This window comes from Carlito syrichta, unplaced genomic scaffold, assembly GCF_000164805.1.
Source record: "Carlito syrichta isolate Samal-C Ts95f unplaced genomic scaffold, Tarsius_syrichta-2.0.1 Scaffold303499, whole genome shotgun sequence".
NCBI lineage: Eukaryota > Metazoa > Chordata > Mammalia > Primates > Tarsiidae > Carlito > Carlito syrichta.
Genome location: NW_007247595.1, coordinates 44,443 through 178,966, shown reverse-complemented (window position 1 = coordinate 178,966; position 134,524 = coordinate 44,443). Strand labels below are relative to the sequence as shown.

The 134,524-nt window shown below is 43.0% G+C and overlaps 2 protein-coding genes across 2 annotated transcripts; one reads left to right on the top strand and one right to left on the bottom strand.

The window, feature by feature from the left end:
- Positions 1-938: 938 nt before the first annotated feature.
- PDK4 (pyruvate dehydrogenase kinase 4) lies at positions 939-11,715 on the top strand. The gene is made up of 10 exons (XM_021712622.1): positions 939-1,075; positions 2,295-2,366; positions 3,102-3,286; positions 3,450-3,536; positions 3,993-4,070; positions 6,090-6,166; positions 7,784-7,882; positions 8,092-8,202; positions 8,500-8,613; positions 9,543-11,715. Exons 2-10 carry the CDS (start codon positions 2,311-2,313, stop codon positions 9,684-9,686), a joined length of 951 nt encoding a protein of 316 aa, XP_021568297.1. The 5' UTR covers positions 939-1,075; positions 2,295-2,310; the 3' UTR covers positions 9,687-11,715.
- A 41,308-nt stretch (positions 11,716-53,023) lies between these two features.
- On the bottom strand, positions 53,024-107,736 carry ASB4 (ankyrin repeat and SOCS box containing 4). The gene is made up of 5 exons (XM_008058591.1): positions 107,529-107,736; positions 100,051-100,350; positions 66,162-66,652; positions 54,414-54,527; positions 53,024-53,212 (listed from the first exon to the last, which is right to left on the bottom strand). Exons 1-5 carry the CDS (start codon positions 107,713-107,715, stop codon positions 53,024-53,026), a joined length of 1,281 nt encoding a protein of 426 aa, XP_008056782.1. The 5' UTR covers positions 107,716-107,736.
- Between the last annotated feature and the right edge of the window lie 26,788 nt (positions 107,737-134,524).

Sequence of the window (134,524 nt, the reverse complement as noted above, 5' to 3'; positions counted from 1 at the left end):
CATGTGGGACCTGGGGCGGGGGCGGCAGAGACACGGCCGGGGGAAGGGGGCGAGTGGACTCAAGAGCCGAGACCCTGGGCCCCCTCTCTGCGGAACCCGGAGCCTCCCCAGCACCTCTCCTTGTCCCAGGTCTGGCTGCTTCCTGGCAGTTGTGCCTGCAGGTCCAGGCCACCTGCGACCCTCGTCCGTCGGTTTGGCCTCTGTGCCATTCTTTCTGCCCAATAGTTTTGCTTTCGGCCACCGTTTAACAGGGGACTCGAAACTGTATCCCCCTTTCCTCAGTGTAGTACTTCCTGGAGAAGATTCTCCAGAGTGTCAAGTAGCCTCGAATTAGTGGATATTATCCCTTCGCCACCTCCACTCTTCCACTGGGACAGCTCCCTGCATCCCTAAGGGTGTTCTCTGTCCCTTTACCATGACCGTTTAACATACCTATAGTGCTGCTGAAAATGTTTACACGCTGGCTGCAGTGATTGTATGAGGAAAGTGTCGAGGGTTTAAATGTGATGTTATTTATCTCTGCTCTGGAAACCACGACTCTCACTCTCACACTACCTTCTTAGCCTCCCACTCCCATTTCATGTCTAGGCACATGAAGGATGTTGTGCCAACTGACATGGTGGTGTTGATGATTCCTGCAGTCTTTGGGAATACATTTATGAAAATGTGGGATATTTTGACCTCTTGGAAGTGACTCCTCTTCAAAAAGAGGAAATAGTAATTCTCTTGCATTGGCCATTTTTTAAAAGAAAGAGAGAGAGAGAGGGAAGGGGAGGAAGGAGGGAGTCAATGGAGAAGAAAACTGCTCCTGAATTATCTATACAGAGTAACCCAACTGAAAATGAAGCGTACTTTTATAATATATGTGTATGTTCAATATTGTTTAGACGTACTTCTGCCCCAAAAAATCTTTATACATTTCATTTATTATAGGCTCAGACAATGCATGTGAAAGAACTTCGTTTGCATTTTTGCGACAAGAATTGCCTGTAAGGCTCGCCAATATTCTGAAGGAGATTGATATCCTCCCTGATCGATTAGTAAATACCTCTTCAGTACAGTTGGTTAAAAGCTGGTAAGTGACGAACCATCTTGAAGTCTTTCAATTTAAAGCAGTCAACTGAGTGTGACTTCTTATACTATATTAACATCACAATTGGAAAACAGGTGGTCTAAACAGTAAATACTTTTGAAAGATATAAAAAACTGTTAAAGTTATCATTAGGGCAGCTATAAAGCTATAGACAGGCATTTTGAGCCTGAAAAAGTAGTTTCTTTTACAATAAAAATTTGACTTCTAAAAGAAATTTGAAAAATAGTTAGCATATACTGTTTTAATTTTGTACTTTAAATAATAAAACACAGAGTCTGATATTGCAAAAGAAATTCTATGCCTAGAAATTGATTCAAATGACTACTGTTTAGGGAGGTCCTAGACTGTGTTGTTTACAAAGTGTTTGACCAAGTGGGCCCTGGGTTCAAAGTCTGCCTTGGCCAGACTTTAGTGAGTGAGTTAAGCTCTCTATGCCAGTGTGTTATTCTTGTCCCCCATCTCCTATTATGGAGAGTAAAGTATATGCCTCAGGGGAACGTTGAGTGCAATTAAATGAGGTAATCCATTTTAAAAGAAAAAAAAAAAGTTTTTCTACCTAGAACAGTTCCTGGCACACAGCCAGCCCTCAGTAAGTGTCAGTTATTATCATCTCATTTTACAAATAAGGATCCTGATATTTAGAGAAGGCTCGTAACATGAAAGAACAGTTTTTGGATAACAGAGTTAGGATGTACACAGGTGGCAGACACCACGCGAGAATATTGTCATCATCCGTGATGGCACAACTTTTTGTCCATCGAGTCAAGAAATATATTGTATTATACACCCAGAAGATAATGACAACCTGAAATGCACATTTGATCTGCAGTGTTCAGTGCTGCAGTCAAGACTTCTACTCCTCTAAGAATGAATGCAGTAGGAAAAAATCAGAAGCCACTTTTTAAAAGTTGTTTCTAAGTGTATTTGGGAGAAAAAATGAAAATATTTGCCAAACAAGTCAGAAAACTGAATACCAATCTGAAATAGTTAAATAGACATTTTAAGTTAGGAAGTTGAGTGTTAAAAGTTATAGCATTTCAGATGTTTATATCATATTGTTTTCCAAATGTTTTGGAGGAAAGTTTCCATTTGAAACATAATGCTTGCTCTTTTTTCAAGTTAATTGAAAAAGGCATTCTACCTTCAGTCATTCATACTGGCTGTCAATTGTAAGATATAAAACTCACCTATTCCTTTCCAGGTACATCCAGAGCCTGATGGATTTGGTGGAATTCCATGAGAAAAGTCCGGATGACCAGAAAGCTTTGTCAGAGTAAGTTCTGTAAGATGGAATGAGTGTATACAGAAATATTCCTAAGATATTTTTAGCCATAAATGAAAGGAGTTCAACCCCAAATAACAAATTACTACCCCCTTCCAGATGGCCAGCTTTGCCTGTTGATTTTTCTAGAAGTGAAGGAATGTGATATGGAAAATGTCACTGAGTGTGAGCAAATGTGGCCGACTTGTTTTCTTTTTTTTTGTCCCCTAAGGAGGTCTATTTTTACTATAAATTTAGTCTAATGCTGAGATGTGCAGGAGGATTTCCTATTACACAATTTTAATACATTTTATTGTCATTGGAAATTAATACTTTTTTCAGAGTAACTGACAACTTCTAGCTACCTAAATAAAAATATTTTTCTAAATCTGACAAGAAGTTTTGAAAGTTTTTTCACAATGACATTCTAGAGTCATCTCCGATATTAGTTATTATTTTTGAAGAGAAGCCTTAATGGACACCTGTGATGAATGCACCAGTCACAGAGCTAATAGTTTCACATGCAAGCTAAAAACAAAAGTCATCCGTTTATAAAAACAATTACCTCTACAAGAGTGGATACATCTACTGTGGGAGCCCTCATGCAGCTTCACTCTAGCATTTTATTGCTTGATTTGTTTACACAGGTGCCACAAAAACAGCTTTAGCCTTCCTTAAAATACCCTGGAGAATATAATTGAATGAAATGTATCTGAACTTTCACTGAACGGCAATGTCATGGCTTAGCTTTGTAGATACACTCGTCAAAGTTCGAAATAGACACCATAATGTGGTCCCTACGATGGCACAAGGAATCATAGAGTATAAAGATGGCTGCACAGTTGATCCAGTCACCAACCAAAATCTTCAGTACTTTTTGGATCGATTTTACATGAACCGCATTTCTACTCGGATGCTGATGAACCAGCATAGTAAGTTCATACATCAAGATCATGAAGTGTAGATGTGGGTGGAGAATAAAAGCCTCTCTTCAGCTAGATACTTCACTAGTCAGCAGGTCACGTGATTTCTCACAGATAGTTCTAATCGTTATCCTGATTTTTATTGCAATATTTTTGTTTTATTTTTCAACAGTTCTTATATTTAGTGATTCACAGACAGGAAACCCAAGCCACATTGGAAGCATTGATCCAAACTGTGATGTAGCAGCTGTGGTCCAAGGTAATTTCTAGATTTCTACATTTCTCTCATTTAAAATATACAATGTAAAACTGACATATCTATCATTGAGGTGACTCTGAGAATGAATTTATGTTCACAGAGTGTTCCGCTTATATTTTTATAAATTCTATCATCAAGGTCCTTTGCATTTGAGAGTCAGGAGTGTCCACATTTGTTTAAAATATCATTTAAAAATCCAAACTAGTGGCTAATGTGTCATATTATTATATACTATGTTTAATCTCTGAAGTGCATACATTTCTATTGCTAAAACTACAACTTAGACACTGTCGTGATTTTTCTTCAATAAAACATCTAAGAGGCTTTTTTTTCATATACATCAACCTGTGTTTTAGTAAGTATTTTAGATTAGGGTAATAAACACACTGGGGATCACTTGAGAACTGTATGGGGCATAAATTCATTTCACTATTATGAAAACCACCTCTATTCCAGATGCGTTTGAGTGTTCAAGGATGCTCTGTGATCAGTATTATTTAACATCTCCAGAACTAAAGCTCACGCAAGTGAATGGTAAGCTTTACACAAAATATATTTTAACCTATGGGGAATGTGCTATTCTCTCGGTGTGGTTACTTTTTGTCAGTGTAAAACAACTTCTGTGTTCCTTTCTTTACTTCTCAACTTGCCTAGAGTATGTACCTTTTTTGTTAAAAAATCAAGGTCTTTTTTTAATCTCAACTGGAAAACTCTAAGCATTCCATTGCTAATGAAGAGTCATAAAGAATGATATGGACAAGTAATGTGAGATTTAAAGCAGCAACTAAGTTCCAATCTCTCAGATGAGGGAAGGTGACTATGGAATATGAGGGGTTAGGAGACAAGAGGCAAGAAAGCCCCTTGGCAAAGCGATCCCCTCCTGAAGGGGTCATCCCTAAGACCTGGGAACAGTAACAAATAAGCCAGTCACAGAAGGACAAATACTGCATGGCTCCACTTACATGAGGTTTCTAAAATTGTCATGGGCACAGAAGTAGAGACTGGAATGGCCGTTGCCAGGGCTAGAGGAGGGGAAAAACAGGGATAAAGATTCAGAGACGTGGGATGAACGAGTCTTAGAGATGTACTGAACAACACACAGTGATTGTGTAAACAAGAGTGTACCATGTGCTTAAAACGTGCTAAACATGTAGGTCCTTACCTCAGTTGAAAATAACTGCACTGTAGGCGTATACTACTGCTTGGGAAGTAGAACTTACTTCAAAACCTTTAACTCTGTCAAGATGAGGTCTTCCCATGTCGACTGGAATGATTACAGGGTTAACGCAAAGCACTGTGCCATCCTGCCCCATCCTGTTCTAGAAGATAGTTGCATTTCAACATAAGGCAGTATGCTTAAGCTGGAAAGACCTTCTCCTTTCCACCTAAAGTAACATCTTTCCCAAGTGATATTTATTCAGGAACAGTTCTCGTTCAGGGTGAGAGTTAAAATCAAGTTGCTCAAATTAAGAGTAGCCTAACTCAGGGGATAGAGACATATCCGTGTAAGTAAATACTGAACTAAAAATAGAAGCACAAATAAAGATTGGAAAATATCTCTAAGCATAAACAGCATTGTTGCATAACACAAGTAGATAAACTACTTGAACTCTTTCATAATATAAAGAGGATTGTGCCAGGCCTTGTGTTTTCTGGTTTGAACTTGGCCAAGGCCTGGAATACTGAAGAATAATACTTTTATTTTTCTTTTCAAGCAGCATTAAGAGCTTTTTGTTTCTCTGTTTTTCTTTAGCCTCTTGGTGAAACTTAAGCACATTCAGCTCATAACATTTGATGTATAGGTGATACAAAAACCAAGAAGAATCAGATGTGTTATTTTATCAAGCATTAGCAACATGAAAATTATAGCTAGCATTAATTTGTGTTCTACTATAAGCATGGTTATTTTTCTTCTATCATAAATGCATATAACTTTAACCTTGAAATTTTCCAGTACAGAAATATTTAAAATATAAATAATCCATGTAACCTAATTTATAGCATCATTGCTTTATACTTCAGTCAACTGTATGCATTTGTAGGGAAATACAAAAATTAGTCAGAGAGCACTAGGTAGCAACTCTAACAGCATTTTGAAAACAAACTAGTCCTGCCAGGCACAGTGGCCCACACCTATAATCCCAGCACTTTGGGAGGCCAAGGTGAGAGGATCGCTTGATCCCAGAAGTTCGAGGCTATCCTGGGCAACATAGCAAGCCCTTATCTCTACAGAAACATTAAAAAATTAGCCGGCTACAAGCATGGTGGCACATGCTTGCAGTCTCAGCTGCTCAGGAGGTGGAGGCTGAGATGAGCCGTGATCATGCCATTGCACTCCAGTCTGGGTGACAGAGCGAGGCCCTGACTCCAAAAAAAAAAAAAGAAAAGAAAAGAAAAGAAGCCAGTTCTATTCACTGTTTGAGTGGGAAATTTGGGCATGGGAAGGAGGCATGTTCCATCCCCGTTTAAGTCTAAAACATTAATCAGATAGCCATGGCAGGTATTTTAGTGAAATATTTGTTTCGCAGTTCTCAATAAGTATAATCTTTCTAGGAAAACATCCAGACCAACCAATTCATATCGTGTATGTTCCTTCTCACCTTCATCACATGCTCTTCGAACTGTTTAAGGTATGAAACTTCACAATAATCACAACTGTGTCTTTACATGACATCTCCATCACACTCTCATTTTCACTCACACTCTTCACTACACGGGAGCCTGTTGATTCTCCTAGGAGTCTTCCTGGCTTAAAAGAAGGAAGCTGTGTGGCGGATGTCCACGTGGGTGGAGCTCCCAGGGCATTCACAAGCACATGGGAATGTGAGGAATTCCTGGTGCCCTGGGGCCAGCAGGCTGTTCCCAAGACTTTCCCAGGTTTCCAACAAAGCACTAGTTACTTCATTCATTAAAAAGGGATCAAGGGGTGACTGCTTCAGTGAATGAGGCCTTGAGATTCTGCCCCCGCAGCCTGGGTAGACCCGGAGGTTCAGGTCCAGGATTACTGTAGGTGGCACAGCCCCATTAGGAGTCTAGAATGCACCCAAAGTGCAGTGGGTTCTTTCAGTGAACTAATTCAAAGTGTGCATGAATCACCTGTGGACTTTGATGAAGTGTAGATTTTGCTTCAGTGAGTTGGGGCCGGGGCCTGAGATGCCGAATAGCTAATGATCCATGGGCTCTATTACTGGTCTCCCTTCCACATTGCCCATACCAGCCTGTAGAGCAGTGCATCTCAGACTGCCATGTGTCCTGGCATCTCCTGGAGGGCTTGTTAAAACACAGATTTGGGCTGGGTACAATGGCTCACACCTGTAATCCCAGCACTTTGGGAAGCTAAGGCAGGAGGCCTGACTGAGGCCAGGAGTTTGAGACCTATCTGGGAAATATAGTGAGACTTTGTCTCTACACAAAATTTAAAAATTAGTTGGATGTGGTGGTGCACACCTATGGTCCCAGCTACTTGGGAGGCTGAGGCAGAAGGATCACCTGAGACCAGGAGGTCAAGGCTGTAGTGAGCTATGATTGTGCCACTGCACTCCAGACTGGGCCAGAGTGAAACTCTGATTCAAAAATAAGTAAACAAACCAAGACTGTATCTGTGTGAACTTCAGCCAATAGACTGAAAACTTGCTTTAGTTTGTTCTGTATTGAAGAATGATAAGACACTTTATTGTTGATCTGATTTACTTTGAAATGGAATAATCCAAGTCATAGAGTTGTTTTGCTGTCGTTGGTAAAAGTTAAGATGATAATCAAATGCAAAATGAAATTTAATTTAGAATTATTGACTGTCTTTTTAAATAGTAACAAGTTTCTCCAGACAAATTTTATAAAAGCCAATAAATTGGTTCAATGATTCACTGTTTGTGTATTATGTAATAGTCTTTGGTGCTTGGGTGTAAAATGTGATGGAAAGACAGAAAGGGAGCGCTAGGAAATGGACGATAAAAGCCAATATCCGCCTTTAAATGAAGCTTGCAAATAACGACTTGACAGCCAGCAGAGTCATTTTTCCATTAGACATGACTCCCAGGAGCTATATTGCAGGGCAAATGAATGCTTTTCATTATACATCCTGCATGACACATCCATGCATGGCTATTTACAAAGCTGTTTTACTAATAATGTCAAGAAGAGGAGAGTTGAGTTCCCCTCTGTGCCACTTTAATTCTAAACATAGAACACAGCTGTGTGCTGCCCCTGACTCCACAGCCATCAGTTCCTTATGGATTTGTTTTCCTTAGAATGCGATGAGGGCCACAGTCGAACACCAGGAAAACTGGCCTTCTCTCACCCCCATCGAGGTGATTGTTGTCTTGGGGAAAGAAGACCTTACCATCAAGGTAACCAGTCTTTGGAGTTTTTGGGGGAGTGGAGGGGGAGTTCTTGAGATAATTTTTAAAAGACCAATAATAATAAAACTCTCTGCTCTTGGCAATAGATATAAATCCTACATATCAGGTGACTTTTAAATGGAAGAAAGCCGTTTTCCTCTAGACAAATGCCCCTTGTTTTTGATGTGTGACTCTGATGGCATGTCTGTCTGTTTAAGATTTCAGACAGAGGAGGTGGTGTTCCCCTGAGAATTATCGACCGTCTCTTCAGTTACACGTACTCCACTGCACCCACGCCTGTGATGGATAACTCCCGGAACGCTCCTCTGGTAAGACCATATGTATGGCTGAATCCAGTCTTGCCACCAAGTGCTAAATATAGAGCAAAGTTTATAAGGTAGTATCCAGGCTTGTGGATCCGTTTAGTCCAGTTAGGTGTGAGGGATGTGAGAAAGAATGATAAGCCACCTAAAAATGGTGAAACCATCTACAAGAAGCCTCTGATTGGAGGTAGATGATATTGATGTAGGTTCTAGGATATCAGCATCAGTGAGGGGGGTCATGTCTTCCTACATTTTGTATTTCGATGTACATTGCTTTACTGTTCATTCATCACCCCCGTCCAGGCTGGATTTGGTTATGGCTTGCCAATTTCTCGTCTCTATGCCAAGTACTTCCAAGGAGATCTGAGTCTCTACTCTTTATCAGGATATGGAACAGATGCTGTCATCTACTTAAAGGTATGCTTTATGCTTTGAATTCAGTAAAAAAAAAAAAATCATGTTTCTAAAACTATTGCTTCTGTTACAGTCCTGAGTTCTATGACCCAGACTGAATTCCCTAGACCGAATTAAGGCAAATAATGACCACAAATTCAAATTCGATTTTCTGTCTGGGTGTGTATACACATATCATCTAATATGGTAACTTACCAACACGAGAGCCTAGGCCATGCTGCCTAGCTCGGGGAGACACATAGTGTCTCTCAAGAAGTACATTTCCAAAGTTTCAGGTGAGGACATGCTCATGGGAATCTTTTAAGGCCATCCCTTTTGGCATCTGTGAGACAAGCTGTTGAATTTGTGGGAGATACAAGATAATAACGTTCCAGCCTAGGGAATAATGTGTATCAGCAGACTCAAGACCTTACTGAGTGACCTCATCAGAAAGCCAGGGACAGGAAAGCAGACAGCCCATAGTGTGGTGGGTGGTAGTGGATGCCAGGCACTTTCTGTCCAAACTTTAGAACTTTGTGCACGCTTTTTCTTCTTCTGGTAAATCCTTGCTTTATTTGTTAAGGTCACAGTCTTGACTCTGTTCATTTGCCAACTATTCTTACTGCATATGTATTTACAGATATTAACAGCTAAAACATTAAGTTTCCAGGCTCCCATTTTGTGCACTGGAATTATTTGCCAATGGCCTTTGACCATTGGAAATAGACAATATATTCATTTCTTAAATGAACAGAAGCCTTCAAACTATTGAGAAAGAGCCTTTTAATAATGTCAGTGTGGGCTCTGGGGTGCTCTTGTTACCATATAAACTAAACGAATGTATTTGAACACTTGAACACTTACCTCTGAAAGTATTTTGAATAATCACTGTAAGTGCAAATCATGCCATGTGTTATTTCTTCCATCTGATGTTTCTCCCCCTCTTCTTTTAGGCCTTGTCTTCTGAGTCTATAGAGAAACTCCCGGTCTTTAACAAGTCAGCCTTCAAACATTATCAGATGAGCTCCGAGGCTGACGACTGGTGCATCCCAAGCAGGGAACCAAAGAACTTGGCAAAAGAAAAAGTCGCCATGTGAAGAGGGACACTCCGGACAGTTGATGGGATCAAAGTGGGTCTGCACCAGGGCTGCTTCCTGAATGTTTGTATGTGAACTCTTGTTTCCTCAAGACAATTGGCAGCAACAGGAGCTCCTTGATCAGAACATCCATCCTGTGAGGACAGAACTCATTTCTGTGACAGGGAGAAGACAGCGCAGGACCACAGAGTCAACAGATGGCCAGCTCTTTGTTGTTGTTGTTTTTAACGTAGAATAACTCACGAGTTTATATCAAATTCTGAAGAGAAAGTTAGCTTCAGTTGCCCCTCTTTTTATCAACAAGAGTGGGAAAGAGAGAGACCATGGAGGTTAGCCGTTCCAGTAGACCAATATTTGAGGCTTCTTGTTGATATCAAAGGAGAGCAGTATTGATGTTCATTGCATGCTAAGGGTTGATACACCAGCATTTTCCTGTTGTGTGAAGGATCAGAGCTTAGTTGACAACACATGATTCAAAATGTATGTAAATGTACATTTCATATATATTTATGTGCTCTAGAAGGAACAAGCTGGTGACTAAAACAACGTTCGTGTTGAATGAGGAAGTATGAGTCAAAATGCTTTTAGTCAGAGTTGTAGACCAGGACTGCCTGTGTGACGCCTCAGAGTGCTGATTTTCCTATTTGCACTTCACACAGAAAGGGGATACATGTTCCCAGGGGCCTAGTCTTGGTGAGTTGTGGCTCAGTGTGCACTGAACTCAGGATGTTGGGGTTGGAGAAAGAGAAGAATCACGAACATGGCAGGCAATCAAAATATCTCTCACCTTGCCATGTTTATAAATGAAGCAATGGATTGGAAAAACCATCGTTTGGGAAAGAAATCCTATACTCAGCACCTAACTCAGTAGGAAGGGCTGTTCTCTGCCCTGAGATAATCATCCAAAGACATTCATTTTCTAGGCTTAAAAAGATGTATTTTTGATATATCTGATTATATTTTCTACATGCCAGTATTCACACATCTGCAAAAAACTTTTTCTCAAATGGCTCAAAAATGTTAGAACGTAAATACTTTTTGGAGTATTTTTTAAACAAAATGACTTGGAAGTAAGAGGTTCTCGCACCAGAATGCTTTCATTTCATGGAGCTAGTGAATGAGAGCTGTGATGTGCATGGTGCTTTGGGAGAGTGAAGATATGATACGCATGCTGACAGACCATTGGACAGGTTACTCTTCGAGAAGAAGAGAGAAAACATGAAAGAAGCAAGGAAGGAAGGAGAGGATGAAAGCAGAAGGCAGACTCCTTTCTATTTTCCCCACAAATTATTTCAAAGAATGATCTATATTTTCATGGCGAAATTATTGGCAGAATGCTAAGTTGATGACTTTCAAAGCAGTGTGGACTCTTTAAGAGAATAGGATTTTATGAGGTAATAAACTCTAACATTTACACTGGCATATAGAAAGAAACTAGGATTCTCTGCAATATAAAACGACCAGCCCTGTTGACATGTGGGATTTAATGCTTGTTTCACTCTGTGGTGTCCAGTGCTGTGGTGCTCCTGGTGGTGGCAAAAGAGGCTCAGCTGTTTGTTTTGGATTTCACATTTTATCATTGGAAGTCCTGGACTGTGACTTTTCTTGGTGCTGGGACTCCGACTTATGCACTTAGTGATTACACAAAACTGTTTGCCATAGGTTGTTTGTCATTTCAGTTTTTTACTGACATTTGATCTAAACACTTCTGCATGTAATTATGTGTATTTACCAGAGATTTAGAGCAGTTGATTAATTAATTAACCCAAACACTGTGAACTATCTTTAAAACACTAGAGAAATAGCAGTGTCTCAATAACATCAACTGTGCAAATGGAGTCCTATAACATAGGAATAGTCTACACTGTTGATATTGAAATCTAAGGAAGAGCTTCAGGGTTCTGGAGGTCAGATGCTCAGTGTTCAGGCCCACTTTAAATGATTGATGTATACGTTGTGTTTTTGTCTTTATGATATGTACAGAGAAATGTGATCATTTTTATAATAAATATTTTTTATTATGATAGTAGACATTGCCTTTTAAAGATTTTTTTCTTAGATTACCTGGAAGTGCCAAGAGTTTGAGTTAAAAATAACACATAGTACAAAGGTGTGTTTGTACCTACATGTATGAATTCATGTCATACATGTCATTTTTGTGATGCATATGTTCCCCACATTTTCTTTGTAAATTTTAAGTTCCTCTTTGTGTCTGTGTTGGCATAAATACAGGGGAGTACCAAAATTATTATCTAAATCAGGGGTCCCCAATTCCCGGGCCATGGACAAGTACCAGTCTGTGGTCTGTTAGGAACTGGGCCACCCAGCCAGAGGTGAGTGGCTGTGAGTGAGTGAAGCTTCATATGTATTTGCAACCATTCCCCATCACTTGCATGACCACCTGAGCTCCACCTCCTCCAGATCAGTGAAGACATTAGATCCTCATAGGAGTGTGAACCCTATCGGGAACTACACATGCAAGGGATCTAGGTTGTGAGCTCCTTATGATAATCTAATACCTCATGATCTGAGGTGGGACTGAGGTGGTGATGCTAGTGCTGGGGAGTGGCTGCAAATACAGATTAACCTTAGCTGTGAGGTTTGACTGCACAGAGACCATCATGAATCAATTGCTTGCAAATTTATTTCAAAATAATAATTTCATAATGATAACTATTTTATTATATATTACAATGTAATGATAGTAGAAATAAAGTGCACAATTAATGTAATGCACTTGAACCATCTCAAAACCATTCCCCTGCCCCCATTCTGTGAAAAAATTATCTTCTGCAAAACTGGTCCCTGTTGCTGAAAAGATTGAGGACTACTGATCTAGATAATTTAGGTGCTTAATGACTTATGAATTAAATAACTGAATAATAGTAAGGTAGAAATAGGATAGAGATTACTTGAGTAATAGGATAGAGTTAACTTGTAATACACATTATCTTTGCTATCCTTAGAACCTTTCTTTATGTTTATTCCTGTCTGATCTTTAGACATCCTTTGCCCTCCAACATAATGTCCTTATTAGCAAAGTTCTACAAGTAGAAAAAAAAGAGAGGCAAAGAGGGAGGAAAAGAAATTAGAATAAAATGGTATTAGTGGAATGAGTTTGCTATAACTAAATTCTAAACTCCTGTTAAAATAATCATATTCAAGAGAAAAAAATCCCACTGGCCTAAGATATGAGACCCTGAAGAACCTATCCCCAGACTTTTTGCCAGCGTCACTCCTTTTCCTTGATAACCTCCATTCTTTCTGCTTCTGTGACTCTAAGGAAACATGCAAACACACACACACACACACACACACACACACACACACACACACACACACACACACACACACACACACTGTGGTTGTATGGTTTCCTTGGATCAAGTAGCCTGGGCTTGAAGGAAGTTGGTACACTCTACAGTCTCAGACCTTCACTACAGTAACCAGAGGCTTGGGAGCCCACAACTCTCCATGTTTGCATATGTGTATCTCTTTGACTCAAATCCATGTGTGTACCCCAAAGAATATTAAGTCTCAAGATCAATAAAGTGGGCCAAATTTCTACCCAAAACTATCTGTAGGTCATTTCTCTCAAATTCTCAATTTGACTAGAAATAGAGCATTTGATCTCAACTCTAAAGAGAGAGAAAGAGATTACTGTGAGCTAGTGGCCTAGGCACTGGCCTTGATAATTTCCTTGATCTCTGACTATTCTTTCAGGGATCGCACTTACACTTAGACGTACGCCTACACTGAAAATCCACATGTCATCTCCTGGTCATCTTGGTCTGTTCTGGTGGAAGGAGTTAGGGACTTTCATCATTTCACAGGGGCTTATGGTAAAAGAGGCTGAACCCCACAATGAATATTGACAGTAGTAGCGTTCCAGTTCCTCCAGCATTCCATCTACACATCTTTTTTTTTAACTTATCTCTTTTTACCTTATATCATGGTCGCTTTGGCACTCAAAAGACATTCGCAGGATAAATACAGGAATGAACGGCTGGTCATCGAGCAGTGTCCCTGCATGTAAGGATAGATTGGAATTCTCTGTTAAATCATCGTGCATTCATCACATTGTGCAAGATTTTATGCTTGGCAAGGTATTCCAGAAGTTTATAATATTGCAAAGACTTGAGAATATATTTCAAAACCAATTAAATTGCAATTGATCTTTACTTAATGGCATTCTCCATTGGTGGTCTTTGCCCACTGGAAATTATCACATGTATCACAAGAAATTAAATAATGGTTAAAGTTATCATGACTTAGGACATTTCCCAAGAACATGGGCCCGTGTTACAGATTTTATGAGGATTCTTTTTTCTTGTTCACCCTGGACTCAGATAAAAACATACTTCCATCCATGTGTCATGGCTCCTTAATGGAAATGAATGACTGCCTTTTAATGATATTTTTCGGTTGCTACCCAAGTGCAAACAAACATTAAAAGACACTTAAAACCAGCAGAAATGTCAGTAGCCTTGAAAACATGTTGGCTCTATTAAATGATGTGAAAATGATGTGAGCTGTCTTAGCATAAATCCAGCAGCAAAACAGTCAAGTTCATCAATGAATTATGAGATACCATTTTCATGTTTACTGCTACCATTTAATGTAATGGAAATAACACAGGACTGGTAGTCAAATAATGCAGTATAGCTAGGAATTACTTATTAACATACCATTTTCCATAAATGCCTAAGACAAATAGTCTACTGAATACAAAAATCTCAAGTTTCTATCCATATTATCAAGCTGTACTCTTTAATCTGTTTCTAGTCCCCCGACCCAAAAAAATGTACTTTGGCATTTGGTAGAATTGCTCTTCACTCATCTTTTTCCTTTAAATTTATTAATTTTTTTTTTTTTTTTTTTTTTGAGTTGGAGTCTCACTCTGTCACCCAGACTGGAGTGCAGTGGCCGCTTCCGGCCACCGCAGCCTCGCCTGCTGGGCTCCTGCGATCCTTCCACCTCAGCCTTCCGAGTAGCCGGAATTACAGGCATGTGCTACCACACCCAGCTGATTTTTTTTTGATTTATTGTAGAGATGAGGTCTCGCTGCCCAGGCGGGTCTCGAACCCGCAGGCTCAGGCAATCCACTCACCTCAGCCTCCCAAAGGCGCGGGATTACAGGCTGAGCCACTGAGCCCGGCTTAAATTTATTTTTAAAGAGAGCAAAATTCTTTCGAATTATAAATTTGTGATCTGAAACATAAATAAAAGTTTGAAAACAAAAACCTTTAACCATGTTCTTAGGCAATTCTCTTTACTATTTGGGTCCCAGTTCCCTCTTCCGCCTTCTTGTACAAGAAAGGCATGCCAAGTTCTAAAGTTTTTAAATTAAATTTTCTAATAATTCCCTACTGAATACTAGCCTCCAACCTCTCTTCAGTTTACCTGCACACCAGTGCCGGATTAATTCTCCTGAATCAGCCTCCTCATCATGTCACTGCCAAGCTCAAAATCCGTTACTGGCTTCTCAGGAATCTGATGTTTTTGTTTGTTTGTCTAACTTTTTTATTTTCAAATTGTGGGGTACAATTCAGGGTTGTTTATACAAACATTCATCGTGCAGGTACCCCTGTTGATGAGGTGTGCCCCCCTCCCCAGTCAGATTTCAACTACTGTCATTCCTACCTCACCCTGCCCCCTACCACAGTTTCCAACTACTGTCAATCCTTTTCCTATAGTATTATGGTAGTTGTTCATGGTACACTTATGAGAGAGAACATGTGATACTCAGTTCTTTGTTTCTGTGAAAGTTCACTCAGTATCATAGACTCTAATTCCATCCACGTTGCTGTGAAGTTCATGATTTTGTTCTTCTTTATGGCTGCATAATATTACATCATGTATATGTAACACATGTTTTAAATCCAGTCCTCTTTTGATGGGCAGCACAGTTGGTTCCATGTTCTTGTTATTGTGAACAAGGCTGCAATAAACATACGTGTGCAGGTATCTTTTCTATAGAGTGATTTGAGTTCATCCAGGTATTTTCCCAGTAGGGGGATTGTGGGATCGTATGGAAGATCAATTTTTAGAACTTTTAGGAATCGCCACACTGATTTCCACAGAGGTTGTACTAGTTTACACTCCCACCAACAGTATAGAAGTGTTCCCTTTTGAATCTGATGTTTATATGATAATATAGTTTTGTATACCTCAAACTACATGTGGCAAACCTCATAGCGTATATCTTTAATTACCGAACCATTTGATATATTGTCTTCTACACGTGTAACAAACATGTTTTGCTCAGTGTAAATATATCACCTGAAGTACCATTCCTCTCTTCTCAGTTTTTTGTTTGTTTGTTTTCCTTTTTTTGATTTTGTTTTCCCTTTCTTTTTCTAAATGCTGCTCAATCTTTTATACCCACGTCCGTGAACCGGGCACGCCAACCTTCTCTAAATTCTCTCATTGTCGGGACCATTTTAGCCTTTATCATGTAATTCCTAAGATTGCTAGATAAATGTTATAGACATAAAATCCTACCCAAATAACTTACATGTTCCCTGCAATCCAGGACCATTATTTATACATGCCTACATAAAAGCCAGGACATTAAGCCTGTTGTGTATAGCAGATATCAAAAAGTATTTCTTAATGAGTTGGGGTGACAGAAAAACAATGGAACACTTCCTAACTGAGCAGATTGTTCTATTGATTTTAACCTAACCCACCCATCTTAGTATGTTTAGTGGACCTCAGCATTTCTTTTCAATCTGGGAAGGATTCGTGTTTATTTTCAGATGGATCATGGCCGACTATGCACACACAGCTAACTTAAACCTTTTATTTCAGGCTTAATATTAAGCCTTTGTCCTCAAAGAAATTAGAGTCCTATTGAAAATGTGAAGAGTCAGAACACAAACATATAAGAAGTTAAACCGTGACTAAGGATTTTAACAACAGTTCAAGTCAGCAACAGAGGAGACGCCATAATTCCAGACATGCATAGCCAGGTCAGTGCACTAACATTAATTACATAGAAAATGTAAAGAAGGGAAGGTGACTTCAGGCTAAGTGGGTGAAAAGAACACACTTTATGTGGTGAAAGTGGAGAGAAGACCTTGAAGACAATGTCTGGGGGGAAGGTTGGAGAGAAGGCTGGAGCTCAGCTGAAGGTCATTTGAATGTCTTGATGATACCAAGGAGACATGATCAAGGAGCCATTTACCAGGATAGTACAAGGATCAAGTGTCACTGTTAGCTCCTTTATAAGACACAACACAGCAATCAGGACAACTTTCTGAAATGAGAATTTAATTTAATATTCAAATAACTAAAGAGAGAATCGATATGCATTGATCAATAAGGGAAAACAGTGGGTTTTCACCCAAGTGACCTAGTTGTGAGTCATAATTGTCTGGAGGTAGATGAGTTTCTGTCCCAACCCTGGCACTTCATAGTCATAGGACATTAAAACCTCTCTGCCACTTTCTAATCTGTGAAATGGGATAATATTATAACCTTTTCCTCATAGGGCTGTTGTGAAAAGTAAAATGAGTTAATATAAACAAAGCATTTCTATCAGTGCTCGGCACATAATAAATATTACATAGATAGTAACTCTTTTATCAGTAATGCTGTCTCAACACTAGGTACTGGATCCATATGTTAAGTGTCTATACAAATTAGTTGATAACACTAAAAATAAAGCATGGTCCTTTAGATATTTAGCCACAAGTATCCACAATAATACCAAATTTGCTCCAACATACACAATTGCCCAGTTGTGATGCTGAGGGTAGATGCTTAGGCCTAAGTGTGGTCTGTGCCCTGAAACTGCTGAGCACAGCTGTTCAGGCAGGGGTCAGACCCAGACCTTGGCCTCTCCAGTAAGCTGCCCAACCCAAAACAGGGTAGACGGTGGCACTGCATGTTACCCAATGAGTTCTAGTTACCCTTTTATGCCCCTGTGAGAGCACTGCAGGGTACAGCCTCCCCCACCATCCAGAAGCCGATTCACTGCACATTGTAAGCAGACAAGGAGATAGCAAGTGCTGCACTGTGCCCGAGCACATGCTCAGCAGTTGTTTGTCTAACGGATGGAAAAGAGCTTAAGTCATTAAAGTAGCCACTAGGCTTCAGGCTTCCCTAGACAGCCTCTTTCCCCTTCTAAATACCACATTTCATTTTGTGAAAGTGGACTTCCAAATGATGACAAAAACAAGCATGAACATGGTTTTTAAGAAGTCTTTGAAAATAGTACCCTGGCATGTTGGAAAGTTTATAATGTTTTTTTGCTTTTTTTCCTTAGAATGTCTGACTAAGATTCTTTGTAACTAAAAATATACCTTACATATTGTATAGCGTCAGATATGACTCTTATTTTTACATAATCCAGATATTTCTAAGCAGGATGTCCATTTACCATGCACTAATTTGTGGGAGATTATTTTAGGAATGAAACTTGCGTTAATCTTGAAGAAACAAAGACAATGATGCTGATTTGATTTTTTAGACTATATTTTTCAGGGGCTATAAATAAATACATATTTCATGTATTAGAATAAAAATTGGTTTCACTAGACTTTTCTCACGAAATCTTTTTTTAAAATTGAATGGTGTCTAGGAAAACAAATCTATAGAATTTAGTGCCAGGTATTTTTCTAAGGATTTTTTTTAATTAATACATTTTTTTCATCACAACAACACTTGATATCAACTCCTTTGTACAAATTGACTCCTTTTAGCCTATCAATAACTGTGATATTATTATTATTTTATCCATGGTTGCACAGAGAAAACTGAGCTACAAAGAAGTTGAGTAAATTGTCCCATCAAGGGGCAGAGTTGGAAGAAGGGAAGCAGGACACATGAACTCCAGGGTCTTCACTCTGTAAAAACAGTCCTTCTTCAAGGAACACACCCAGGACAGCATCGGATCAGAGCAATGTCTAATGCTCTAACCAAACTCAGGTTCGGTTATTCAACACTCAAAAATCAAACTCGAGAAACAAGGGTTGGCGAAAAGAAAACAAGTTTATAAAGAGCCAGCAACCTGAGGAGAGGGCGGACTAATGTCTCAAAGATGATCAATCTCAAGCCATTACAGATTTCAAACTCTTCTTATGTTAAAGGCATAGGGAGCCAAGGGAGGTGGGGTTTGTCCTTGGTCAGGTCACAATGTTCCTTTAAATCTTTAAAATTTAAAGAAAAGTTTTGAAGGTAGTACAGAGTGTGTGCATGCTCTCGTTTTCCCCAGAGTTAGGTCTGACAGCTGCATCCTTGTTGCTCCTATGTCATCCTTTCAGTTTTACTAAATTATTCTAGTGTACGCAAGCATTACAGAAACCAGGCCCCATCCCCTAAATCTAAAATGGGAGTTCGTTACGCTTGCCTTTTGCCATTTTGCTGTTACCATGAGAATGAATAAACCATAGCTGGTTTGCAGGAGACAGGAGCACTGACACTAGTCCCTCAGGCCTGAGTCAATTCTGCCAGCTGCAGTCCCTGAAGTTCTTCAGACAAATGTCACTGGAGGTCCAACCAACTTGCAGAGTCTTCAAAGGTTTCCGAATTTTAAGCCAGCCTCCATGTCTTACTGAGCAACACTTACTTATCTTTCAGGTTTTGAGGCAATTCACTGACTTATTTAACATGCAGGGAACAAGGATTTCTAAAACAGCACATGCTGCCAGGCACTAGGAATACCATAATGAGCCACTTGGATGTCTACACTCAGGGGAGTGATGGCCTATTTGTGAACATCGAAATTAAATTTGTAAATGCTGTTATGTTTTAATGTCTGTATGTATTCATATCCTTAGAATAGATACAAAATATTTTCTAAGTAAAAGAAGTCAGTCTGAAAAGTCAACATACTATATGACTCTCTTGATATGACACATAAAAAAGGCAGAACTTCAGAGTCAGCAAACAGATCGGTGGTTGCCAGGGGCTTGGGGAAGAGGCAGGGAGAACTGCGTGGGTGAAGTGTGGGAGTTTTTAGGGCAGTGAAACCACTTTGTGTGATTTTGCAGGGGTAAACACATGGCACAATGTATTTGTCAATAATCATGGAACTTTACAGCACAAAGAGTGAGTCTTAAATTAAATCTTTAAATTTGTAGAATCTAAAGTATTATTTAGGAGGTCATGGAAATCCCAGGATAAAATGCAGAATGCAAAAATCTAACTGTGTTACTAATGCATGTAGCAACCACACTGGAGGGGATGGGGAGTGAAGGGAGGTGTTGACCTAGTTACTTTGGAAATGAGAGGAGTCTATAGGACCACAGGCAAAGGAATTGCACACAAGCGCTGTACTCTGGTTGATGAGGTTGTTTCTATTCTGAAACTGGTATTCGTGCATGCTGGAATTAAATGAGTAAGTAAGTGGATGACAGACAATGGGAGGTGGGTTTATCACTGTTGGAAAGTTATAGACAAGCAAGGGAAGAAGGTCAGGATGGTCCAAGTATCTGGGTTCGAGTGGGAGGCATAAGTATGAACTCATAGTTAGTGCAATATACAGGTAGCCATGCATAGAAATATTCACAAATGCATGTATGCGTGCATGTGAGCATTTACCCACACATGCTCTTGCTCTATCAGCTGTGAGGACCCAGGAGTAATTATATCCCAGTAGCAATGAGCATGTCTGAGATCCAGAGCTCAGTTTCTAATATGGAGTTGAGTTCATAAGAATATATCAATAGTGTACCAATATTGAGTCATTTCATTGTGACCAATGTACTAATGTCAAATGTTAATAACTGGGGAAAGAGGGCATGTGGCATTTGGGAACTCTCTGTACTGCCTTCAAAACTTTTCCATAAATTAAAAATATCCTAAAATAAAAAGGGTTATTTTTTAAAAACAAGGGAGAGTTCAAGTTCTCTAGCCTAGTAGCTCCTCTCTTCATTCACCAGCATAAAAGTCCTTAAGCCAATACAATACTAAGGCTTGACCATATTTCTGATTGGGACCAGGGGAGAAGCTTCTATAGACATCGAGCAAAGCAAAAATTATTAAGTCGATACATTTTCTACCTTAAAGGCTATAAAACAAAAGGGACACCCTACAGTGACTTTGTTATACTCGGTTAGAGACTTTATAACCTAGTCACTGGGAGCTGGAGAAGGCTTCCTTAAGAAAGGAAGTACAGAAGTTAGCCTGATAAAGTGGGGACTGAGAATTGTGTTCCTGACAGGAGGGGTCAGCACAGTCCCAGGCTCCGAGGTGGAATTAGGAGAACCAGTGAGTCAGAGATAAGACAGTCGATGCAACTAAAATGTGGATGAAACAAGGAGATTTTAAGGTATTTGAAGCAGGAGAGTAGTCATATGTGGCCCAGTTACCCAAAAAGCCCCAGGAATCCACCCGTGAGCCCTAGGAAGGGGGAGTGGCTTGCTCATATTTCAGGTTGCAAGGCAGCGCACTGGTGGCACCATGCAGATGCGTCTGGAGCTGGGCTGGAGGGGAGACAGGGTGAGCAGCAGGAGGTTGGTTTATGGTGTTCCCGGTAACTGCCAATGGTAACCTGAAATGGGATAGTAGTGATGATGATGGGGGAAGCAAAGTGGCAATGGGGGAGTTAAAACTGAAAGAACTTAAGATCAGAAGGAGGGCAGGGATGTCCACTCTCACTGCTTCTACTTAATATTGCTGTTTATTCTAGCCAGTGCCATGAGTCACACACAAAAAAATTAGAAGAGCAGACAAACAGGAGAGGAAGAAGTGAAACCTTCTTCATAAAATGACCTGATCATTTAGGCACTAGGTCAACACCTCCCTTCACTCCCCATCCCCTCCAGTGTGGTTGCTACATGCATTAGTAACACAGTTAGATTTTTGCATTCTGCATTTTATCCTGGGATTTCCATGACCTCCTAAATAATACTTTAGATTCTACAAATTTAAAGCTTTAATTTAAATCTTGACAAAGTCACTGTAGGGTGTCCCTTTTGTTTTATAGCCTTTAAGGTAGAAAATGTATCGACTTAATAATTTTTGCTTTGCTCGATGTCTATAGAAGCTTCTCCCCTGGTCCCAATCAGAAATTGAGGTTTGAGACCAGCCTGGGCAACTTGGAGAGACCTTACCTCTACAAGAAAAGCTGCAGGAAACAAGTGAATTTAACCATGACACAGGGTACAAAGTCAACAGATAAAAATCAATCATATTTCGATTCTAGCAGTGAACAGTTAGAAATTAAAATTTTTTTAAATATATTTTCAGTAGCATCAAACAACACAAAACACTTCTGGATGAAACAGATGAAAGATGTAAAAGATCTGTCTATTGAAAACGATAAAACACTGCTAAAAAAATTACAGATGATGCAAATAAATGGAATGATATATTATGTCTCCAGATAAAAAGACTCATCATTTTAAAGAAGTCAATTCTCTTCAAATTGATCTTTAATTCAATGCAATCCCAGCCAAAATCCTAATAGGCTTTTCGGCGAACTTTGACAAGTTCACCCTACAATTCCTATGAACATGCAAAAGATCCAGAATAGTCTAAACAAATTTGAAAAAGGAGAATCCAGTTGAAAGCTAATAGTATCTGACATCAAAGCTGATTGTAAAGCTGTAGAAATTAAGACTATATGGCTTTGGCACCAAAACAGACAAATAAATTCATTGGTGAAAATAGAGGTTCAGAAGTAAACTCACATATAGAGGCAATTGATTTTTGACAAAGGTGCAAAAGTCATTTAATGGAGGAAGGATTGTCCTTTGAGCAAATGAACTGGTACAGTTGAACATCCACATAAAAAAAGTAAACTTCCATGACAATACAACAAAAATTAACCCCAAATGGATCAGGGACCTATATATAAATCTAAAATTATGAAACTCCTAGGAAAAAGCATTAAAAGAAAACCTTTGTGTCCTTAGGTTAGGAAAGATTTCTTATACATGCCACAAAAGCATGACACATTGTAAAAAATGATCAATTAGACCTGATCAAAAGTATAAACTAATGCTCTTTGAAAGACACTTTTAAAGGAATAAAAATACAGTATAATAAAAATACAGGACTTACATAGAAGTTCTCAAAGCTCAACAACAAAATGTAACCCAGTAAAAAGAAAAAGTCAGACAAAATTTTGATTAGACACTTCATCAAATGAAGATATATGGATAGCAAAAAAGTCTCGTGAAAATATGCTCAACATTATTAGTCATTGGGGAAGTACAAACTAGAAATATGCGATACTGCTGGGCACGGTGGCTTAGCCTGTAATCCCAACACTTTGGGAGGCCAAGGCAAGAAGATTGCCTGAGCCTGGTGGTTTGAGACCAGCCTGGGCAACTTGGTGAGACCTTACCTCTACAATAAATCACAAAAACTAGTTAGGTGGTGGTGTGCGTCTGTAGTTCCAGCTACTTGAAAGGCTGAGGCAGAGGAATCGCCTGAGCCCAGCAGGTTGAGGCTGTGGTGGCTGTGCGCTTCAGCCTGGGTGACAAGAGTGAGGCTCCAACTCAAAAAAAAAAAAAAAAAAAGAAATATGATATACTACTAGGCATATTAGGATGACTAAAATGTAAAGTCTGACTATAGCACTCGCCGGCACGACGTAGAACACTGGAATTCTCAGCTACCACTGTAGGAATGCCCAGCTATTAGGAAACCTAATTTGGTGATTGTCTTTTTAAAAAGTTAAATATACACTGCCCTTTGTTCCAGGTTTTCAGACATCCACGAGAAGAAAGGGCAATATATCTATACAAAGATTGTATGTTAATGTTTATGTAGATTTTCCCCCATCATTTCCCAAAATAGGAATCAACTGAGATGCCCATCAACTTGTGGATGGATGAATCCATTTTGGTGTATCTATATGGTGGAATATTACTCAGCAATAAAGAGATATGAGGAACTCATACACACAAGAGTGAATATCAAAATAATTATGCTAAGCAAAGAAATGAGAACAAAGAAAAGTGCAGACTTTGTGATTTCATTTATATAAAATTCTAGAAAATTAAAACAAATCTCCTGTGAGAGAAGCTGGTTGGTTGGTGGGATCCTAGGAGACAAGAAGGGGGAGAAAGGGGGTTACGAAGAGAGACTGGGAGCCTCATGCTCTTGACTGTAGTGGGGGTTTCATAAACACATCACATCCACATCTTAAATATTTCTAGTTTATTATATGTCCTTCTTCTTTTTTTTTTTTTTTTTGATTTGGAGTCTCACTCTGTCACCCAGACTGGAGTGCAGTGGCACGCTCACGGCAACCACAGCCTTGACCATTTCAGGTGATCCTTCTACCTCGGCCTTCCAAGTAGCTGGAACTACAGGCACGCACCACCATACCTAGCTAACTTTTTAAATTTATTGTAGAGATAAGGTCTCGCCAAGTTGCCCAGGCTGGTCTCCATCCTGTAGGCTTAGGCAATCCTTTCACCTCGGCCTCCCAAAGTGCTGGGATTATAGGCATGAGTCACTGTGCCCAGCCTATATGTCCATTTTATAAAGCACGTGTTCCAGGTATTTTTTGAAAGAACTTAGTGACTGACTGGCTGTGCTTGGGAGGAGAAACAAAGTACCAAGAATGAGGCTTCAAGCTGTGCACCCAGCTGAATGAAGTTTTTACTGAGATGGGAAGGAATGGAATGGGACCTTTGGAAGGTTTGGGAGCGGGACGGAAGGTGATGGACTTTTCTTGGATAGCATGAAGTTAGGATTTATGGGGGGACTATACCAAGTATGCTCTTGTATGACAGTGACAGAAGAGATACTTCTAAAAGACTGATGAATGAGAGCAAAAACGGAGAGCTTGGCATGTGGGCTAGGCAGGTACAGGGTGTCATCATGAGGGGGCACAGGTGCCGTGGCATGGGGCAGAAGGGCAAGGACCATGGGTCCTGCATAAGATAATTGTGTTAGGTGACCTTCAGGAGAAACAATTTGAAGGTAACCAGGTTTCTATGCCTGAATGAAGTAAAGGAATGTTCGGTTAGCCCAGGTGTTGAATGAATTCCAAAAGACAGGAGAAAGAGCTTGGGAAAGAAAGGAAAAGAGTGATGTTGTCAGAAGAGAAAAGTGTAATAGAGATTAGAACAATGGAAGATGATAAACAAGGACTTGCACCCAAAGATAACCAAGGAAGGCAGGTATATGAAGAGTCTTTGGCTTAGTCTTGATCACTGCCTGGAGAAGGAGCCTCACAGAATCGACTTGGAGAGAGGGCAGTGGCTCCAAGGGTGGGGAGAGCTGTTTCTTTTCTTCTCGATCCATGGACAGTGGTGGTAGAGTGGCCACCCATGAGCCTTCTCACCTTAGACAACCCAGGGGAAGGTGTCTGCGGGCATTTGGGCAGCAAGGGACCTCACATGGGTGCTGTGCATCAAGCTACGGCTGTACCACCTACAGGGCAGGGGAAGGGAGGATCCTCAAATTGAATGTTTGTTTCTTATGCCCCATGATATGCCCAGGAGAACTGTGGGAGAAGCAAAGGAAGCCTAAAAGTTATAACACAACCTATGTTCATCAGAAAATTAGAAAGTAGTGTAAGATGGTATTAGCCAGGGGCTGGATAGTGTCATCCTAAATAAGTAGCAAGGATAATAAAGTAGGTGAACAATGTAGGTAAAGGTTATCACGGAGCTTCTTAGGAGAAAATAGAACTTGAGGTGGTTTTGAAAGAAGTTTAGATTGTTGTCTAAGAGATAAGAGATACACAAGGAGTGACAGTCAAATTCACGAACTCGCCCTAGAAAAAGTGCTACATACCTTATTGCTGAATATCACTACAGTCACCTTCAAAGTACTCCTCTTGGGAAGCTATGCACTGATGCCTAGTCTACCGTCAAAGCAATTTTGTAACTCTTTTTCTGGAATGACCATCAGAGCTGTTGTTGTACTACCCTGGATGTCCTGAATGTCATCAAAATGTCTTCCTTTCAATATCTTCTTGTAAAGAAAAAGTCATTGGGGGCCAGATCAGGTGAGTAGGGAGGGTCATCCAATATAGTTATTTGTTTACCAGCTAAAACTCACAGACAGTGCTGTGTGAGCTGGTGCATGCTGCAAAATCTGGTACATTGCCGTGATGCAAGAGCTCCTTCAGGACTATTTTTGCACACACTTCTCTCATGCCAAGATTTTCAGGTTTTTTTTTTACTTTTTCTTTATTGATATTTATTTGTTCTGCTATGCTTCTCATAGTCATGAATGATTTTGACACTGATGAATTTTTGCAATGTTTTAATGAATTCTGCTCATTACTGGTTGTCCTGACCACTCTTCATTGGTGATGCTTTCTCTCCCCTCAGATAAGTGTTGTACACTGCCATTTTCTTAATGACATTATCCCCATAAACTTGGACTTACATGTCTCTGATTTCACTTCCATTCTTGTCAACCAGAGACGTAATGTTTGTTCATTGCTCCAATTCAAGCTTCAGCATTCTTACAACACCACACAAAACCACGAAACAACAATAATGAACGCCACTCAGCAAGACACTGCCACACATGAACAAGGACACAGCTGGGAGACACTGATATACCAAGGTCATGAAAACTTATTGCATTTGTACAGTGCAGCCAAAGTGACTGCACAGTAGCAAGTTTACAAACTTAATTGTCAGACCTCGTAGGCAGACACAAGAAAAGGAAAAAAAATAAAAGTTCCAGGGCCAGAACGCATATGGGGAGAGAGAGAGAAAAGAGAGAGGGGGGGGGCTGTGTGTGTCTAGTGGGCGTATTTTATATGTAAATCCTCATGTGTTGGAGTTGTCAAGAAGACAGAAAGGCAGTAAGGTAATAACAATGATGGGGAAATGTGAAATAAATTTTGGGATATTTAAGATGGGTGCCAATTATTAATGATCTTGAAAAGTGTAGACACAATTTGTCACACAGGTGAAACCATTATTGATTTTGACCAAGGAGCTGAATGATCAAAGTAGTATTTTATAAAAATAAAAACTACATTTGTATATATACTAGCCTAGAGACAGGCAGTCTTACAGTTCTATAAGACTGCTTTTGAATCACACATGTTTGTTGCAGCACTATTCACAATAGTAAAAATATGGAACCAACTGCACTGCCCATTGAAAGTGGACTGGATTTTTAAAAACATGATACATATACACAATGGAATATTATGCAGCCATACAGAAGGACAAAATCATGAACTTGGCAGCAACTTGAATGGACTTAGAGTCTGTAATACTCAGTGATCTATCACAGAAACAAAGAACTGAGTATCACATGTTCTCATTCATAAGCAGACCCTGAACATTGATCATAATACTTTAAGAAAGGGATCGGCAGTAGTAGGAAACTGCCAGGGGGTGGGGAGAAACTTCATCAATAAGGGTACCTGATCTCTAACCAGGTGAAGTGGGGACCAAAGTGAAGCCCAAACTTTACCTGTACAATGACTATCTGTATACCTAACCCTGAATTGTACTCCACATCTTTAAAATATAAAATAAAAATATAAGCTAAAAAAGGAAGTCAAAATGTTTAAAAAATCTCCGTAGAGTTAAATCAAAGAACTCCCAAACAACATGTCATTCTTTTTCTTTCAAAGGGATGTTAATGTGATAAGCCAGACAGTTTCACCATGTCTTCATACTTTCTTTTAAAAGGAGTGTGAAAGAACTGCTATGCTTTTTTTAATTGGAGGAACTCAGGGTACAAAGACTTCAACTATCTGGAAATTTTATCGTGGGAAAGATGCATACCAGTTACTTTCACTTGGTGTATTAAAAATTCATTGGGTGAATAGGGACTCACATTGGAACATAGAAACATTGATGTGGGATAATTCCCCAAGAATTCAAACGAATAAAAGTTGGAATCTAAAACCTTAAGGATGAAAGAAAAAGGAGTTATTTAGTGAAGACTAGAAAAATGTAAAACTTTTTTCTCCAGCAGACATGGATGTATCCTAAGGTATATCTTATCACATGGTTTTTCTCTCTACTGAAAATAATACAAGATATTTGTTTCGAAACATAATTTCAAGGGGAACCCAGAAAAGAATTGTCTTATAGTAAGTGACACATGAGGCAGAGTATTAAATGTTCTGCATTTCCTAGAAGAGTTTACTAAGGTTGTGGAGGTCAAATTTGAGATGAGGTGAGACTCAGACAGGTCATACACAGAGAAGGCAGAGGCGTAGGAAAATTTTGGTTATAAATTTGAATTTTATTATTATCTTTATATTTAAATGGCAAATAAAAAATTGTATGATTTATGGTGTATGGCATGATGTTTATACATATATATATACAAGCACACATGTACACATACTAAAATGCTTAAATCAAATTAATTAATATATCTTTTGCCTCACATATTTATCATTTTTGATAATGAGAACATTTAAAATCAGCTCTTACCAACTTCCAAGTATACAGTCCAGTGTTACTAACTCTAGTCACCGCACCATAGATCACCAGGACTTCTTCCTCCTGTCCATTTGAAACTTTGTACTCTGTGACTGGCACGTCCCCACTCCTAGTCCCCAAAACCTATCATTCCACCCTCTGCTTCTGTGAGTATAACTTTTTTAGATTCCATGTGTGAGTGAGATCATATAGTAATTGTCTTTCTGTGCCTGGCTTTTTTCACTTAGCATAACGTCCTCCTGGTTCATTCGTGTTGTTTCAAATGACAGGATTCCCTTCTCTTTTTAAAAGCTAAATAATATTCCATACATATATTCCATGTTTTTTACTCAGTCGCCCATTGATGAGCACTCAGGCTGCTTATCTTGGCCTTTGTGAGTAGTGCTGCAATAAATATGGGAGTGCAGAGATCTTTTGTCATTCTGATTTCATTTCCTTTGGTTAAATATCCAGAAGTGGAATTGCTGCATCATATGGTGGTCCTATTTTTAATTTTTTGAAGACCCTCCATACTGTTTTCCATGACAGCTTTACTAATTTGCATCCCCACTAAAGTACACAAGAGTTCCCTTTTCTCCACATATCTCCTTTTATTGCCAACATATATTTTTTTTTCTTTTTTTTTTTTACAGAAGGCATTCTTAGAGATGAGAGATATCTCATTGTGGTTTTCATTTGCCCTTCCCCAATGACTAGTGATGCTAATCATTTTTCCTGTACCCACTGGCCTTTCCTATGTCCTGTCTGAAGAAATGTCTATCCAGGTCCTTTGTCCATTTTTTAATTGGGTTGTTTTCTTGCTATTGAGTTATCTGAGTTCCTTATATATTTTGAATATTAGTCCCTTACATGATTGCGCAACTGGCAAATATTTTATCTCGTTACAGGGTGTTTCTTCACTATTGATTCTTTCTTTGCCATGAAGAAGTTTCTAGTTTGATACAATCCCATTTGTCTGTTTTTGCTTTTGTTGCTTGTGTATTTGTTGTTATATCCAAAAACTTATTCACCAAGATCAATGTCAAAAAGTTTTTCTCTATATTTTCTTTCAATGGTTTTACAGTTTCAGGACTTATTTTGAAGTCTTTGACCCATTTTATGTTGATGTTGCATATGGGGTGAGATAAGGGTCCAATTTCATTCTTCCACATGTGGATCTAGTTTTTCCAACATCACTTATTGAAGAGACTGTCTTTTCCCCAGCTGATCTTGGTACCTTTGTTGAAGATCAGTTGGAAAAGGGTAAATTTATTTCTTGGCTCTCTGCTTGGTTTCATTGGTCCATATGTATGTTTTTGTGCTGGTACCATGCTACATTGATTACAACATCTTTGTAGTATATTTTGAAATCAAATAGTGTAGTACATCCAGCTTGGTTCTTTTTGCTCAAGATTGTTTCAGGTATTGGGGACATTTGGTGATTCCATACAAATTTTAGAATATTTTATAGTTTTGTGAAAAAGGCCATTGGAATTTTGATAGGGACTGTCTTGAATTTGTAGCTTACTTTGGGTAGTAGGAAAATTTTTGCAGTATATCTTTTGATTTTTACATTTAAGAGACACTCAAGTTTACCAGGGTGTGACTGGCAGTCTGATGAGACAGATATCAAAAAAGTTATTCTAACCGGTCTCGGTGGCTCATCCTGTAATCCTGCACCTTTGCGAGGCTGAGGTGAGTGGATTGCCTGAGCCCGCGGGTTTGAGACCCACCTGGGCAGCAAGACCTCATCTCTACAATAAATAAAAAAAATCAGCCGGGTGTGGTAGCGCATGCCTGTAATTCCATCTACTTGGAAGGCTGAGGCGGAAGGATCGCCAGAACCCAGCAGGTCAAGGGTGCAGTGACCGAGAGTGGCCACTGCACTCCAGTCTGGGTGACAGAGTGAGACTCCAACTCAAAAAAAAAAAAAAGAAAAGAAAAAAAAGTAACAAATTCACATTTGTAGTATTTTAGGTCTAGCAAATTTTAGGTAAAACTTAACATTGACTTTTTAAGCTGGTAGGCTTTAGTAGTCTACAGACATCCTAGTGTCATCACTCCAAAGTCTTAAAGACTCTGAATTTGTTGAGACATCCTCTATTCTCATGACACTGTCCTCACACCCTAATGTGCTTCACCCTAGAAACACTGGAGCTCTCGTGACACCAAAGTTGTATCATGGTGAGTGATCAGGCTGAATGTGGTGGGTGTTATGGGTCAAATTGTGTCTCCCAACAGATGTTAAAGCCCTGTCCCCCAGGATGCCCTCCTAACATGATGCGTCCTTCTAAAAGAGAACGTTGGAAAAATGGAGGAAGCTGAGGTAAGGGCTCAGGAGAGCACTGTCTCCAGGTGCAGAAGCCTGAGTCCACCAGATACAGAGAGAGTCGCAAGGCAGATCCCTCTCATCACCCTCAGAAAGATGCAACTTCTCCCTTCCTTTAATTTTGGACCTCAAACTTCAGAACTGTGAGACAATGAGTTTCTGTCTAAGTCACCCAATCTGCAGCCCTTTCTCCTTGAAGCCCCTGGAAACTAACACTTGGGGGTGTTGGGGGAAGGAACTTCAGGATGACATTCTGGCAGGGCCATTCTCAAGCACTGAAGCACGAAAACCAGTACTTAAATGTTTCAGAAGTACTTTTCAAAATGTTAACCTTTAAATATATTAAAGAGGAAGTGAGTGACAGAATACACTTATCCTCAGCATTTCAAGTATATCTTTCCTTTCCTGCAGGCTCTTACTCCTGAGACGAATTTATTATACCTGGCTTCCTGCTGCAGAATAACTTTTTTTTTTGAGTTGGAGTCTCACTCTGTCGCCCAGACTGGAGTGCAGTGGCCACTCCCGGTCACCACAGCCTCGACCTGCTGGGCTCTGGCGATCCTTCGGCCTCAACCTTCCAAGTAGCAGGAATTATAGGCATGCGCTACCACGCCCGGCTGATTTTTTGATTTATTGTAGAGATGAGGTCTCGCTGCCCAGGTGGGTCTTGAACCCGCGGGCTCAGGCAATCCACTCACCTCAGCCTCCCAGAGGCATAGGATTACAGGCTGAGCCACCAAGCCCGGCTTGTTACTTTTTTAATAATGATGTTTTCACTTTCCTCAAAGGACTTCAATGTGACTTTTTGAAATTCTTTATTTAAAATATAATTTCAGAAAACTGGTTTTAATACAGCACAAGATTTTGTTTATCTTGAAAAAGAAGGCAGTTGCTTTGAAAGAAAATCTTATTAAAACTTTAATTTTATTTTTCATCTCTAAAAGCAAAAGAATAATCACTATTTCAAAAATCAAAAAACTGCTACTAAGAATATAATGTAATTAAATATAATTTGTTAAGAACAACCAATAGCAAGAAGAACAGTTGACTCTCTAGAAAGTTTTGGGAAACCTCATATTCTTACATGGAGGAAAATCCCCCCAAATTTATGGTTTTCCTTTTTTGCCAGAAAAAAAGTCACTGGGGTTTCTAACATGGAGGAAAATCCCCCCAAATTTATCCAGTTTTCCTTTTTTGTCAGAAAAAAAAGTCACTGGGGTTGACAGTGACCTTGCAAAACAGAGGAGTCAAAGTTCCTGTAAAGCAGGGCTTACATTTTACACTGCTAAGGAGGAAAGAAGTCAAGATCAGATTCCAGGTTTTCTACCACTCTCTGTTTCACTACTTGGACTAAGCAATGTATTCCCAAACCACACTAATTCACAGGCATTTACTGAATGAAATTCCCTTTTATTTATATCATTTTAGATTGCTTTCAGAAGCAAATGACAAAGGAGACAGCAATAGCCTCAATAGATAGAGTTGGTTCTGTTTTCTTTTGTGTGTGTGTGTGTTGTTTTTAAAAGACTCGAACTCTCGGGACAGAGTCCAGGACATGAGTGGTGACTCAGAGCCCAGGACTTGAGTCATGACTCAACCCCATGACTAGAAATTGACCATTCTACTCTTCCTCTCTACTATTCTCAGCAAGTTAACTCATTGTCCTTACTTTTTTCACATCATGGTTTCAAGATGGCTGTCATCACACCAACCATCCTGTCTGGGTTCAGATGAAAAGAAGGAATCACAGGAGCAGTAAGCTATCTTTTTCTCACTTTTCCTTTCCCACGAGGCTCTAGCTTTTGGTCAGATCATCCTCCAAAGCTATAAACAAAGATGGGAAATTAAGTATGTGGCAAAAAACATAAGATCATCATGATTTGCTTATACTAGGGCTAAAGTGACACTGACCCAAATCATGGATCTGTAAACAAAGAAGAATGGGGAGCTGGCTGTTGGTGGACAGTGTCTGCCAAAGCAGCCTTGAGGGTGTGTGAGAGGACTTTTTGAGGATCCTTAAATGGTAACCTATTTCTGGGGCTGAAAGGACAACAAAGAGATGATAAAGCAATTAGCTGCAAGAACAAATGGGGAAAAAAATAGGGACTGTTTATTACTTTTGGAAGTTCAAGTAAAAAAACTGTATAAAATAAGAACCCCTTATTAGAACAAGAAACATTGACTAAATTAATATCCCATACAACAAATTAATAACCCACATTACAATATCACTAACATGGACACAAATAAGTATGTGCTGATCTTTAATTGGCATTTAAATACTGAATGGAATCATTTCAACAAGTGACCTAAAGAGTAATTTTCTCTATACGGATCAGGGCTTTGAAAACTCGAATGTGCTTACAAATCACCCAGGCTTGCAGTTAAAATGTAGATTCTGCTTCATTACATCTGGGATGGGGCCTAAGATTGAATTTCTAACAACTTCTCAGGTAATGCTGCTGCTGATATTTGGCCTAGCAAGGATCTAGAGAACAGCTCAGATCTCTTCATTACTTCTGCACAGTCCATATGAAGTTTGCTTTGGGTGAAGATTTTTGCAAATAATCATCCTTGCTTTTGGCAGGAAATATCTAAACTGGTCCCTGGGGTGTTAATACAGACACTCTTGAATAAAACATCACTTTTGCTTTTTTGCATAATTTAGTCTTCATAGTACCAGTCCCAAGTAATTTTTTCCTCTTAAAATTATTGAAAAAAAAATTTCCATTGTAATCCTAGATGCATTCTCAGGATAGAGCATCCTTTAAATAGACACGCACGATATTCTGTTGTGCACTTGTGTAGGTCTAGCTTTGAGGTTTTATCCAGAAGCTCTTTAGGGGTAGACCAATGATTTCCCACCTCTGGTTTGTTATCCTCAGCATACTTTCCAGAGAAAGTATGAAATCTGGTACAGGTTGTTCTTTCCTCATCTCTCTGCAGCTGCTTGAAAGTGACCCTTTCCTTTAGATGCCTGTGAGGTAGGATTGGAGTTGGGGGAAGGAGGTCACAAGATGCAGTAGGGGTTTGAGATCTTCTAGGGCGTCAGAGGCTCTGCAGAGTACACAGGCTGGGGCAGCAATCTAATGTTGATCTGTTTCATGTGTGCAAGGAGACAGAAGGCTTCTTTTGAAAACACCAGATGTTGAAAGTTAAACACTGCACTTTCCTCACTTTTAGATGCTAAAGTCTTAAATATGAAGCATGCTTTGTTGAAGTTCTCTTAATGTTTGATGACAACTGGAAAGTCAAGTGTATGTGGGTACCTCCAAGGTTCTTCCATGTTTCTTCACACATAGTGTCTACACATAGTGCTGAGAGATGGTCAAACTTAATAACTGTGGATACCAGGTTCCACAGTGTCTAAGGGCCAGAATTAAAATCTCCCATCTGTCTGTCTATCTCTTATCTCTATCTCTGTGTTTACCTCTATCTTTATATTTATCCCTCTGTCTCCTATAGACCCCTCCAGCAAGCCTTTAAAAATGTTGAGTTTCAATGGTCATTTCCTAAGAATAGAATCCTCTCTAGTTGGTTTAAGCAAAGGGGATTTTAAAAAACAGAGCATTAACAGACTTAAAACTCGCTGAAGACAGAAATAGTTTCTAAGCTGAGCACCCAGGAGAAACGTCCAAAGCCACCACACACAGCCAGGGTCCCCTGGGAGTTGCTGAGCTGCTATAATGGGCAACGCTGTAATGGTGCCCTGCACCCCATTGCCTCCTGCCTCTCACCCATGTCCCTTCATTCTGAAGTCAAGTTTCTCACAGATGCATCTCTTTGGCAGAACTCGAGTTTTTCACTGAAGTGGGAAAGTGCTTGTTTTCGCTTCCAGCCTCTGCCACTTAGGAAGGCGGGGTCAGCTTATGCTGAGCACAACACAATGGCCCACATTTTAAACTCACATCAACCTTGGAAACCCAGTTTCTGGCCCTTATCAGGTTGTTGCTGAAATGGTGCACAAAGTCGCATGTCAGTCAAGGCATCCCTCACCCTAAACATGTTACATTTCTCAGCATCCATTTTCCTCCCTGGTCCAGACCTATCTTGTAAACCACCTCAGAGTTCCTGTGACCTCCATCCTCCCCAACCTGACTGCTGCTTGCTCTCACTCCTGGCAGGAGATCCCAGACATGGCTGGTTGATTCATGCCCTTCTAATAGTCATCCAACCCTGAAGACTCAAGGAATCACATCCTGGTTATCCAAGATTTCCCTCAAATTCTGGGAGAAAAGGCCTGGCTTTGACAAGGCCTCCACACTTCTCATCACAGCAGAAACCACAGCAGAGACAACAACTAGTTGAGCCCCTGCGGGAGGGAAGATGACCAAGTCAACTCCTTGTTAGGTAGAGTAGGAATGAGAAATGGGGAGGGGGGTGCTGGTAGATACATAGATTGCTCACTCTTCTTTCCACTTGAGGTCTGTTCTAAGACACTGTGATATCATGAGTCTCTCTGGAGATGTTCTGCATGACCAAGCTGCTCATTGGCATGACTATATGTTTTCTAGCCTCTATTTTCCTCAGTCCTGCTTCCCCGGACTTGTCCCCTGCAGTGAAGGCATTTGCTCATAAGATTCACTGCACACCTCATTCTCAGGAATCCAAACCAAGAGAACACCGCTGCTGAAAGCACCTCTCAGTGCTGAGTGGTTTTTCCTCTTTTCTAGCCCACAGATAACTCTCTTCCAAACCAGTCTCACTACAGGAGCCACAGGGGCCCACACTTTGGTTAATCATTTCACTCCTTCTTGGTCCACCCCATTCACTCCTGACTGTTTCCTGAATATTCTTGTGACCATATTAACTCATGCCTTTCTTCACAATTGTGCACATATTATGCATAATTTCCCCCTTCCTCAAGCTGCTCAGAGCATAGGCTGTCTTTCTCAGCATGTGTTTTCTCCATTGCTCTTCTGCAAAGCCTCTGCAGCAAGATTCTGCCTGTGTGCATGTAGCTGTGGAGATGAGGTGCCCACCCCATGGGACCTCTTGGTCTCTGTCAGCATCTCCTCCAAGCATCTTTCATAAAACCAAAGCTCCAGCTTCAAGCTGAGATTTCCAAGGGAGCTGCAGGCTCTGGTGGACAGGGAGTTGCACACCCTCACAACCGGCAGCTGGGCCCTGCCCCAGCCCCGTCCACCATGGGGATGGTCTTCCTCCTCCCACTCACACACAGATCTCTTGCCACTGCTCCAGCCTCAAAAACTATCAAACAAACAAAAACAAGGAAGAAAATGTGTTCTGGGTCCTATTCTTGACTACTTGTCTGGTAATTGATTTATGCCAAGTTATTAATAACTAAAAGGAGAATTTCCTGGGGTGTCAGCATATTTGCATTTAAGGATATCCTATGAATGGTTGCCTTAGAACAAGGTGGTTTTACTACAGAAGGGGAGTCTAACACTAGAGTAGTTTAATGGAGGAAAATCTGAGCAAGACGACTCCTATCAGTGACTGTGCCATTGAGCGTCGACATTCCAGAACCAAAATGTATCATGCCATTAATTGTTATGTGCCAAAACACCAATGTTTCTGTTAGTGTGATAGCATTACTTCAATTTTTAAAAATCTGAAATATAGATTATTCGTGCCTTGAGAAGTATTGGACAGGTAAGCCCAACATTAGAAGGGAGACTTGGTGACCTCTGAAGGCCTCTGGGCTGGAAAGTGGAGGAGACTGAGACGCTAACCCAGATCTTCCCAGATCAAATTCTTCCAGTTATACTTCCTGAGAGAAGGCTTATTTAAAAATCTTTCCCAGAATATGTGAAGAACTAGAGTCTCCCTCAAACAGATGTATAAGGAAACAGGACTCAGACTTAACCTCAGATAAGGCTTCCTCCAGTGGGGTCAGGTGGTGGAAACTCTTTCTCTGTCTCATTGATTTGCTGTGTTTGTTTGAACAAAGGCCATTTCACAGACTGAGACATAGGCATCCAGCAAGTTGATGACTGGGTTTTAATAACAAAAACTATAAAAAATAGGGTAGTCATTAATAATACTAAACATGTCTAAAAGATTATCTGTATGCCATTATAAAGAGATGGAGTTGTTTGTAAATTAAAGATTCAAAGGGAGATTTTTGGATTTAGTTTGCATTTGTCTCTTCACTATTTCTCTGTCAACTGTAAATTATAAAAAAACTTTTCTATTGGCCAGAATTTGCCCCAAAACTAGACTCACTGACAAAAATAACACCATTGATGCACATGGTTCTTAAGATCACACTTGCCTAAAAAAAAATCCAATAACTTAACCTATTTTTAGTTTTCTGGATTGGTATTCTTCATTTTATGTAAAGTTTAGTTTGTTTTATATACTTATTTTTATTGTCTTTTTCTTGCTAATTCCGATTAAAATATTTATTGTTTGTGTTTTTGAAATTGAGATTTTATTCAGTGTTATATGATGTTTATATATTATATATGGGAAATATATAAAATAACTTAAATTACTTTTTAAAATTTTCCTGAGTTCTGAATACTGCTTTTAACTAGATGATAGGCATGAGTACCAGTAATTAAATGCATTATGAAATGAATATAAAAACACCAGTATTGTGATTTTGGTGCCACAGTGCCATCCAGATTTCCCCCAGATCTTCTCATTTGAGGCTGTGTGAATGGCCACCAATGCTGGCTGACGAGGAGATGAACGCTTGGTTCACTGCTCCAGTGCAGGACTCTGCTCCTCACCTTCTCCCGGGCCTTTCTTGTGACCAGCACCCTATCTCCTCTCAGGATGTCTTCTGACCCTGCGATTTAGAAGAGGACAACACCTATACCAACTGTGTGCCCAGCGTTATGTGGCACATTGTGCATCATTGTTTAATCAATAACTCAACGTGGTCTTCATCAAAATCCCCACTCCACAATGGAGGTCATGGCTGCTGTGTTGGCTGAACAGCCATGGACTAGAATGATGCTGGAGTCACACTGGGTCCCTTTACCACACTGGAGATCTCGGTCTTCTCTGACCAGAAGCCTACAGAAACTGCTTGTTTGCAACACCAGCACGACATACTTTGTTCTGAAAAACTTAAAGCAATTTTCCGATAACGAAATAGTATTTTATCTCAATCAGATTGTAGATAAGATTAGATGACCTTTGCAAGCTCCTCAATCCTGAGGGGGGAGGCGGGGCCAGGGGAGGTGAGGCTGGGGAAGGGTGGGCTATGAAAGGTCATGAAAGGCAAATGTCTAGAGCAGCAAAAGGCCTGTGGTAGGAATCACTCAGAAAAATGTTCCTCCCAAGGGGCATGAATGGTTGAAGACGCAAGGAGCATGAGATGCCTTCTTCAAGCCAAAAAGACAAGTTCAGTATCTGACTTGCTCTTTGGTAGTGAAACACCTGTAGACACCTACTGACCATAGATTCCCTCCAAGTGATGAGAAATAACATGCTCCTGTGTCTGTGAGTGCTTTTGCTGGGTTGGCAGTGTATGGACCGCTGTGAACTCAGTGGGGTTGATTTGGTCCCCATCTTGCCTTTCGTCTTCTCTTTCCAACCTCTCCATCCCAAGCCATCATGACTTTCCCAGCAGATGCCAACTTCTGATCTTTACGGTTCATAAGAGAGGTACTCCAGACTATCACTTCAGCGTCTCATGCAATTTAAATGTCCCTGTCTTCCCAGGACCCAGTGACAGGGAGAGGGGCCATCTCTGGACTCTCCCTCAAATCCCTGCATCTTTTATGTTGAGGACAAGGAGTGAGAGTTCTCCAGAGAGAGTAGAAATGTGTTTGCTTACCAGCTGCCTTCGTGCTTTCTGCTCTTGACATAGCCAGAAGCCAAGAGAGGCATCATTGGGGGGACACTTGGTAATGTTTGCAAAGCACTTTGACAGCCTCTTGACTGCACAGCCACCTCCACAGAAAACAGTCTCTGCAGACCTCCTCCAGTCTCCCTGGTTCCCTAGATGAGCCACCTACCAATCCTTGCTGCTGGGGTCTCTTCTTTCAGTGAGTCACAGCCTAGGGTGGGACTCCACCACAATAGTTCAAACCTGGTCTGTGGTGTCTGTGTATCTTTTTCCTGCCAGACGGTGGGAATATGCCCCATGCCCCTTCTGCTCATGTTCCCTGCCCTGAGTTCTCCCCGAGTTCCTTTCCCATTGCTGGATCAGGCAAGAAGGACAGTCAAGCAAACTCACTGCACAAGGAGGCAACCAACTGGAAAATGAGACTCCAGGTTCAACTTCCTGCGACACACCCACCCACTGCAGAGCTTTCCCTTGGAATACAGCATCAGTTCATTTTAGAAGGAGCAACAAGAAAGAGTAGAAGGAAAAGACAGAACTCTCTCTGAGGCTGAAAATATGCATACAACAGTTTCCTCAAGATTTGTGAATAGAGAGTGGTGACTGGGGAGTGGAGTAGATGTGCCTCTTAATAAATCCCATCATCTGATGCCCCCTAATTATCACCTATTTGTCTCCAATTTGGAGCCAAGTCACCAATTTTGAAACAATAAGAAAAGTTCTGTGTAGTTTTCTATTACACACAATCTGCAAGATGGACTTGTCACACCTTAGGAGGGTGGTGCACACATAGCAATTAGTGTTGCTCTCTGGCAGGAGAATTTCCAGCACCCCACCACATGCTTGGCACATATACGGTTCAATATGTGTCTGTTGAATAAATATGTGATGTGAATAAAGAGCTCAAGGCCGTGCTTAGAAGATGGTGACCCATCACTCAAATCCACTTCTTTTTTATCAACATCTCCCTAAACAAGGTGCCATCCTTACACCAACACTGATGATAGCTCCAGCCCAGTGTCACCTAATAGCTGTGTCAGTCTGACTCAGACATACCTTTTAGTGAAATCCCTCATTTCTCTCCCCATGTTGCAAGGGGTTCTATCCACACATGTATGAAACCAGTCAGCAGGGTCCCAATCCCAGAAGAAGTTGATCATGCCTGGGCTTGAATGCTTTCTACACTTGGCAGTTGCAAATGTCTGGTAAAATCTCTCCATGGCAGAATCCTTAACATTCACAAAGATCATTTTCTCCTGGGCTTTTCTATCTCCAGTTGCTTAATAAATAACAAGGGTCTATGTGATTAATCATCATCTCTTAATTAATCTCTTAATTGCAAGAGGATCTCAATTTCAGTCACATAAAGGCAACAGGCTACTTTTAGGGAATTTAAACTCAAAAAGGATTGGATGGATAATGGATGAATAGAAGGAAGGATGAAATGGATAAGTGAAAGGATGGATGAACGGAAGGTTGGATGGAAGGATACATGAACAATGGAGTGAATACCTACATTCACTCCATTGTTCGTGTATCCTTCCATCCATCCTTCCATTCAGAGAGTTAACACCATTTCAGAGAGTTGTCATAAGCCAAAAAAAGTAGCTGAGTCTTAGAAACTTGGAGAACTATTCAAACAGATTTGAAACAAGAAGGTATAGTCTACACAAACATGAAACATGTTATGCTTAAAAAATTCATTTAAATTTTTTTATTTAAAAATTAGCCATTGATTCTTATCAGTGTTATTACACAGGAAGAACCACTGACTGATACTTAATTTTAGAGCTGTGCTAAGTTGGAGATACCAAGAATCTACAAAGCCTCTGAGGAAGGCAGTGGAGAGACGTCTTGAACCTCAACTTTGCCTGCACTGGCTGACATTCAAGGAACCTTTGCCTTCCCTGCTTAGGCCTGACCAAGGGCTGTGGTGACAATAGCACCTCGAAGGCTTCTGGACCTGTTCGAGGTGGAAAGCCTGTTGGCTCCTCCTTGGGCCTCGAAGGCCAATGGCCTGAGTCTCTGAGACACAGACACATGCAGGCAGCAGGGATATATTTGCATTTGGCTTTGGATAACGAGAAGACAGGTACCCAAAGAGGCACAGGGATGCCTAGCAATCATTCTAAAATGAACCCAGGAGCTGAAAAGGCCCGGGAAGCAGCCCACATGCTTGACTCAGGTGACTCTGGAGGCAAGCGGAGGCAGGGCTACTCATCCACACACTGTGTCCCCTTCCGAGGCGGGGGAGAGGCCCTGGCATCTGTACTTGGCACCACACAGCCTCTCTCATAAGTTTCTGGCAATCTTCCAGAGAGAACATCGTGTTCCCTGCTGAGTGTACAAAGGGCTTCAACAACATGTTTGTGTTGTGTGTGCAGTGGGAAGGGCCTGGCTTAGCTGCTCCGTGTCACATACGCCTCCCTGGAGTGTCAGGAGGAAGTCTGTGGTTCCAGGCTCGCGGTGCAAGCGATCAGAAGCTGAGCTCATCCCCGAGTCTTGGCTGGGCACATTGCTGATGTGTCTGTCATTGGGGCACAGAAAAACTTATACAGAACCTAAATGTACCCACAATCCATGATCCAGAACCTATTCTGTTTCACGGAGTAAACAAAGATAGGGTTTCCGCCTCCTGTTATAGTTACAAAGGCCTCCTTGGAAACATGCACCTGTTTTCCTGGTGAGATCTGGCCAGGCCCAATACCTCCCCCTGTGGGACGTGTGAGAAGGCAGGTGACCAACAGAGCCTGGAGCCAGAGGCACTGACTCACCCACTCCCATGCTTCTTCTCAGGGGTGGACTCCTGGCAGAAGGACATGTGAGTCAGCCTAGCCTGAGAAGCCCCTGAGGGCTCCTAGGGTTCCAGTAAACAGAAAAGGGCTTTTTGAAAGCCTGAGCTCCTAGAACTTCAGCAACCTGGGCCCCCAGCCTGGTCTAACAGCAAACAGCCACGAGAATATGGTAGGGTATCACAGGAACGGGCTATTGGAGATAAAAAGATTTCACCTTTACACACCTGTTCTCAAAGATGAGGTAGGTTCATAAAAAATAAATGGATTTCTGTAGCCCCTAAGACTATTGAAATAAAGAAAAAAACGTAATTTATTTTTAAAATGGAGTCTACCATAGGACTTTCTGGAACCAAACTAGTGGAATTCTTAGTCTTCCAATATGCCTAGCACTCTGTCTAGCTGATTTTTTTCGTGTGGTCTTGCGCTACAGTTACTGGGTCTTTCAACAGCCTGTCTTCCTGTGACTCTCTCCTAAGTGTGCCAGGTTTACTGAGCATCTGTATCCTGCTAGCCCATAAGTCCCTCAAAATCAGCACATCCCAGTTAATTCTGTCAATGAGACGATGTAGCATGATGCTTTTAAAGCACACAGGCTGAGGACAGAGTGTGGATGCTGCTGCCCCTCTCACCAGCTGAGGTTGCACAACCTGTCTGTACTGTTGTCTATAAAAAAAAATAGTACTTCCCTCAGGGAGTTGAGGTGAGAATTAAATAAGGTAAAATGTGCAAAGTAATTAGCACCATTATATCTTCCATATTCACCATAAATAAGAGTTTAGAAAAATGAATGAAGTAACCCATTCAGTGCTGAATCCAATATTTAGTTGGTCAAGTTAGTAGTAACAGAAAAAAAGTCAAAACACAAAATACAGAAATTGAGAACCCCAAAGTCCAGCAGCAATTTTGACCATGAGTGGCAGGATCAAGTCACACAATCTTTCCAGTCCCCATGTCCTCATAGTTAGAACAGGGACAGTACCAACAGCGGTCAACTGCTGGGAGCTGAGATGATGCGTTGGGCCTGGAGTAATGATCACATTGGGATAGTCGCTGATTAATGACTTGACAGTCCTTCATTCATAGGATATTACCCACTGAGCAACTGCAAAACACTGGGAGCAGAGATGCTAAGGAAACAGATGACAAAGGATTCCAACAGGCAGGTCACCAAAAGGATACAAACAGCAAACATGCAAGTGCAAGGCTGTCTAACATGAGCCCTGAGAGACACACAAGTCAAAGCTACAGAGACTTAGCACTGCTCACAGCAGAGTGGCTAACATTAAGACAGGCTTGGACAGAACACACACAGCCAGAACACTCATGTATGGCTGATGGGCATGGAAGCATGGGCATTGCTTTGGAAAGCAGCACGGTGCTTTCCTGTAAAGTTAAAATGGCTGACCTGGAATTTCACTTCTAGATGTACCTACCCAAGGGAAATGGAATCATGCCACAAAAATATTTGAGCAAGGTTTACAGCAGGTTTTTTCACTGTATTAGTCAGGGTCCTCCAAAGAAATAGAGAAGTAAAACTGACAGGTATACACAAATACATGGAGAGATGAGAGAGCGAGAGAGAGACAAAGAGAGAGAGGGAAAAAGAGAGACAGAAACACACAGAGAGAGAAAGACAGGGAGAGAAAGAAAGAGAGAGAGAAAGAATGAGAAAAAGAAGAGAGACAGAGACAGAGAGATACAGAGAAAGAGAGACAGAGAGAGAGAGAGAGCACTAGAGACACAGAGCGATTTTAAGGAATTGGTTCCCATGACAGTAGGGCTGGAAAATCCAAGACCTGCAGGACGTGTATGCAGGCCAGAGTCCAAAGGAGGGGTTGCTGTTTCAGCTGTGAACCTGAAGTCAATCTGCACACAGAATCCTTTCTTGCTCAGCGCCCCTCCATCTTCTCATCAAGCATTCAGCTGATTGAATGCAGCCCATCCTCATGATATGGAAGGCAATCTGCTTTCCTCAAAGTCTACGCATTAAAGTGTTGATCACTTATTTATTTATCTATTCTTTATTTTTAAAAACTTTTAAATGTTAGTCACTTCTAAAAAGTACTTTCACAACAATATCTAGACTGACGTTTGACCAAATATCTGAATACTATAGCCAAGCTAAGTTAGCATAAAATTAGCACTTATATCCATTATTACCCCAAACTAGAAATAACCCAAATGTTCATCATTGGGAGAATGGATAAATATATTGTGGTATATTCATATAACGAAACACTACTTCTGGCATGGTGGCTCACATCTGTAATCCCAGCATTTTAGGAGGCCAAAGGAGGAGGATGGCTTGAGCTCAGCAGTTTGAGATCAACCTGGGCAACATATTGAGAACCTGTCTCTGTTTAAACAAATAAAGAGCAAGACCTCATCTCTACAAAAAAAAATTAGTCAGCTGTGGTTGTGGTAGTGCAATCCTGTAGTCCCAGTTACTTGGGAGGCTGAGATGGAAGGATCACTTGAACCCAGAAGTTTGAGATAGGTCTGGGCAGCACATCAAGACCTCATCTCCACAAAAATTAGCCAGACATGATAGGACTTGAGGCAGAAGTATCACCTGATGTCTGGAGGTCGAGGCTCCAGTGAATTGTGATCATGCCACTGCACTCCAGACTGGGTGACAGAACGAGACCCAGACTCGAAAACAAAACAATGAGGTGAGTGGATTGCCTGAGCCCGCGGGCTCGAGACCCGCCTGGGGAAGTTGGCAAGACCTCATCTCTACAATAAATCAAAAATCAGCCAGGCGTGGTAGCGCGCGCCTGTAGTGCCAGCTATTTGGAAGGCTGAGGTGGAAGGATCGCCGGAGCCCAGCAGGTCGAGGCTGCGATGGCCAGGAGCGGCCACTGCACTCCAGTCTGGGTGACAGAGTGAGACTCCAACTCAAAAAAACAAAACAAATAAAACAATGAAACACTTCTAAGCAATAAAGAAGTGTAAATCACTAATATATGCCAAAACATGGGTGAATTCCATGGGTGAAACATCACATTAATAAAATGAAGTCAGCACAGCAGTACATACTGTATAATTCTATTTTTTGTGAAGTTAAAAAACAAGTATAACTACCCTAAGGTGATAGAAATAACACAGTGGCTCCTAGGGGGTTGGGGATGGGGCGTTCCTGAAAGGAGGCAAAAGGAAACATTTAGGAGTAATAAGTGTGTTCTTTATCTTGATCATCATGTTGACTATAAGGGTGTATTATGCATGTGTACAAAAGTATTCAATTGTATACTTACAAGTTAAGCATTTTGCTGTACGTAAATTTAACTTACTTGAAAAAGAAAAAAATTAAGAGATCACAGTTCCTTCCTCAAGCGGGTTACAGCCTCATGGGGGAGATGACGGGCAGACAGATGTATGGTGAGTAAGGTAGCATGGTGAGTAAGGTTCTCAGCCTCATCAGCTTATTAAAGCTTTAAAAGAGAAGGTGGGACTGGGAGCAGTGGCTCATGCCTGTCCAGCACTTTGGGAGGCCAAGGTGAGAGGATCACTTGAGCCCAGGAATCAAAGACCAGCCTGGGCAATATAGCAAGACCTTGTCTCTTCAAGAAAACAAAAAATTAGCTGGGCATGATGGTGTGTGCCTGTAGTCCCAACTATTTGGGAGGCTGAGGTGAGAGGATTGCCTGAGCCCAGAAGGTCAAGACCACTGCATTTCAGCCTTGGTGATAGAGTGAGACCCAGACTCAAAAAAAAAAAGAGGGAATGGGGGTGAGTACCTCTGTGTCCTAATGTACATAATGAGAATACCAGGATCATCAGTGTCCACGAGGGCAGGATGTTGCCATTATTCCTCTTTGAATCCACAGCAAGAAAGGGTCCAGCTCAACAAATCATTGTCGAATAATGTCAAAATTTTATGCTTCTCCTGACCAAAAAAAAAAAAAAGGCAAAAACCAAACCCTGTGCTAGTAATCCTCACCTGACTCCTAATTCATTCTTGCTTTTATTTCCATGATGGCTGACAGAGAACTTGTAAGAGCATTACAAACAGAATTCAGGGAGGACAGGCATATTTCCTCTTGCCCGTCAACTCCAAACAGCGGCAGTGGTAGTCCAGAAGCTGGTGAGGAGAAGTCTGAGTTTGAGTCATGACTGGTTAATGTCACCTGCCATAAGTGTGGAAAACAACCTGCCCCACTTTTGCCAACCCAGAAGAGCTCAAATTTAAGCACCACGTAATACCTAAATAAGAAAAGTAAGCTATCAATACAGATACAACACGTGTTGAGAGAGTGAGTCGACCCTCTTTGGATGCAGAAAAAAATATTTAAGAACTATTGAAATTCAACTCAAACACCATCCCACTGAGTAAAAATTGATGTACACAGACATGGCCAGTAGTTACACATGAGTGGGTTTCCTTCAGTGGTTAGGATGTACACTTGTGGGGTATTGTTGAATAGACACATCTACACATTCTCCTCACGTGTGTTTGCTGGGGGTCTTCTAAGGCCTTGCCTGGGGTGGGCAAAAGTGTGCAAGTCTCATCTTGTAGTCTTTTTCTTTCCTCTTTGATAGTTTTGGCTTTGAGCTTGACCCTGATCTCTCACCTATAATCTATTGCTAGAAAGAAAACAAACTCCTCCTTAACTGCGGTTTTCAGACTGGGAACAAAGAAGCAAAGAATTAAAGAATTTAAAAAGGAAGAAAAAAGTCTCCCATTTCCCAGTTTCTGCAATGCATTTGAATTTTTCAGAAAGTACTGTTCCTGTCAGTTGTTGATGATCTGCTCACATGGAGGTCCTGGCCATGAAGAGGCAAAAAACATACCCAGAAATAACAAGAAACGAGAAGGGAAAGGAGAAAAAGAGAAAAGACTGGAGAAAGAAAGAAAGTCAGGACAAGAAGACAGGAGGGAGATGAAATGGATGGAATTACCAGTGAAATTGTCTATTTCAGGACTGCACAGAGACAAATTAACACAATGTTTATCTTCCTTCCAGACTGGTAACCACAGGGTAGGAACCTGTAGTCTAAGATCTCTTCCCATACCCAGATATCTTTTTAAGGAAGGGTGGAGCACATTTGTCTGCAACTGTAACCAGGGGATCATAGAAAGTTACTATCATGTATCTATTTTGTTCAGGGCTGCATTTTATAAAGGAAACATGCCTCTAATTTCTGGGCTCTGACTCATAGCAGGGAGAAAGTTCTTCTATAGTGCCTCCTTCAGGTCAAACTGCCCCAGGGCAATGAACCCTTGACAAATTAGCCTGGAACAGTTTGCTGCAGAATGAGTTTGTGCTACCGGAAAATCATTGCTGTAAAAAAAAAAAGTCAGGTCTTTGGCTTGTGTAAATAAACATCTTAGAAAGTTGTGTCCTCCAGAGTATTCTTCCTGATCCCCCACATGGCAGAAACAGGTACCATCTGGGTGTTTATTGGGGTTTAATCACTGTATACTTGATGCCGTTTTTGAGACTTTCCACGCTTCCCTTCATTTAATTCTCAAAAGAGCTCCACGTGACATGTATTTAATCACTATTACACACACAAAGAAATTGACAAGTGAGTTAAGAAACCAGCCCAAATTCTCATAGATGCTAATGGCACAATTGAGATGAAACTGAATCCCAAAGTTATCTTTTCCCATGTGCCACTCTGCAGGCTGATGCAGGGGAATAAGCACTTTCCAGTGTCTTTGTTTCTTTACCATAGAGTTAGCTGGAAGTTACTTCAGAACAGTTTGGTGATGCCTTTGCTTTCCTGAAAAATATCCTGAGGGGACTCTTGTTGTCCATGTGACTTGAACAGGGACCCCTGAGGGATGATCATTGTGTTGGTGCTTCCAGGAACAGTTCACCATTTGAACACAGCCATGCTGAGACCTACATGTAGTCCCATATCTCTCTACATTTTGCTTCTGTTATGTCAATCCCAGGTGCTGCAAAAGATTTGTTTTTCTTTTTTGAAATGTCCCAGGCCGAGTGCAGTGCTCGCACCTATAATACCAGCACTTTGGAAAGCTGAGGTGAGAGGATTGCCTGAGCCCAGGTGTTTGAGACCAGCCCAGGCAACTTGGCAAGACCTCATCTCTACAATAAATCAAAAAAGTTAGCCAGGCATGGTGGTGCATGCCCATAGTTCCATCTGCTTGGAAGGCTGAGGTGGAAGGATCACTTGAGCCCAGCAGACTGAGGATGTGGTGGTCGTGAGGGTGTCACTGCACTCCAGCCTGGATGATAGAGTGAGATTTTGACTCACAAAAAAAAAAAAAAAAAAAAAAAAGGCCCAGCTTTTGATATTTGAAAAATGCAAGACTACAATCCTTTTTTTTTTTTGACTTGAGTAAATCTTCCATATGATAGGAGAGCTTTGTATGAGACAAAAGAGTTAATTAGTGTCATGTTTACATATTAATTCAGATCTAATGCTTAGATTTGTTTTAGGAGTCTCCTGGCGTGGAGAGGAGTTGAGGGCAATGATAAAGGCAATTATTTCATCTTAAATGTCAAGAAAATGACACAATTCCCTACAAATGCTGCAGAACTGCATCATAATTAGTCTTGCTATAAAAGCTATAGGATTGGAAAAAGTATAGCTCTGTTGATATTCACTGATTTCCCATGGTGCTTCCCCACGGTTCAAGACATTTCATAATCTGGTCCCATTTGCTTCTTCCAAGAGCATCCTTTGCTCTCTACACCTAGCAAATGTTCATCTTCCACGTCCATCATGTTATTCTAACTGGCAGTGAATACTTAGTGCATATTTTGACCCTCTGTCAGAGGTACTCACGTATCTGAAAGGCCACGACCTCCATGGTCCTACTCCAAGCCCCTGCCCTCCTCACACCATGCATCAGCCTACGCACTAGCACACTGCCCTGCCTGGCCCACAGTGGCCCAGTCTGCCCTCAACTCCAAGAGCACCTGCCATCCGGACAACCCTGACTCTACCAGCTTATCACAGTGTTGGTGTGTGGCCATCTCTCAGATCACCCCCAGGAAACACGAGACACCCAGCAGGGGCAGTGGGAGAGAATGTGATCAAGGCCGTTACAGACATCAGGAGGACCCAGTGAGCAGTGGTGGAGGCCCTGATAGGATGCCCTGGGCCTGAAGGAGCCGGTGGAGGAAGCACTCAGCACCACCCAGCAGCTTAGAGCTGGCTCCTGGGAAGAGGTGTGGCCTTGAAGAGGCCAGGAGGGCAGGAAGCCAGGGCAGGTCTCGATGTCCCTCTAGGGGGGCAGGTGGCAGAAGGCTGGGTGATTCATTCTTCGGGAGGCGACCCGCTAAGACTCAGAGCAGAGGCTGGGCCCTCGGTCTACGTGTCCTTGATCCCCAGATCCAACTGATAGCGGTCCCCATGGGCCTCACTGCTCATCAATCAAATGCAACCTCAGGGTCCACCACTGGGAACCACTGGGTGGGCTTCTGCTCTGTGCCAGGCATCTGGTGACAGCTAGAGACTTCACGGGAACAAGGCAACCGGATCCCTGGTCTTCTTGGGCTTTTTGGAGGTGAGGGGCAGGGATGGTGCTAACACTGAAGTTTAGCAAACTTGCAAATTGAGAACTCTTTGAAACTTTGTGTTGTGATGAGTAGGTTTATCAAAATGGCAATTACTCCTTTCATTATTTCATGAGGGCTGCAGGGTCACCTGAAAGTGCATTGTGTGGTCAGAGCCCGTTGTTTAGTGGTCCACCACATCTGGAGGGGGGAGCAAATGTCTCCTGGTGCCTCCAGCAAGTAGTGTCTTGCCTCCTGGTGATGCCAGCCCAGTGGCATCACATCTACAACCGCCACACATGAATTCCTCCCTGCTTGATGAGCACTGGACCCGAATCCAGGGTATTTTTACTTTGGGAAATAAACAAAGTGGCTGCTTTATTTTCTTGCCTGGGTTAGCATACATGTGCATAGTTGTTGTCTATCACTGAGGCACACCTCTATCTAAGAAAACCAGTTAGTAAAGAAGACATCTAAGCACACCTAAACCACTTAATGTTGTTTAAAAAAAAAAAAAGCAACTACTTTTGGGGGATGTTTTTGAATATTCACACATTGCTTCTTATTGATGGCATGTATGACCAAACCTATGGATAAGGCAATTTATCACTGAGATACAGGTTTGAAAATCCTTTCTTTCTTTCTTTCTTTTTCTTTCTTTTTTTTCTCTTTCTTTTTTTGTAGCGACAGGGTCTTTCTATGTTGCCCAGGCTGGTCTTGAACTTCTAGGTTCAATCAATCCTTCTGCCTCTGCCTCTCAAAGTGCTGGGATTACAAAAGCATGAACCACTATGCCTGGCCTAAAAATCATTTCTAATCAACAATTTTCTGTTAGGTTGACAGAAAAATAACTCAGAGTCTTAATTTTTAAAACTTGTATGCTTTTTAGTCTTATTTCTTAGTAAGAACAAATAAACAAACACTGAGCTATTAGAAGTGACTCTTACAGTGCCATGGCAAACTCTCATCTTCCTTCCATGTCTAGCACAGAACAGTACCTGTCATGACACAGAGTCCATCTCACAAGTGGAAGAATGAATGGACAAGACTCCCACCCTCCCAACCACCTCTTCTAACATGCAGCAGCCCTCACTGAGGGAATCTCATTCCTGGTCTACACTCCTGCTGCAGAATCTCTTCCTCCACTTTCCCCACTGAAGATGGAAACCACTAAACAACGGGCTCTGACCACACAATGCACTTTCAGGTGACCCTGCAGCCCTCATGAAATAATGAAAGGAGTAATTGCCATTTTGATAAACCTACTTATAACAACACAAAGTTCCAAAGAGTCCTCAGTTTGCAAGTTTGCTAACCCTCAGTGTTAGCACCATCCCTGCCCCTCACCTCCAAAAAGCCCAAGAAGACCAGGGATCCGGTTGCCTTGTTCCCGTGAAGCCTCTAGCTGTCACCAGATGCCTGGCACAGAGCAGAAGCCCACCCAGTGGTTCCCAAAGTGAACAGAGGTCTACTGTGTATCACCCATGGCTACAGCCTCACTCTAAGGACATGTTACCCCACTGGTGCTAACCTACCCCTGAATTATAATGACTATGACTGTAGCAAGGACAGTATTAATAATAAAATGCTCACTGAGTGTCATGGTCTGTTCTATGTGTTTTAATACATTAACAATTTAACCCTCAAAACAATCTTATACAAGTCCTAGTGAGGTAGGTGCATTATTCTCATTTTACAAACAAGGAAATGAGGCATGGAGCAAGTATGTCATTTTCCTAGATAATGAGTCAAATAAAAGGGAAACCAGGCTACAAAGCCAGCTGAACAAGCACAGAGTTGACCTCTGAGCATCTAACTGCAATGCCTCTGCTTACCCCTAAAGGCAGCAGCAAGCACTTATTCCAGATGCTAGCCATGGTGTTTGTGTTTCAAAGAAAATGGGTGAAGAGTTGGGTGTTTTTTAAAAGCTTTGAAAGTATACCAACGTCGGACTTTGTGAGTGCTTCACAACCAATCAGTTGAGTAATGAAATCTAAGGCTCAGCTGTCTTCCGAGGCTGATGACCCGCTGCAAATGGTTAGTTACTTTTCTTATTCCTACTCTCGTCACTCGACTACTGAGTTTTTGTCAGAACCCACTGGGCGCAGAAGGAAAGAACAAAGCAGGGATGTAACACTCAATGATTAAAAAACAGAACGCAAGTGTGTCTAGCCCCTAAGAAGGAGAGAAAACCAGATAGGTGGTCCTTTGCATGTAACAAGGATCCATCCTCTCATGTCACTTACAGGAGGGAGGCCGTTTTGTCTTCAAGACCAGAGATGTCTATTTTCAGAAAGTCTTCTGAAAGTAACAAAGGCATCAGGAGATGTCATTTCCTCTGTTGCTTTTCCTGAGGTTCAGTGGACAGTGAGAATGGAGGAAAATGAAAAGCCCCAGGAGGACAGGGCAGTGAGGGGCAGAGGGGCAGGATTGAGCATGGTTCTGTTGCTGTGAGGACCCACAAGCTCCGGCAGCAGGGACCTGCCTCACATGCGTTTCAGCCACATTCGCCCTTCACTTTCTCTTGAAAATATCACTTATCTACAGACATGATTCCCCTTGTCTGTTTCTTTCTAAATGTTGAAGAAAGCAGTGAACTGTGTCGAATTCTTTCATTACTGTGGAACAGCCACAGCTGGCAGGGGAGGGAGAGTGTGTCAGGCAAGCAAATGACGTGCGACGAGGAAAGGGACAGACGCTCTTTATGTAAGGTCTCCAAATAAAAGTTCAGAGGCATGGGAGAACCACTTTAAACCCACAAATAAGCAACTCACAACACGTGGCCATGTGCTGCATGCCAGATTCACACACGCATTTCGGCACAAGCGAGTCAAGTAAAAAAATACTCTCTGTGGTCTCCCGGCGTCCTCGGGTCAGTGTGACTTGACCCAGTTGAGGTATCACCCAAGGCAGGGTGTTGCCAGCACTTCTACCAAACACGCCTGAGGATGCAGGGCAACAGGTAACCCTCCTGGGGTGCTGGGGCATGTTCTAGAACCATCTGCTGCAAACTATTTTTTGAAGGCTCGAGTTTCATATGATAATTCATACAAAGTCAACATTCTATTTCATGATATAGACCATGTTTCAGTTCAAAATACTCCCCCACCCCCACATAACCATGTGACTCTGTGTGACACCAATACTTCAGAAAGATGACCACACCCTCTGCAACATCTTCTGGGGATGGGAGCATCCCTGTCAGAAGCACGGTCTCAGTGACAGCCTGATGGCATAGGTGACTTCATCTCTGCTCAGCCTTCAAGTGCCCAAAGTCACATGTGATGAGAACCACACAAGCCAAGGAAACCCGCTCCTAACTCCTAAAAAGATGCACATCCTGCGTAACTTCTGATTATAGCCTCTAGGAAACCATGCGAAGATGCCTCGAGCTCTTCTGACATGACCAGCATGAACCAGTCATGAGCAGCACACTCTAGGAGGCCCCCGAGGTCAGCCACCCACATGTCTCCTGTAAAACACTGACTAGTGAGCTTGTGGACACACTCGCCCCTCCACATTGCTCCATGGCTGCCCTTTCCAACATCTTTCTGGGTATGTTCTGTGGCTAGACATCACCCATGAAGACACTCTAGAATGTCTCTTGCACAGAGGGACCCCCGCAGTCATCCAGGTCTCCCTTTATATGCTTGCTTTTTCTCATCTTCTGACATGTGCTGTCGCCCAGCCCAGGAGCCATGGCATGCACAGTCTCTTTCTCAAGGAGTCTGAGAAGGACTAAACAGGAACCCACACTGTGATGGCACAGTCCCTTGGCTTCGAATAAACAAAGTGAGCACATTGGTCTCACAAGGTAGGAGGCCCTGCGGCTCCACATGGTCCAACCCTCCTTCTCTTCTTGCTTAAAAGGAAAGCCCTGCTTCATGTTGGAATTGCAGGCGCTAACACGAGTTTGCATCTGCATGCTTGTCCCATCCTGGGTTGCAGGCCCCACTATGCCCCCCATCCTTGATTCACCATGGGGCCCTGGAGGGGAAGGCGTCCATCACTGGATATGTCTCATGTCTCGTCTCCTGCTCAGCGATGTGTATTAAACACCCACGGGGGGTGGGTCAGTGGGCTGCTCTTTTCTTTCCATTCCCAACTTGACACCAGGATCTGCGGGTTTTGACTCTGCCCATGTGTGTCCTCACTGGTGGGCAGAGTCACTGGATTTGGGAAGCCAGAGTCTGCGACACCACCAACAGTGATTCCTGCTCAGTGGTCACAGGGAGACTCCCAGGTTGAGAGTCCTGTCAGAGCCTTCTGTGTCATCAACAAAGCAACCACAGAAACCTACTCCAGAGAGGGTGGAGGGTGAGACTGATTCCCAGAAAACCTGGGTCCCATTTCAGGTGAAATGATGTGGTAAACGTTTTATGAAAATCTGTTGGGTGCCCAGTGAGAGTGCTGTGCATGGGTAGCCATGGTCACGCCTCTACCTTCTGGCTACACGCTTAGCATTGAACTTTCCTTCTTGTTTCCTTCTCCTCCCCATGACATCCCAGGATTAACGATGCCATGTTTGTAAAGTGCTTTGAAATCCCTGAAGTGCTGTAATCAACCAAGTACCATTTTATTTATGCAGACGGTGTCTACGCAGCCAGTCCACTTAAATATCCAGAACTGGGAGCGGCTGTCTCGTAAGGCTTAATAGATGACTCCCTCGGGCTCCAACAGCAAGTACTTCTTCAAGGACGCTGGGAGGGAGAGCAGAGGGACTGCACGGTGGCACCTGCTGTGCAGCGCTCTCCTAACGGCACATCTTGACAAGTGCATGAGCGTCCTTGGAGAGTTGCAGCACACGGTGAACAGGGAGTGGTAAAAATCCCAGTATTTCTAGAAAGGAAGGCAGGACACACGGGAGTTAGAGGGCCCTGGGGATATACCCCCGTAAATCAACAACAATGCTATCGCCCCACCCTACACCCATGGCAGCTCCCCAGGGTCTCTGAGGGTGAGATGAAATTAAACACGAAATTGAAGTGAGGGGGAGAGGAGACAGGGACAAGCAAAGGGGAGAGGGAGAACCATACTCCACAGCTCAGACCCCAGGAGATGTTGTGTGAACTACGTAGCCAGTCCAAAGCAGAATGGTGGGTTTATATTTCTGCACACACGACTTGTGTCACGTGTCTGCTGAGACCCATGTATCAGCTGCTTAGTGGGAATGGAGGATGATGAAGGTAGTCAGGTGAAGTCGCCTGTCAAGGTCACACAGCCAGTTCCTAAACCCTGGATCTCCAAACCCACGAGCCTTGCCCCTATACCTGACACTCCTCCAAGTGTTGGGGCAGTCATTGACTTATAAAACCAAGAATGGACTGGGCATGGTGGCTCATGCCTGCAATCCCAGCACTTTGGGAAGCCAAGGCAGAGGACTGCTTAAGCCTGGGCAACGAAGATCCCATCTCAGCAAAAGTAAAAATTGTTAAAAAGTACCTAGATGTGGTGGTGTAAACCTGTGTCCCAGCTACTTGGGAGGCTGAGGTGGAAGGATCACCTGAGCCCAGGAGGTTGAGGCTGCAGTGTGTTGTGATTGTGCCACTGCACTCCAGCCTGGGCAACTGAGTGAGATCCCAACTCAGAAAAATAAAAATAAAAACCAAGAACATGCGTGCTCTGTGGTGAGGACAAAGGCAGTGATGTCCAGAAGCTTGCAGGTGGGGACCTGAAGCTTTCTGAGGTATCCAAGGAGTGACTCCATCTCCTGCCTCTGGGTATTTAGCAGTGAATGAAAGAATCTACGTGAAACACCTTGATCTTCTGGTAAAAGTGCTGTGGGAGCACCCCACATGTGATCACCTAATTCATCTGCATCGAAGACAATGACGTAAAATGGCTGCCTTTGTCTACATGTCCAACCTGCTGTCCATTTAAGAAATCCCCTAACACCACACACCCAGGGAGCTGCCCTTGCACCTGCCTTTGATAATCCCCATCTCGTTGCATTTGAGTGGGTTTCAAAGGCCTTCTCAAACTAGAATCTGCCGCAACCTGGAGGCGCTTGACGGTGAGCCCGCACAAATTGATCGTTTACCTCCAAGTCATCATCAGGGATCGCCCTCCTCCACTTTGTGGTCCAGCGGATGTGCTCGTAGGCATTGACCACAACTTCAATGGCTTTGGGACAAGAATGGCAAGCCTGAATCACCTGCAGAGGGAGCACAGAGGGTCATTAGTCCAATGCACATGTGGGATTCCTTCACTTGCTCACAAAGACATCAAGAATTCGCAGACAACCTGGTGCAGTGGTGCATGCCTGTAATTCCAGCTACACAAGAGGATTGCCCAGGAGCTCAAAGCCAGCCTGAGCACCATAGCAAGACCCAATCTCCAAGAAAAGAATTCACAGACCTATCAAGTTCTCTGGAGCCTCGGTGCTTTTGAGAAGTCTCACACCTTGGAATCTTCAAACACATGACCACCCTGGCAGACGGGCAGATTAATCAAATCAGACCAGCTTCCTCATCTTCCAGGAGCAGGTGGGAAAGCAAAGCCAACAGAGACGGTGGGAACCCGAGGAGCTGCTTCCTGCCCATACCTAGAATAAGGCTGAGAGAGGCCAGCCATAGCATGCCTTTCTAGCTGCCTGGGAAACACTTCCAGGCCTATAGGAAACCTGATCAAAAACTGAAATGTCGCCGAGCATGGTGGCTCATGTCTGTAATTCCAGCACTTTGGGAGGCAGAGGCAAGTGGATTGACTGAGCTCACAGGTTTGAGACCAGACTGGGCAGTATGGCGAGACCTCGTCTCAAAAATAAATAAAAAATCAGCTGGGTATAGTGGCATATACCTGTGGTTCCAGCTACCTGAATGGCTGAAGTGGAAGGATCACTAAGCCCAGCAGGTCGAAGCTGTGGTGGCCATGAGCATGCCACTGCACTTTAGTCTGGGTGACAGAGTAAGACTCTGACTCAAGAAAAAAAAAAACAATGCTGGCAGATGACCCTGGATCTACTGATGACTACAAGGTCAAGAAAACCATGGAGCTGCATGCCAGGTGTGTGAGATTATCTCCCCAGTCCAGTGCCCAAAGAAGAGAGAGTCATCAGCCTCAGACATGGGGAAGCAGGGCCAAGGTTTCTATCTCTTCCCTCAGGAGACAGGACGACTCAACTTTCGCTTTTAGACCAGCCAGGATGCTTCAACATTGAACCAAATTTTGCTGTAGTCATGGAATTTGAACCTAGTGTCTGACTGTTTATTCAAGCAGAAGTGAGGTGACAAACAGCAGGATATCCAAGAGATACTCAAAAATAAAACACCCTGGCTTCTGATGACCTGCCATAAGGATGAGAGAGCAAAGCGCACACCAAGATCAGTGGAGAGTCAGTGGAGACCACTGGTTGGTCCACACAGTTACATGTTAGATAATTGGTGATGCGGCTTCCTTGAAGTTATTACAGCCTGTCTGGGAAAAGACGGACCACCACAGAGCACTGTCTAGTGTTTCCACACAGATATAATGGAAGCAAGCAAGTTTGTGGATAATCATGGATACAGTGTAACAATTAGGAAACGCAGAGGTAATAGTGAGGAAGTGGCGTGTTTTTAGTAGATACTGCCTTTGCCTTATTTGCTGTGAGTTTATATTTTACTTTTTAATAATGGCTGCATTTCACAATCACTTTTAAAATCCCTGATAATTGGGTAATCCAACCTTGTGGATCACTGGGAACCAATTCCAGCACACAATTCCCTTGAGCTGTTCCCATATTTAACAAGCACAGTCATGGCCATCACAGACCCCTGTGCACCTCAAAGCTCTGGCTCAGTGAAGGCTCAGAATTAGCTTGCCCATGGCCAGGCCCACATGAGCATGACCTAAGAGCTCTCTAGGGAGAGGTCTACCCACATACATGCTCTGGGCCTAGCGCAGAGAGGGGCCACCTTTACATGGGATCTCTGGAGAGCCAGCATCCAGAGCCAACAGTGAGTAAACCTCCAAGGACTTTTGTCTGGGTATGTGGCAGTCCAGGAGGACAGGCAACCTTCCAAATCATTGATCTCAGACACTATTTTCTTTGTAACTGTGATGATGACAAATATGCAGCTATATGCAAAAAGATGGACAAAGCTGAGGCTGACTAAATGTAGTGGACAATTGTTGTCAGCCATGCCCACCACATCCTAAAATGTCAGATTTGCAAGGGATCTGGGGATTCTCCAGTACCCTTGGTTTGGAGGGGAAGGCACTGATGCCTGGGTTTTGTTGAAACTTCCAAAGAGTTCTCTTGTGAATACAAAGAGGCCTATCCCAGAAAGCCCATCAGCTACACCCTTCCTGGAAGTCCAATGAGTGGTGAGAAGAAGGGTAGCAGTCAGTTGAGGAGTCCAAAATGAAGACCACATCTAAGAGTGACCCACTCAGAGGTGACAGCCAGAGCTAGTCCAAGGCCTGTATCAGAAATATGCTTATTCAGGAATTACAAGAACAAAAAAGCGTGGCGACCTCAGATAGCTTCCGGTAACGTATGCACATAGTGTTGGGTCTACTCAGGGACTCCTCAGTGCGAGTGTGAACTTCCACACCACCATCTGTCCCCATGACTGCCAGACTGTTCTGGCGAAAGAAAAAAGCCTGACACAGGTGACCTGTCCCTGTCTTTCCTCCCCTACCACCCCTCGCTGTCACTGAGAACACAGGGAGGTAGAGGCAGGAAGAGGCTGAGGGTCATGCTCTCACAACAATCCTCTACTTCCCACCTGGGACTGCTGGATCCAGCAACAGCAACAACACAGACTGCCTGGTAACATTTGAATTTAAGATCAAGAATAAGTCACTTTTAGCATAAGGGTGTTCCAAATTTTGTCTGAGGCATATTTATACTGAAAATTACTTATTATTTATCTGGAACTGGGGTTTAACTTAGCATCCAGTATTTTGTCTGGCAGGTCTATTCCTGGTCCCTATTCAGGAACAGGCAAACCAAGCCACAGTCATAGGAACGGAAGGCATCCATGGCTTCAGGGCCCAGTTGCACGAATTTGGTTCTTTCATGCACCTGGCACCTGTCCACACACTGCAGGGAGAGGACGTCCCACCTGTATCAGAAAGGCTTAGATGGGCCCAAATCCAACCTTCCACAGTCTTCAGGTGCACAGAACTCTAATCTCCCTGTTCCTGGGTTTTGCTGACACCCTGACTACTCAGTTTTCTGCTGACGAAAGCTTTGATTCTCAAAGTGAGAGGCTCCTGTTAGCCTGGAAGCCTCCCCACTCTCTCCACTGACATTTCAGGCTTCTTCCTAAACACAACAGCTGGCATGACTTCTTCGGGCCTCAGTAATCCCCTCACCAGGCAATAGTGGAGAAAAAGACCTAGGCCAGGCATGGTGGCTCATACCTGTAATCCCAGTATTTTTGGAGAGTAAGATGGAAGGATCACTTGAGCCCGGGAGTTCAAGACCAGCTTGAGTGACAGAGTGAAATCCTGACTCAAAAAAAACAAAAACAAAACAGAGATAGAAAAACTCTAAGTCACTACTCTATGCTACTGCCAGGAACCTGGGCCATGGAATGACAACAGGCTCTGTGTGGGCCCCAAGCAGAGACGTCACTGTCTCCTCTTTGCCCATCTGGAAAACAGAGGCTGTCCAGTGAGTTCACCTTTGGGTGTCTTGGGGTCTCTATTCTCCCTTCATGGAGGAACAGCTGGACAGAAATATACTCTTTCCACAGTGATAACAACTGGAGAAACTTAAGACACCTCTCCTTATCACCTGACCCGATAGAGCACAGACATATATAATCTATTAAAAAACAGATTTCAAGGCTGGGAATAGTGGCTCACACCTGTAATCCCAACACTTTGGAAGGCTAAGGTGGGAAGAACCCAGGATTTTGAGACCAGCAACATAACAAGACCTCATTTCTAAAATCAAAACACTAAGAAAAATATAGATAGATAGATGATAGATAGATAGATAGATAAGAAAACACCAGATCCCTGATAAATCACTCCAACACTCTTCTATCCAAGTGCCACCTGGAAGTCTTTTCAGCAGAGACAGCCACATGTCACCTCCACCCGATGCATGGCTGTATTGGTGTGTAGAAAGGCGCTCAGTGACCCCAGGAGCTGCTTGTCCCAAGGGCTTCGTGTGCAACATTGTTCAGTGGCAGATGTCAGCCTTGCCTCTCTCAACCCTCGTGCCATGTTTTTCTCCTCCAGAAAAATGCCCTTTTTGCCCTACGAGAAAACCCAATCTTGACTCCCCAGGGTGTCACTTTCTTCTGAATTATGCTGGGAGAAAAAAAATCAAATGTCCCCTTGTACCCTGGGAAGCATTTGTGGACCCCATAATTCTTTCTTCCCCTGGCTTATGTAATTTACACATTGGCTTTCAGTGAAATACATCCTCTACAAATCTGCCTTGTCTTTGGAAGAAAGCATCTTCACTCTGACCTTGCTCCTTGTACATAAGGAAGCTGAATTCCCATCCACAGAAAAAAACAACCACTCTGTCTTCTACGTAAATGGGTCGGTGGTTGACTTGTCATAAAGATAACTTTCTCTTTGGAAAGCTGAGCTGCGGAGTCATTGTGCTAAGTCACTCGGAAGCATCTGCATAGTATATGGAATCATTTTTCTTTAGTTTTCCTTTAGAAGAGGGCCAGCTCTCTTATGCAGTCTGTCAAGTAGCAATGACAATGTTTGTAACACCAGCCACCCACTAGAAGCCCACACTATCTGAAATCTCTTCCGTGTGTGGCCAAACTGGAGGAACTCAAAGACACAGACAACACTGGGTGAGGCCATGCCAACCACAGATGAGGTGTCTGCTGGCGTCCATAACCATCCGCCTATTTCACAGCTTGTGGGAGCCACCAGGGGTGGGTGGTGGAGATGCCCACCCTGAACCAAGAGGATGTGCTTAGAGGATGAAGACAGGGCACTCTGGATGAATGCTAGACCTGGACTGCAGCTGCCAAGCCCACTCTTATACTCAGATAAGCCTAAGCATTCCATGGTATTACCTTCACTTTTCTGATGAGGGATTTGGGGACTGAGTGACTAGGGACTTGTTCAAAATCATACAGAAGTAAATGAACCCACCATCACCTTCTACTCCTGGCTGGCCCTTCTCAGAGAACCACCTTTGCTGAAAGGACCTGCCATTCCCCAACTTTCCCCCCACCCCACCCCTGCCTTTGCAAGATGTCTCACTGCAGGGCAGAAACTCTGCTTAAAGGTCTGCTTAAAAGTCCTTTGAGGTGGCTCCTCAAAGGGACTGAGGACAGGGTCTTTTCATAACTTTCACAGAGAACAATTTCATGAGGTCAACCAGCTGTGCATTTCAAAAAACACCTCAACGTTTAGTCCCCAGGCAGGGACTCTTGTGCACACTGTCTCTCCTGATCGGGAAGACCCCTGTCAGTAAATCAGGACCAGAAGCCCAGCCTCCACTGCTGGAAAGATGCAGGATAACAGTAGCAATCATCTCCGTAGTGGGTTTCATGGTAACCATGTGCCAGGCACTGTGCTAAACCCTTCTCAAATACTGCCTCGTTTATTTCTTGAAACAGCCCTCCAGGAAGGCTGCTCTAGTTTGTGCACCGAGTGGCAGCATATGCCTCTGCTTTCATGCCTGGGCTTTCTCCTGGAAGGCGAGTGACCACAGAGTACAAGCAGGCACCCCGTGGTGTTTGGTGGAGTGATTGAGTTAGATAGGGGCCTTTGTCTTCCACCTTCACAGGAAACTGCCCTGTGAAGAATGACAGTCCCGAGTGAAGCATGGGTAGGAAAAAAAGTGGGAGCAGGTCGAGGGAGAGAGATGTTCATAGATGCAAGACAGGGCTGAGACCAGGAGCGGGGAAGAGACTGCAGGGACCTCAGCAGGCCCAAGAGAAAGGACAAGGACACATATGGCCCGTTTTCTGGACTTGAGCACATTCACAACACAGACAAGTAGGACTGACCTCCTTCTGGTGAAGGGCCGAGTCTGCGTAGCCTCACTGAGGCACAAAGATAGGGAATGCCCACTCCACAGGGGAAGACTCTGAGGCTGGGGCATTTCTAGCATGTGCCCTATCACACTCCTAGGTAAGGGCAGGATCCAAGTTCGTCTAACCCCAAGGTCCTTGCGTCTTTGCTCCTGACATGAACAGCATGGCTAAGTCTGGAATGAGCGAGCGACAGGTGAAAACGCAGGGGTGAAGAAACAAAAACAAGAGTAACTTCACACATCATTGGAAATACCGAGTTGTATATTCACCTCAGAGGCTGTTGACGTGTGTCGTTTTAGCCAGACCCAGGATGCTAGCCAGCAGATGCACACAGTTAAAAGCTGTGGGTCACTTTGCTTTTGATATACGTGCTGACTTTTTCATAGGCTTTCACTGTTTAAGTGAATTTCTAAGACTGCGGTATGTATAACGGCACTGATATAAAAGTATTCCTTGAAGCCGGGCTTGGTGGCTCAGCCTGTAATCCCGCGCCTTTGGGAGGCTGAGGTGAGTGGATTGCCTGAGCCCACGGGTTCGCGACCCGCCTGGGCAGCAAGACCTCATCTCTACAATAAATCAAAAAATCAGCCGGGCGTGGTAGTGCATGCCTGTAATTCCGGCTACTCGGAAGGCTGAGACAGAAGGATCGCCGAGCCCAGCAGGTCAAGGCTGCGGTGACTGGGAGCGGCCACTGCACTCCAGTCTGGGCAACAGAGTGACTCCAACTCAAAAAAAAAAAAAATTCCTTGAGTCCAAACTTAATGTTATTTAAAAATTCAAAATCACAAGAAAGGTAAGAATTCACAGCTGAGTCCAGTGGGCACCTTCACCTGCAGATTCCACAGAATGTTATTTCAGGCCATTTCTAAAGCCGTTTTTCCTTAAATGTTATAGGAAAAATATAAGGGTTAAACAACTTCATGATTCCTGGCCTTTTCAGGCAGATTTGACTAAGATCTAGATAAAAGCTAAAAATGTGAGATATCAAATATGGCTTGGGAGGACAGAGAAGCCCCAGGTATAAGCTGACATAAAGACATAAGGACTTAATAGGAAACAGATGAGCTATTCCAGGTACTGAGCAGTAACTAGAGGACTCACACAGATAACAAGCAGAAATAACAAGTGGAAGAAACCGGGCGTTTCAAGTCCGAGGGATGCCCAGGGACAGGAGCACTGTGGAGTCTACCATCATGGAGATTCACAGGCAGAACACGAGCATGATTTCTGCCAGGAGCCTTGAGAATGAAGCAAAAGGACCTCTTTAGATTCTTCTTGCCTTGTTTAATTGATATCATGCTATTAGAAAACACAGCAGAAACTACTGAATCTAAGAGCATAGGTGCCAGAATTGGACAGAACTCAGTCTAAGTCAAACACATGATGGCTGGCCTTTTACGGGGTGGCCCCCTGGCCATCCTACCTCATTCATGCCCCAAGACAAGCATCTGACAGCTTCTCCTTCCAGTTTCTTCTCTCATTCTTCACTGGAATCAATCCTCAAAGAACTGCAAACACCAGCCTGCACCGGCCACGGCCCTACATTGGTGCACAAAGGCGCTGCCACCCCTGTTTCAGTGGATGAATTTTCTGGAACGCCAAGACCAACCTCCACTCATGGGCACCTCCAATTCCGTCCTCTGTGTCCAAATCAAAAATCACTCCCATTATTACCTGCACTGGGCTTCCCCTTTCCTGAAACACCTTCAACAGCCAGCAGACACGCTGTCCCGTCAGCCATCTTTCCCTTCCAGTTGCCTCTGGTTATAAGACTATGCCCCAAATCCTTCCGTCTCCACCTCTCTTACTTCTTGTGTCCTCTGAAGCTACATCACTCAGCCTTTTCCCACCATCATTCACCAAACAACCGGTGTCAAGGTTCTGAACTGTCCCCTGCATCAGGCCCAACTTTCTCCACATCCTCCCTTCTGAAACACATTTGCTGGGGGGTTTCCAGAGGACTTTCTATGTCAAGGCTCATGCCATCTCCAGGTCTCTGCAGTTTTTCTCACTGACTCCTGCATCCCTCCCCACCTCCACCTGCCAGTTCCCCAGCCCGGCCCTCAAGCCATGTTTCTCCTCTCCCACACTCTTGCTCCAGGGGTGTCATTGGGCCTCAGGGCTTTAGATGTCATGCCCAACACGAAGGCTTCTAGACATGTGTCCACTGGGTCTTCTGCCTGGACTGCAGAAGAGGCGCCTGCCCGTGAGGTGTCTCCACCTGGTCTCTGACAGGCCCCTCGAAGACAGTGGTGCTCCTGACTGGCCCTTCCCAGTTGCTGCTTCTGCATCACCCCCACTGCAGGACATGGCCCTGGATTCTCCCCCTTCCTCGGCCAAGTGACATGTGACACCGCCTTCGGCTCCTCTCTTCTTCTCCTGGCCCACAGATCATCCGTCAGCAGATGCCCTCACATCTTCTCAGTTGATCCCTGAGCCCAGACCCTGCTCGGCATGCCCACCATTCCCTGAGCCCAGGTCTCTCTCCTCTACATCTATGTCATGGCTACTTGCACGCCTCCCGCCAGAGCCATTCTCCAAAAACCTGTCACAAGGATCCTCTTAGACTATGTAAATCACTTCCCCATTTCCCAACTCAAAGCCTTTCAGGGACATCCTCTCCCATGAGAATCAAATGCCAAGGACATTCCCAAGTGCACAAGGCCACATACATGGTCCACGAGCCGCCCCACATGCCGCTGCGACTTCTCCTCCCCTCACACACTCTTCTGCAGTATCGCTTGCTTTCTGACTCTCCTTCAAGTGGTCTTAGCCCTCTCCCAGCACAGGACCCTTGCACCTGCTTTTCCTTATGCCTGAAGTGCCCTCTTTGTCCCCGCCTGCCACCCAGCATCACATAACTCACTCCTCCACATTTGTATTTTCTCTAATCAACTTATCTAAAATAGCATGTGCACAAACATTCCAAAACAAGCATTCTCTTTTGTCTTTGCCTTGCTCTATTTTTCCATTTAGCACCTGACAGATCAGAGGATATTTACTATTTTGTTTATTTTTGTCTCCCACTAGAGTTTCTTCCATGAGGACCTTTGTCCCTTCATTGTTCTACCTCCAGCAGGTAGAACAGTGCCTGGCACATAGTAGGTGCTCAGTAAATATTTGTTAAATAAATGCATAGGTGAACTTGACTACTTACTATGCATGACTTTATGAAAATACCTTAATACTTTCTGCCTTACCTTACTCACATTTTAAATGAGTCTGACGCCAGCACATGCCTCAGAGGCAGTAATAAAAATAAAATGAAATAATTCATGTGAAGTCTATTTAGACCTCAACAAAAGACAATTATTGTGAGTGCAGTTATTATTCTATTCCCCTTTGTCTTAATTATTTGGAATTCCTTATTAAACTTTTAGAAAGTTTCAGTACATGCTGGGCTTTATGTATAATTTTAAGAAAAATAATTGCTTATTCTTTCATTAAAATACTGATAGCCAAGAGAAAATACTTTACTGAAATTAAAGGAATCGCTGAATGCATCAAATCCTCATTGGGGCATTTCCTGGGTCGTCCATCCAGAATCTGTCCTGAGTGAGTACGCTGCCCTTGATTCTACAAGGGAACTTTTCTTCTAACTAACCCTCACACTGCAGGACTTCTAACAAGTTCCTGACATTCTAGGCAGGAGGTAGAACTTAGCTATGAGGTCAGTAACACTCGTGTCAATTTGTTTTCTTTGGTCCTAGATTAGTCAGTCAGGCTATGCCTTAGATACCTCTGCTTCTTATTAATTTAATTTTTAGAATAAAGAGGATCCTAGATATAGTACAAGGTCCACAATTAGGTTTGCAAACCATCCTAGAAAAAGTGCTACATCCCTTGTTCCTGAATATCACTACAGTCACCTTCAATGTCCTCCCCTTGAAGGGAAGTTATGCTCCAACACCAGAGCCTAGTCCACCCATCAAAGCAGTTTTGGAACTCCTTTTCTGATATGGCCATGAGAGTTGTCATCGTCATTTGTTGAGGTCTATTAAGTTTGTGAACTTGCCATGTGAGCTTATGTTGGCAGCACCATACAAATAATTGTATGGGAACACCCTCCCTCCTCACCTGATCTGGCCCCTGATGAGTCTTTTCTTTACCCAAAGATAAAGGAAATATTGAAAGGAAGACATTTGGTGACATTCAGGATGTCAAGGGCAATATAACGATGGGTCTGATGGCCACTGCAGAAAAAGTTCCAAAATTGCTCTGATGGGCGGACTAGGTGCTGGCGTCATTGCAAGTGTGATATAGAGATAATCAGCAAGGATGTATGTAGCATTTTTTTCTGGATGAGTTTCCAAACTTAACTGTCTGATCTTGTATTATCTGATTTGTTTATTTTAAGATAAAAATGCACTTTGGCTTCCAATGATTACCATCGATAAATGTATGCACAGCCCTCTACCCTCCATGTTCCTGTGGCACCATTCGCTCTTCCACCTCATCATTGACCACAGCATGTGAGAACTGTCTCTTTGTCTCTCCATCAGAGTTTCAACCACTTGAGGGGAGAGGCCATGTCTAAGTCACATCCGTCTCGCGTCTGATCCCTGTCAGTCCAGTAGAGATGACCAATCAGTCACTACTGAAAAGGAAAACTGTGTGTGATATGATGACTAAACTGATTTTTTTCCTTTTTGTTGTCAAATTCCTAACGTTTAATATGATTTACTCTCCACTCTGACAGATGAAGAAAAAAAAAATCACAGTATTTTATGACCCTAAAAACTGTCTTCTGGGGACTCCGGCATCTATTAAAACAATTACCTGCTCAGTTTGAAACCTTCCCCAGCCACTCATAAAGCTTCCTGTAAATATCAAGAAGTTTCACTACCTTCTCCCTCAAGCTCCCATTCCTTCACTGCCTTCACAGTTCCTCAGGTAACTCTACTGGCTAGTGTCAGGCAGAAAATCTCTGAATCCACCTACAGTCTGGGGGCCATGATTAGAAAGGTCCTGCCTGCCTGGACTGAGCCAGTGTACATCTCGAAAGTGTTGGTTTATGATTTCTTGTAACTTCCATCCTCCTAAGCTGTATACAACCAAGCTACCCTTCACCCATGGTGGGCTCATGTTCTCAGGACCTCCTGGGAATGTATGCCATGGGTCTGGGTCCTCAAGTTGGCCAGAATAAACCATTCTAAAATATTTTACAGAGTTTGACATCTTTTAGTCAACAGTGATAACAAGAACACATGCCAGAACCAAATGGCCTAACGTCGAAGGTTGTCAGGGATGCTGTAGGAGCTCAGGCCAATGACTTCACTACTCTGTGCCCCATCCTTCTCCTCTGGGGAGTGGGGATACTAATAATATAGCCCTGGTAGGACTGTCGTAAGAGTTAAATAAATTAACTGAGAAATGTGAAATGCTTACAACAGTGTGCTTAATTCATGATGTATAGCATGACTGAATACCACATAAACGTTCGCTTTCATTAAACTGGAGATCCAGGTAGCCCTTTTCGGACCATAAGCGAACTAATTCCCGACCAGACGCGTCATCCTCAGCTCAGACGTTTTGCTTAGAGGAAGGTATCACACTCTTTTCCTAACGTAAATAAATAAATACCAGGGGTGGCACGTGTGTGCCTGTGACACCCCCATCCTTCTGGTGGACTTGACTCGGCCCCCAGGAAGCCACGGCCCGACAGGCTCTCCGGGGTTCACCCCGGGCATAAAGAAGTCCCTGCTACTCCTAGCCTCCTTCCCAGCTCTGGGGGCAGACCCTGAACGCTCGTGGGCAGCCAAGATGGAGATGGAGAGTGGAGGCCGGGACTGGAGACCCGAGACGCCCAAAGCCCGGCCCCGCCCGCGGCTCACCTTGTGGAACTGCGGCGGGTAGATGCGCGCGGCGCCGTGGTTCAGCAGCAGCTGGTAGCAGAGCTCGGGGCGCGCGGCGGGGCGCACGGGTGTCACCTTCAGCACGTACTGGAGGGCGGCGCAGCCGTTGATGTCCACCAGGTTGGCCTCGGCGCCCGCCTCCAGCATCATCAGCAGGAGCGCGTGGTCGCAGTTCCAGGCCGCCTTGTGCAGAGGGGACTTGAAGTCGTCGTCGCGCGCGTTGACCTCAGCGCGGCACGCCAGCAGCAGGCGGCACACGCGGTGGTGCGCCGCGCTGTACTCCTGCTCGCGGAAGCGCAGCGCCCAGTAGGCTGCGGTGGCCAGCGGCGTCTCCAGGTGCGCGTTCGGGCTGTCCACCAGCGCGCCGTGCTCCACGTAGAAGGCCGCCAGCTCCCACAGCCCGAAGTGCGCTGCGGTGTGCAGAGGCGTCTCCTCGTCCTGGTTGTTGGTCTTCAAGTTCACGTTGGCCCCTGCGGGGAGAGGAGACAGTCCTGACCGGGGGGGGGTACTCACCAGCCCTCCCTAGGAGGGGACAGATCTGTAGGGTGCTCATCGCCACTCCCTAGGGGGGGCAACAGGCCTGCAGGGTGCTTGCCAGCCCTCTCTAGGAGGGGACAGACCTGTGGGTGCTCGCCACCACTCCCTAGGGAGAGGACTGGCCTGTAGGGTGCTCCTCATCACTCTCTGGGGAGAAGGAACAGGCCTGCAGCATGCTTGTCACTGCTTCCTAGGGAGGGGACAGCCTGCAGACATGTTTACCACCACTCCCAAGGTTGCCACCCAACACTGCTCCCACTCCCAAATGTTGCCCACGCCTCTCATCACTCACCTACCTCCTGTCTCTGGGCTTGGAGGACAGCACCCCTCTGACAGCAGGACCTCTCCTGCACAGCCAGAAACGTGCCCACGGAGGAGCTTAGCGTTCCTGCTGAGGGCTGGAAGGGGCTGAATTTCAGTTCTCACCCCCAGGTGGGTTTGGAAATGCCAAAGTAACTTCTATAGTTAAATAACTCATCAGCAAAATAGCAAATATCACTAAAAGCAAGAGTTATATTGCAACCTTTGAAGTTCATCCAAGTGGCCTGAGAAATCATCAGTGGTTTTAAATATTTCACAAAATAATGTTTTTCTTCTCTTTCAAAGCAAAGAAACCTAAAAGTTTGGTGCAAGTAAACTTACATGGTATGAAAATAGCCTTTACAGTGGAATTACAGTATTGTATTGGGGCTGGCGCGTTCTCTCTCTCTCTCTCTCTCTCTCTCTCTCCCCCTCTCTCTCTCTCTTTCTTACGTGTTTGCGTGCCACTAAACTAGCCTATAGAAAGTGGTAGAGGCTAGCATAACAGAAATACTCATTGAAAGAAAATAATTTAGAGATGTAACAATTGATTTATGGTTGATAGAAAATGTTAGAAATCAGAATTTTTTTATGCTGGGAAACCTCCTTAGGAATTACTTAATCCTAACACGTATTCAACAGACCAGGTAACAGAAGGGAGTGGTATTTTTTCCTGATAGGCCAACTTGAGGAACTGAGGTTTTCCTTCTCTGCTCAATTTAATGGGGTGAATGAATGAAATGACCCTTTGGGGCCAACTCTGCAGTCAGCTCTGCTAGAAATATGTCTAGCTATTTCAAGTACAAATCTGAAGAGACTATTACTATTATCACTATTATTGTTATTTCAGTAACGAATATGTAGTAAGCACTTAACCACATACAACATTCTGAGTTCAATATTTTCACACATTCCCTCACTGAATCTCCCCAACATGCCTCTGCAGTTGGTGCAGATTTCAATCTTAATTTCACAGATGAAGAAATGTGTGTTGAGCTTAATAACTGGTCAAAAGTACATCCAGCTACCGAGCAGCAGAACTGAAGTTTGAAAACTGACAGCTTGGTGTCACCATTCCTTATTACTGTTCTTTTCAACTTCATTATTATTTTTCTGGAGAAAAATGTTTCTGTATTTTACTCTCTTTTGGTACATGAGTACTAGAAAGTAGCAGAAAAGTAACCCTGGATTTGTTGTTGTTGTTGTTGTTTTTAATAAATCTGCTCACAGTGTATTTCTCCTTTATGGCCTTCATGACACTCCTGATCTAAGAAACATGCTTGAGAAGGGCAGTGCCTGACATGTGCTCAGCATCCCATACAAAATCAATCCCTGGGGAGGGCCCCGAGAGCACACCACTCTGTAAACACTGAGACCAGCAGTATTTCTAGTGTGCAGAGAGCAGACTGGTAGCCAAAGGTCATCTTGCACAGAGCTGTTCGTGGTCCTTAGCATGCTGCTGGGGACAAGTCTTGGTCAGGTCTCCTTTCAGGTCGGCTCCTCTGTTCTCTGGAGTGACATGGAATGAGCCAGAAGGTCTTTCCGAAAGCCCTGTGCAGTGTCACTTCAGACACTGGAGAATCAAAAGATCAGGATGAAATGTGTACAGGCCACACATTTGGAACAAACCACATCTTTTATTTCTTAATGCTCTTGGACATCTACAATTGATCCTCGACCTCCTGGTACAACTAAACATGTTGCATAGCTTTCTGTTCTGAATAGGAGCCCCTTATGCTTATACTTGAATTATGTCTTCCAGTGTAACTTTTTCACAGGATATATAAAGTAGGATGATTGGACTGCTTTTTGATTTTAGATTTTGTGATTTATTCAAGAAATTAGAGACCAGAGACACACATTCTTGGAAAGTGTTGAAACTATTTTTGATGTGAAAATATAATATATTGGTTTCCAAGAGTGGTCGTAACAAAATTTCACATACTGGGTAACTTGAAATAACAGAAGTACATTCTTTGCTGTTCTGGAGAATCAAGGTGTCCAGGATTGGTTCCTCTGAGGACTTTGAGGAAGCCCAGTCTTATAGCTCCCTCCTAGCTTCTGGTGGTGGCAAGCTGCTTCCTTGGCTTATAGACATCTCACCCCATCTCTGCCTCTGTTGTCATGTGGTCATCTCTGTGTCTGTCTTTATACAGCCATCTTCTTATAAGGACAGTGGCCATACTGCAATAGAGCATACTGCAATAGAGGTCTACTCTACTCCAGCATGACTTGAGGATGATCTAAGTAATTCTATCTGCAGCCACCCAATTTCCAAACTAATTCACATGCTGAGGTATTGGAGATTGGGGCTTTAATATGTTTTGTGTGTGTGTGTGTGTGTGTGTGTGTGTGTGTGTGTGTGTGTGTGTGTATGTGTAGGCAGGACATACTTCAACCCATGACATGTATTTCTTAGCTTATAAAAATTTACACATACAAGGGCTGGGCATGGTGACTCAAACCTGTAATCCCAGCACTTTGGGAGATCAAGGTGAGAGGATTGCCTGAGTCCAGGATTTCGAGATTAGCCTGGGCAACTTGGTGAGACCTGGTCTCTACAATAAATCAAAAAAAAATTAACTGGGCATGATAGCGCATGCCTGTGGTTCCAGCTACTTTGATGACTGAGGCAGAAGAATCACCTGAGCCCAGTAGGTTGAAGCTGTGGTGGCTGTGAGCGTGCCACTTCATTCTAGCCTGGGCAACAGAGAGAGACTCCGACTCAGGAAAAAAATACACACACACATACACACACACACAGCTTTAAACATGATTGCAAAGTCATCACCCTTGTAAACGCGCAGTCAGGAAATCAGACCCTCCTCCACAGAGGAACCCAGGGTCCTGCCTACCATCTCCCCATCCTACACCTCCCTCCCACCCGGGAGAAGCTGTTATCTCGGCTACTGGGATAATCAGGCCTGTGCATTTATTTAGTTTAATCACTTTTGTACCTAGGTGCAAACAAAATAGTTTAGTTTCCTTACTTGTTGAACTTTGAATAACTGGAATCATCCACACGTAGTCTTTTGTGACTCTCTTCTTCCATCTAACGTTGTGTTGGTAAGAATAGTCTGTATTGTAAGGTCAACTCTCATCTGCTCGTTTTAGCACATCTGTCTCCCAGTACAAGAAAACTCTGATGTCGTCCTTCCACTAGAGATAGACATGTCCCATCTCAGACTTTCTTGAGCACTGCAGCCATGAGCATCCTGGGCGTCTCTGTACCCTGGTACTTATGTGCAGGGGTTTCTCTGGGTCCTGCATTATGAGTGGAATTGCTGGGTCATTGAGGTGCATTACTTCAGCTTCCTCGAGGCATGTCAAGCAAGCGGTTGTACACTCCAGCAGGCTGTGAGTGGGGGCACTCGCGCCATTAATGCGTTCAGTCTGCTTAGCTGTAGCCAATCTGACGGGTGCATAGAGGTACCAGTATATGATATTCTTGCTATTTTGGTAGTAAAAAATGGTCTCAGCTTTTTGAAAATCCAAATGTATTTGATTCCTACTGCTTGAACACTTTCTCTGTAATTACTAACTAGTGGTATTACTTCTTTTGTTAATTTCCAATTTTAGTTAATTGTCTCTTGATAAATGGAAAAAACTTTCTGCTTTGTTTGCATTTTGATGAGCTATTCATTAAGATGCAATCTTATGCTATCATAATCACTATAAAGTTCTTACAGCTTATTTTAATTTTTCCTGAATACAGTGCTGTTGAAATGAACTAAATCAGTTAATAAAATCAAATTGCTAACAAAATAATAATATTAACCAGCTTACTCCATTTTGTTGAAAACTTTCATCTTAGTTACCTGCCTGACCTAAGAATCAATGCCTACGTGTGATTACAGTAACGTTCCCATTACCGCAGACTCCCAGCTTTGTCTCCTTTGGGCAGGTTGTGCTGATCATTTCCTGCTGACTGTTACAAAACTCCTTAGCCATAAGTTCCATGTAATTATATGCTTTGTTATCTAAAATCAAATGTTACGCCTTATATTCTGTTAGTAACCTAACCAAGGTGACTCCATTGTGTAATAATTCTTCTTCTTTGTCTCTATGCAACTACCTTAAATGATATCTTAATGGCAGAACTCCAGGGACTTTCTGGACACTGGCTATACCTAGGACATAAATTAATCAAAGCTCCCTAACAATCAAAAGTTCCCATTTTGGTTGCCAAGTTGTTAGTTAATAGTTGCTATGGTCACTAAGTTACTACGTAGCCAATACTGCAAATTTTGCCTATAAAAGCTTGTCACAAACTGCACCAATTTGTCAAGAGTTATTTTTCCTGGCAGTTGCCTGCTCTTGACCCGCGCATTAATAAAGCTCTAATTAATTAGACTCAGCTTGCTGGCATGACTTCCTCGCTTACTCGGTCATAACAGTGCTACCTTTTAGTTAGTCACATTTTCCTTTGTCTTTTTCCTTTATGAGAATGCCCTCTAACCCTCTCAGAGGTGAGTAACAATCCAAATTAAGTATAATCTAGTCTGTAAATAATTTTTTAAAAACGATGTTTAATATTTGATTCATCTGAACAATATTTTGGTGTGCACATTGAACTATGTTAAATTTAACCTATTTAACATGCTAACTATGTTAACTTAGGAAGAATTGACTTTCTTACAATATGGAGTCTTTCTACACAGAAATACGATCTTTTTCTGTAAAAGGTTTTCCTTACCTTTCTGTAAACTCCACGCTCTAGAAAAAAATTGCAGCAATTTTCATTCTAGTTAAGCAGAGAAAATTATTTCTGGGGTAAAGTAACTTTGAATGAGAGAAGGTCCTTCGTGAAACTTTTTTACGCGAAGGTCTCCAGAAGTCATCTGGAATGGTAGCAAACAGGACAGACAAAATTTAAATTCACTCTGTGTGATAGACAACAAGGAATTTTCAAAGAAGTCAGGGGTCTGTGAGTGTCGAAAATAGGACAAAGAGGAGAGACAGGATACAAATTTGAACAGAAAGGGTGGGGCCCAAGGGAAACTTCCAGAAGCCAGGATGGTAGAAACCTTAACATATAGTGAATTTCTGTGAATTTTTCAATAAAAATTATAGATGTGGAGAAAAGGGAGCACTTATACACTGTTGGTGGGAGTGTCAGCTAGTACAACCTCTATGGAAGTCAGTGTGATGATTTCTCAAAAAGCTAAAAGTAGGTCTACCATTTGATCCAGCAAGCTCCTACCAGGCATCTACCCTAAGAAACAGAGGTCACTATATAAAAAATAGATCTGCACTCGGGCTGTCATTGTGGCTCAATTGCAAAGATGTGGAATCAACCTAAATGCCCATCAACCAGTCAATGAATCATGAAAATGTGGTATCTATACACTGAGGAATATTATTCAGCTGTCAAAAAGAATGAAATAATGTTTTTTGCAGCAACTTGGATGGAAATGGAGACCCTCATTCTAAGTGAACTAACACAGGAATGAAAAACCAAACACCGCATGTTCTCACTTCTAAGTGGGAGCTAAACTAAGGATCTGAAAAGGCACAGAGAATGGTATGATGGCTCAGAAGGGGGTAGGAGGATAGATGAAAAATCAATCACCTATCAGGTCCAATGTGCACAGGTGGGAGTGGCAGATGCACTCACAGCCCAGACTTCTTCACCATTATGCAATGCATCCAGGTAACCAAAACTATCTGCACCCCTTAAAGCTAGTGAAATGCTTTTAAATCTCTGCTGAATGTCTCCTGTTCTGCCCTATGGTGTGACGGTTTGCTTTCAGGGTTCCCATCTGACAGCATTCTTTTCATGAAGACTAGTTGTGAAACCTCACATTTGCCCCCCCCTTTTTTTTCAAGCCCAGTTGTCAGGTGGGCTAAACAACGGTGGTCAGCCTTCACTGTGCCTCCCCCTGCCAGGCCTCACCCCTCCCACAGGCTGCAGGGCAGCCCTCAAATCCCCAAATTCTGCTGCAGCCAGCAGCTGCAGAAGGGCAGGAACAGGGGCAGGGCTCCATCCTCCACAGAAGCTGTCACCCCTCCACCCTCCCAGACTTAGGAAACCCACATCCCACTGCCTAAGCCTCCACCCCTGCCCCTGCCACCGTCCCGGGGGGGGCGGGTCTTGATTTCTTGAAGATCCTGTGTGGTGAGAGATGGGGCTGGGAGGGAGGCCCAACCCAGGTCAGTGCTTCCCAGTCTCACAGACTTGTCCTTCCTAGGTGGCAAGGATGTCTATGGGGAATATCACCTATCTTCGCACATAATTGTTTAAAAGGCATAGATGGCCCTGGTACACATAGCCAGGCAATATTATAATTGTTGTATATCATGCAAATAAATTACAATGATGTGGTGAGAAATTCAATGTTGGTATTTGAGAAAGGCTATTCTAGATATCATAGTGAAGTAGTGATTTGCTTGAACCCCTATGTGAAATTTGAACAGCTACCTATTCAAACTGATTCTGGTGTTTTGTACTGTAATTCAAACACCATAAGCATCATTGCTATGATGAATGGCATTCCAAACTCAGACAAATTCTCAGGCAAGTTCTGAATAAATCAGAGTTCAACCGCACCTTGATTTGTAACCATAGTTGCATTTCTGGAAATGTTCATCTTTATCTAAAATTCAAAAGTATTTTCCGTTTATGTAAAACAGAATTAGATTAGAACTCCATTGTTTTACTTCATCAAAATATCTATTATTACATCAGCACCAAATCTAAGTTTTTTAAATAAGTTATTGAATTTTCAAGCATAGAGGAAATTCCAGAAAATATTATAACAGACACCGACATATCATACCCATTCTTGAAATAAATTAGATTTTGCCATATTTGCTTTAGTTTTTATTTTTCCTAAGGGAATTTTTTTTACATAAAGTCTAGTTCTTTTCTCCTTTCTCTCCTCCTTTTCTTTCTCCACAGAAATTACTATTTTAGAATTAATACTTGTCATTGTTTGGTAAATTTTTGATCTTTTACTATTCATATGTACATGCATAAAAATATACATTATTTTGTGTGTTTAAAAACGACATAAATTCCATTCACTTTTGCAACCTGTTTTTGTCAGTCACATTATGTTTTTGAGTGGAGAACTGATATGTTTATTTCAACTGCTGAACAGAATTATTCTGTATAATTAAACTACAACTTAGCTCTTCCTTTACTAAGGATGGTAAAGTTGTTTTACCCTTTCCTCAATAGCAAATACCTTTCAAAGTGTGCAGTAGTTATCTGAGAGGGTGAAATAGAATTACTGAGAGGTAACATGAAAATTTCCAACCATGTTAAAGTACATGAATTGGTGGTTGTGTCAACTTATTTGTCCATCAGTAGAGTTTAAAGGTTCAAAGTCATTCCCAACACTTGATACTCTCAAGCCTTTAAATATACGCCAACTAGATGGTATAAACTGGTATTTTTATTTAATTTGCATTCCCCTGGTTACCAGTAGAGTGTATTTTCATATATTTACAGGACACAGAATCTTACTTGTAAAAATTGCCCATTCATAGCTTCTGCCCGTTTTTCTTGTTTATTTGCAAGATGTATAAAAGTTTATTGTGAGGGAAATTACAACAACTTTATGGAAGGCAAAGGACCTAATTAAATGGAAAGTTTTACTACGTTCATGGATAGAACGACTTGTTATTTTAAAGATGGCAATTATTCCTGAATTAATCTATAAATTCAATGCAATTCAAACTTTTTTTAAACAAAATTTGCAGAGAGCAAAAAGAACAAATCATTTTTTTACAAAAGAATAAGATGGAAAGAAGAGACAGTAAAGAAGGGGCATTTACCTGACCAGATAGCAAAACAAAGTATAATTAAAATAGTGCAGTATTGATATATGGAGCAACAGCTAGACCAATCAAATAGAACATAGAGCCTAGAGACAGATCTACTTATAAAGTGTGTGTAATGACAATTGGGTCACTGGGGAAACAATGGACAACTTCATAGAGGCGTTAGAGCCAAAGAGAGTATTGCAAAAGCACAAATTATAAGTGTGGTGTGTGGGGGTAAGAGTGGGGGAAGGGAGTGCGTGCTTCGTGTCAGATACATTACAAGCAGGTGAAAAGCTAAATCACAGACTTCTAGCCTAAAAGAGTTGGAGTAGACAGGAATGGGCAATGCTCCGTACTTGGTCACTGTGTCTCGAGTATGCATCCTAATCATGTCTCATTTTCCAACTGATTTACATGGGATGGGACAAGCCTGTCCCAAGCTTCTACTAGAACTGTTAGATCCAGGGTTTGTATTAGATCTGAAACACCAGAGTGTAGTGTTTTTGATTTCCCTGCTAGTTTGGCTTGTTATTGCTGTTGCATGGCTCAGCCTTTCAGCTGGAAGGAATGAAGTGATCAACTGCGTTGAGTTCTGTTCCTACTCCCTCGATCTCATTTCCTCAAACGTCTGCAGCGAGCTGCCCCTTACCTTGTCAGGGCAAGCGCCCCCTGCTGGGGATACACTCTCAGAATTCAGAGTCCCTTCAAGGTTGTCCCCCGTCATTGACTATAGTGCCCCGCACTGAGATTTGCTATTTTATTTGAGGTATATCTAATTTTAGATTTTTTAATTAATTTTGCTGAGAACCAAGCTTACCCATTCCATCTCCAAACAAATGCATGTTTTTGAACAAGGAATTTTTTCTTCTACTTCGTTTTGAAATTTCAGTGATATGCAAAAAGAGCACTTTAGGTACTGAAAACTACAAAACCTTTTTCTGCCTAAAATGTTCACCACCCAATTATCAAGTTGCAGTCATTGCTAAGAAAGCCCCTCACAATATTTTTAAAACTCCAGTCCTCAGATGCATGAATGAGAACATGGTAAATTACCCATGGCTTTCTTAACATCATCTTAAAAAATTACATTTTTCTCAGAAAAAGTATTAAGACAGAGTGAAAAGGTCACAGTCTCACTAATTATGGTGGCCTGCAATGTTTGAGAACTCAAGGGAACTTGCAGAAAATATTATCACGGTTTAAGAGTAAGGATTTGGAAAGGAATTTGGTTCGATTTACTAACTTCAGGTAGAAGGATAGAATCCTCATTAGTTGTTAGTTGTATCTGAGATATTCGATTTTTGTTAGTTTATACCTGGTCTCATCAACTGGAACTGCACCTGCCTCAGTTCAAAACCAAGCTGGGTTGGTGTCAGCTTCTGTGCAGGTAGAAGACAGCATGCTTGTTCAATATTCTTTTATGAAAACATTAACAGTGTCTGGTATTTTTTGAGCACTCGCTGAAAGTTCTGCATGTATTGTCTTGCTTATTACTATCAGAACAAATTATTTAGAAACATCAATTATTCAAAGGTTAGAGCTCATTTTTCCTGTTCAGGGCTTTTCATTTTCTGTGTGTTCAGAAATTGTTTTTCACGTCTGCTTCTTTGTTAAGGATGCAATTTTGTACAGTGTCAAGTTTGTTATGAACTGTCACCAAAGCATATTTTCAGCCGGCTGCTTTGTTCAAGCTTCAAATGTGCCCTTTCAATCTATGTTCTATGGTAAATGTATTTTCTTATATCTTCCAAGGTCATGTTTCCAATGAAATATTGAATAAAATGCCACTTCCCATAAGTCCCCATTTCTCTATTACTTACCTTCTCTAGGGGTTGGAGTTGAGAACTGCCTTCTAGATCAACAAGCACCATTACGCCCTTGCTCTTGTGGACCTCCTCCTTGAAGAGTTATGTCACCCGATGAGATCAGTCTTTATTCCTTTTCAGCCATTATGTTGATGCATAAGTTCATAGTGTTTGTTCTTGGCATGGCAACACTGCGGTGTTGAGAGTGTATCATTTGTCATTTGGAGTGACAATGTTGTGCTTGCGAATACGCCTTGCATTTTGCAGATTTAAAGAAAGTGAATGCTATTTGTGGACGAAAGGAAATGGAGTGTCAACTGGGAAAAAACGAACCTTCAGACATCTTCTGCGTGAGTTAACAGAGGAGTGAAGGCAGTGGAGGTGGCTCGAGAAGTTTGTGTCATGTGCGAGGAGAATGCCATAGGGGAAAGCATGGCAAGAAGACGGTGTTGTCATTTCAAAAAGGGCTACTCTGACCAGAGTTATTCTCCACATTCAGGAAGGCCATCGGGCTTTGACGAAGACCATTTAAGCACTTTAATCCACAACGATCCATGTCGATCAACCCAAGAATTGGCAACTGTGATAAACTGTGACCAGTCAACTATAATGTGATATTTGCATTCCATGGGCAAGAGAAAAATGCTACAAATTCATGCATCAACCCAATATTTTTTTCAAAACAACAACATTTTATAACACTTTGAAATTAGAATTTTCCATGTGAAGTCCTTTGGCAGCACAGTCATGGCTCTTCACTCACAGGTTGTCTGTGGAAGCAACCCAATCTTATAAACTCCCTGTATCTAACAAACCCCCTGTATCTCTGGCATTTTCACTGTAGACACTTCTTTTATGCATTTATTTTTGTAATTACCTGTGTCCTGACATCATCCTGCAAAGCCTTTGTGACTGACCCATCCAGCTCACTTGCACCTACAATTCCTAAACCTTCTGGGCAGATTGCATCACATTACTCCAAATCCCACTGGCCCTTCCCGCAGGAAATTCCCTGTTCTAGGTTTCCCCATCTCTACTCTGTTGGACTGAGTTTGAGTTGCACACTCTCATCTCTACCTTACCCTGAGCTAGGTTCTTCATCTCTTCTTTGAGTGTCGATATAGTCTAACTTTTCCCTAGGTTAGGATTGAATCTGGGTAAACTGAATCATACTGTTGCAACAACACTCAACCCTCAGTGGCTTGAAGCAACAGAAGTTTATTTCTCACTGTCACTCACAGTAAGAACACAAGGCACACTGTGGTTTCAGGTGGCAATCCAGAACCTACCTCCCCTGTTCACCTCCCAGGAAGCTGAGTCGTCTGTCTCACAGCTTCATCCGCTTTACCTGAGGTCTGCCCTCGACCACAGCACCACTGGGAGAAGCAGGCTTTTCACTGCCTATGCCTGGAAGCAACTCTTACTTCTTTTGTTCTCGCTGTTGGATAGAAAGCTATATATCGGCTGCAATGAAGGGCATATAGAAAGTGTGGCTTTCTATGTGTCTGAAGAGGAGAGAACCAGGGACAGGTAGACACTAGTTATTTCTACCACAGCCAAACTGAGCTGAGTTTCTGTGGGTTGCAGTGAAACAAACAAACAAACAAAAAGCACTGACTGCCTCAGTGCCTACATTTACCTTCTCCCTGTCATTTTAGGAAAGAGAGGGCTCTCCTCCATTCAAGACCAGCACCTCCATCTCTTGATGGCTGGCCCGACAGTGACAAGCTGCTCCATGACCAATCCTCCACACTGTCTGTCCACAGCCTCCTGTCCTGATGCTGCCATCACTGTGCACACATGTGAGCATTTCCCAACTCTATCCTCACAGTTAGATACCCTCCAATTTCTTTCAGTCTCCTTTTGGCCAAGCTTTTGGAGGTGTAGTCTCTGCTTTCTGTACCCACGTTCTCACTGCCTGTCCATGCCTCCGTCCATCAGGCCTGCCTCTGTCCCCATCACTCCACAGGAACCACTCTGACAAAGGTCCCAGCATCGTCCAGCTAATCATTCCCATCCACGTTCTCCAACCTTCATGGTGCCACATCCCTCTGCTTGCCACATAGAATGGTGTTGAAGATTTGCTCCTTGACATTCTCTTCTTTTCCACAAACGTGAGTGTACTTTTCTCCCACTTAGGTCACTCCCTATGCTTCTATGCTTCCCCTTCCCATTGTCTCTTCTTGAAATGTTGTGTTTCACCCTCGGTGTTATCACTTGCTACCTGTGTTTCTTATCTACACAACCTCCTTGAGCAAGCATAACCACTCTTAATTTTATTTCTGAACAGACAACTCTCAAAATTATATGACCAGTTTTACATATGATAAAGGACTTGGATCTACAATGTCTAAAGAACTATTACACATCAATTGTGAAAAGACAAATAACCTAATGTAAAAATGGGTGAAGTATATGAACAGGCATTTCTACAACATGCAAATGATTAATAACCACATGAAAAGGTGTTCAATGTCATTAGCTTTCATGGAAATGCAAGTCAAAATTGTAGTTTTATGCCACTTCATATCCAATAGGATGGTGATGATTTTTTTAAAAAAAGACATAATAACAATAGTTACTAAAAACATGGGAAAATAGGACTCCTCATATACTCATGGTAAGAATGTAAAATGATGCAGCCACTTTGGAAAGCAATACTGCAGTTCCTCAAAAAACTGGACAGTGTTACCATGTGACCCAGCAATTCCAGCATTTCTAACGTTCCCAGGTATATTTCCAAGAGAAATGAAAACATGCCCACACAAAAACTTGTACCTAAATGTTCATAGCAGCATTAATTATAGTAACCCAAGAGTAGAAACCACTCAAATGTCCATAAACTAATGAATGGATGAATAAAATGTATATCCACACAATAGAATATTATTCATCAATAAAAAGGGATGAAGAACTGATATAGTGCTTTATTTCATTGTTTTAAGAAACAGTGAAAGCCTTATGCAAAGTGAAAGAAACCAGTTACAGAAGACCACTTATTGCATGATACTATGTATACCGAAAAGTCCAGACTAGATGCGTACATAGAGACAGAAAGTGGGCTCATGGTTTCCCGGGTGCAGGCACATGAGGAACACAGGAGGTGATTAGGCTAGCATGTGTTGCATGCTGGGTAGTGAAGCGCTCTAACGTTTATGTGGTGATGACTGCTTAAACAAGTATTCACCAAGTTTCCATTCTGTACCATCTACTATTCCAGGCTCTGGAAATGCCATAGTAAATCAGACAGACAATGTCACTAACTACATGGAGTAAAGATGATGGACAAAAAGACTGACTCACACACAGGTGATAAAGAAAGAATAAACCCAGGCAGGTGATGCAAGGTGGTGAGGAAAGAGGATGACATGTTTCACATAAGCCCTCTCTGAGGATGTGACATTTGTGCCCAAAGCAGTGAACCAGTTGAAGATCATAAGAATGGCTTTACTAGCAAAGAAAGGTTCTGAGACAGAAACGAGACTGATGTGTTCAAAGAACACAAAAAAGAAAGACCCAAGGAAGTAAGGAGCAGAGGGATGGTAGGAGATAACACTTGTGAGGCAGCCAAAGTTAGAGAAAGGCAGGCCAGGGAGGTCACAGAAAAGGTGCAGGCTGTATTCTAAGTGTGATGGCACCATCAGGAGGGACGTGACCTAATTGGCCTTGTCAAAGGTTCCTCTGGCATGCCGTGTGGAGGCCAGACCACAGAAGAGGAAGCAGGAAGTAGTTGGATGTCTACAGTCATAGTCCAGGAAGAGGTGATGTGGTTTGGGGCAGGGGGCAGGTGCCTTGGTCAGATTCAGAAGAGATTTTGATGGCATTGACAGGTCTTGCTATTGGGAAACCTGAGGTCTGAAGGGATGTGAGGACACAAAGAAACTTCCAGGCTCTTGGCCTGAGCCCCTGGAGGAGCAGAAGCATTGTTCATGGAGATTAGGGTGTTGGAGAGCACAGAGGCAGGGGTGGAAGACAGTTCCATTCTGGACATGGTAAGTTTGAGAGGATTGCTAACCCACCAGTGGAGACCACTTGTACATAGTTGGGTAGGCGAGTCTGGAGACTGGGGGAGAGGGCAGGTTGGAGACACACATCTGGACATTAACATCAGTTGATGATATTTGAAGTCTTGGGGCCAGATGGGCTCTCCCGGGTTTGAGCTTAGACTGGAAAAGGATGTCTTCAGCTGAGTCCTGGGACTTGCCAACATTTAAACACAGAAAAGCATGGCAGGTGCAGCAAATTAGACTGAATAAAGGTCAGTGAAGAAGTGGAAAATAGCTAGGCTTTATAAATGCTACTAAACTAAACGATTGGCTGGGCACAGTGGCTCACATCTGTAATCCTGGCACTTTGGGAGGCCAAGACGGGAGGATTGCTTGAGCCTAGGAGTTCAAGACCAGCCTAGACAACATCTCTACAAAAAAAATTAAAAATTAGTCAGACATGGTGGTATGCATCTGTAGTCCCAGTTACACAGGAAGCTGAGATTGGGGGATCGCTTGAATTCAAGAGGTCAAGGCTGCAGTGGGCCATGATTATGACATTGTTCTCCAACCTGGATGACAAAGTAAGACCCCAACTCAATGACAACAAAAATAACTAAACTCTTTGACTCTTGATCTGTTCTCATGACAAGTTTCTTCTTTAACAGCTACTTGTATTTTGTTAACCATGTCGAAAACAGGAAGTAAATATCACAAACTATTTCCCTCTGTCTCCTGAAGCAAATCTTTTTCATATCAAAACATATCTGCCAACTCCTCAGAATATTGCTTCTCATCCACTGGGAGATGGAAATTTTTTTATAGAGCCTATGTTTATTTATCAGTTTGTTTATTTTTAATTTGCTCAACCTTAAAGAAAAGATAACTTTCTCGACATTCTTTTGGAGAAACACTGAGATGCAGGCACTGAGCTCAGTCACCTTATATTTATTTTATTTTTTATCTTTTTAATTCCAAAAAAACCATTGATTAAAATTTAGCCAAGTAACCATTGATAAGACCAAATAACTCAGACTTTGGAAGATGTTCCATTATTAGACTATGTTGAGCTAATCTTGCTGGGCTCATGAAGTCAGACCATATCTTAAGGCTAGGAAGGTGTTTTCACTGAAGGAAATGAATGCTGCTATTATCACTCAACTGAAAAAGAGCTTAATCTCGAGAAAGTTTTTTAAAAGGCTACAAGTTTAAAGAAAATGAATAAGAACTTCTTCCACTTGGAGAGAAAATTCCATTTTCCTGGACTCAGAACAAGGAAGCCTGGACCAATGCCAGGGGTGGTAGTGTGTGCCTGGCTGCCTGGAGGCAGGACTAAAGTGAGATGAGGAGACAACGAGTGGGAAGAAGAGTGATGTACACATGGCACTGGGTCAGCAGAAACCAATAGCATGAGCAAATATTAGTCAAGCAGCAGCGGACTTCCCCTTTTCAGTGGCAACAACAGCAAGAGCAGGGATGACAGAGTCCACCTCTTGAGCAGCCAGCATCCATGACCAGGACAAAGCCCACCCCTCTAGCTGCCAGCATCTGTGACCAAGAATGAAAAATCCTTTGATGCAGAGGCAGTATCTGGGTCCTCTCCACAACCAGTGGCTTCTAGGAAGGACAGCTGCTTGAGCAGAGGTTGTCTCTGCTGAGGATTCAGAGCAGGAAGGGGCACCTGGAGAAAGACTCCCTGCTAACACAAGATGTGGAAGGTCACAGCTGTCTCTTATGAGGGTACCCAGGGGTGGTGCAGTCTGTGTCCCAAGCTGGTGAGACTAAGGCTTGGCGACCTGAAGATCTGGAACTGCACCCCAGGTGAATGGCAGAGGGATGCCATTTTTGCCAGTCCCCTCTGCATTCTTGCCTTTATCTCAGTCCATTGTCTCCTTAGGTCTCATTTCAACTTTGGATAGAACCAGCAGAGGTCTTCAAAATTTCTGTGATCTTGCAGAAGGGCCATTTTAGAGTTATTCTCCCCTGAGTTGTTAGAGTAACATTCCCTCTCTGCCAGGTCAGGGTATTTTTTTTGGACTCATTTGCACCCTCTCCATCATTGATACATCTGGAAGATGGGTAGTGATGAACAATCTGAGAGTACAGTATCCTTTCTCATGCCTTACATGCTGCATGCTGGGAGTTGTACTCTCAGTGACTATAGACAGATACAGAAGTTAAGGGTAGGGAAAATTTATGTACTCCAAAGTCAGACACTGAATATGTGAGTCAACCTCTTCCTCTAAGTCTTGGGGGAACCTCCTGAGTCAGCCTCTAAGTCTTGAGTCCACCTCTTCCTCTGGGTCTTGGGCAAACCTCTCAGGTCAACCTTTAACTCTTGAGTCACCATCTCCCTCTAAGTCTTGGGGGGAGTCAATCTCTAAGTCTTGAGTTAACCTATCCTCTAATATTTGGGATGACCTCTCAGGTCAACCTCTAAGTCTTGAATTAACCTCTTCCTCTAGGTCTCGGAGAACCTGTTGAGTCAACCTCTAAGTCTTGAGTCAGCCTCTTCTTTTAAGTATTGGGGAGACGTCTCTGACCAACCTCTAACTCTTGAGTCAATCTCTTCCTCTAGATCTTGGGGGAACCTCTTGAGTCAGTCTCTAAGTTCTGAGTCAATCTCTTCCTCTAGGTCTTGGAGTAAACTCTCAAGTCAACCTCTAAGTCTTGAGTCAACCTCCTCCTCTAAGTCTTGGGGGGACTTCTTGAGTCAATGCTTCCAAGCCAGAGCATCAACCTCTAAGTCTTGAGTCAATCTCTTCTTTTAAGTCATGGGGGATCTCTCTAGTCAGTCTCTAACTCTTGAGTCAATCTCTTCCTCTAGGTCTGGGGGGACCTCTTTACTCAGTCTCTAAGACTTGAATCAACCTCTTCCTCTAAGTCTGTCCATTTTGTTTAAGGGGTAGAGTGTGTGGCATCACATAAAAAATGTACATCACAATCCATTTCCTTTGGTGACGTACTTAATAGCCATTTCATTCATTTTTTGGTTTATAGTTTGCTCATATATTTAGCTAATATAGCTGTTGCTTAAAGACTTTTTAAGTAAGAGTTTATGTATTTCTACCAGTAATTTCATGGCAGACAGGGAGAGGTATATTAGCCCAGAAGAACCCTACAATGGCAACGTTATAATGTTGGCAAGAGAATAATTCAAGTAATAGACCAGGAAGCTAAGACTGAGAAGGGAAAGAAATGATGCCAGGAGAACCTGGGAGATCTGAATAAAATGAAGCGCAAGCAGCTGGTGTCATGTCACTGAGAGAATGATGGAGATTCAGGAAGGGAATACTGAAGCATTAGGAAGGGCCAGGACAGGATCAGTAGTGGACAGTGGACCGTGGATAGATGACCCCAAATGAGATGAAGGTGGTCAGAGCTGCAGAGGTCAAGGAGCTGAGAGGTGAGTTGGTATTGGTCATCTACGTCCGAATCAAAATCCATTCTGAATGATGGCAGAACTAGGGGAATGGACCACAACTAAGAGACAGACAGCCACACTCTCAGTGGGTCTCGGTAGACAGCATCGGATGGGCAGAACATGAGTGCGTTTGCTTCCTGTTGCTACTGGAAGCATAAACAGAGTGGCTTAAAACAGCACACATGTTATTGTATAGTTCTGTGTTTCAAGAGTCTGACACAAGTCTCTGTGGGTGGGATGGTTAATTTTGTATATCAACTTGGCTGCATTAGACTGGAGTGCGGTAACTCATGCCTGTGATCCCAGCACTTTGGGAGGCCGAGGCAGGAGGATCACTTGAGTCCAGGGATTTGAGACCAGCCTGGGCAATATAGCAAGACCCAATCCCTACAAAAAGAAGAAAAAAAGAGCCAGGCATGGTGGTATACACCTGTATACCTGTAGTCCTAACTACCCAGAAGGCTGAGATGGGAGGATTACTTGTGCCCAGGAGGTCAAAGCTGCAGTGAGCTATGATCACGCTTCTGACCCCCAGCTTGGGTAATGGAGTGAGACCTTGGAGGTACCAAATAATATATACACGTTTTAAGAGATGTCATCTATGCATTACTTTTAGCTCGCCATCATCAGAAGTGTCTGGATGCTAATGGTGACCACTTTGAACACCTCTTATAATTGCAGAAGTCAAATGTGATTTGTATTCATCTACAATTTTAATACAGTTTTTTCCTTTCTTAAAATGTGTATAAATTTTTTGGCTCCTCTCACTGGGTAATATGGATAATCCAAGATAATCTCCCTATCTCAAAGTTCTTAACCTAATCACATCTACAAAGTGCTTTTTATGTTTTTTAGCAGCATCAAGTAACATATTTATGGACTGCAGGGACTAGACATAGACATCCATGGAGGATCTTTATTCTGCCCACTAATGGTAGAATTTGCCCTCAGAAGGTACATAGGAGAGAAGATTGAAGTTCACAGGCAACGCTCAGCTCTCACTGCACCCAGCGAGTCCCCTTCTGGCTGTGGGCCCCAACTTCATGCTTCCAAGTCAGCATTTCCCAAAGCTTGCTCTGGGGCATATTAGCATTGCAAGAGGCTTTAAAAATCCAAGCTCTGTGGTTAAACAAATGCATGGATTCTGTGTATCACTGCATGCTTACAATTCACATGAGCACATGAAAGATCCTGAGAAGTTCTGTGGCAAAGAACGCCGGTTAATCTACCGTGGGCTTTCCTGAACATGTCTGGCCAAGTCATTCTCTCTTTGAAACAACTATTAACAACGTTTAACAGACAGAACTTGGCAGACACACGTCTAGACCACACGCAGATGCCTGTCCCGGTACAGGAAGGGGTGGAAGAGCCGGAGTGATCATGAGCCTTGTGGGGGCTCCCCAGCATCAACTCTGATTGTCGACATCCCATTCTGTGGCTCCGGCTGGGACTCCAAGAAGTTGAATCCTGCCCTAACGTCGGCCGGCAGTGACTGGGGAGTCAAGATCGAGCCCAGGCCGGCTCCCTCCAGAGCCCACCCTCTCAAGTGCTGCCCTTGAGATCATCTCTCTCTATCCAGCCCTGCTTGAACCCGCCGACTGCCGGCCCCGGTCTAACGGGCCGTGGCAGTGAAGGATCAAGTGTGTCAGGACACAGCAGCCTGTGCTTCTCCCCATCCAGGACTGTAAATGGGGCCCCTCTAGAAGGCCTGAGGGCCGGGGCAGCTTTGCTGACTGGCATGTCCAGTCTACAGTGAGGGATGAGGGTCCCAGAATAAGGCAGCAGGACCAGACCAGGGCAGTCCCAAAACCAACTTACATAAGGGCGGGACTTAGTAGCAATGGGGAGGCAGCACCACCTAGTGGTCAGAATGAGGGCTCCGTGTCGAGGTCACCAAAGCCGAGTCCACCGTGAGGCCACCCGTCCAAAGCTCCGTGTTTTCTTTCATTTGCAAATGAGGGCGACAGTGTTTCCCTCAAGGAACAGCTGTGAGGGTGAATGGAAACAGGGGTAACATGCCAGGCAGACACAGAAATGCCATGTCTGGGTGTTGTTCATGAGTAAGCACAGCCCGCCTCCCTCTGGGCTCCCTCTGTCTCTTCATCCTGGTCCCACCCCATTATTTCACTTGGCTTGCAGGACGTGGGCGTACGTCCTACCTGGGTACCCAGTTATTTGGTGGGTCCCCTTAGTGGGAGGGCGCCACGAGTCAACAGAGGCCAGGGCTCACTGTCAGTGGGCTTCTAACCGGGTCTTCCAGGAGTGTGTGGCCGTGGTGGCACCCCGAGGGTTGACTGATACCTCTTCAGCAGGGAGATGCTTTGTCTCTGGAAAGAGAGAGGGACACTCTTACTCTGTTCCCATTCGCTTTCCGGTGAGCAAAGTCTTCTTTAGAAGGTGGCACACACAGGATTCTCAAGCCACCATTCCCCAAGCTCTCGTCCTTTGCCCTGTCTGTGTGTTTTCTTGATTCACTTAATGGAAAACTGTGATTGAGCCTCCGGGGCATGTTGGATTTCACCGTCTTACCTCCAGATGGGGCCCCTGAGTCTCCTTCTCAGGTTGTTTAGATTATTTTCTGTAAATTATTCCTCACAGAGATTACAAAGAAAGCACTTGCATTTCTGTTTATAAATCTGATATCTTTTGCCGGAGGGTGTTTAAAATGCTCAAAGGATGATAAGATCCAGGCTCCCCTAAGTAAGAAACAATTAGAGAAAAGAAGCTGATGGAAAAAAAAATGAAAGAAAATAATGCAGGACTTTCCAAGGAAAGTCCACTCTTCAATATTCGCTTTCAGATGCTTCTAGTTACACAACAAAGATGACACGCACAGGCCTTGGAACACAGTCATAGATGCCCTTTGATAGAGGAATTTCAGGTCAAGAGAGCCGGTGGCAGAAGGAAGCCTCTGGCATGCATGTGAGAGAAGCTGCGATGACCACCTTTCCCCAAAGACAGGCTTGGGAACAGTCTGGGCAGCAGCAAACAGCCCAAACTTGAGAAACTGGACCTGGGGTGGCCATACAGGTGAGACCAGAACAATCAGTGTCTGGAGAAAAAAATCTGCTCCCAGCTAAGCGTGGTGACAGGGATAGTTAAGTCACACCAAGTGGTTTCTGTTATTTTAAACCTTGCTGCATCACATGGCTGGAGGCAGAAATTAGAAATTGATCAAAGTGTTGCTTTAAATGAAAGAGTTTAATTTTCAGGAAATGAGCTAATGGATTTTTAATCTGTCTCTTTCCATCACTTATGTACACCTTTGTTGGAACAGATTCAAGAAGCTCAAATCACGGCATAACGTTTAGAAGAAAGAAACCTGCTTCTGCATCGAGGCTCTGCTTTGCGATGCTGAACCTTCTTCGTGTCAGGAGATGACAGAGTGTGGGCTCACAATCGCCTTGGTGGGACGCTTTGTGAAGGAAGCATGGACGGTGTGTCATATCTATTAATTAGACACACTCCTCAAGTGTCCCCCCATCTTCTTGTATGTGTGTGTGTGTGTGTGTGTTTATATAAATACACACACATATACATATATATATATCTTTCTTGTATGTGTGTGTATATATATCTTCTGTATATATCTATCTTGATTTTATATATATATATAAAATCTCCATTTTTTAGAAGAAAAACCTTTATAAACATCTTATGATGGTAAATTTTTTTCCAGCTAATGGGATTTTGATGCTGCATTTAAGCTTCTCTCTCATATAGTAAGTGTCACTTTAGCACTCACTTTATTGTTTAAATAGCCAAATGTCCCAGGAGCGTCAACAGTATACAATTTCCAGCAAGACACTGGGATCGTAATGGACGCAAGCCAAACAGAATTGGGCTTGCCTGAGTGCGACAAGCTGTGTGCACAGAGGCCTTTCTCTGGGGGTCTAATTTTTCATTTTTAAAATGAGGAAAATAACATGCACCTCACATGGCTGTTGCAGGGATTAAATGAAACATTTTCCCTTTGAAGTACCTACATGGCCACACTATGGACGCACAATCCATGTAAATTTCCTTTCCATTTTCCCCTTCATATGCATACATGCTGGCAACTGCAATTTCCTTTCTATGTGGAGTCGACGCTGTTAACTTTATTAAGCCAGATTTTCCATTAAGCATTTACCCTTATTCATTAGCTGGGAGGACAGGCGCACAAAGATATTAAATTATTTACTCAAGTTTAATGAATGAAATTGAAAACCTTTTTCCCCGCTTAACTTGGCGGTGCCCTTTTCAGTATGCAGAGCTTTGTTGCATTTATTCAGAAGCAATTGCTGAGTGCTTCACTTGGAACGCAGGATTAATGAGACACAGCGCGGTCGCCATGGCAACCAAACCAGCTTTCCTTCCTTCCAAGCTCAAACAAGGGATGTGGGATGCTTAACACTGGCCCATAGTCGATATCTGGGTGTTCTTTTCTGCGTGTCTGACTCCCCATTTCTGCTTCCAATTACTCCCTAATTCTCTTAGAAAACTAAATAAAAAGGACCTCCCTGCTTCTTTGGGGGTCTACCCTTCCAGCGATCCCACCTAGCCTCTTCCTGGGTGCCTTGGTCCCCTGCCTGTTTCTCCATAGGCTGAGGTCTGATGCATTTTATTCCTCTCCGCACAAGTTCCTGCCATGTTTCCAGGGATCTTTCATAAACACATGGGAGACCCCCAGTGCCTGGCCTCTCTGTTTCTGGATCTCATTCTCTTGGTGACTTTCTCCTGCCCTCTGACCTTGTGACTACCCCTCACCCCCACCCCTATGCTCTTCCCTGGACAGAGGCAGGACCTAAAACTCATGAGTCTCCAGAAATCACTAGTTCACAACCCCACCCTCTCACCACAGCCTTCCAGCTTGTGCCTTGTTTGTTCCATGGCCTCTGGAATCCTGCAGAGCTTCGCCAGATCTCCCTCTGCGTTCTCTCTGTCCACCAGTTGGGCCTCACTTTTCTCCTGCTCCATCTCACTTACTTCCACATTTTATCATTGCAATAACCCTCTTGCTGAAAACTTAAGCTCCCTTCAGCTCTTCCCAGCACCCACTTCATGCTGTGAGCACCCTAATCCTGAGTGAATTCACTTATCTACTGCCACAGTACCTGCACCCAAGTAACTGAGTGTGGGGGCAAAAAACAAATAAAAAAGCGGAAAAAAAAAAAGCAAAATACAAAGAAAAGAAAACCACTTGCCATACCATGTGTACAAGTCTGGTACTCCCATACTCCCATAGGGTCCGGCAAAGATCACCCGGGTCCTCCGGACTGCTTGGCAATCCAATGCTTCTCAGTCTTGCTTGTTTTTCTATTCTCTGCAATAATTATGTGAAGCCTCTTGTTTCTCAAATCTTCCACACTTCTTCTCTTTTCTCTCTCAGATTTCCTCTCTTTTTACTTTCCATTGAAAATGCCCTTCAATTGAAAACTTTCTTAAAGTCTTTTCTCCCACATAACTCCCACCCTTCAAGCCTTCCCCCACACATCAATTCCCATCTTTAAAGCATTCTCCCCAACACGCATCAACTGGCTGCTACAGTACCCAGCGCCCTCCAAAGCACTCAGTCCAATACATTCAACATACTGGCTCTGTCTGCCGTAGCTAGCACTTTCGATGTCTCCCTCCTGCTGACACGATACACTCTCTCCTATGAGAAAGAAACAGTGAGTGTGATGGGACAAGGTTTTGCTGGCAACGGTAAAGGAACTGCACTGGATCCACCACACCCCACTCCCTGGTGTTCAGGCTTCCTCTCAGTGGATGCTCAATGTGTTTTTAACGACCAGCACCCTGCAAGTACTATACGCTGGGATCTGCTGGACAAAACAGGCTCTGTGCTCATGAATGAACAATTTAGTGAGGGAGACACTAACCACAGAACTAAACAAATCAACTCTAAGTGCCACAGAAGAAAATGACAATGTGCTACGAGAATGCGGAACATCACATAGGGACCTATCTGAGTTCAGGGAACGGAGGGAGGAATGACCTTCAGGGCTGAAGCCTGAACTGAAGCCTTACCCGGGGTTGAAGTTAGTTCTACAGAGAAGAGAGGGCTGAGCACTCTGGACATCTGGCGTGCTCTGTGTGCACTTCCAGCCTTTGCCCTAACTCAGCCCGGGAACAACAGCAGTGAGGTCCGGACTCTCAGGGAAAAGGCAGTTACGTTTTTTCTTTTCTATTTTATTTATTTATTTATTTATTTACTCATTTATTTACTTGAGTCTGGGTCTCTGTTGCCTAGTCTGAAATGCAGTGGCATGATCATGGCTTACTGCAGCCCTGACTTCCTGCACCCAGGTGATCCTCCTGCATCAGCCCACATGTCATAGCTGGGACTACAGGTGCATACTTGTATTTTTTGTGCTTTTTATAAAGAGAAGTTCTCACTATATTGCTCAGGTTGGTCTCAAACTCCTGGACTCAAGTAATACTCCTGCCTGAGCCTCTCAAAGTGCTAGGATTACAAACATGAGCCACCATGCCAGGCCAACTTATTTTTTTTTCCCCCTTTGGAAAATCTGACCAATCTAAAGAATAAATCTAAACAAATCTCTGACAAATCTGTCAGAGATTCCCCAGATGAAAGGTCCAGCCAGGTTTTCCACAGTGAAGCTGATAATCAACAAACCCTCCCTGGACACTTAGACTGCAGGTCAGATTTTAGTCACTCAATCTAAAATATAGGTAGACAGCCAAGGGTTATAAGACATCTAAGCAAAACCCCTGATAGGGTAAATAGAGACAATAAGAACAGAGGAAAGCAATCACCGGTAAATCTCCCAGAAAGTAGATTGCAAAGATAAAGAAATGTAAAATAGAAACAACATGATTAGAGAAATAGTCCAGGAGGTTCAATCTCCAAATAGCAATAATTCAAGAAGAACACACAGTAAACAGAAGAAAAGAACCCATGTAGGGAATCAGGAACATGGATTAGAACTGATAGACAAAATTGGGGGCCAAAAGGGGTCAGTACAATGGATGAAGATAAACCCACAAAGGTAGATCATTGTGGAATTTCAGAACACCAAAGAACAACAACAAAAAAAAGTGTTTCAACTCCCCAGACAGGAAAATAAGAGACCATATGTCAAGAATGAAGAAATAAAATGGATTTCAACTTTCCAGCTAGAAACTAGACAGCAACCGAATGATGCCTTCATCACACTAAAAGAAAATGCCCATGAATCTAGAATTCTTTCCCAAGTCAAGGTGGAATCAATGTGTCAGGGGGCATGTATGGTCTCACACACTCTGTTTCAGAAACCTGCTAGAAGATATATTCAACCCAAACAGGCAGCACACCAAGACTTAGGAAGATGTGAGATCCAGGAAGCAGGAAATTCAACTCAGGGGAGAGGATAATGAAACATGAGGACCCTGGGGTCATAATGGTACACCAGACGCACAGCAAGCTGCACCTGACCAGAGCAGGTCTGAAGACTCCAAAAGGGAACTTTTTCCAGAAAGCAAAATTGATCAAATACGCACGAGTTTAAATATTGCAGAAAAGATTAAAGCTATTGGTGAAAGGTTTGGCATTAGAATAGCAATGAGTACATAAAAAGTACATAAAAGAATGAAATAAGATAATTTACTTGAGGGATAACAACTCATGGCACCAAAGAGGAGGTGTCCTAGTTTGCTGAGAGCATCATAGTCGTAATTAATGCTACCATCCAGATGGGGGACAGGAAGGTACTTGGGAGAGGGGTCCAGATGGGGAGAAGCAACCAGATCTGTGTCTTCCATGACAACCAACTAAGAAATGACCTTAAAGCTGCTTCTAGTGTCACTTAACCTCAAACTGGTCACTAAAAGAAGTAAACGTGGCTGCCTCCAAGTAAGGAACAATCTACATTTTTCATAATAAGCCTTGAATATGGCATCTTCTTGATGTCTTTTAAAAAGTTCCTAATATTTCTTCTACCTCTTTTGCTAAATATATTTTCCAGGTCCTTTTTATTTCTTGTGGTATTATAAATACCAGGGTTGTCAAAAATGTATGCACATTTTAAGCGATGTTATCCATGTGTGACTTTTAGTTCGCTGTCATCAGAAGTGTCTGGACGCTGCCGGTTACCACACTAAGTACCTCTTGTCATTGTGGAAGTCAAATGTGACTTGTACTCATCTTTTGTTACCAGTATAGATTATCACCATTTTTTCCTTTCTTAAAAAATGTGTATTCGTTTTTTTGGCACCCTCTATATATCTTTTCTTACCTTATAATTTCTATTCTAGCTGCTTTTTTCTGGTATATAGAAATGCAATTGATTTTTGCATATTGACCTTGAATGCAGTACCTCTGCTGAGCTCAATTACCAATTTTAACAATTTAACCGTAGGTTTTCTTGGGTTTTCTATGTAGACAGATATACTGAGTTAAATAACGACAGTCTTGCTTCCTTCTTCATATGCTGTCTTCATGCTCTTGTCTCTGTGCTGGCTAGGTCCCTCCCCTAGGACAGGGCTGAGAGACCAGGGTAAGAGCACAAAGGTTGTTTCTCTCCTGATTCTCCAGGTGAGGCCTTTATAGTTTTGCCACTAAGTGACCGTCAACTTTATAAAGCACTGCCTGAAGCAAAGTTTCCTGGGGTGTAGGGGGCGTTTACAGGGGCAGGTTTCATGGGGCTGGAGTGTCCGTCATCTGACCGACTGAGACAGTGCCTGCAAGTCAATCTCAAGTCCACCCCTTCTGAGGAGACACAGCATCTAGAAAAAGCAGAAACCTGAAAACAAGGCTTTTTAGAGTCATTTTCTGCAGTCTGAGAAGAGAGGGTCTCTGAACAGACCAAGCTCAAGAATTTCACTGCTGATTATTTACTGTTACCTTCTATGTGTGGCGTGAGGGACTCTGGCTTTTCATTTTTCCTGGTGCTACCAAAGTCTCCTTTAAAATTAAATTGATCAAGTAATGCCAACTTGATGCAAAAATTAAATACTTATTGTACAGATGGTACTGACAGTGCTGTAGTGGTGGCTACAATCATCAGGGTGGCTTGCACATCATGGACACAGTCTGATTTGTGCTGTTACAACCTAAAACACAAGAAATGAGAGACGGGGGTGGCCAGCCAGAGGATCTCACCACACGAGACATGAAAGATGGGGGTAGCAGACCAGAGGGTATCATAACACGAGAGATGGGGATGGCAGGCCAGGAGGTCTCCCAACATGAGAAACAAGAAACAGAGATGGCAGGCCAGAGCATCTGTCCAGCAGGCATGTTCACCTCCTGATGAAAATGAAGATGATGCCATCATGTCTACTTATGCCCTGCTTCATGGAGTAGGGAATTTCCTAATGTGTGAGTGACACGTGTCCCTGTCCCACTGAATAGGGGGACAGTCTTTTAGAAGGCAGGGTCACCTCCAGGTCCACCCACACTTACTCTGGAGGGAACACTTGGATGTGCCTGGCCGTCCTGCAGTAAACTCCTCCACCACACACACACACACACACACACACACACACACACACACACGGGTTGGCTTCATGCGAAGTGAGGCAAGCAGCTGTCCTTTGCATCTTAAGAAAGGGAACAAGTAGGAAGAACACGTGGCCCGGCAGCCACCCTGGTCTGCGACTCTGTCCTCACAGGGAAAGACTGGATTGAAGGAGAGGCTATGGTCAGGAGGAAAGCAAGCCCTCTCGGCTGATGGCGCTCTTGGACCATGCTAAAGAGAACAAAGACTGGGAGATGGGGCATTGGTGGAGAGGCAGACAGAGAAATAGCAGACCACTCCAGCATGGGACAAAGCGGGCCTGCCGCTCGGAAAAAGCAGAGAAAGTCCTTTAAGAGAAAATCGCATGCAATTTTTGGCCTCAATTAGCCTTTTCCGCAAAAAGCACTTTCCCACAAAGAGCCCATTAAACAGCAGATAAAATGACATGGTTTCAGTTGCTATGGCACTGGCTCTTCCTCTAATGGACTCTCGGCCCGAGCTCAATGCCAGCCTGACTTGTTTATCTTGTCTGTGTGCTGTCGTGCCTCGCTCTGTCCAGCCGAGATGTGATGTGTGTGGCTTCTCCCCAGAGTACCTGCAACATGACCCAAGAGAGAACAGACAGGCTTCAGCGGTGTTCCTGGAGACGGAGAGGATGGACCTGGCCAAGACGGGCCCAGGGTCTCCAGACCAGAAGACCTGTCTGTAACACTCACCTTCTTCATCTGTAAAATGGGTAAAACCTCCCCCAATTATGTGACTCACAATTTGGATTTTTTATTGATACATTTGCCAGTGGTCACACTTAGAAATATATTATTAGTACTAAGGATCTAACATAATAGATTTGCCTTTTTGAAATTTCTTAGCTACAGTTCAACATTAGCTATTGATATCATTTTGACTCTGATAATTTAGATATTGTTTTCTGACACACATTGTCATTGCAATTAAAAAAAAATAAGTCTAGACAATTCATACTGTCCTATGAGCTGCTTTTTAAAACCTTTCTATGTCAATGAACATTCTTTTATGACATCATCTGTAATATGTGTATGGTATGGCAGTAACAACCCAAAATTTTCTGTTAGATAATAGAAAGTATTTTTCAGTTTTTTAGTACTATAAATGACTCTCTGAGAGCAAAAAGAAATCAGGCAATTTTTTTGAAATTCTAAATACAATAAAAACATGAGTGCCAGGATGTATTTTATAAATTGTGGTATATTTTTAAATTATTTCCTTAACCAGTCAAAACTTCTAAAACCAAACTATAAAATAAAATGGATTCCTCTGAAAACTCTTACAGAAGGATAAAGTCTCTTAATTTCTGTGTGCAACAGAGCATGAGACCAAGCACAACTCTGAAGTGCATGCCAAGCATCTCCTTCTTCTTTCTCTTGCCTTATTCCTTTGACTTTAGGTATAGCCCTATTCAGAGACAATATCCAAAGCCTGAATTTGAGGGCAGAAACCAACAAGAACCTTGGGGCCAAAGGTCCCCGCACCTGGAGTGGAATTTCTGCGTTAAAAAAGCTTGTAAGCCTTCACGATGAAATATTACACAGCCATAAAGAAGGACAAAATTATTAACTTCACAGCAACTTGGATGGACTCAGAGTCTATAACACTCAGTGATCTATCACAGAAAAAAAGAACTGAATACCACATGTTCTCACTCATAAGACGACCCTGAACATTTACTATAATACTGTAAGAAAGGGATTGGCAGTAGTGGGATACTGCCAGGGGAGGGGGGAGGGGCAGAACATCGATGAGAGTATATGATCTCAAACCAGGCAAAGTGGGGACCAAAGGAAGGCCCCAACTTTACCTGTATAATGACTACATGTATACCTAATCCTGAATTGCACCCCACATCTTTAAAATAAAATAAAGAAAAAAGAAAAATCATGAAAAACAAAAAAGCTTGTAAGCCTAGATGTGCATTATCAGTTTGCCTCCAGCTTGGATCCATTTAAGCTCTGTTAAGAGTACATGACACTCCTCTCTAGGTGTTTCTAGTGCAGTGTCATCAACTGACATCATACAAAACACAAAACCATCAATTACCATTTGAACATCTGATGCCCTCACTTGCTACTGTCCTCTCATTTGGGCCAATGTCTTTGTCTCATACATTACTGAGAGGGAGAGTCATCAGATAGGAAATCTCTGGTCTAATTCATGAAGGCCCTGGCCCTTAGAAGGATCTTTCCTGTTGAAATCGAGGCTGGTCCCATGGTCTCTGGATCCTATCTCATCCTGGCTTCTGAAAGGTGGAGCCTTACAGGCAGCCTGTCTCGTGCATCCTCAACAGTTTTCTTTTTGTGACTCCTCCCCTTGGGCACATACGCATTTCCTGTCATCTCCAACTGTAGGTAACACCCCCCTGTGAGCCCCCGAGATCCTTCCAGCATTCATGCTGCTCTTACACTCACCTATAGAGCCTCCCTTTTCTAGCAATTGTTTACATATGCCATGCACACCTTATACTTGCTGGCTTCTATGTAATTTCATCAAAACTTTGCCATCCAGTCTCGTTAACTCCTAACTAAGCCTCAGTGGTGGCCATGATGGCGGCCACACCCTGTCTGGGCCCTCCTGTCTCTCAGGCCCTGTGTTGCCAACCATGCTTGGAGTTCTCTGTCTTACTTGCCCACATGTGACTTCCTTCACTGACTCCTCTCCATCCTTCTAACAGCTCCATGCTAGAATCCTCTGGGTCTGGTTCACACATTCACTCTTCTCTATATATACTCTTTAACCGGATGATTTCATGGATTTCCTTGGCTTCAAATACAATCTATAAACCAACAATTCTGAAGTTATGGCTTCTGTCCAGAGCACTCTCCTGAAAAGTGCATTTGATTTACTCACTTTAAAATCTCACAAGGGCGCTTTATCTCATCCATGCCAACCCTGGCATGTCTCCCTTTCTTTTCTCCCTTCTTTCTCAAATAAACTTTGTTTTAAAACTTTAAAAAAAAGTCTCAACAAGATATGAAACTTCTCGTTTTTAAAACCAATCTTAGCTGGATGTGGTGGCTCACATCTGTAATCCCAGCAGTTCGGGTTACTGAGGCAAAAGGATCGCCTAATGCCAGGGGTTCAAGACCAGCCCGGGCAACTTGGTAGGACCTCATCTCAAAAATAAATAAAATAACTAGCCCTCTGTGGTGGTTCATGTATGTAGTTGCAGCTACTTGGAAGACTGAGGTAGAAGGATCCTCTTAGTTCAGCAGATCAAGGCTATAGTGTATAGTCAAGCAGGTCAAGGCTATTCTCTATCCTGGACAACAGAGTGAGACTCTAACTCTAAATTAATTAATTAATTAATTAACTAATTAATTTTAAAAACCAGTCTAGAAGGACTCACTCTACCTGATTTCAAGACTTAACACAAATCTATAGCAATCAGGTCAGTGGAGCATTAACGAAGAATATAAAATAGACCAGTGGAATAAACTAGAGTCCAGAAATAAATCCTAACATATATGACCTACCAAATTTTGATAAAGACACTAAGGAAAGTCAACGATGGGAAAAAAAGTCTTTTCAACAAATGGTCTTGAAACAATTGGGCATCCATTTAAAATGAGATGAACCTTAAATCATATAAAAAATTAACTCAAAGTGAATCCTAGACCTAAAAGTAAAACCTGGAATCACAAAACCTCTAGAAACAAACATAGGGAAAAATATGTGTTACCCGAATGAGTTAGAGATTTCTTAGATAGGACACAAAAGGCATAAGCCATAAGAGGAAAAAAAATCGGCAAATGGATTACCAAAATCAAATACTTCTGCTCCTTGAAAGACATTGATAGAAAAATGAAAAGTCAAAAAATAAATTTAAAAATGTGCAAACTACATATCTGATAAAGGACTGGTATCCAGTATATGTAAAGAGCTCTCTCAAATCAATAATAACAAAACAAGAGACTCATTTAAAAAAAAGTTATGAGCTGGGCTCAGTGGCTCAGCCTGTAATCCCGCACATTTGGAAGGCTGAAGTGAGTGAATTGCCTGAGCCTGCAGGTTCGAGACCCGCCTGGGCAGCGAGACCTCATCTCTACAATAAATCTAGAAATCAGCCAGGCGTGGTAGCGCATGCCTGTAATTCCGGCTACTTGGAAGGATGAGGCGGAAGGATCGCCGGAGCCCAGCAGGTCGAGGCTGTGGTGGCTGGAAGCGGCCACTGCACTCCAGTCTGGGTGACAGAGTGAGACTCCAACTCAAAAAAAAAAAAAAAAAGTTATGAACAAAAGAGGTGCAGTGGCAGACACCTGTAATCCCAGCACTTTGGGAGGCCAAGGCTGAAGATTTTACTTGACACCAGGAATTTGAAACCAGCTTGGGCAACACAGAAAGACCCTGTCTCTACATAGAAAAGTAATAATAATTTTTAAAAGAGATATGAACAGACATTTCACCTAAGTGACTATACAGTTGGCAAATAAATACATGAAAACATATTCAAACATCCTTAGTCATTAGAGAAATTCAAATTAAAACCTATGAGATACCATTATAAACATGTTAGAGTGGCTAAACTGTATCTCTTTTAAAAAATCTCACATTATTGAGTCTGGCAAGGATTGGGAGCAACTGGAATTCTCACACGCTGCTGGTAGAAACACACAATGGTACAAGCACTTTGGAAAACTGCATAGCAGTTTTTTATAAATTTACCGTACAACTATCATCCCACTCCTGTATATTTACCCAGGAGAAATAAAAGTATATTCACATAAGAACCTGTACACAAAGGTTTATATCAGTTTTTTCTCAAAATTGAAGAAAACTAGGAACATTCCAAAAGTCCCTCTCTGGAGAGTGGATAGATTGTGTTGCACGCATACAACGGCTTACTGCTCGGCAGTAAAAAGTTCTGATTTTCTGGTTCATGCAGCCACGTGGATGAATCTCAGATGCATTATGCTAAGAGAAAAACCAGACTCAAAAGGCTAAGTGGTATGTAATTTAATTTACATGATGCTCTGAAAAAGGCAGAACTGTAAGAAGAGAAAACAAGTCAGTGGTTGTCGGGAGTGAGCAGAGGGGAAAAGGATCCATTAGAAAGAGAGTCAGGGGACTTTTTAGAGGATCATGGTGATGGTTTCACCCCCCCAAAAAAGGGTGTTTCACAAAAATAATGAATTTTGACAAGTGAAAATTATCCTTCCATAAACTGACCTTTAAAAAATGGACTTGACTGATCATGCTCTGCATCAGGCATGATGGCTCACACCTGTCATCCCAGCACTTTGGAAGGCAGAAGTGAGAGGATTGCCTGAGCTCAGGGGTTCAAGACCAGCCTGGGTAACTTAGCGAGATCTCATCTCTACAATAAATAAAAGAATTAGCTGGATGTGGTGGAGCATGCCTGTATTTCCAGCTACTAGGAGGGCTGAGTTAGAAGGATTGCCTGAGCCCAGCAGGTTGAGGCTGTGGTGAATGGGATCACGACACAGCACTCCAGCCTGGGTGACAGAGTGAGACTAACTCAAAAAAAAAAAAAAAATCATCCCCACACAGATGTTTCTTCCTGGAGTTTCTTTATCTAAAAAAAAAAAATAAAAAAAAAAAATGGCATCACTATCTACCTACTTCCTAAAACCAGAAACCTGGCCATGACACTTGGAGCTTCCTTTTCCTTTGTGCCCCACCCGCACTCTATCCATCCTCAAATTTCATCAGTTCCGCTTCCAAAATCTACTGCAACCCATCTCCTAATCTTCCCGTCCATGCATGCCCCTGAGTGCCGCCACCTCTTTCTGTCTCCTAACCCACCACAACGGCTTCCTGCGGGTCCTCTTGCTTCTTCCTTGCTCCTGCCAACCATTCTCTATATATGACCTTAAGGGAAAATTAAACCATGTCACCTTACTTGAAACCTTTTAATGGCACTATTTCCAAACACTGTACCTTGGCCCCAGAGGCCCCTTGTGAACCAATGAATCCATGTCACCTTGTGGCGCTTCCTTGTGCCTCCTTTTCTTCACACCCCACCCCACGCCGTGATACCCATCTTCTTCCATTTGTTTAATACTTCAGGATTTTTGCTCTCCTAGCAATTTTGCTCATGCTGTTCTCTATGCCTAAACACCTCTTCCTCTTGGCAACTTTTTTTTTAAATGGCTGGCTTCTTCTTATTCTTAAAATTTCAGCTTACATATTATATCCCTAGGGAAGTCATTACACATATTATAATAGTCCCTTCTCAAGTTCTCTTTCATACCTCCCTGTTTCCTCCCTCAAAGCACTTTCTTTGTTTATAATTACATATTTATGAATTTATTGTGTTGATATGTATCTCCCCTGCTAGAGCATAAGCTCTTTGAGGGTCACAGTTATTTTTTCTTTTTCACTTACTTAGCACATTACCTAATGCAGAATTGCAGCTAAGTAATTATTTGTTAAGTAAATGAGTCAATAATGAAGTTCCTACAATTAAAGCATAATGATAGATTCCATGATCACAGATGAATAACCTAGACTAGCAGAACTCAATATCACCCCAGGTAAGTTGACTTCACTGGGTCTTGAGATCCCCAGTGTGTGAGCAGAGAACAACGTAGGCCACCCAGAAAGGCTTACCTCTCCAGACCAACTGCTTGGCACAGAGAATGGAGCTTGGAGTTGTACAGAAGTGCAACGCTGTGTGTCCACTCAGGGAGTAGCAGTTGAGTTTTGCTCCGCGGTCACAGAGGATCTTCACACACTCCAGGTTGGCCATCTCACAAGCCACATGAAGAGGAGTCTTCCCATTGGGTCTACAGTTGATGGTGGCATTGTGGTCCAGGAGCACCAGGAGACACTCCACGTGGCCAAACAAGACAGAGAGATGCAGGCCTGTTGCCCAGGAGGACTTCAGCTTATAACTAGGCAGCCAATAACCTGAAGAAGAAAAGGAAAGAAAGCTTAACCTCTGGGCCTAGGATTTCTCCCTATCTCATGAAGAGTTTCACAAAGTACTTTATTTTGGTCACATTTATAAAATTGGGAGCAAAATAACTCAGAGGTTTTAGGCTGGTAGCCAACGTGTCTACAAATGTCTTGCTTAATAGCATGTTTCGATGCACTTACATGGGGCAACTTCTCAAGTTCTCACTAGCTCTACTATTCTTACTACTGTATCTTGTTCCTTTATCTACTTTACCTTTCTGGGTCTTGAAGGCATTTGAGCTTGGGAAGTTCATTTATGTGGTTGTATTTTATTTTACACGGTGAGTTACAAGAGACGCTTCAGGAATTTGTTTTTAAACTTCCAATCATTGAGAGTTTGTCTTGAATGATTCCAATGATTCCACACAAAAAATTAACTGGCCAGAAACATAGTTGTGTTCAGAACTGAGATCACAGATACATTTTTCCCACTAGTCACACGCGTGCACGCTCTTTTTATCTCTCTCTCTCCCTCTCTCTCTCTCTCGCCTTTCTCTCTCTGACCTATGACTTACACACTCTGAAAAACTCTAGTTTATTTTCTAGTCTCCAGTGATTTCTACATGTGACAAACTATAACATTGATGACTTGATAGGCCTTCTGATGTCTATACTTGTGACATCAGCATTTATGCCCTCTATCTGTGGGGAATGGAAAGTAAGCACGGAGAGAAGGGCTGGAAGCAGGAGTGCTGATGGCAAGAAGGTGAAGAGGCAGCTCAGCAGTCAGAAGAGACTCAAGGGCTGAGATGATAAAGTAAGACCCCATGGGGATAAAGCAAAAGTTGACTTTCAGCTTAAAAAGTTTCCCCCTACAGGTGAAAGGTAAGCAGAATACTGTTTCACAGTCATTTACTTGAGAAAAATCAAGGGATTTGCATTGACAACAATCTCGAGATGACCCGACAGTGGGAGGGGGCTGCCAAGACACTACTAGCTCAGTCATGAGCTACATTAATAAAGGTGCACACCCAGAGCGAGAGCTGGAGGAGCTGTGTCCTCCACTAGCAAGATGGAGTCGGAGGAAATCTGGGTACCACCCTCGACAAGAAGAGATAGGCAACCTAGGGCATGCTGGGGTGATGGCTTCGAGGGTGTACTACCCTCTACAATAACTTCAGGGCACCACCCTCTCTGAGAAGGGAATGAGCAACCAAAGGCACACTGGTGTTGATGGCCACATCAGACAGCCTGGTAGCAGAACTCAAAAATCTCTCACTTAAGGGAAAAAGCACTGAAGATGTGCTGCTCCCGAGTGTCTACCCTACACGCATGGTCACTCGCATGTGAAGTGTCCTGGAAAACAGCTGAACTGCCCAACTCCAAGGAACACCATCCACACAGTACTCCGTGAAAGGTGCTCCCAGGTGTGTAAATCCAGGCTCCACAGCATCATGCATAATGGCTGAACAGCTGGAAACAACTCCATGCTCATTGCCAGGAGACTGGTTAAGTAAATCATGGTATACCCACACAGTTGAATACCAGACAGTCATTAAAAAGAGTAAGGCAGTTCCAGGTAGAGAAAAAACGCCCCCAGGTGTGCAGTCAGTGCAGCCATGGCCTTGTGTGCAAGAGCCTGAATAGAAGGCAAAGGCAGACTCGCCCCAGCACAAACCCCACAGGAGGTCTCAGACACAGACCATGCCTATGCGATGTCATTCTCTTCACATTTGCCACTTGCCTTCTCCAGACCGTGACACGACACGTAAGCTGTTCACACAATTTTGCCTTCATGATTTCCTGATCATCTGCATGCTAGGAACTTAGGGTGCATCTTGGCAATGCCTCCATTGAACAAGTGAAGGTGACTCATTGGAAGAGGCTGAGTAGCACGTGGTGCTAATGTTTATGGGGCTCGCACTGACTCAGGCCAACTCTAACTCTGTCTCCCCTAATTTCTCATCAGTCACTTGCAAGCTGAGGGCACATGCAGTTCACCTGCAAGCCCATGTCCCATGTAGCTAAGTGTTCACAAGGAAATCTAGAAGTGCTGCCCCTGCAAAGACATGCAGACAAATCCTCTCTGTGTGTTTAATTTAAATCCACAACCAGAAGCAAGGCCGAAGCAGCTAGGTAGATGCCACCCAGCCCAGGAAGCATGACAGGGACTGTGCCATCTTCCAGAAGAGGGGACTGGCTCTGCCCAGCATTTGGCAAGGATGTTCACATGTCTAGAAGGCCACCAGCTAAGCCCGGGCTCTGAGACAGTTACCAATCACAATGTTATCTGTGTTGCAAGAGCCCCACGCCCGAGAAGCCGCTGTTGTCACAGCCAAAGTTTGCACATGCTGCTCGGGGCGGGTTAGCAATCAGTTCCTCTGCCCGTGTCCATGTGTGGACACAGTTCTGAAGGATTATAGGCTGGAGCACAACTCTTGGCAGTTTTTTAAATAGTGAATATTTTCAGGATAACTCTCAAAGTGGTGGGAGGGAAACAAGATTGAAATGTAAAATTTAAAAAAAAAAAGATGGAATGCTGAAGAAAGGAAAAGGAGTCCAGGACAGAGAAAGGAAGGCAGGAGAGTGAATTTCCAGCAAAGAGGAAAGTTCGGTGATAAAGAGATTTGTCATTAGGAGAGTAGAAATAAGTGCTTTCAAGAGACCTGGACAGTAGTTGCTACTTAGTAGACAGAGGACCTGTCAGAAAGTTCTCAAGTGAAATTATCCATTGGTTATTTTAATAAAAAATATGACTGCCAAGCAAAGAACCAGCAGCTGTGGACCATAGATGAGGGACTTGGCTTGCATTACCCTGATTAACAAAAGGACCCTGATGAACCTGCTGGTGAGGGAATTTCAACCAAGGAGATAAGTATGATATGCTGTCCATTTCCTGAATGAGCCAAAGCTCGTGTAGCTGGAGAGAAGCAAAATGCGTAGCTGGAAAAACTTTTGAAAACCATTTTTCTTGTTGTTGTTGTTGTTGTTGTTGTTGTTGTTTGAGTCAGAGTCTCACTCTGTTGCTCAGGCTGGAGTGTAGTGGCATGCTCACAGCCACTGCAGCCTCGGCCTGCTGGGCTCAGGTGATCTTTCTGCCTCAATCTTCCAAGTCGCTGGAACTATAGGTGCATACCACCATGCCCAGCTAATTTTTTTAATTTATTACAGACACAAGATCTCGCCATGTTGCCCAGGCTAATCTTAAACAGGCAATCCTCTCACCTCTGCCTCCCAGGCATGAGCCACCATGCCTGACTGGAATTGGTTTCAAAGGCATTTCTTCATGTACATAGATTGCCGGTGAAAGCTGGTATAAAGGAACTTTGCATGTTCTTTAGAGGTTTCTTTTGCATTTGGTTTCGCCCTAAATACTTCATGCTTGCCTCATAATAAATTTCATATCAGTGACTCCCCCCCCGACTATTCAACTGCTTTTGGCAGTTAAAAAGCTCTTCATGTATTTATTCTTGTGCCTTTCCTATGTTAAAGGGATTATCCAATAAACACAATTTTTGCTCATTTGTTTTTGTTTTTAAGACCCTTTTTCTCTGCCACTCCCTGGGAGGTCTCTCAAATGTCAGCCAGCACATTTTAAATGTTTGCTTTACAAAGTACAGGCGAAATTTTTATTATTATTATTAATAAAACATTATTTTATCTGAAGACCTGACTTTGAGGCTTAAAACAACTTGAGAAAGGAAAGTGAGATCTCGCAATCTGTAAGACTCATTATCAGGAGCTGGAGACAGATAGGACCCATGGTTTGGACGTGAAGTCTGGAGTCTGGTTGTCAAATCTGTTCTCTGCCAGACTGGCAAGATAAACAGGCCTCGTGCTGTAGGGGAATCAGAAGAGTTCCAGACTTCTTGGTAACCTGATAGCTGTGTCCCATCTTCCTTACGAAAGCCACATTCTGTATTTGCTTATGAGTTCAGCTTTTGATTATTGACAATGACATTGTCAATTTGGGTGGCCTTTAGGTCTTGAGTGGATTCATTTGCTAGGAGAGTTCTGAGTTACCATTCCAAAAACCATGCACTGGCTTTCATAGTAACCTAGATGTACTATATTTAAGGATGAAATTTAGTCACTTTTTAAATCCTGTGAAAAAAGTCTATAGGTTCCAAAATAAATAAAAATGGTTTAGAATTGATTAGACCGCTGTTACTTTTCTGCAGGATGATCAAATGTTAAATAGAGAATTATAGTATTAATTAAGCAAAGAAATTTAAAAGTAGTATGGCATTGGTATGGGTTTCACACATTGTCTTGCTTATTAAACCGAAAGTCACTGAAACATGAAGGTTCCCACACATTAAAAGTAAACCGTAATGTTCTGTTCCCTTGTCTGGATGCTGGTAACACAGGTCTGTTTATTATGTGAAAATTAATCAAGGTGCACATTTATGATGCATGCATGCTTCTGTGCAGACCTTTCTAGAAGTCTTTAAAAATCAAAGGGCAGCCGGGCTCAGTGGCTCAGCCTGTAATCCTGCGCCTTTGGGAGGCTGAGGTAAGTGGATTGCCTGAGCCCGCGGGTTCGAGACACGCCTGAGCAGCAAGACCTCATCTCTACAATAAATCAAAAAATCAGCCGGGTGTGGTAGCGCATGCCTGTAATTCCGGCTACTCAGAAGGCGGAGGCGGAAGGATCGCCGGAGCCCAGCAGGTCAAGGCTGCGGTGGCTGGGAGCGGCCACTGCACTCCAGTCTGGGCGACAGAGTGAGACTCCAACTCAAAAACAAAAAAATAAGTAAAAAACAAAAAAAAAATCAAAGGGCAGTGCAGGACATAGCGGTTTGACAGCATCCAATGTCCAAAAGTTCTGCTTGAATTTAATAGTCTCACAGAGTTTCAGTCAGACACCCACCCCACCCTTCGAGGCCACATGGTCCCATTCCTTAGAACTATTCAGAATAGAGTAAACTCACCAGCCACTGTGGACCACCCTGCTCCACGCCACTCCCTGGAAGTCCTTTATGACTTGAGAGATTGACAGAGCAACCCAGGTCGACAAGAAGCTGGGATTCTATTGATCACTCCCATTCCTAACAGGAGTTGTAAAAGGTTCACTAATTAGACAGGAAGCATGTGAAAAAACTGGAAGAGGCTTTGAAGAAAGACGAGGCTTTCACCCAGGTTTAAGACTAAAATGACAGGTTCTTGCACCACATTCACGCTAAACGGAGTGCACATATTTCTCTCCACACATGCATGTACAAGCCAAGGATTTCCTGCATAAACCCTGGCGATGTGACCAGAACCCTGTCATTCCTGTGTGGACATATGGCCGCAGGACATGAGTGTGGAGCTGCTCTGTTCTTTTCCCAGAGTGTATAATTCACTGTCCCCCAAGTGGAAGCCACATCCCACGGTTCTAACATTGTGAAAACACCGATTAGTGTGGATATAAATTTTGCTCTGTGAGGAGCACTGGAGGCAGCTCAGATCTGACAAAAAGAATTTAAAATGCTTGCTCTCCTCATTCGAGGGCGGTGACACCCCAAGCAAGCTTCATAGAGAAGCAGCACCTGTTTCTGAGAGCCGGCACCCAGAGCTTCCTTTCTCAAATCCTCAGAGGTTCCGCATGTCTGTGCAACTTGGCAATCTCGGAGATGAGAGGAGGCGGCCTTTGCAACTCAGGGTCACACAGCCTACCCACTGACTTCGGGCACAAAGATAAGTTGTTAAAAATACCTCTACAGTTAGTTTAGTATTCAGGCATTCATTCACTGAGCAAAGTTATAAGATGAATGCAATCCACTGACATAGGGCTCAACATCGTTCCATCAGCCTAAAAATATACCGAACACTCCCTTGTCTTCCAGGCAAAACAGCAATGACAGTTTATTCCAAAGCCCTCAAGTAAAAATCACAAACACAGTAACTGGCCTTAATGATCTGCATTTCCTTCAGGGCTGGCAAGTCGAGGCTAGTAAATTAATGTGCCATTAGCATGTGTGTCTGGAAATGGGTGGCACTGGTGATTTGTATACAAACAGAAAACATCTTTACACATGAGAAATAATGACCATCCCTCTCTAAAGGCTAGAAACAGGGCCTCGGCTTCTACCCTGCTTAAATGGAGCAATATGGAGCAGGATTTGTGGTCCGCTCAGCCAATGACCTAACTACCCCAGTTCCCAAATGAACTAGTTGATTGGAGCGTCAGAATCAGCACACTTTTCATTTATTTCTGATGTATTTGATATGGGCTCCAGAAAGTTCCTTGATTTTAAAAAAAGTGTTCTAATTTTTTTCCTTATTTCTTTATAAGGCAGGTATTCTGTGTCCAGCTTATAAACGATTTTGAATTATTATGGTAGTTCAGGGGGGAAAAGTTAACTTTTCTGTTTTGCTAAATTCAACTTTTATGCCTGAACTGAAAACATTAAAATGACGAGAACTGTTAAGTTTCCTATGACACAACTTTAACCACGTCTCCTGAATCCCACCGATGCCGGGATCCTCTTTTCATGCATGAGGACAGCGAGGTGACATGTCCGTAAGTGGCCGTTAGCTGAGCATGAGAAGCCTGTTCCTACCCAGCTGCACAACTCAGCTCAGCTCTCAACAACCTGCTAGCTGGAATCAGAAATGTCGTCTTAATTTTTTATCATCATAGTCAGAAAAAAAAAGTTACAAGCAGGCAGTGAGTTACTAAAAAGGACTATCTAGGATTTCAAATCTTAGGCACAGAGGTGGAAAAAGAAAAGACACAAATATTTTTATATATACATACATCAGCTTATGACACTTTCTAGTTTAAAAAGACGAAGAGATCTTAAGTTTTAAAAGTCAAGAGTTCTAAACAGCTGCCCAGATGTTCCATGTAAGCTTGTCAATCATTCTGAATTAAAGTGTAATTTATTCTATAATCATTTTTTAAAGCATTATATTTCACCTTTTTTTCCTTTATATATGTAACACTGTGTTATTATACAATTTCCTTACCATGATTCCTTGGCACCTGCAAAGTCTGCAAGACAACTACTGTGAATTCTTAATAAACAATGTTTGTTAACAACGTAAAAAAGAAAAAAGAAGAAAAGATCAAATTAGGACTATTTTTAAAATCAGTACTTAAAGAAACAGTAAGAGCTACCAGTTTAGAGCAGGTAACTGACACTGGGCATTAACAACAAGTCGTTTTCCACTGGTTTCACCATTACACCTGTATCTTTTACCTTGTTTATAAGATGCCAGAACCATATTCTCATCTTCAACTTCAAACACTGTGTCCACGTCTATTTGCCTCTGGATTAAAATCGCCTTTAGTTTCCCAAAGTCGTTCAATTTCAGAGCCTCCAGGAAATTTTTCTTGGCTAACCTGGCGGCTCCAGATGTGGTGGCAGGGGCCATGGTGCCATCCATGCTTCCCCTCGTCTGGAGGTTTTGTTGTGACTTCTCGGGAGAGTCGCACCCAGCAAGCAAGGCTGGAGTGGCCACAACCCGTCAGCTAATTTTATCCCAAAGTTATGCTGGTCCGTTCTATTTATACAGGGATCATTTCAAACTTCAAAATATCCTGCCTGGTTGCCACTGTCTCTTGGGTCCTCTACACTGGTTCCGTTTTAACTAACTCGATCACTGATACACAATGTTGGTGTGAGGGAAAGCTTCTGCGATACATTTCTGGGCAGGAAATGTCACAATTATCTCTTAGATGAGCAAAATAGTAACGTAAGATTTAAAAGCTTTCAGTGCTCTTTCTTTTTCCTCAGTAAAAACATCTGGTGCCTGACTGGATATCCAGTGTCTCGGTTTGACTAACCCATTGCCAAAAATGAGAATATGCTGTAGCTGTTGATATATGTGTTTCTGGAAAACTCCAATAATTTTGTAATACGAATCTGTAAAATCAAGCATGGTAGTACACATTTGAAAACAAACAGAAGGTTTCCATGAGATCTAGACTTGAAAAAATGTCAGTATCATGAAAAAATGCAGTGGGGAGGAGACCTTTAGGTAAAAAGAGACTGAAGAGACAAAACAGCTCAGTGCAATGTGTGAATGAACTTTACTAAATTTTGTATTTTCCCAAAAACCAGTTGATAAAGACTTTCTTGGAACAATTGTAGAGCTATTTAATATGGACCAGACATTACTTGAAACTATAGAATTGTTAATTTTTAAGGTACGATAAAGATATTGTTATGTGGAAGGATATTTTTATCCTTAAGTGAATATGCAAGCGTCCATTATGTGATTCTTTCATATTTTCTGTACGTTTGATATTTTTCAAAACAAAAGTTGGAGCGAAAAATATATACTCACTATTTTTGCTTAAAATTGATAGAAATTAGGAAAATGATGATAACAAGTACTAAAGAGAATGCAAGTGAATCGCATTTTTATATAATGTTGGTAGAAGTAAAAACTGGCTTGAACGTTCTGCAGAATAATTAGCAACATACATTTTTTTAAAATTTTTAATGATACTACTATTTGATTCTTAGAATTTACCTAAGTGTGAAAACATGGTTGTAAATCGCAAGACAAATTCTATTTTACTTTACTGATGTTGGCATGAATACAAGAAAACAAGTCATCCATACACCACCTTTCAAATTTCCACAAAGTAAATAACTCGTGGAGCCCACACTGAGGTCGAATCACAGCCAAGTTCAGACTGGCCTGATGTCCCTTCACTCCCTCTCCCAAACAAACACTTCAACCTCCATGACATTACTTTGACTTCTAAGACTGTAGATTAGCTTTTGCTTGTGTTAATTTTTTTATTTTTAATGCTTAAAATTTGGGGTCAATTTTTAAAATTTTTAAATCATACAATTAAAAAAAAATAGTAACAACAGGCTGGGCATGGTGGCTCATGCCTGTAATCCCAGCACTTTGGGAGGCAGAGGCAGGAGGATCACTTGAGATCAGGTATTCAAGACCAGCCTAGGCAACAATAAGACTTTGCCTCTACAAAAAAATAAAAAAATTAGCCAGGTGTGGTGGTGCATGTCTGTAGTCTCAGCTACTTGGGAGGTTGAGGAAGGAGGAGTGTCTGAGCCCGAGAGGTCAAGCCCATGGGGTGAGCCCTGATTGTGCCATTGCACTCCAGCCTGTGCGACAGAGTGGGATCCTGACTCAAAAAAAAAAAAATACTAGTATTTAACAACTGGTATGGATTAGAAGAGGTTTTTGCCATAAATTACCAGTATGGCCAGACCATGTGTATCAAGGTGTCTACCGGGCAGGGTTACGTGCAGTGTACATGACTTCATGGTGGCCAGGGGTCCTCAGATGGCCTCATGGTCCTTGGGACCCTGGCTGATCTCCATGGCAGAGTGGCTCCTCACTAAGTGGGTCCTCCCTGCTGTATTCCAGCTCCCAACACCACCTGAAAACAGGAGCCTGGTCACGTGCTTCCATTGCGACGTCCCCAAACACAGTAGTCACTAGGTTGTGCTAATCAGAGCATCTGGAAAGTACCCTTCTCTGGGGACCTCAGGCACAGGGTGTGAGGCCTCAGTAGCCATCCACTGCCACCTTCCTGTCATCTTCTTGGGACTAGAATGGATGTGACCAAAGCTGGGGACAGGAGTGCTCCCGGGGTCCTCTTCCTCTATGATGCTAAGCCTCTGGCCTCAGTGCCCTTGGACTTCCTTGGGCGAATCTGGGGGTTCCCAGACCACTCTCACCTCTCCAGAGCTGCACCCTGAAAGTATGTGTGAGGAGGGATGAGAACAGGGCATCCAGTCCCTGCGTCAACCTGTACCTCCTTTGAGCCACCGCGACCACCATCCTCCTGGCTAGGGGTCCAGCTGGACTGCTTGTCTCTTCTTTCACTTTCCTCTTCCCTGTTGGTCTCCCTCCATGGGTGGGAGGGTTATCATCCCTGCACTGAGGAAGAAACCCTGTGACTTGAGCACTCCAGGCATGGGCCCCGTATCTAAATAAGGAGTTGTAAGTTCCTGTCATGCTATGATAAGAGAAAAAAATAAAAATAAAAGAGATTAGCTGGGCATGATAGTGTGTGCCTGTAGTTCCAGCTACTCGGAAGACTGAGGCAGAAAGATCACCTGAGCCCAGCAGGTCGAGACTGCAGTGACCGTGAGCATGCCACTGAACTCCAGCCTGGGTGATGGAGTGAGACTCCAACTCGAAAGAAAGATAGAGAGAAAGAAAGAAAGAGAGAGAGAGAGAGGAAGGAAGGAAGGAAGGAAGGAAGGAAGGAAGGAAGGAAGGAAGGAAGGAAGGAAGGAAGGAGAATATAAAATAGTTTAGAAAAATCCTCATTTCTGAATGACTGTATTGCACAACTATTGTCTTCCTACAAGTCAGCACTGAGACTTAAACTGATGGATGAGTGACCCGTTTATCCTAGGGGATCCCACACTTTTTTTGTCCTGGAGGCTCCCTCACTTTTTTCCCTAGGTTGATGAACCTCAGGACTTGGCCCTGAAAGCTAAAGATTGCAAGGAACATGAGCTAAAGATGAAATGTATGTAAGTATATATGTATGCATGCATGTATGTATTATGCTTATATGTGAGTATACGTGCATGTATGTGTGCACACATGCAAGTATGCATGTATGCATGCATGTAGGTATATATGTAAGTATGTATGTATGTATGAATTTTTTTAGAGACTGTGTCTTGCTCTGTTGCCCAGGATGGAGTGTAGTGTGTGTTCATAGCTCACTGCAGCCTTGAACTCCTAGGCTCAAGCAATCCTCCTGCCTTAACTTCCCCCGTAGCTAAAACTACAGGCACAAGACACCATACCCAGCTAATTTAATGTTTTTATTTTTTGTAGAGACAGGGTCTCACTATGTTACCCAGGTTGATCTCAAATACCTGGCCTCAAGCGGTCCTCCTGCTTCAGCCTCCCAAGGGCTGAGATTACAGGGATGAGCCATGTCTCAGTGTCTCCCTTTACAGGGAGAGGAGGTCAGAATGACTGGGTGAACATGAGGCATCGCTGAGCACTGGCCCACCTGAATTTTGACAGGCTTGGCACTGACTGTTGTCTTTGACTGTGAAAGACAAGGCTTCTCAAGACAGCCATCCCTGCCTTGGGGGACATCACGCTGTGCTCTGGGTCTTCTAGCAATGCCCTGCATATGCAGGCCTGCCCAGGTCCACACCACGCCAGCCCACGGGCCGCCCGCACCCTGTGATACACTCCACAGCATCCATTCAGGCAATCACAGCCTGTAATTCTGTCTCCCAATTGTGCGCGGCAGCATTTGCACCCTCTTTTCATTTCTGACACATTGATGAAGCAGAAGGTGTCATTAGAGATGAAAACTGCCCTTCCCTTTTAGGCTGGAGGAAGAGGTCAGGCTCGTCCTCCGAATCATCTTTCCTAACATTCCTGAACGTCCTCAGAACTTACTGCTGTCAGAAACCAGTGAGCTGTCTGCCCATTGCAAAGATTCATCACCTTTATTTTGTGTTGTGAAAATGTCTAATGCATGGACTCTGCTGGAGCTGGAGCTATTCTGAAAATGACACATAATCTCTGGGCCTCATGGAGAACATTTTGCACAATGAATCAGGCAGGCAACGGGCGATGGGGACGGAGGAGGTGGTGGAGAGAAAGAGGGTGTGTGTTTTCAGGAAAATAACCTACCCAAAGAGAAACAGCCTTCTTGCCTTTTAAAGAACTTGCTTGTTTGTCGAGTAGAATCAGAGACCTATAGCTGAAAGCCAGTTCCTCCTCAAGGGCATCGAGTCTGCTCCCTTGGGAAGGCAGGTCCTGAGGTCACATCGCCCGAGGGCATGCTCAGAACTGCAGGGACGATGAGTGGCCTCACAGAGCTCCCGGGGAGTGCCAGGTGTCCTGGACCATGTGGGCAAACTTGTGTGTCCCTGAGGAAGGCATTCCACTCTTCTTAAAGGGGGCACATGTGTGAAAGCTTTACGGATTTATAAAACGAGCGGTGACAATGATTATTTTATATGTCGTGCTTTGGATGTGACAAGTGTGTTGCCCAGTAATTCAAAAGCTGACACAGGTTTGATCCCTCAGTGACTTTTTTCAGGACGGAATCAACAGATACAGCTTCACACGACAGGCACGTGTAAAAGCCACAGGAAAGATTTTTCTGGCGAGAGCACCATCAGAGCCGCGTACGGAGTCTTCGGGCGCTGTTCCCGCTTCCAGCCACATGATGGCACTGTTCCTCGACAAATGAATCGGGGAGAAAACAGCTGCAGGGTCCCGGGAAGAAAAAACATCCAAGGCAGGTACAAAGTGATCCAGATTAAATCACAAATATGAATCTAAGGAGGGGGGTGTTGATCTGTGTAAGCCATGTCTCACCTGATCACACTTCTCCCCAGTGAATGTCTCTGTCAAGAGCTCACCATGGGTATGACCCTCAGGACGTGTCCCCCAAACATACAAGTGATTTCAGTGTTGTTGCGGGGGGGAGGGGTCTTGTCTGTGTATTGTTTGACTTGGCTGCAAAGACACTAAGAAGAGTGTTGGAAATATGAATGCGTTATGCACCCCGCATCTGCAGATCCTCTCCAGCCCGTATTGTCCCAGGAGTCTCCGTCTCTGGGTGAGGGACAGAGAGACGACCTTCCTCTCGTGCCCAGTTTCCCTCTTATACTGAACATATTCCCTGTAAGACTGGAGCAAGGCGGTCAAGGTCCCTTGGAAAAGGGCCTGAAGCCACAGAGGAGGCTAAAGCAGCCACCACTGCCACTCAAGGCCCTCTCTCTACACAGTGAAACCATCCAGAAACGTACTCCCCACATCTCCACTCGTTAAAGACTGACTGAGGTCAGTGTTGGGAGTCAGGATTTTGGGGAGCAAACCGTAATCCGTTGTCACTAGAATGTAATGGACCCTGACAGGAGAGGGCACAGATGACACCGGGAATGTGATCTTATGAAGAGGACAGCCTTGATTGCAAGCCGGGCAGTTCCTGCTATGCTCACCCCACAGTGGGAAACCCATGCCCGCTGCCAACACTGGGCTGTGAATTTACTTCTGCGTTCGGGCTATGGAGAGAAAGATTGTCATTGGATAGAACTATGACCCTGCCCTGCCTCGTGGACACTGGATTTAAATCCCTGTTCCCAAATGGGAAGGTGCTTCCCGGTCATCTGAGGGTGGGTACGGCATCTGAGCAAGACCTGAGAATGTGTTCAATGCCAGCATTGCTGGTCTGGGGATTATACATCAAAAACATCTGGCCCATGGGTTCTATAGAATATTTGCCAGATTATAGAAATCAGTTTAAGCATTGTCCCAAACCCCTTCCTAATTATTGTTTCTATATCTCAGTCATCAGTGACATCAGATACATATCCACGCATATGTTTGGGATAAAACTGTTGAAAGCATGTTGTGCATAATAATACAGAAACTCATTTTTAAAAATTATTTAGCCTCCATCAGAAGACTCATGGATATTAAACTATCTGTTCAGAAATCATAACCAGTTGTTCAGTTGTTTCTATTAAAAGAAATATACAAAACAAAGACACAAGAAAAAAATCGAACTAATTATAAGCTAGGTGACTAATTATCTGATGTGGCAGGTTTTTTTTCCTTTAAAAAGATGTACCTTTACCAATCCATCTTCAGCTAATTGAATGTTGTATGATAGCCCTTCTCCAAAGCAGGGTGGAATGTTCTGGTTTTACCACAGATTTTATGCTCATTTCATTTTTGGAATTAGCTTATAGATTCCATGTCTCTTTTTAATATAACCTTTATTCTTTTGCTTTTTAAAAAATAATTTTGTGCCGGGCTCGGTGGCTCAGCCTGTAATCCCGCGCCTTTGGGAGGCTGAGGTGAGTGGACTGCCTGAGCCCGCGGGTTCAAGACCCACCTGGGCAGCGAGACCTCATCTCTACAATAAATCAAAAAATCAACTGGGCGTGGTAGCACATGCCTGTAATTCTGGCTACTTGGAAGGCTGAGGCGGAAGGATCGCCGGAGCCCAGCAGGTCGAGGCTGCGGTGGCCGGGAGGGGCCACCGCACTCCAGTCTGGGCGACAGAGTGAGACTCCAACTCAAAAGAAAAATAAATAATAATAATAATTTTGTTTCATCATATTAGTCAATGATTCATGTTTAGCATTATTTGAACCTTTACAAAAAGAGAAATATTTGTGTTTTAAATAAAACTGGTGTGGGGGGGAAAAGATCAAAACATACAAGTTGTTATTAAGTGCTACCATCCACGTGTATCCTATTTTTATATTTGACCCCAAAAAAGGAAAACATAAATAGCCAGGAAAAATAAGAAACTGTATAAACTGGCTGGGACAGTTACTAAGTAAAATTCCCAAGAAAAGCGACAGACTGAGGCCTGCACACATGTGCACTGGAGAGCTTGAGGTCAGGAGACTCTTTCAGCCTAGCTGTGTGATCACCAGTCTGGGCCAGATCAGTTAAGGGTGGGCCCAATTTTTAGCAAATATCACACAAATAAATCTGGTTTTCCGGACAAGGTCTAGGTTCGCAAAACATTAAAGCTGGAAGGAATCTTGGAGATAACCTGCAGCTTTATTTTCAGCGAGGAAGGCGAAGCCTAGAGATTTAGAAATGTCCCCAAAGCCTCGGTCTCCTCTTCCGCTCCCTCCAGCCTAACTCCAGGCCAGTGAGTAGATGCCCCACACCGCGCCCAGGAGACCACAGGGCAGCCTAGGCTTCCGCCAGGTCCTGGTTCGCACGTTGCTCCCCATCTGCTGACTCTGTCTCTCCAACAATGCCCACAAACGCCTCAGAAACAGGAACCGCTGCTTCACTGGCCTCCTCCATTCCCTGTGGACACATCAAGAGGCTGATTATTCCGTTTCTAAGAAAGGAATCTCCAAATTACAAAAGCAGGCATAATGGGATCTGGGTTCTATAGGCTCTTTCAGGTTGCAAGGGAGACCCATCGCGCTTGCCTCATTAGGGGATTTGTTGTGAGGACGGCAGCTGCAAGCTCAGCCGGGCCCTCCCTGCTTGTCATTGTCCTGGGCAAGCCGGTGGCGCCCACAGCCAGACAGCTGCTCTCCTGACTGGCGGCTCTCAGGCCCTCCACCTCTAAATGGAGATAATAATAGCACGTGTCTCATGGGTCCTTGTGACTCACTAATTGCCTCGTGTGAAGTCCTTGCAAGGGTGTCTGGGCATGCAGGTGCTGGGAGATGGTTTTGGTCCTGGATCAGTGGGGCTCGGCAGATCTCAAGTGGTGAGACTGTGTCTCCCTGCTGGGTGGAGGTGCAGGATCCCTGCTGGCCTCCATGAAGAGGCTCTTTCCCTCTCATGTTTCTGCTCATTGGGGTCACAACTGCCCCGGTGGGGAAAACCGGCTCACTGCCCATCCCTCTGGAGCAGCTGGAAACTCACACGGGTGAGCCACCATCTACCCCAGGGCTATGCGCTGGATGAGGAGATGGACAGTTTTGCAGATTGGCTTCCCAGTGCAGTGACAACCTGACTTTCTCAAGTCCTGGCAAATCCTAGCTTGATGGTAGCAGGCCTCACCTGCGCAGACTCTGTGGGCTGGGAAGTACACCTTTCCAGGTTGCCAGAGCTGAAGTTCCACACAGAGACCCGTGGGCTTCTCCAAAGTGCTCCTAGGGCAGCTGCACCCAGCTGAGGGTGCTGCATTTCATAGCTCTCATCACTCTGCCGTGGCCCCTTGTGGCTGGCCTGCTGGGAAAGCCAGAGCTGGGCCTGAAGTTCTCCACTAGAGGCTGTGCACACGGACCTCATGGTGGAAAACCCCATTTGTGAGAGCGGCCTTCTTCCCCTGTGAGGAAAGGAATTACATTGCAGCAAAATGCAAATCCACCAATTGCAGACAACTGCAGGTATGCAGTACTGTGGCTCAGTGGAGCCTCTGGGAGACAGGGCCTCGCTTCCCCTGGCAGCCAGGGTCCTGGAGCCTGCTGAGGGCCAGCGTCCACACAGGATCAGTGACCTACCCTGTGAGGCTGGTGCAAGATTAAAATGCAGGGCCCTTGGTCAGAACTGGTGAAGACTTTCAAGAGGGCGATGGCAGGTTTTGGTCTCAGGGTGGGTCATTCCAAGCACAGGGCCGTCCTGACCTCATGGGTCATTCAAAAATGGCACTTTCCACTCTGGGCCCATCACAAGGCCTATGGGCAGGGAGCAGGAGTGCAGGCATACACCTCATGGACCAAATTCCTCTAACCCTGGGACAGCCATGGACATGGCATGTGGTCTCACAGTGGCATGAGTGCTGCCTCCATGCAAAGATGGGCAACTGACAACATGCGTACCCTCCCACGTCCATTCACTGCTCATTTGCTACAAACCTGAGGACACTCTACTCTCCTTTGATCCTTACATTCCCTTTTCTGTATCCAGTAGGAAATGGAACAGCACGTTTACTCAAGGGAGCAAGCTTAATACTGTTACTAATTGTGCAACCTGGAGTGAGCTGTTTAACCTCTGTGTACCTCAGTTTTTTCATCTGTAAAAAAGCAGATTGTAAGAATCCCTGCCCAAGAAAGCATGACGTTAGCACACAAAACCTACTCAGCTTTGTCCCCGGTACACAGCAAATGCTCTGAGGTGTTAGCTGGTGTTAACCTGCCCCTTTGCCCCAATTACAGTCAGTTTCACTGTGGCCACCCCCACTGTCGTCTAAACTCATAATGCTTGCATTGGGGCATTGCTGATGGGACAAGAGGACATTGACACAAGACCTAAATTTCATTAAAGGTCAAACATTAAGCCGGGCTCGGTGGCTCAGCCTGTAATCCTGCGCCTTTGGGAGGCTGAGGTGAGTGGATTGCCTGAACCCGTGGGTTCGAGACCCGCCTGGGCAGGCGAGACCTCATCTCTACAATAAATCAAAAAATCAGCCGGGCGTGGTAGCACGCGCCTGTAGTTCCAGCTACATGGAAGGCTGAGGCGGAAGGATCGCCGGAGCCCAGCAGGTCGAGGCTGCGGTGGCCGGGAGCGGCCACTGCACTCCAGTCTGGGCGACAGAGTGAGACTCCAACTCAAAAAAAACAAAAAACAAACAAAAAAAAAAAGGTCAAACATTAAAAGCTAGTTTTTATTTCCGAATGAGTTTAGAGGTTAGGCATAGTGACTCATTCTTGGACTCCCAGCCCTTTGGGAGGCTGAGGTGGGAGGATCGCTTGAGCCCAGGAATTCAAGACCAGCCTAGGCAACACAGCGATACTTTGTCTCTACAAAAAATCAAAAATTAGTAGGTGTGGTGGAGCATGCCTGTAGTCCCAACTATTCAGGAGACTGAGGTGGAAAGATCATCTGAGTCCAGGAGGCCTGAGGCTGCAGTGAGCTATGATCATGCCACTGTACTCCAGCCTGGGTGACACAGTGAGACTCCGATTAAAAAAAATCAGTACAAACATAGGAGTTTAGATACACACAGCCCAGAGATGTGCTGGAAACCCTGTCTTTCATTCAACACCATCGCTAAGTATAAACATTTTAACACAACACAATCCTGGTTTGACATTTCTTCATTTTTAAATATATCTGGAGCCTAAAAAAAATCGAGACGACCTGCTAGGAGTGCCAGGTGTCTTTGATGCCTACTTCTGACCTCCCTTCTCTTTCCTTAAGTTAGAAGGATGAGAACAGACTCCACATTGTTTTACCACTAACAGAGGCTGCAGGAAAGAGGCGAGATAATAGCATGGGCCTAGAGCTCTGGGGACACAAACCAGACTCACATACCAAGGATTTCCCAGGAGGCCAACTGCGTGGGGCCACGTGCCTTCTCTTCTGTAGAACAGAGTTGAGTGAGGGCCCTGTCGGTGACACTGGGTGCACACGGCAGAAACACACTAAGGAACAGGCCAAGGGGGCAGGGAGGGAAACACTTCAAGGAAGTCAACAAGAACTGAATCAATATGGCAAGGAGGATGGCCGAGGAGGGAAGTGTAGCATAGACCAGGAGTGGAATTCAGGGCTCTGAGGAAAGCCAGAGCAAGAGTAGTCAAGCTTCTACTGCCATCAGGGAGCCGCACTATGCAGTGGTGGTAGCTGAGGAAGGGGTTTTAAATAAAACCTGGAAATGTCTTTCCTGAAGGGGGAGAAAGAAAACCCCACACTGAGTTTCCAGTGAGCTCATAGATGGGCCGTGGCCTGGAAGGTCCTGTTACATATTGGCCCCATGATCAGCCTCACTTCTCGGGTGTGGCCATCCCAGCCTGGAGGCTGTCCGCACCGCAAGCTGGAGATGAGTATGGTTCCGACCCCACACCTTGGTTGGGCCTTGCAGCCTCCAGGAGGTGTGGGGTGGACAGGGAAGCCAGCACACCTGTGTGCTTTCTGCTTTATTGATAGAAAATGTTATTGTAGGAGGTTTATAAATGTGGTCCTTTCAACAAGCATTTGTTCATTCTTTTAAAAACATTCTAATAAAAAGTTACATTTTATTTTATTTTATTTGCTTGGATCTCCGGATTTTAAGAGTTTTTTTTTTAATCAGAAAGCTTAAAAATTCTTATTGCGGCAAAAGATCAAAGAGGGCTGATGCCCTCCCATGGCTGTTCCTTCAGGTATGTTTTTTTTATGAAAGGTTGTTTTCTTCTTTTTCTTTTCAAAATGGAGCCCAGAATGAAAAAGCAATCTGTGTTTAAATGTTTGCATTATATTTCTCTTGCTATTCAAGAAATCATGTGTGCCCTGACATTTAATGGTCATGCTATGCTTACAAGAAAACTAGAACAAATACCCGGAAATTGTATGCCTGTAATTTGGCGGAGTTGTTTAAAATAAAAAAAATAAAACTTTCCAAGAAGAGGGTCTATGCACAGTAAGAGGATGGGCGCCTCCACTCGGAATCTGTTGCCATGGCGACAGACCTGGGCCTCTGGCTCTGGACGAGAGGCAAGTGCGATAATTCGCCGAGCTGAAGAACACCAGGAAGGCGGGCCTGCTGCCCTGCGATTTCTCGGAAACTGCTGTTTTGAGATTCATGCATCATAATGCCCTCTCCTTTTATATGAAAAGCCACCCTTTGGGTATTTTTCTTACATGATCTGATAAGATTGACACAATGGAAAATAAAGCTTTCCACATTCCGAGCATCTGGAGGATGCCAATGAGCCATGTTGTGCACTGATGAATTTGTATCCAACAATTCTATTTTTTCATGATTGGGCAGTGAACCATCAATTAAACGCCTTGCTGTTTCTCACAATATGCCGTGTGTAACCTCGTCCTTTTCTTTAACATGTAATATATAATAATTATAAAAGTATAAGTGGGCAACTGATTGGAACGATAAATCAATGTCATTTTTAACTAAATAAACAAACTGAACTGGCTAGGCATGACGTGCAATCAATACATATTTTCCAGTAAAAAAATAGTTATAAGAAGTTCATACACATTTCCTCATTCTCTCTCACATTTGCCATCTCATGTTGTCACGCGTGGGTCATAGACCTCACTCGCAGGAGGTGCTCAACACACAGGAAATTGGTTCCTGATGATGAGGTGACATTATCATTACTTCATTCAACAGATGGTTCCTGGGAGGAGAGCTGGAGATATTTGGTCTCAAGCTAGTCTTTTTGCCTTCTCAGGCCTTCAGTGTTCTCACCTTGAGGGTATTATAGGCTTAAAAATTCCATCATTATAGAACTCACAAAGCAGGCTGTATGTCAGGGATTTAGTACCTTTATTTTTATTTTTTATTAGAGACAGGGTCTTGCCCAGACTGGTCTCGAACTCCCCGCCTCAAGTGATCATCCTGCCTTGGCCTCCCAAAGTGCTAGGATTACAGGCATGACCTCCTGCCCCCAGCCTGTACTTTTCCTCTGAAGCAAGAAAACAGCTATTCAGTACTGACCACACCTTGGCACTGTGCTAGACATTTTCCCTTATGTTGCCTGTAGCTGTCTAAGGTAGATGCTGATTTCCCATGTAACAAATGAAGAAGGAGTTTAAGTAATTTAGACCTGCCCATGCTGGTGCAGAGCCTCAGCTTCGTCACGAATGGATGGCTTTCCGTTATGCTAGAGGAATGGAAAGGATGACTGCATGATGCATCAAAACTCCAAGAGCACTGATGTGTATTATTATTTAAGAACTCTGGAATCAAAGCGACAAAAGACTAAATTGAACTGTCACAAAACGGAGACTTCCAGCCGCACCCAAAGGCCACAGGAGGCAGAAAGTGGAGGTTGGCTGGGCTCAGTGGCTCAGCCTGTAATCCCGTGCCTTGGGGGGCTGAGGTGAGTGAATTGCCTGAGCCCGTGGGTTCCAGACCCGCCTGGGCAACTTGGTGAGACTTCATCTCTACAATAAATCAAAAAATTAGCCGGATGTGGTAGCGCACTCCTATAGTTCCAGCTACTTGGAAGGTTGAGGCGGAAGGATCGCCAGAACCCAGCAGGTCAAGGCTGCGGTGGCCGGGAGTGCCACTGCACTCCAGTCTGGGCGACAGAGTGAGACTCCAACACACACACACACACACACAAAAAGGAAAGTGGAGGCTGCTTATTGCAAGAACAACAATGAAAATGAGACTTGGGCATTGCCCGCTGCTCCTTAACTCCCACTTACGTCCAGTCACACTTGAACGAGTCATGGCGGCTCTAGGCCTGACCAATCAAATCCTGGGCAAAATTAAATGATGGTTAAAAATAATCACTGTAGGCATGGTGCGGTGGCTCAAGCCTGTAATCCCAGCACTTTGAGGGGCCGAGGCAAGAGAATTGCCTGAGTCCAGAGGTTCTAGAACAATCTGAGCAACTTGGTGAGACCTCATCTCTACAAGATATCAAAAAATTAGCTGGGAGTGGTGACACACACCTGTAGTTCCAGCTGCTTGGAAGACTGAGGCAGAAGGATTGCCTGAGCCCAGCAGTTCGAGGCTGTGGTGGCCGTGAGTATGCCACTGCACTCTAGCCTGGGTGACAGAGTGAGACTCTGACTCAGAAAAATAAAATAAAAAATAAATCACTGTAATGAGCACTTAAAACGACAGATATGACTTCATGCTGGCTCTGTCTTCATTAGCTGAGTGTTTTTCCCACTGCTCTTCAGAAGGCTCTTTCCACGCTCCCTGAAGTTGACGATGAGGATAATGATGATGCTACCATTTAGAGTTCACGTTTATTAGTGCGACCATTGTGTGCCCCACAAGCTCCCCCAGGACGTGCATGGTCTTCCACTCGGTAGCCTTATAGACACTTACTGAATTAGTACAGGCTCTTTCCTGTCTTGTGCATAGAGGGGGCCCCTGAATGCTTTACAGCTCAATGGAAGCAACTTGCCTCTTTCTCCTGGAGGCCGCCCTGCCTGAGCACCACTGCTATGCCCCATCCCGGGTTTTGTTGTGTGGAACAGTGGTCACATGACATTTCATTTCCCAGAATGTATCACCTATTGTGCTGATTGCGGCTCATTCACAATGACCCCATCTGTGCTTAGGTTGAATGGGGGGGCCCCACCCGGTCCCAATTTAATAAAAAAATAATGAGGCCACTCGTAGCTCATAGATGTGTCAGCGTACAAAAAGTCTCTATAGTTGATGCGAATGGGATGGGCTCCTGCTTTGTGGGGCACCGAGGTTGGAGGCCCGTCTCTTTTGCAGCATCAAACCAGCCTCCCCCTTCGCTTTGAGAATCTAATGAAATGTACAGACTCTCAAAAAAACAAAAAAAAAAATGCAATGCTTGTGACCGGGTAATTGATTGGAATGTTAATTGGCAGGTTGTCTCCTGCTCTGTTTCCCCTCTGGGCTGTTCCCAGAGTGTGGTCAAGCCTCTCAGGACAGGAATGATGCCCCAAAGGTTGCTCAGGGCACAACCCGCCAATCCGTTCATGGGCCGTCCTCCCACGGGAAATTTCAGGAAGCTTCTCACTGCCCAGGGGTGCGGCTGAGTATCAGTAACGACTAGGCTTGGATTTTCTACCACCCAAGGCGCCATGGGGTCTTGAGGTCAAGTTAACTTTGATTTAAAACGTGTTAAATAATATGGTGTGTTTGCCCACGTGTGTGGGCATGAGTTCACATCCTCTCTGCCGTTCCATGAACACACACACAATTTCCTGGTGTTTCTGAGTGTTTGTGATTCCTAAGCCCTGACCACCCTACCCACCCTCTGAGGTCAGTTGTAGTAAGAACCTTCCTGTTTATCAAGTGCTTATTGCTAAGTTTTTTGTTGTTGTTGTTGTTTTTGGGTTTTTTTTGAGTTGGAGTCTCACTCTGTCGCCCAGATTAGAGTGCAGTGGCCGCTCCCGGCCAGGGCAGCCTCGACCTGCTGGGCTCCGGTGATCCTTCCTCCTCAGCCTTCCGAGTAGCCGGAATTACAGGCACGCGCTATCACACCTGGCTGATTTTTGATTTATGGTAGAGATGAGGTCTCGCCAAGTTGCCCAGGCGGGTCTCGAACCTGCGGGCTCAGGCAATCCACTCACCTCAGCCTCTGAAAAGCGCGGGATTACAGGCTGAGCCACCAAGCCCGGCTTATTACTAAGTTTTAACAAAGAATAATTAATATATTTTCATAAAGAGGAATAAGGGTTAAGAGGTCAAATCACTTCCTCAAAGTCACACAAGCTGTGTTGGAGGCAGGATTCAAATCCAGACACAGACAAGCCACGAAGACTAATGACTCTCTTTCTTTCATCCTCCTTAGTTTCCTAAAAACACCCTTGAGTCATCCATAAATCTAACCCAGTCACAACTTACCCGCTCCCTATGCAGAGATCTCGAACACACACCCGCTGTCCCGTTAACAGGAGCCACTGTGCAGAATCTAGCACAGAAGTAATTATTTGAGCCAAGGGCCCAAGGAGCACCATAGATACTGCATTTCTTATAAATGGCACCCACCCCACTCCTAGTTGTGCCCTGCTCCACCCTGGGTAAGACCAGAATAAAATAGAGTTATAAGAAGAATTATTATGCATGAAAAGAAAAAAAGTCAAGTGCAGTATTTTCAAAACTTTCACCACCTAATATTAATCTTCTAATTCTTCTTCTAAGATGTCATTTAATTTTCTGCTGTAACAGAAAATTTGGAATGCAGCAGTATTCCTAAAGGTATCCAACCGTAAAGTAGACTAAAGATTGTGTTAGATGTTCTTTACAGGATTTAATTTAGAATTTAATAGTGAGAAAAATAACTCATCATTGCCAATAAACATAAAGTGTCCTACTTTTCCCTAGTTTGTATAAATTAAGATCTTTATAAGTCAAGGTTGGTAACATAAAATGTCTCAATGCTGCTGCACAGAACTCTTATTCCAGCCATTTAAACAAGCTCTCAAAAAATGCAAAAGAATCTTGATTTTTTTTCAGTTTACTATTGATGCATCTCATGGGGAAATAAATGTCAACTATTAACAGAATAGTCAGACTTGAGGGAAGCTTTCAGGAGAAGATTAAAAGTGTTAAAAATTCAAAAGCTAAATCAAGCTTTTAACTTTAGAACAGAATACAATTCAGGCCAGACTAATTTCAAATTTATGATAATTTCATCAACTTCACTGAAGCTGCCTTGATGAAATCTGTGAATGAGTGGCTTGCTAATTAATAATTACAAAATACGGAAGCGTTTAAGGCATTGTTTTCAAGCACTATTTGCATGTGTTGTCTTCAAGCATCATTTGCTCACAAGCTGCTGTCAATTTAGCTCATTTATCAGTCTAAGCCTAACAGACCCTCTAGGAAGGTTTTGCTGGTCATCTCTAAGTTTATAGAAATTTCTAAAAAGTTCTATAAATGGATTTATGTTCAAATGATACAATTTAGAATTTTAAGGTGCTTAATCTACTGGTACGCGCTATGTGTTAGCTTTCAATGAACTGGAAAAGGTTTCACAGACAACTTCTAAATGCATTTTCTCTACCCATATAGTCAAGGATTGAACTGCTAGGAAGAAAGTAAGTAAATAAAGTATTCTTACAGACATGTCGGAAACCTGTCAGAAGGATTTTTTTTAACTAAGCTACAAGATTCGTATCCATCTGTCTTAAATTCCCACTCATTAGATAAAATACTATGTCTAAACCGTCTAATGCAGTAGAACACCTTTTCCAGTCTAATGAAAAATCCTTACATCTCCACAGCTGTCTTAATGTTACTGTCCATGTTAATTTAAACGGTAAAGGGATAAGTAGTAGTAATTATTATAGTAGATATTTAGGTTGAAGACAATGTCCAGGGCTGCTTTTCAAAATGATTCTATTTTGTTCTGAATCAAAAGTTGTAAGGAGCTCACAGATCCTCTAGTCTTTCTCTTAAACCCCTGACAAATCTCAGAAGCTCTCCTGGCTAGGCATAGTAGCTCGCACCTATAATTTCAAGCATTTGGAAACCTGAGACAGGAGGATTGTTTGAGGCCAGGGGTTTGAGACCAGCATGGGCAACATAGTAAGACCTCATCTCTACCTCAAATTAAAAACTTAGCTGAATGTGGTGGTGTGTGTCTGTGGTCCCAGCTACTCAAGAGGCTGAGGTAGGAGGATTGCTTGAGTCTAGGAGTTTGAGGCTGCAGTGAGCTATGACTGTGTCCCTGCCTTCCAGCCTGGGCAACAGAACCAGATTAAAAAAAAAAAAAGAAAAAAAAGGAAGAAGAAGAAGTCTACTGTGATCTTCCTTCCTTCTCTTTTCCCCGAGTTTCCCTTGAGAGTCTCACCTACATTTTCTTCCTTCTCTCTTCTCATTCACCTTTTGTATTATCCCAACTACTATGGCATTCACCACAATAACTATTCCCAAATCAACAGCTGTCTGATTTCTCACAAATAGCTCAGTCCAATAGTTCATTTTGTGTCTGTGTCTTCATATATACATATGAAATCAGAAAAATCCTAGTTTTGATTGTCCAGATGCTATATTAACTGATGCATACATTTTTGCTGACATTAGCATTTCTTTGAATATGATTTGTAATTCTCAGTAAGCATGCTTGGTTAAATGAGTTTCAAAAGATTTAATTTTTATATTTTGTAAGCCTTTTACGTTCACAGGAAAAAGCATTCTTTATCTTCTGGTTATAGATGACACTGAATAACTAGAAATAACAGAAAAAATATATCACTTTAAAATATATTGTCACAGAGGAAAACATGAATGGATACCCTTGGAGGAATCCTAGAAAGATACAAGTATGGATGTAAATGTGAGGGAGAAACCTGGTACAGCATAAACAGGAACAAGCTATTATGAGGTCCTGCTCTGGCGGCTCCTGGTTGCAGGCAAAATCAAGTAGACACTTTCCATTTTATACGTCCCACTAACCACAACAAAATATCCTGGACAAAAGACTATGACACAGAAGACTCTAGAAGGAGAAGCAGAGAAGTTGGGAAAACTAGGAGACTCAGGACATGAGAAACAACCTGGCAGTGAGTTCCCTGAGTTTTTTTGTTTTCTTGTAAATATCTTGGCCTGGTGCTGCAGAAGACCACAACCCAGAAACAGTAATAATCACAAGCAGAAGACAGCTCTAAGGAAAGTCTGCTTTCTCTAGCTGGAGGATGGAAAAGGTGGCCCAGAAGACAGGAATCCTTTAACTATATCTGCCTGTTCTTGGGGTGAGCATCAAGAAAAACACCACACCTCTCCCCCATTGAGAGGACACTGACATGGCAGAACCTTGTCTCCCACTCCTCCATAGTCATAAGGAGTTCCTATGGTCCTGTGGGCAGGACTCCGACCTCCACATGCCGCTTGAAGCAACAGGCAGCTCTCCTCCCTGCAGAGGGTTTGGCTAGAACTTTGATTTTAGCTCTTTCCTGCGGTAACAGGGTGATCTCCTTGCCAATAGAGCTCATAGACTGTAAAACTCTGACCTGTAACCCTCCCTTCAGTAACAGGGAGGTGACCCTCTCCTGCTGAGTCAGAAAGTGAAAGCTTGCTTTGAAGTCTGCCATGCAGGAAAGAGTGGCACCCCTCCAACTACCCAGTCAGTGCTGAGACAATGGGGTGCAGTGCTGTCATCTGGGTAAGTGCAGCGTATCAGAAGTAGAGCATGGTAAAGTCTTATTAAATTAAACTGATATCTGACCTACAGCACACAAAGAGAGTGTTGGGATATGCATTTTAAATCTCAGCAGGTTGCTAAAGCAGAAGACTCAATAAGATGCAGGGTCTTAAAGCAATGTACAAAATGTCCAGGAGAGTATAAAATTATCAGTCATACCAAGAACTAGGACAATTTAAGTTCAAATGAGAAAAGACAGTATTTTGTGTATGTGTTTGGCTGAGTGGCCAATGGGGTGGAACTACTATCTGGGAGATTGTGACTAAACACCTAGAGTCAGAATCTGGCCCAGAAGGAACAATATGGCAGCTCTGTGGAGCCCCAGTTGGCCTCAGTGGGTTCCCCACCATTCCCATATTTTAAATATTTTATACATACACACAAGCATGCATGCAATGAGTGCAAGTAAAACTGGGAAAATCTGAACAAAATCAATGGATTTTATCAATTTCAACATCCTAGTTGTAAAATTATACTATACTTTTGTAAAATATTACCATTGAGGGAAACTGGGCAAAGTGTGCAGGGAACTCTCTGTGATATTTCTTACCACTGTGTATAAATCTGTGGGATGCAGCTAAAGCAGTGCTCAGAGGAAATTCATAGCTGCAAGAAGCTCATGCTTTAGCCCAAATGTCCAGGAACTTTTACTCAGAAAACCCTGACTGTGCAAAAACACAAAAATATTAGTTGTAGTCAGGACAAATAGATCATAGAGTTAAATACAAAATGCATAACTATAAAGCTTTTAGTAGAAAGCATAGGAGGACATTATTGTGATCTAGGGTTAGGTGAAGAGTTAGACATGACACCAAGGACAAGAGACAAGAGTCATAAAAGAAACACTCAACAAATTATATATAGTCCATCAGAATTTACAAAGTTTACAAAATACATTATGAAGAGGACAAAGAGACAAGTCAAAGACTGGGAGAAATATTTGCAAATCATATGCAATAAAACACTGAAATCCAGAATATATATAGAAAATGCTAAATGCAACAGTGAACTAAACAAGTCAATTGCTAATGTGTAAATGATTTGAACAGACACTGCACCAAAGGAGATATGTAGGTGGAAAATAAGTTTATTAAAAAATATTCAATAGCATGAGTGCAATAGGCAGAATAGTGCCCCCGCCCCCCCGCCCCCAAGAGGTCTACCTCCTAGATCCCGGAACCTGTGAATATGTTATCTTGCTTAGCTAATGGGACTTTGCAGATGTGACTGGGGTTAAGGACCTGGAGATGGGGCAACTGTCCTGGAGTACCCAAACAGGCCCCGTCTCATCACAGGAGCCAGTTCAAGGTGACAATTTCCCCTGGTTGCAGTCAGAGCTATGCGAGAACAAAAGAAGGGTCAGAGAGATGTGACATTACTGCCTTTGAAGATGAAAGAAGTGGGGCCAGAAGGAGAAGGGATGCCGGGGGCATCTAGAAGTTAGAAAAAGCCAGAAAAACAGATTGTCCTCTACATCCTCCAGAAAGAAACTCAGCCCAGCCCACACTGTAGTTTCAGCCCAGCAAGACAAGTGTCGAACTTCTGATCTATAGACAATAAAATAATAAATTCAAGTTGTTTGAAACTGCTGTCGTTGTGGTAATTTGTCACAGCAACAGTAGAATACTGCTACTATTAGTCATTACAAAAATGCAAATAACACCATGATGAGATCCCACCACATGCCTATTAGAAGAGTTTAAGTAAAATTACTGATGACACCAGACACTGGGGAGGACACAGATGGAATGGGTCTTCCTAGGTTGCTGGGGAGAATGTAAGATGACAGTGCTGTGGGTAACAGTTCAGCAGCTTCTTAAAGAACTAAACACCCAGCGGCCACATGACCCAGCAATTGCATTCCTGGGCATTTATCCTAGAGAAAGGAAAACAAATGTTTACACAAAAACCTGTAAAGGAATGTTCATAGCAGTCTTATTTCTAATAGTCCCAAACTGGAAACAATCCAAGTATTCTCAAAGATAGATTAACGAGCTGGGGTACACCCAAACTATGGACAATTCGGCAATCGGTGGAAGCAACACACAGACACACACAGCAACTCGGTGGTGCTCAGGAACACAGTCCTGAGAGAAAGTCAGCCTTATGGGAGCTAGAGACGCATGATTCCATTTCCAAGACCTTCTCAAAATGACAAACTGGAGGCCGGAGAGCAGATGGGTGCTTCCAGGGGTTAGAGTGGGGGAAACTATGACTATAAGGGGTGACATGAAGGACCTTATTTGTCATGACAGAACAGTTCTGTGTCCTAGTTGTAGTGATAGTTATTTGTATCCAAGTGATAAAATTTTATAGCACTTCCTTCCCCTAAAGAGATATTCAGCATTACACATAATAACCAAGAATCAGAAACAGCCCAAATGTCCAACAGATGACTGGATACTCAAGGTAGGATGGAAATATCTAGCAATGAAAAGAATGAAGTCCCGACAGGTGCTACCATGTAGACAAAGACATTGGGCACATCCCTAGAGATGCAGTTAGAACAGAAGCTGCCAGGGATTGGGTGGAACAGAATCAAGACCTACCGCTGATGCACACTCTCCTTCTGGAGTTGATGAGAGTGTTCTAAAACAGAATTGCTGAACTCATTGAATATACTAAACACTATTGAACTGTACACTTTAGATGGATGAATTCTGTGGGATGAGGATTGCATGGCCTATGGTATGTGAGTCACATCTCAACAAGGCTGTTTAGAAAGCAAAGGGATGTCCATGAGATATAAAACTGGCAGAGAGTCAGGAGTGGTGGCACCTGTCTGTAGTCCTGGCTCTTCAGAGACTGAAGTGAGAGGACTCCAGGAGTTCAAGTCCAGCCTGAGCAACAAAGTGAGATCCTGTCTCAAAAAAAAGAGGGAGTTTTTTGGGGGGCAGGGATCCTAGTGGACGCTGAATAAATCCATACCCGAGTTAATGGTATTGTACCAACAGGAGCTTTCTGCCCCTACAGAGCACAGTCAGACAACACAAGGCTCCATCTAAGTGGGCAGAAGGCAGGTGACAGTGTGAGGGCAGCACAAGATCCTATCTAAGTGAGCAGGACACAGGTGGTATAGACAGTATGTGCTGAGTCAGATGATTCACCTGCGGGCAGGGCAGAGTGCGTCAGCATGAGACCCCATCAAGCTACTCAACGTGGTGTGCAATTATAAACTGATGTGTTGTTTATTTCTGGAAATGTCCATGTAATGCTTCTGGACCTGGTTTACCATGGATAACGGAAACTCCAGGAAGTGAATCCCGAGTCACAGAGGCCCACTGTCATCACCACTATTACCAGGTGACCAGCGCCCTTCTTCCAGGGATGGAGAAAAAACCAAAACCAAAAGCATAAACACACACGTCTTGAAGGACATTTAACCTATCTTGAATGCCTAATTTAGTTTTAAATCTTCCTAGGCTAAAATGGAGATCACAAGAGAAATTATTAGAGGTTTGGAATGATAAGACATCTGGAGCATTATAGATCAAAATGTAAAAGATGCAGCTAAAGCCATATTTATAAAATTTAGAACACAAAAAGTTGAAAAGTAATGAACCAAAGCTCAACTTAAAAAAGAAAAAAAGGAAAGCAAACACCCCAAAAATAGAAAGGAATATTGAAGCTAAGAGAAAAATGTAACGGCATAATAAAAAAAGAGTGAGAGAGATGGGCAACAAGCTAAACTTGATCATCTGAAGAATTTTTTCAGGTAGATAAATCTTGGGTCAGATGGTGAAAAAAAGAGAGAGAAGACAAAAACAAATAGCATGAGTCAAAAAGGGAATAAAGTTGTAGTTACAATTGATAGTTTTAAACATTAGAAAATAATGTAAGCAATTTCAAACCAATGAACTTGAAAACCTAGACAAAGTGGGCATTTTTTGTCCAGAAAGTATGTTATTATTGTTTACTGAAAAAAAAAAGCAAAAACCAGAAGGAGCAAGTAACCATTAGAGAAAACAAAGCCATGATCAAATCCCTGTATCAGACATACACATTTCCCCACAAAATTAAAAACAAGGGAAAGATATGCAGTTATTTTATTGTAAGGCTAACATGATTTCAAAACAGAAAGGAGACAAGTACTGCCCAAGAAATAAGATTAAGAGGTCAGTCTCACTTAAGAACATAGAGGCAGATTCTTAATTTTTTTATTTTTATTTTTTTGTTTTTTAATCAATATTTTTTATTATGATATTGTGGGGTACAGTTAAGGGTTAGGTATATAAATATGCTTCATTCAGGCACCCTTGTTGATAAGAGGTGTCTCCCCATCCCCAGACAGATATTTACTACCATTAATCTCATCCCCCTTTCCTTCCCGCGCCCCACAGTTTCCCACCACTGTCAGTCATTTTCTTATAGTATTCTGTTGGATGTTCAAGGTCCACTGTATGAGTGAGAACATGTGATACTCAGATCCTTGTTTCTGTGAGAGATCACTCAGTATTATAGACTCTAGTTCCATCCAGGTTGCTGCAAAATTCATGCTTTTGTTCTTGTTTATGGTTGCATAGTATTCCATCATGTATATGTACCAATTTTTTTAATCCAGTCCTCTTTTGATGGACAGCATGGTTGCTTCCAGGTTCTTGCTATTGTGAATAATGCTGCAATAAACTTACGTGTGCAGGTATCTTTTTTATAGAGTGAGTTGAGTTCTTCAGGGTATGTTCCCAGTAGAATGATTGTGGGGTCATATGGGAGGTCAATATTTAGAGCTTTTAAGAATAGCCATACTGTTTTCCACAGAGGTTGCACTAGTTTGCACTCCCACCAACAGTGTATAAGTGTTCCCTTTTCGCCACACCCTCTCCAGCAACTGTTATTTTTTGAGTTATTGATAATTGCCATTCTGACTGGAGTTAGGTGGTATCTCAGTGTGGTTTTGATTTGCATCTCTCTGATGATTACTGAGGTTGAACATTTTTTCATGTGTCTGTTGGCGACTCAGATGTCTTCCTTTGAGAAGTGTCTGTTCATATCTTTTGCCCATTTTATAATGGGGTTATTTGTTTTTTTCTTTTCAGCACATTTGAGTTCCTTGTAGATCCAAGTTGTTAAGCCTTTGTCAGACCTGGAATTGGCAAATACTTTTTCCCAGTCTGTAGGCCGTCTCCCTGATCTCTTGATGGTTTCTTTGGCTTTGAAGAAGCTTGTCTGTTTAATGAGGTCCCACTTGTCTATCTTATCTCTTATGGCCTGTGGGTTTTGGGTTTTGTTCAGGAATTGGATGCCAGTTCCAATTTCCATGAGGATATATCCTTCATTTTCTAAGGTTCTTATGGTTTGAGGTTTTACATTTAGTCTCTGATCCATTTAGAGTTAATTTTTGTGTATGGGGATAGATAGGGGTCCTGTTTCAATCTTCTGCATGTGGTCAGCTAGTTTTCCCAGCACCATTTACTGAATAGGTTCTCCTCTCCCCCAGTGGTAGTTGGTGGAGGCTTTGTCGAAGATGAGTTGGTTGAGAAATTGAAGTTTTGCTTCTGGAATCTCAATTCTATTCCATTGGTCTATATGCCTGTTCCTATACCAATACCAAGCTGTTTTGATTATTGTAGCTTTATAGCAAAGTTTGAAGTCTGGTAATGTGATACCACCTGCTTTGCTTTTTTTTTGCTGATGATTGTTCTGGCTATTCTTGGTCGTTTATGTTTCCATATGAATTCTTGTGTTGTTTTTTCTAGGTCTGAGAAGAATGTTGCTGGTAATTTGATAGGTATTGCATTAAATCTGTAGATTGCCTTAGGTAAGATGGACATCTTCACAATGTCGATTCTTCCAATGCATGAGCATGGGATATTTTTCCTCTTGTTTGTGTCACCTTTGATTTCTTTGAGCAATGTTTTGTAGTTCTCATTGTAAAGGTCTTTCACGTTTCTGGTTAGGAAGATGCCAAGGTATTTCATTTTTTTTGTGGCTATTGTGAATGGAATTGTGCTTTTTATTTGGGTTTCTGTTTATTATTGGTGTAAAGAAATGCGATTGTCTTTTGCACATTTATTTTATATCCTGAGACTTTGCCAAAGGCCTTTATCAGTGAAAGGAGGTTTTTGATAGATTCTCTTGGGTTTTCAAGGTACACGCTCATGTCATCTGCAAAGAGAGATAACTTGACTTCCTCTTTTTCTATTGAATACCACTGATTGCCTTCTCTTCTCTGATTGCTCTAGCCAGGACTTCCAATACTATATTGAACAGGAGGGGTGACAGTGGGTATCCTTGTCTTGTTCCAGTTTTCTGCTGAAATTAGGGTTTTTGTGGTCTTGCTTTTCCAGCTTTTTTAGGTGGCTTCTTACACTGTTAATTTGTGATCCTTCCATTTTCTTTATGTGCGTTTGTAGGGATATAAATTCCCCTCTTACTACAGCTTTCATCTCATCCCAGAGATTTTGGTAAGATGTTTCTTCATTTTCAGTTGTTTCCAGGTATCTTTTAATCTCTGTTTTGATTTCATCAACAACCCAGGAGTTGTTTAGCATCATGCTGTTTAGTGTCCATGTCTTTGTGGGTTTTGGGGGGACCTTGTTGGTGTTAATGATTATTTTTATTCCACTGTGGTCCGAGAAGATGCATGGTAAAATTTCAGTCCTTTTAAATTTGCTTATGCTTGATTTATGGCCAAGTATGTGGCAGATCTTAGAGTTCGTTCCATGTGGTGATGAGTAGAATGTGTATTCTGTGGTCTTTGGATGGAGGGTTCTGTAGGTATCAGTTAAGTCCATTTGGTGAAGAGTCACATTGAGGTTTCGGATCTTGTTGCTCATTTTTTGTCCTGATGATCTGTCTAGGGCTGTGAGTGGGGTACTAAAGTCCCCAGCTACAATGATATTGGAGTCAATATCTTTTTTTAATTTACCTAGGAGCTGCTTTATGAAAATTGGTGCTCCTATGTTTGGTACATATATGTTTAGGATAGATATTTCTTGTTGATGGATTGAAACTTTTATCATTATGTAGTGGCCTTCTGTATCTTTTTAAATTTTTGATAGCTTAAAGGGTATTTTGGCTGAGATTAAGATCGCGACTCTGCCTTTCTTTTGTGTTCCATTCACCTGAAAATTTGTTTGCCATCCTCTTACTTTGAGTCTGTGAGTGTCCTTTCTAGTGAGGTGAGTCTCTTGAAGGCAATAGATTGTTGCCTGGTGATATTTTATCCATTTTGCCCTTCTATGTCTTTTCAGTGGTGAATTTAGTCCATTCACATTCAAACTATTATTGAAATGTGAGAGTTGATCCCTATCATAATGTTCTTGCAGAGTTGTTGTTCTTCCTGTTTGTGTGTTGTCTTTCTTTTGGGTTTAGAATTGGATCATGTGTGTTTTTAATCTTTTGCCTGTACTCTTGTGAAGAACGTTGCTGCTCTTTTTTCCTTTTCTTCTTTGTTCAATACTTTCTTAAGTGTTTCTTGTAGAGGTGGTCTTGTGGTAGCGTAGGTTCTTAGGGATTGGATATCTGGGAAAGATTTCAATTCTCCCTCACTGATGAAGCTTAGCTTGGCTGGGTAGGTTATTCTTGGTTGAAATTGTTTATCTTATAGAAATTTGAAGATAGGGCTCCAAGCTCTCCTAGCCTGGAGGTTTTCTGTAGATAAGTCTGCTGCTATTCTAATTGGTCATCCCTGGTACATAGTCTGACCTTTTTCTCTTGCAGCTGTCAGGATTTTTTCTTTTATACCTACTTTGCTTAGGTGAATTATTATATGTCTGGGAGTTGGTCTTCTCATTTGTTGTCTTGCAGGGGTCCTCTGAATCTCTTGTGTTTGAATTTTTTCATCCTTGATGAGATGAGGGAAGTTTTCTTGAATGATTTCATGAAATGTTTGTTCCAGTATGGTCTCTGTTTCTCTCCCTGCCTCAGGAAGACCAGCTACTCTTAGGTTCAGTCTCTTGAAGTGATCATTCATCTCTTGAAGGTTTTGTTCTGTCTTTTTGAGCTTCTTTTCTATGCTTTTGACAGTTTGAGTTAGTTCTGTGTTTTGGTCTTCGAACTCTGAGATTCTTTCTTCTGCTTGGCTAATTCTGCTTTCCATGCTTATTAGTTTGTTATTTATTTTCATCACAGTATTCTTTACTGCTGTTATTTCTGACATCAGCTCCTTTCTATTTTTCTCTTGTCTCTCCTTAATATTTTTAATTCTCTCTATTAATGTCTTGATGTCTGGGTTTGTTGCATGTGACCAATCATTCTGGGGTCTCTTCATTGTTTGTGTTCCAGAATCTGTTTTCTCAGTGTCTGATCTTCCA

Excerpts from the sequence above, each read along its gene's own strand:
- PDK4 (XM_021712622.1), top strand. The coding sequence starts at position 2,311 with ATGGATTTGGTGGAATTCCATGAGAAAAGTCCGGATGACCAGAAAGCT. Across the intron at positions 3,537-3,992 it reads TGTAGCAGCTGTGGTCCAAG|ATGCGTTTGAGTGTTCAAGG; the intron begins GTAATTTCTAGA and ends CCTCTATTCCAG. Across the intron at positions 7,883-8,091 it reads AAGAAGACCTTACCATCAAG|ATTTCAGACAGAGGAGGTGG; the intron begins GTAACCAGTCTT and ends TGTCTGTTTAAG.
- ASB4 (XM_008058591.1), bottom strand. The coding sequence starts at position 107,715 with ATGGATGGCACCATGGCCCCTGCCACCACATCTGGAGCCGCCAGGTTA. Across the intron at positions 66,653-100,050 it reads CAAGCAGTTGGTCTGGAGAG|GGGCCAACGTGAACTTGAAG; the intron begins GTAAGCCTTTCT and ends CTCTCCCCGCAG. Across the intron at positions 54,528-66,161 it reads ACCCGCCGCAGTTCCACAAG|GTGATTCAGGCTTGCCATTC; the intron begins GTGAGCCGCGGG and ends CTCCCTCTGCAG.